General features: G+C 37.0%; 20 protein-coding genes across 38 annotated transcripts; 11 read left to right on the top strand and 9 right to left on the bottom strand.

Annotated features, from left to right (window-relative positions):
- On the bottom strand, positions 1,330-4,872 carry LOC109707534. Its single transcript, XM_020228859.1, has 7 exons — positions 4,306-4,872; positions 3,936-4,034; positions 3,320-3,686; positions 2,729-2,863; positions 2,273-2,355; positions 1,796-1,901; positions 1,330-1,710 (listed from the first exon to the last, which is right to left on the bottom strand). Exons 1-7 carry the CDS (start codon positions 4,446-4,448, stop codon positions 1,603-1,605), a joined length of 1,041 nt encoding a protein of 346 aa, XP_020084448.1. The 5' UTR covers positions 4,449-4,872; the 3' UTR covers positions 1,330-1,602.
- Positions 4,878-5,518, top strand: LOC109707536 (histone H4). The gene has a single exon (XM_020228861.1). It carries the CDS (start codon positions 5,024-5,026, stop codon positions 5,333-5,335), a length of 312 nt encoding a protein of 103 aa, XP_020084450.1. The 5' UTR covers positions 4,878-5,023; the 3' UTR covers positions 5,336-5,518.
- On the top strand, positions 5,682-7,272 carry LOC109707535. The gene has a single exon (XM_020228860.1). The coding sequence runs from the start codon at positions 5,928-5,930 to the stop codon at positions 6,933-6,935; it is 1,008 nt and encodes a 335-aa protein (XP_020084449.1). The 5' UTR covers positions 5,682-5,927; the 3' UTR covers positions 6,936-7,272.
- LOC109708297 (expansin-A10-like) lies at positions 11,163-14,337 on the bottom strand. 2 transcript variants are annotated; one of them, XM_020229979.1, is made up of 3 exons: positions 13,786-14,337; positions 13,291-13,609; positions 11,163-11,830 (listed from the first exon to the last, which is right to left on the bottom strand). In XM_020229979.1, exons 1-3 carry the CDS (start codon positions 13,919-13,921, stop codon positions 11,521-11,523), a joined length of 765 nt encoding a protein of 254 aa, XP_020085568.1. In that variant the 5' UTR covers positions 13,922-14,337; the 3' UTR covers positions 11,163-11,520. The 2 variants fall into 2 exon arrangements, with proteins under 2 accessions (XP_020085568.1, XP_020085569.1); XM_020229980.1 differs by having other exon boundaries at positions 13,291-13,606; positions 13,786-14,336.
- LOC109707026 (NAC domain-containing protein 86-like) lies at positions 21,120-26,438 on the top strand. Of its 2 annotated transcripts, XM_020228068.1 has the most exons (8): positions 21,120-21,159; positions 21,244-21,537; positions 23,553-23,830; positions 24,006-24,326; positions 24,600-25,067; positions 25,152-25,227; positions 25,488-25,913; positions 25,995-26,438. In XM_020228068.1, exons 2-8 carry the CDS (start codon positions 21,381-21,383, stop codon positions 26,213-26,215), a joined length of 1,947 nt encoding a protein of 648 aa, XP_020083657.1. In that variant the 5' UTR covers positions 21,120-21,159; positions 21,244-21,380; the 3' UTR covers positions 26,216-26,438. The 2 variants fall into 2 exon arrangements, with proteins under 2 accessions (XP_020083657.1, XP_020083656.1); XM_020228067.1 differs by having other exon boundaries at positions 25,488-26,438.
- LOC109707027 (ALA-interacting subunit 3-like) lies at positions 26,935-30,006 on the bottom strand. The gene is made up of 8 exons (XM_020228070.1): positions 29,922-30,006; positions 29,435-29,493; positions 29,260-29,334; positions 29,060-29,176; positions 28,878-28,948; positions 28,321-28,621; positions 27,865-28,154; positions 26,935-27,147 (listed from the first exon to the last, which is right to left on the bottom strand). Exons 1-8 carry the CDS (start codon positions 30,004-30,006, stop codon positions 27,087-27,089), a joined length of 1,059 nt encoding a protein of 352 aa, XP_020083659.1. The 3' UTR covers positions 26,935-27,086.
- LOC109707028 lies at positions 32,748-34,228 on the top strand. The gene is made up of 2 exons (XM_020228071.1): positions 32,748-33,305; positions 33,734-34,228. Exons 1-2 carry the CDS (start codon positions 33,052-33,054, stop codon positions 34,032-34,034), a joined length of 555 nt encoding a protein of 184 aa, XP_020083660.1. The 5' UTR covers positions 32,748-33,051; the 3' UTR covers positions 34,035-34,228.
- LOC109707843 (pentatricopeptide repeat-containing protein At5g13770, chloroplastic-like) lies at positions 36,375-38,183 on the bottom strand. Its single transcript, XM_020229370.1, has one exon. It carries the CDS (start codon positions 38,181-38,183, stop codon positions 36,375-36,377), a length of 1,809 nt encoding a protein of 602 aa, XP_020084959.1.
- Positions 38,704-42,363, bottom strand: LOC109707684. Its single transcript, XM_020229150.1, has 4 exons — positions 42,119-42,363; positions 41,178-41,402; positions 40,583-40,966; positions 38,704-39,705 (listed from the first exon to the last, which is right to left on the bottom strand). The coding sequence occupies exons 2-4, from the start codon at positions 41,376-41,378 to the stop codon at positions 39,232-39,234; spliced, it is 1,059 nt and encodes a 352-aa protein (XP_020084739.1). The 5' UTR covers positions 41,379-41,402; positions 42,119-42,363; the 3' UTR covers positions 38,704-39,231.
- Positions 47,926-52,695, top strand: LOC109707103. 2 transcript variants are annotated; one of them, XM_020228189.1, is made up of 7 exons: positions 47,926-48,215; positions 48,652-49,215; positions 49,486-50,667; positions 50,769-51,096; positions 51,552-51,807; positions 51,920-52,136; positions 52,402-52,695. In XM_020228189.1, the coding sequence occupies exons 1-7, from the start codon at positions 48,084-48,086 to the stop codon at positions 52,471-52,473; spliced, it is 2,751 nt and encodes a 916-aa protein (XP_020083778.1). In that variant the 5' UTR covers positions 47,926-48,083; the 3' UTR covers positions 52,474-52,695. The 2 variants fall into 2 exon arrangements, with proteins under 2 accessions (XP_020083778.1, XP_020083779.1); XM_020228190.1 differs by having other exon boundaries at positions 48,040-48,215; positions 48,609-49,215.
- LOC109707703 lies at positions 57,639-64,240 on the top strand. Its single transcript, XM_020229181.1, is given in 8 exon segments — positions 57,639-57,672; positions 57,738-57,933; positions 60,518-61,081; positions 61,353-62,546; positions 62,643-62,970; positions 63,417-63,672; positions 63,783-63,927; positions 63,929-64,240. Coding segments are annotated over 7 exon segments (2,799 nt in total). The 5' UTR covers positions 57,639-57,672; positions 57,738-57,789; the 3' UTR covers positions 64,097-64,240.
- LOC109707057 (nuclear cap-binding protein subunit 2) lies at positions 73,200-77,043 on the top strand. The gene is made up of 8 exons (XM_020228124.1): positions 73,200-73,361; positions 73,463-73,686; positions 74,620-74,758; positions 74,843-74,876; positions 75,196-75,306; positions 75,679-75,732; positions 75,825-75,931; positions 76,449-77,043. The coding sequence occupies exons 1-8, from the start codon at positions 73,344-73,346 to the stop codon at positions 76,521-76,523; spliced, it is 762 nt and encodes a 253-aa protein (XP_020083713.1). The 5' UTR covers positions 73,200-73,343; the 3' UTR covers positions 76,524-77,043.
- On the top strand, positions 77,694-87,853 carry LOC109707842 (TPR and ankyrin repeat-containing protein 1-like; the record flags this gene model as incomplete). Its single annotated transcript, XM_020229369.1, has 13 exons — positions 77,694-77,939; positions 78,320-78,877; positions 78,971-79,889; positions 79,995-80,116; positions 80,615-80,939; positions 81,269-81,524; positions 81,703-81,919; positions 82,011-82,357; positions 82,997-83,536; positions 83,963-85,166; positions 85,778-86,131; positions 86,259-86,496; positions 87,240-87,853. Coding segments are annotated over exons 1-13 (5,823 nt in total), but the record flags the coding sequence as incomplete, so codon positions are not given.
- On the top strand, positions 87,863-89,409 carry LOC109707056. The gene is made up of 3 exons (XM_020228123.1): positions 87,863-88,224; positions 88,375-88,511; positions 88,909-89,409. The coding sequence occupies exons 1-3, from the start codon at positions 88,048-88,050 to the stop codon at positions 89,204-89,206; spliced, it is 612 nt and encodes a 203-aa protein (XP_020083712.1). The 5' UTR covers positions 87,863-88,047; the 3' UTR covers positions 89,207-89,409.
- Positions 91,026-92,635, bottom strand: LOC109707055 (protein SLOW GREEN 1, chloroplastic-like). Its single transcript, XM_020228122.1, has one exon. It carries the CDS (start codon positions 92,551-92,553, stop codon positions 91,549-91,551), a length of 1,005 nt encoding a protein of 334 aa, XP_020083711.1. The 5' UTR covers positions 92,554-92,635; the 3' UTR covers positions 91,026-91,548.
- LOC109707472 (auxin response factor 12-like) lies at positions 94,675-104,514 on the bottom strand. 11 transcript variants are annotated; one of them, XM_020228737.1, is made up of 16 exons: positions 104,350-104,514; positions 104,134-104,235; positions 103,932-104,050; positions 103,732-103,830; positions 103,597-103,653; positions 103,097-103,252; positions 102,906-102,990; positions 101,647-101,737; positions 101,384-101,548; positions 101,180-101,302; positions 100,885-100,960; positions 100,123-100,270; positions 98,971-99,875; positions 98,709-98,899; positions 97,541-97,650; positions 94,675-95,233 (listed from the first exon to the last, which is right to left on the bottom strand). In XM_020228737.1, the coding sequence occupies exons 2-15, from the start codon at positions 104,177-104,179 to the stop codon at positions 97,581-97,583; spliced, it is 2,331 nt and encodes a 776-aa protein (XP_020084326.1). In that variant the 5' UTR covers positions 104,180-104,235; positions 104,350-104,514; the 3' UTR covers positions 94,675-95,233; positions 97,541-97,580. The 11 variants fall into 11 exon arrangements, with proteins under 11 accessions (XP_020084326.1, XP_020084330.1, XP_020084331.1 ...); XM_020228741.1 differs by having other exon boundaries at positions 103,097-103,249; XM_020228742.1 differs by having other exon boundaries at positions 103,597-103,649; positions 103,734-103,830.
- LOC109707841 (tobamovirus multiplication protein 3-like) lies at positions 106,891-113,767 on the bottom strand. The gene is made up of 12 exons (XM_020229368.1): positions 113,747-113,767; positions 113,621-113,689; positions 112,808-112,888; positions 112,475-112,567; positions 112,307-112,378; positions 111,980-112,052; positions 111,851-111,896; positions 110,977-111,040; positions 110,828-110,881; positions 110,636-110,713; positions 109,292-109,814; positions 106,891-108,253 (listed from the first exon to the last, which is right to left on the bottom strand). The coding sequence occupies exons 1-11, from the start codon at positions 113,765-113,767 to the stop codon at positions 109,722-109,724; spliced, it is 744 nt and encodes a 247-aa protein (XP_020084957.1). The 3' UTR covers positions 106,891-108,253; positions 109,292-109,721.
- LOC109708057 (heavy metal-associated isoprenylated plant protein 45-like) lies at positions 115,899-116,881 on the bottom strand. The gene is made up of 3 exons (XM_020229641.1): positions 116,676-116,881; positions 116,478-116,553; positions 115,899-116,377 (listed from the first exon to the last, which is right to left on the bottom strand). Exons 1-3 carry the CDS (start codon positions 116,724-116,726, stop codon positions 116,055-116,057), a joined length of 450 nt encoding a protein of 149 aa, XP_020085230.1. The 5' UTR covers positions 116,727-116,881; the 3' UTR covers positions 115,899-116,054.
- LOC109708170 (heavy metal-associated isoprenylated plant protein 30) lies at positions 121,445-122,189 on the top strand. Its single transcript, XM_020229795.1, has 2 exons — positions 121,445-121,598; positions 121,775-122,189. The coding sequence occupies exons 1-2, from the start codon at positions 121,472-121,474 to the stop codon at positions 122,032-122,034; spliced, it is 387 nt and encodes a 128-aa protein (XP_020085384.1). The 5' UTR covers positions 121,445-121,471; the 3' UTR covers positions 122,035-122,189.
- On the top strand, positions 125,673-131,113 carry LOC109707349. 6 transcript variants are annotated; one of them, XM_020228566.1, is made up of 7 exons: positions 125,673-126,251; positions 127,010-127,099; positions 127,181-128,244; positions 128,944-129,105; positions 129,202-129,367; positions 129,434-130,466; positions 130,950-131,113. In XM_020228566.1, the coding sequence occupies exons 1-6, from the start codon at positions 125,774-125,776 to the stop codon at positions 130,432-130,434; spliced, it is 2,961 nt and encodes a 986-aa protein (XP_020084155.1). In that variant the 5' UTR covers positions 125,673-125,773; the 3' UTR covers positions 130,435-130,466; positions 130,950-131,113. The 6 variants fall into 6 exon arrangements, with proteins under 6 accessions (XP_020084155.1, XP_020084152.1, XP_020084156.1 ...); XM_020228563.1 differs by having other exon boundaries at positions 126,698-127,099; XM_020228567.1 differs by lacking the exon at positions 127,010-127,099.

Genomic DNA, 139,382 nt, shown 5'->3' with positions numbered 1-139,382 from the left:
CGAAAAATATTTTGCCTTAGACGTAGTTTGTAGATTGTAATTAATCAAATATCTGCGAATAACATATATGGATCATATATCAATAGAAGGTGTTTGAGAAAATCTTATGATTGATATGTAGCAGCATATGCCTATGAATATAGGACGCTGATGCTATATTGCTATTGCCCTTTCGTAGTAGGTGTCGGTCGGGAGAAGAAAAGGACTGAGGCCCACCCACCCCGAGGAATTCTACACTGTCACACTTACACCATGTCATTAATAACAAGTCAATTACATTCCTTCTTTTTAAACAAAAGTACAATAAAAATACTTTTTTACAATCATAATGGGACATATATTTTTAAATTAATTAATTTGATTGGTTCGTTACGCCACGTCACTAATATACCCGTTGCATTCTAGAATTTTTCCACCCACCCCTGATGAGTGTTTCTGTCAACGCGTAGCACCAAATTCTCCTCAATGCGAGCTCTAGTACGTACTCACTCATGTCTCCATGTAGAATTTATTGCCCCTGCACCCTTACAACTATGCTCTTCTTACTAGTCTCATTGCTTTTTTGGTTGCAAAAGTCGAGACCGATCCAATCTCAGATTTGGACCAAAGTCGAGTTGGATACAGCTAGAGTTAGTAAGTTTAATGTACTTTTTTTTTTTTAATTTGTTTCTTTGGTTCTGTTACCGTTCCTTCTTTTCGATAGCGACAAACTTAATAGAGAGGTTAGCAAATGTAGAAGTTTTTTTTTTTTTTTTTGATCTTTTGCTGTAGCAGGATACCGAAAGGGCTGGTATCCATTTCAGTTCCAAAACTCGTATAATCAAACATGCCCTAAAGATAATAATAATAATGATTAAATAANGCTGTAGCAGGATACCGAAAGGGCTGGTATCCATTTCAGTTCCAAAACTCGTATAATCAAACATGCCCTAAAGATAATAATAATAATGATTAAATAATCCATATATAATCTGTGTGTTCTAATGAACATTCCAACACGCAGACTCAGAATTGAAAATAGAAAGTGCAGAAACTAATCCCTCAATTATCACATTCTGCTGATTCTAAATAGCAAATACTATGAATTTGAGAAAAAAAAAATACAAATAATATTTCCCGAGGAAAAAAGAAAACTAAATTCTAAAACTTGGGTATTTGCACAGAGGGAACAGAATGGAAACAAAGTAGAAAAGGGATTCTTTTCGCTGATTACTGTTTAAAAGTAATTAAAAGAAATAACAGTAGATTACAGCTTTCCCTCTAAAAATGTCCCAAAATAATGGAGGCTCGAAAGAAAGTTTGAATCAAAATAAAAGCTGTAAAGCGGAATAACTTAATGCTACATCCAATTCAAATGCAAGTTTGAGGGCACTAGTTGTGTTTCCAATGCACGGTAAAAGATGGGGACATTGTTTGCAACTTAGTGTTACAAATTATACATGGCGAACTTGAAATTCTCAGTAAATTACACTCTGGAACAAGCACCATTTTTGACATTTTCGACCTTTATACTTAATTAGTACAGGATTTACAATAAATTAAGATATGAGAGAGGAACAACTTTGATTTTGAGCTACAGGCCATCTTTCGGTTAATAGACACTCAATTGATTGCCTCACCTGTAGGTTTGGCCTGTACTTTCCAGCTCTCAAACTCAGATAATCTTAACATAAAAGAACTTGCATTCCGATGCCCACCACCGCCGTATTTCTGTATATGGAAAGAAGCAAAATGTGTTTCTTAATCAAGCCAAATAGGTGATGGACCTCAGAGAAAGTAAACAAAAAAATCATACCTGTGAGATGGGGGTTGTGTCTTCCAAATCCACGCTTCGAAGGCTTATTTTCCGCATCTGGTCGTTGTTAAGCTCAGGGACCTTATACACCACTGCTCCGATTCCCCTGAATATTTGTAGGGATAATGAGTAAAATGAGTCACATATAGAGTGGCGCAGAGATTAATTCAATAGTAGTTTGAATGGAAATTAAGTTTTCCTGATTGTAAAGTCGGAAGCAAAGGTTATTTTGAAGTAGAGACAAATCAATTAATATAGCGTGTCTCCAATCTCCATACAATTGTATAACATAGAGCTCAAAGATAATAAATAAGGCCGGCATTGTTGTATACGTACATATTCTGTTTGTTCAAAGATTTTCATGTAAGCAAGTCATGTATCCAAATAAAGACTTTCGAAGTTGCATACTACGCTCTTAGAGACAAATAAACAACAGAAGACAGACATGGATACGTCAGGAAATAATACAAAATCAACCTTAGATTTAGGAATCGGCTCCTTTTAGCTAGCTGGTGCCCAAGCTCGCTCCTCAGGTTTGAAATAGAATCAGCATCAACAGCCTAAACACTTGAAAGATCAGAAGGAGAAATATGATTCCGATGCTACAGCATTGAGAAATATGGCGGCCTAGTGCGTGTGGTGTATCTATGTAAACATTATACCAAACAGTTTGTGAGAACACGTAACTCCATCGAACTATTAATAATAGCAACAAATAGATCGGAAACACAAGAGCAACTTACTAAGCACTTAGAAACTAGCAAGAAAATTTCTCTCTTCTTTGAAACAGATCAAATTTCAAGAAGAGAACTAAAAAGACGGAGCCAAAAAATAAAGAGAGATGGGACTACTCTTCAGGTAGTGCAATTTCATAGGATCGTTCACAAACAATTCTTATAGCATAACAAGAAATTTAAAGCAACATAGTCGTACCAGGCAATGTCCAAATAGCCCACAACCTAGTGCGATTTCATAGGACCGAGCTAGAGCTTCATCTATCAACTTTTGCTTGTGCGAAAGTGTCTCTTGGCCATGTGAAATGACATGTTCCGGATCCAGTGCCAATAACTGTCAAAATTACATGACCTTCTCAGAGATTAAACTGTTGATAGTGAAACTTTTGGAAATGAAAGAGAGAAAAAAAAAAAGAAAAAGAAATGCAAAGGACTAAACATCACAACTTTCCGTATCTGAAAATGCAATGGTAGTCCAGAAGTTATAGCAAAATCACAACAAGACTTTTGAGTACAACAAAAATAAATACAAGAAAATCTTAACATAAACTCTTTGAACAGAGGCAGCTGAGGATGACCGACCAATTGGCTGTTGCCAAATAAAACAATTGAATAAGCCATTTGAGCAGCAATTTTACGACAAAGCTGGTGATCAAATCATTTTAATTAAAACCCAATAGTGTTAGACGGCAAACAAGTAGCAGGGCACAGAATAATTAATCCATTTTAATAATACCATGAATGATCTAGCCACGATATCTAAAAGTGAGCAAGAAGAGAACGTTCTCACCTTATGAAATAACGAAGGGTTCACATTGACATTGTATTCTATACCCAAATCTTTTAGGCCGCTGCTGAAGGCCTTGCTGCACGGAAGTGCCCATCTCCAAAGATCGCCGTCTTCGACAAACTTGAAAAGTTTATGCACCCTTTCAAAGTGGCTATCGGGTAAAAGCTTAGCCCCAGAAACGGCATTACTGCCGATTTCGTGATCTCCGGAAGCATCACCTTTTGCCGAAAGCTTCTCCCTGAAGAAATCAAACGCAATTGTGGCACCGCTTCTCTTCATATCTATGACCTTTTCCACGTTCTCCGGAATCGCAGCATTTCCACATAAAGTTTCTAATGCGGTCTTATGATGGTCTAAGACAGTCACTCTGAGAAAACGAGCAGTAAGGACAGCAAATGCTAGAAAATGTTAAATCTCGAAGATAACAACTATCAAAAGGTAAGAGTAAATTATAAATCATATATATATATATATATTTTTAACTACGCAGCTATCGAAAGCAATGAGATCGAGGAATAATGCATCTAGGATCAATCAACCACTGCTCTCCGAATTTAGTAAATGTATTTTCGATATCCATATTATGTTCGTCTCCGGGGAATGAACTGAGACAGGCCTGTCAACTTTGGAAGACAAGTCGGCGACAAAACCGGGGGGTCCCACGAAATCCAGGAGGTAAACATCACTGATTTCATCCAAAGGGAGAGAGTCGCTCCTGGAAGAGACGAAAGTGGCATGAGCAATACTACATCATGTATCAGATCAGAAAAACAATAATATATTTATTTAACACTATGATTCATCGCTCCGGCTCCGGCTCCGGCTTAGATATCAAATGCAACTACTACTAATAATAAGCTCAAACTATCGTCCCAAAATACTAAAACTCGGCGATTATTACTACGAAGTTTACGGTCGGTGTATTTTTATACTCAAATTGGGTACCGAAAACAACATCTGTTGAGCCAAATTGAATTTAAAAGTACCGGATAGGATCGTAGACGGTGTTTGGGAAGAAGAGGACCGGAAGGGAAGCGCCGGCGAAGTAGAGGTGCGCGGCGAGGGCGGCGAAAGCGCCGTCCGGGCACGGGTAGTGGTAGAGCACCGCCGATTTCTTCAGAGCTCTCATGGGAGAGGAGGAATTGGGGTTCGAAAGAGAAGAAGAGGAAGAAGACGACGATGATGACGAAGATGAAGAAAATTTCACGGCATTAAAATTTTGAACGTTTTTTTTTTGTTTTTTTTGTTTTGTTTTGGGCTAGTTGATTAGGCCCAGTCCGTGACCCGAGACTAAGGACCTGGGCACGTGATGGGCCTAATGGCACAACAGTAATAACATGGAAAACAAAAAGTTGTATACTCCTGCGCGCCCGATTTCGAGGTGATCGCGCCACGTCATCGATCCGCAGCCAACCCATCCTCCCTGCAGCAGCCGTCGATACCCAATCCAACGGCCACGGACAACTCACCTCGGATCCAATCAAAGCGCGGTCTCCTCAGATTTGCTACTTCAAATCCCGATCTTTCGCTTCCCTCTCCGAAAAAAAAAATCCCCAAATCCCGTCGCGTATATAATGCCCCCCAAATGTTCCGAGTCCCTACCCATCTCGCTCTCAATCATCTCGTCCGCTCAAAACCCTAATTCCTTAACGCCGACCTGAGGAGGAGGACGAAGAAGAAGAGGAAGCAGCAGTAGCGGCGGCAATGTCGGGGCGTGGCAAGGGAGGGAAGGGGCTGGGAAAGGGCGGGGCGAAGCGCCATCGCAAGGTGCTCCGCGACAACATCCAGGGGATCACGAAGCCGGCGATCCGGCGCCTGGCGCGGCGCGGTGGCGTGAAGCGCATCAGCGGTCTCATCTACGAGGAGACGCGCGGCGTGCTCAAGATCTTCCTCGAGAACGTCATCCGCGACGCCGTCACCTACACTGAGCACGCCCGCCGCAAGACCGTCACCGCCATGGACGTCGTCTACGCCCTCAAGCGCCAGGGCCGCACCCTCTACGGCTTCGGCGGCTGATCCTAGAAGCGCTTCTTCTTCTTCTTCTTCTTCTTCTTCTTCTTCTTCTTCATCTGGCGCTTCTGCGTAAAGTAGGGTTTTAATTGGGGGTTGTTTAGTGTATTTTCTTTCTAAGCTTCGGACTGATGAATGTAGCGAAAAATATTATTATCTATTATATTAAAGCAAAAATCATCTCGTCTCGATTTGTATTCCTTGTGATGTGATTGGCGGAACGTGGCCGCGTGTCTATAGTCGATACTTAGGCGATATAACTATGCGAATTTACGAATATATCCCAGCGAAATGAAATGTAGTCTGACTTTTATTCGGGGGTAGGACGGGAAATTCAGGTAGTGGGCGAACCTGGAAATCGATCGCCGCGGCGCACGTTAGCGTGGACTCGCGCACGGTGCTAAGCTGTTCCTCTCTCGCCGCTTCCGTTGTCCCGTTCTTTTCGCGGTGATGGTCGCTCGCTACCGAAAAGTCCAACCACCGCTTCCCTCCTATCATCACTTAACATCGTCGCCCCCCGATTTCCACGCACGTTAACGTGCGCCGATCCCCGCGTATAGAGCGATGGGCGGCGCACCGATCTGAGCCGGTGGTTGTGATGGTGGCGGCGGCGCAGCTGGGGGTGTTGGCGGCGTGCGTGGTGCTGTTCGTGCCGATGGGCATGGCGGGGTGGCACCTGAGCCGCAACAAGATGCTCTTCTTCAGCGGCGCCCTCTTTATAACCCTCGCCGTGGGCGTCCACCTGACCCCCTACTTCCCCTCCATCCCCCACCTCCTCTCCCCCTCCCCCTCCCTCCTCCTCCCCCCTCCCTCCGCGTGCCTCCCCTTCCTCCACCGCCTCTCATGGAGCCACTCCCCGCCGCCCCCTGCGTGGGCTTGGTCCCCCTCCGCGCACGCCCGATCCTGCGGGTTCCAGCGCCTCTCCCGCGCCGACGCCTCCGACCTCCTCCGCGGCTCATGGATCCTCGTCGCCGGCGACTCCCAGGCCCGACTCCTCGCCCTCGCTCTCCTCCGCCTCCTCCTCGACCCCCCCTCCATGGCCACCGTCGAATCCGACCTCTTCCGCCGCCACAGCGACTACCACCTCGCCCTCGCCGACCGCGGGATCAAGCTCGACTTCGTCTGGGCGCCCTACGAATCCAACATCACGCAACTCCTCCGCCGCGACGTCCGTCCCGCGCCGCAGCGCCCCGACGTGCTCGTTCTCGGCGCCGGTCTCTGGCACATGCTCCACCTCACCGATCCGGCGCAGTACGGGGAGTCCCTGGTCGCCCTGCGGAGGGCGGCGCGATCGTCGCTCTATCCCGTCTCCCCTCACATGTTCTGGCTCGGCTTGCCCACGCTCGTCAACTCGATGCTGAACACGGAGGAGAAGAGGGAGAGGATGAACAGGACGGTGTGGGAGGCGTACAATCGAGAGGTCGACGAGAGGATGATCGTGCGCGGATCCGGCGGGCCGTTTCTGCTGCTGGATGTCGGCATGTTGAGCCGGGGCTGCGGCCGCGGGTGCACAGCTGATGGGATGCATTACGACGGTGTGGTGTATGAGGCGGCGCTTCACGTCATGCTTAATGCTTTGCTGATCGAGTCGCAGCAAAGGATATGAAGCGGCCGTTGATCCCGGGGCCATCCACCGGCAACAATGGCCCGGTGGTGCTTGAAGGAGGTGTGTGCCCCTTCGATTCCTTAAAATGATCAGATCCTGTTGTTACATAGTGCCTATCTTTTTTTCTTTCCAAAGTGTTTTATTATTAATTTTTCCCCTCTAACAGAGCTATGGTATAATGAGTTAACCTATGTTATAGGAAATCTGAATAGGTTTTCTTTCTTCAGCACAATGAGATTTATTCTGTGACTTCTTGTGTAATCATGGATTACGGATTGCTGAAACTAAGTTTAAAGGATAGAGAATATACATTTGCAAAGTCGAGACAGTTGATATATGGGTATCTGTATCTTTCAACCTTGAACTCTGTATCTACATATCCAGAATAGATTTCAGAAAATGTAGTTTAGAGAAGTCGGTCGATTAGGTTCCAGCTTGATTGAGCTAGTTGTCATGACTGGCAACAATTTCTCTGTGCCAAGAGTTTGAGATTGATCAGATCGCCATGGAACCTTATTGATGCTTACTTAGAATGCTATCTATTGGCAGTGATCTATTAGCAGTTGATTCGTCAGACCCCTCAACATGATTTTGCATGCTTTAATCCTGCTTGTTAAATCCCTCATTGTAATCGAATCATTCTTTTCACCTTTGTATGCGACCGTACTAGACATTTCTATGCCCATTGTTAGACGACACACTTCGATCTTTCAATTTCAAGTATTGTACCATCTTGTCATTATGTATGTATTTGGCCTACTGTTGCTTATGTTGTTATTACGGGTTTTTTCTCGCCCTTAGAGGCTTCGATGCCTTTGCCATCTATTATTACACTGAAGAATCGATAATAAGAAATCTTATTACTGGATCGGAGTGCTTTTATTGGTGCACTCCTCACATCAATTGTCAATTAAGAAGCCTGTAGCACAATTGAAGACCCTGCACCCTTGTGCATAGAGTGTACTAAACAAGAAATGTATAGCGGACCTTCCCCTTTCTTCAATATGCCATAGTCGATTTAGAACCAAAAGCCAATAATATGCTATGGTTGACAAAAAAAAGCAGAAAGCCAGAAGCCAAGAAATATCCCAATTAAGATGGGGAAACCAAATATACGTAACAGCACTTTTGCATGTTTCTTTGATATTTTCCAGATGTCTCATTTCCCTACAATTGCTAGGCATGTTGCAACAGCGCTAGAGTTTAACATCTTAAGAGTTGGGCATTTTGATTATGCATTGAGGTGGAAGAAAAATGATCTTTGGCCCTGTATTTTTTGTCTTCTCATTCATTCCAGACACTTGAAGTTTGCTGCACTAAGGCAAATAAGCAATAGAAAAGGATCGTACATGAAAAATGTCCTCCTTATTTTGAACCAACGATTGATAGTTGCAATTTTATGATCATGAGACCATGCATTTGGGACCTATCAAAACTTGAACAATATTCGGGTGAAAAATTGCTAAGTAGAACTAGCATTATTTGTGTTTTGTACTGTATACAGAATTGTGCTTTACAGCAAGAATATTACTATGGAAATCGTATAAAGACTATGACTTGAATTACTGCTAAGAAATATGCAATCGTCCCATATGAATTCTAATCCATGTATTCACTATAGAAGTAAACATGTATTGAAAACATTTTTTTTGTATTTAGTGATTTTGGAGAATATTGATGTTTTTGTGGAAGACCAGATGTAAGCACTGAAAGTTTGAGTTAGGCATTACCTGCTTCAATAGGGTTGGCAACTTTCTTCACAGTAAGTTTCCTGCTCAGATTTTTTTGATAGGCCAAGAAAAAACTTTTTCCCTTTTTATTTTGTATTAAATTTTATAGAAAGATGTTGATTCTGCTCCTGATGTTGTTTGGCCATATTATTTGCCGAGTAAACTCTCAATCTCAGGTGCTAGTTTTTAAACCTTTTCTGGGATTAAAACAGTAGATTTTGGAGAACTTTAAAGGTTTTCGTTGATCCAGGTAGCTTTATCACAATCCAGTGTCAGAAGGTGTTATGGGTTATATAAGATGTATTAAACAGTTTTCTCAGGATATATCTTTTATAGTTCTATTACATTATGACACTTAGATTGAAATAGACACTATATCGTGGCCCATTTATCTTCATCTGGGGTTTTTGGTTTTTTTCTTTTTCTGTCGTGAACTTTAGCTTGCTTTTTTCTTTAATTTCAGCAGGATCAGTCCTTTATTGTGCTTTCTTCTTTATTCCCTTGTAATCTTTGCTTTATTAGGTGGTGTTTAAGGTGAAGATTTATCTGCTTCACTGCCGACTGATCCTATTTTTCCTCTTTTTTCTGCTGCTGACTCTTTTTTATGTGCTTGTCCCCAATTTCAAATTGATATCGGTGGGTTATCCACTCTGTTGCTATCTGTTTATGGCTTACAGCTGTGATTAGTGTTACTTGTTGCTTTTCGGTGTTATATTCTAGTGCTTTTTCCGGGTCGATGATTTAAGTGCTGCAGCACCGGTTGTGCTAAGCACTTACTAACATAAGACGGCTGATATATGATGGTCAGAGAAATACGTATATTTTGACGTACTTTCACATGAAATATTTATTTTCTTTGGCATCAATATATTCGAATTGTTTATTATATATTTTCATTAAATTTTTTGTACTTTATTGATGTGATTAATTAATTTTAAAGAAAAAAGAGTTTTGAGCCGTTCCATCCCGATCAGAGTCATATTATGCCGATATTTTATCAGCACGGTATTGTGCGGATGAACACTTAAATTTTTATCCCGGGGTGTTGTTTTTCTTTTTCACTTGCTGCTGCTGCTGCTTCTGTTTCTGTTTCCTTGTAGATTGCAGCCCTACTAACCAACCCTTTTTTCTCTTTCCATCTAGCACTCTACTGCTAGGGTTTTTTTCTTCCGTTTTCTCGCTCTATTCGGCCTCTCTTCGCTGTGCTTCTCTTTACTCTCTTCTTCTCTCCACCATTGGGAATTTCGACTTTGTTGTTCGTTTTTGTAGAGCTTAACGAATTCATTTTTGGCCTCTCCTGCAGGGACTGATTAATTAAATACCCCCTGTTTAACTTGGACTCTGTTAGATAAACCAATCGGACCGTAGTTTATTTATAAATGTCCCTTAATTCCATTGAATTATAGCAAAGAATCGGTTTCCAGGAAACTCTTATGTACCGCAATTTTGTTGTTGGCTTTTCAAGTGTGATGCCTTGAGGAAGCAATAGATACGAGGACAAAAGGTTGTTGCAATGACCAAACTTAGATCTTAGTTTGGTCGGAAGTGTGGGAATCGCGGGACTGTTTCATTGCATGCAGTGTTTACTCAACAAGAGTTGCAGATCTATGCTTTAATCAAACTTTTTTTTGAGAGACAAGTAGCACGCTACCTGATTCGTTTATTTCATTTAGAAATAAACTTAGCTGGAAATGTAAATCAACTAGAATTCGAACTTGGGACCTCGGGTACCAACCACCAAACACTTTGCCACTTGCTCTAAGGACAGTCAGTTGCTTTAACCAAACTTAGATCTTAGTTTGTCGACGTTGACGCTTTTGCGGCCCAACTCCCCATCCTTGCAGTATTCTGTCTGTCCAGTGCGACCCGCTGGTTCAGTTTTCTTGAATGAGCTTTGTATCGAAAAGGCCATTCGTCGTCTTTCAGCTATTTTAAACATAATGGTTGCTGCCGCGGACCTTCCCAATTTTCATTACTCCAGAAAAACAGAAAACTTTGTGCCTTGAGGAATGGAAACAAAAAAAAATCCTTTGACATCAATATATTCTAATTACTTATTGAATATCTTTATAAAATTTTTACTTTATTGATCGAACTATTTACTAATCTGGAAGAAATAAGGATTTCGAATTCTTATCAGCAATGTATGGCATAGTTGGCCTGCCCACGCCGATAAGCGCTAGTTTGGGTTCAGCTCATAGAGCACACATCCATTTCATACAACATACAACATACCTAATATTAAATATTTAAAAATTACTTTTTTAAATACAAACTTCATTTGATAAATACTATTTATAAAATCTAAAAACTCTTACCTATAAAAAAACTATTTATTTCAAAATTTTAGTTTTAAAAAATCAATTTCAGCCAAAAAGCCATTGATCAATTTGCAAAGACTCGGTGCTCAAATTTGTAAACTCTGGTATATGCAGGTCTTTTAAATATAATGGAATTTACCTACATATGTATATCTGGATTTTAGGATTCCCCAAAATGTGTTGAATGGGGTTCATGCAATAATTTCTCCAATACCATACAATTTAAGAGAGTAACAGTACAAGTCCCCAAAATACTATCCTTATGATCGTATTATCAGTACAAAGACCAAAATGAATTAGACCAAATTTACCCCAGGATATTACATAACACAGTTCTCTAAACACCGCATTCGCTGAGAGGAATGACTCGACCTGCAAAATCTAACTAGCTATACCTCCGTGTTTCCGGGGAAGGTCTATCCTGGAATAAGAACAAATATAATATAAACCTGCTTCGGGCCCTCTTTCCTTTTTCTATTTGTTTCTTTTGCTTCTGAATTCTGAATGCATATACATCACAAACTAGAACTCTCTCTAGAAAGAGAATTGCTTGCCGGCATAGGTTTGGCCGAAGGACCAGTCCTTGGGGGCGACGTTGAACGAGGTGAGCGTGACGCTGTCGCTGGTGGTGAGCTCGAAGGAGAGGGCCTGGCCCTTGAGATCGGCACTGATGTGCCAGTTTTGGCCCCAAATGCGGCCCATGGAGAGCCAGCCGATGTTCGATCCCTTTATCTTCACCGCCGTCACATCACCCGCGCCGGCCACATTGCTGATCAGCACTGTGATGAAGAACCCCCGCCCGTCGATCGTGAACCCCACCCCGCCCTCCCGGACGCACTTCACTCTGCATACATCGTAATGATAAATTCACAGTCCACAAATTTTGTTTTCATAATCATATGGTCTTCAGCTGAACCACGATATATAAGTAATTATCAGAATTGGAATAAAATAAACCTGGAGATTGGAATCAATAAAATTACCGACTCAAATGCTAGATTAGTAGCACAAACATTTAGACGGGACAAGCAAACGTACTGCATACTGTTCTCTATTATTATTATTATTGCTCGTTACTGAACACTGAGCTTTTCCGATTTCTTAGCAAGTTCACGTAAAGCAACCTCCCAGTTCAGTAAAGTTAAACTAACTTTGTCTTCTTTATATGTTGGTTAATTATTACGCCGCATTTGATCTGCCTGCATGCATCTACACTTCCAACAAGACTGCCATTCATGCTGAAACATGCTTTGCGTATGTACAAACCTATGACACCATTTAGCAGGCTCTCATAAAACTTGACTACTGTTGCATAGTCCAATTCGTGATGCCAATCCATAAAGGCTTCGTAAACAACTGGCGTATAATTCATCTGCGAGTCGGAGTGATCTACCCTGTTACTTACTGTGTCAAATAAAACTAATGCACTTTCTCAAAACACAAGTTGCTTTATAAATAGTATGCTAACAGGCAAACAGCCACAGGACACAAAATGGTTTGATCTAAATTATTAACACCGGTATATTAATCGTTAGAGACTCTCTGGTGGTACTACTGGGCTGTGGTATATCAATATAAAGATTTAAGAAAATGTCATGTCAAAATGCTATTCGGGTTGGTTTTAAACCATAATTTCTTTTCTCTAATGTTTCGTCCGGCATGCTTTGATCTTCTGCTGCTCAAATCACCGAGTTTTTTGACAAAGCACTAATCAGATTCATTGAATATAGTCAAATCTAGTTTACACCCCCGTCAACAGTAATGGTTAATAACACTTCCCCTTTCCTTTTCAATGTCACATTCAAACACCGGCCGGTGTTCTGTCCAAGGATCATCCTGATCAGGATGCATGATGGTCCAGCAGCAAAAATGGACAAAACTTCACCCTCAGAAGTAGGCCCCGCTCCTGCTGAACTTGCAGAGAGGGAGCGGGCTACGGCCAGTATACTGCTACAAACAGAGAAGAGAGAGATTGAGCAAGCAATGCTGTGGAGTGCGGACTCTCGTGCTTCCGTCAGCCTAAGATCGTCCGCCCGCGATGGTTATACGGCAATCGAATTAGGCCTACGAAATAAATTCGACTATTGACCCAGACCCTATAATCAAAAGACTTTGGATCATCCTAAAGTTTCCTTCGTTTTTGGCCGCAAATCAATAACGAGGGGTGACGACGGTCTAGAAATAGTCTCTAAAGCTCGAATGCTCCAATACCACAACACAGCAAGCGTGTACCATGATGCTATCCAACAATCAATCATTCCGGATTCGGGATTAGGGTTTAGGGATTAGGGTTGGAGGACGCACCGGCGGTACTGGACGGGCATGACGCCGGCCTTCCAGAGGGCGATCTTCTCGAAGGCCTGGATGGGGATCAAGAAGTGGTGGTTGGGGGGGTTGCAGATGCCGCCGGCGTCGGCGGGGAGGCCGTAATTGGGGGCGCAGAAGTTGGTGGCGGTGACGACGATGGAGGTCCCCGGCAGGCAGTACCTGAGCTCCTGCACGCAGCGCACCTCGTAGCAGCCCCCGCACGCCGCCCCCCTCGCGAACAGCCCCTCGCTCAGCCCCGCCGTCGCCATCCCGTACCCGCGCCTCCCCAGATCCCCGTACCCGCACGCCCCACCTGCTGCCCCCGCCCCCCTTTCATCAAACTCATCATCTATATATCTATCTTGCTAAGCTAACAATAACAATAGCAAATAATGATAACAACAACAATGATGGGATACTAGTAAAGAAGAAGAAGAAGACGAAGACGAAGACGAAGACGAAGACGAAGAGGAAGAGGAAGAGGGGACGGACCGACGGAGTCTTGGGGGTCGGCGGCGAAGTAGGAGGACGGCCGCTGGTGGGCTGCGCAGGGACCGATTATTAGGGCCGACCACATCACCACCAGCTGCAGCACATGATTGAGATCGGACCATGCTGCGCGCATCATCCTTGAGAGTTTGGGGGTGGGGGTGCGGGGAGTATGCGAGAAGAAGAGGGTGAGGAGGATCCAGTGCGATGCTCTCAGACACAGTGGAGAAAAAGAGTGAAGATAGTCTGGTGGAAGGGACGAGGATATTATTATTATTATTATTATTATTATTTTGAAAAGAAAAAAATTATACTTGGATTAAGAACCCATAATAATGTATCAAATTTGTACAAAATAATATCTAACTAGGTCCACTTGATCCGAATTCTTTTGCATATTTTGAGGTACTATACTGAAATTTCTACATGTGAACTGTAAAAATTCTACTACGTTTTTGCTTCAATGGAATAACTTGAACAAGGATGGATCCTCGGACTCGGAGGTGTCTCTCTACTTTTTTTTTCACGTGTAGGGCGTATTCTCTCTCTTCACATGTCTCTCTCGTATACTGGAATAATTTTTCTCACGGGGAGCATTTTAATTAAGCCCACCCACCACGCCTTAACGCCAAACCCAAATCTCCATTGGTCGAACATTACAACACACTTTGGTTTTAATGATATAATTAACAGCTGTTTAAAGTTTGAACTTTGGCTTTGATATATCTGTGTGCTCGTATCAGTTCCCTTTTCTTTTGTTTTTCTTTTACTGTGGAAAGAGACATGCCCATGTTAGGTGGTCCACATTATGCTCTCCACGTATTTGGTTCGGTCACACGCGATACAACTCTATCGACGTTAGAGCATGTTGCGTGAATCAAAGCTGGTTACGAGCACAAAAAACGAAAACAAGATCACAAAGCATTGCACACACCAAAGCCCACCATTATGGGCTTACAGCCCATGTTTATAAACATGGGCGGTCGCTGGGATTCAAACTTCGGACCAACTAATTACTCTAAATAGTGACGATGCTTATTTATTAATGAGACTTTGTTCTCAATGTGGGCTTGTAATGAAGCGTAGTTTGGGCCTACCTACTATCGATACCAGTAATGAAATTTCTCGTGCATTAATGACTGTTCATACCATATTTTTTGTAGAAGGCCCAATTGCCCCAAATAGACCCTGACACTTTATTCAGCTTGGAGTGTATGGTACTATGGGCCTAGTGCTTTTAAAATCCGTTTTGGTTTGGCCCAATGAAGCTCAACTTGAGCTATTTTTAATACTTTATATTCCATAAGATTATCGGTTTTTTTTTTTTTTTTTTTGAGAGAGAGAGAAGTAGCATGCTACCCACTTCGTTTTATTTCATTTAGAAATAAACTTAGCTGAAAATGTGAATCAATTAGGATTTGAACTTAAGACCTCGGATGCCAACCACCAAACATTTTACCATTTGTGCTAGGAATGGTCAGTATAAAAGCTCGGTTCTTGATGAGATCAAATTCGACTCTGCTCCTGCAGTTAAACAAACTCACCCGGCCCGATGTTAAAAGTAATAATTGTAGAAGTTTGAAGCTACTAATTAAGAATTCATTTTCATTATTATCAAACTAGCTAAATGTATGTATGAGAGATTAGCCTAAAGTTTAACAGTTTTCTTGCCGTTTTGGGGCATATAGAGATGACACACCCAAGATGCCACAACCATTTTCGGCCTGCAAAAAAGTTGATGGGAGGTTTGGGTTGGCAAAAACCTTTCGGTTCGATATTTATATTTATACCTATATGTTGATTCCCCAACTCAAATACATTTAAGCTCACACCCCCTTTTCCTGATTCAATTAATTAAATTAATTAAACTAAGGTTGCTCCACCCCTACACTAATATTTCCCAATGGCAAGTTAAAGAACTTTGTTTGCCACTTTTGGACGCCACCCATCATTGCACTGTGGGCACTCAAGGATCGATCCCAACACCACCCAAAGTTCTTACACTATTTCTTATTAGGTTAAGCTTTACTCATTATATATCTTTTTTCCTCTCCCCTTCAAATATATATATATATNTTTTCAGTAACAATAATGATATATATGATCTTTTAAAGAGAAAAAAAATTTCTTTATTTTTTTCACTTTTTATTCTTGCTTTTTTCTACCCTCTATATGTACGTGTAGCTTTTTCCACTCTTGTTCCTTAAAGCCATGTGAACAATATTGTTATATAGAAGCTTTGATGAGAAGCTCCGTGCCTCATGGACTATTGATTGCGTACTTTTATTCTAAATTTTAATCTCTTTTGGAGTACGTATACCATGCATGGGAATATCTATAATTGCGCTCACCAAGTGCATGCATGTGTCTTGCAATTAATGCATGAGTAGTTTTTCAAACTATGGTATATTACAACTTGATTCACGATTTTTCACTTAATTTTCTACAATGTTGACCCTAAATGCTTTTTTTTTTTTTTTATGGTGAGAAAGCCATTTGAATATAAATATTAAAAAAAATCAACTCTTTGAAACTATAATTAATACTCCTGAGAACATCGGTTGTTTTATATATTAACTCTACATAAGAGGCAGAAAATTTAAAAGATGAACAACCCATGGATAACATTATCGGGAAAGTAACAGTGTAGGAAATTAGCATCGTGCAAATAAAAGATCAAAAACAAATTATTATTTGCCGCTGCATATTTTTTCCTAATAAATAACAACAGTAACAAAAGCAATAACAATGGTAACCACGACCACGTCACTGTATCATATCATAATGTGTTTTATAATAATTGGTTTGTGCAACTTAGGTGAACTAGGTGCATGCATTGAGAAGTGTAAAGATTATTTTTGAAACATTTTCTATTAAATCAATTTGGTTAGAAATATACATTGTAACAAATTAAGCTGGTCCTAACCATCCTTAATATTTCAAGAAGATAGGTGCTCAATTCTCAACGTCAACTACTTAATTAACAGCTTAAACCCTTAATATTTGAGTTCTACGATGTGTTTTATTCCCAAGTCATTATCTATCAATCTGGCCTAATTAATTTGAGATTGGTGTAGTAAATTAAAGTACCCGCTTTTATATACATGGTTTTCACGGTAATTTTATTTATTTAATTTTTTAAAAAATACTTTTAAATTTTTGAACCTTTTAAAATATCAAAAAAAAGTGCATTTTACATATTATACTCCCAAATTAGAACTTCATCACTAGCGTTAACTCGAAAGTGTCAATTCACGATCAATACCGGCAAAAACATTTTAGCTCAGAACTCTTTGAAACTAAAAAAAAAATTAACCGACCATCCCTAGAGCAAGTGGCAAAGGGCTTGGTGGTTGGTATCTGAGACCCAAGTTCGAATCCTAGTTGATTCACATTTCTAGCTAAGTTTATTCCTAAACGAAATAAACGAAGCGGGTAGCATGCTNATGTAAAAAAATAATAATAATAAAAAAAATTCTCTTATTTTTTTTTTCTTTCTTCCGGGAGGGTGGAGATCTAGGAGAGACGAGGCATAAACTCGAAAAGGGGAAAGGCACCGGATCAAAGATGGATTGATAAAAAGGAAAAGCGGGGGAGGGATGGGGGGTGGTGGTGGGGCACTGCTGCAACTTGCATGGAGATGGAAAAAAGGGCTTGTGGGCCAGCGCAAGTGATTCTGTGCCGCCACGTTGATGCTTTTTTTTTCCCCCTTTTTTTTGGGTTTCCCAGCACGTGTCGCCTCCGCGGCAGCCCGGTCGCAGCCGACCGCTGCGTGTCGGCGGCGGTCTTTCCACTGGGCGCTCCCCCCAACGGCTCCGCCGGCAGTTTTGCTTTAGTTTTTGTCTGTTTAGGATTTAGGGTTAAGACTACTATACTCTTATAAGTATAGACTTCTTTATATATATTTATAAGTTTTCGGTCATTGGTTGAAAGAATGTGTAGCCAAGATGATAGTGATTTTCTAGAATTGAGTGGGTGATTGATTGAATAGTATAACGTAACGAGTGAAAATGGTAAAAAAGATAGATCAAATGGGCGAAAATTTATGAGTATAAAAGAGTTTATGCTCATAGGAGTATAGTAGCCGAACTCTAAAATTTAGTATCGATTTGTTTTATCAAAAGTGAAGAGAGGTGAAATAATTTCTGACCGTAAATATTCGTTTTTGATATTTGTTTAGCGTACTATTATTTGCTGTCAAAACTTAAACTCTTTAAAATACTATAATTCACTTCAGCATGGGATTTGAAGTCAATTAAAAAAAAAAAAAAAAAAAAAAAAAANATGAAATCACAAGACACTAAATTGATACACTTTAATCCACAGGATACTAAATTAAGAAAGTGCGAAACCACGGGGGTGGTATTTGAAATTTACCCTTATTATTAAGTTAGCTAAATTAGACAACAAAATTCGCTTGTAATAGTTCAAAATATTTGAATCTACAATAATAAAAATTTAAAATTTTAAAAAGTAAATTTACAAAACCAAAGCGGCGTATGCGAACCAAAAAGTGTACAATTTAACATTAAAAAACAAAAAAAAAAAAAAAAAAAAAAAAAAAACTAACTAATAATGAGATAAGGAACTTCGGCATTTACATCATCCATTTTCTCTTAAACAGATAGTAGAGCTGGAGAAATTCCAGCTCCATAGGCATGGAAACCAAACAATGGAAGAAAAATAATTTTCATATGAACTCGTATTCACTTGAAAATTTACTTTAATCTGAACTTTAGCTTCGATGAAATAAACAGGCCTTTGTTGTAGTTGTATTTGCATGCTAGCTATTGTCATAGCTGAAGATATATAGGGGCCTAATTATTGTGTTTCGATCTACGTCCTAATTGAATGTAGTTAATACAACAATTATAGAGAGTAATTCTACACGAAAGCCAAGTCCGAATCCTAGTTGATTTACGTTTCCAGCTAAGTTTATTTCTAAATGAAATAAACGAAGCGGTTAACATGCTACCTTTCTCTTAAAAAAAAATTCTACACAAAAACAATCTTACCTATCCACTTGCCTCTTTAATAATTTTTTCTTAAAAAAAATCTCTTATTTGGGAGTAATTAATCTCAAATGTAGTTAAGCAAACAAAATATTTATATTTGAATTACTTTCAACTACATACAGCTAAACAAGCTAGGTTTATAAAACTACCAAATTTTCAACTACATATATCTTTAATTCTCTATGAACTATATTTATACCTACATCATGCCAAACGGCCTTTAATATTAACAACTTTCGTGGTTACTGAAAATGTATGAGATTCATCTAATTCAGTCAAAAGTTAACATGCAAAATTCAATTAAATATTTAAATCTATCTATTAACGTCAAAATCAAGCGCAAAGATAACTACTCATGATTCTCAATTTTTTTCTTGTTAAAGAAAAAAAACCATTCTTAAAAAAAAAAAATATAACGTGCTATTTGCTTCATTTATCATAAAAGTCTCGTTTTTTGCTTTCAATTGCAGTGCAACTACAGAGAAGATCTCAACAACCTTTCTACCTTGTGTGAGATCACATGGTCATTGATTGTAACAAAGGGCCAAAATTTACAACTTTTTTCAGGGAAGAGTCTAAACAAGAACAAAAAATAATAATAATTTGTTAATTAAAAAAAGTTGGTTGTGTTATATATTTACTATTAAATGCACTGTTTGCATGCGGTTTAATTAATGCTTTTAGAGAGTGGTAATTATTTAACATGATTTATCATGGTACCAGATTACGAGGTTCGAAAGTTTGAATCCTACATAGTATGTAGGACTAGTTTTGTTTGATTTTTGGAATGAAACCTACCGACCAACTCAGCTCGAAGGTTTTTTTTTTTAAAAAAAAGAAGCCCAAGAGTCTTATTTCGAAATTTTTGTAGAAGGCAAATTCCCACAAACTAAATTTTACAGTAAATTTTACTATTGCCATTGAAATGAAAATAGTTATTATCAGACCATAGCCTACTTATTTAGTGAAAATAAATGGAACTAATACCGCCAAATAAATTTTATTTTTGTCATAGTAAACAATTCAAATTATGACTAGATATATTATATGCACTCTAACAATAATAAAACTTAATTTTAGAAATATTAGCTATTAAGCTTCTCCTCATGTCTCTTACAAAAATCTTTGTAATGTCATGCCCCTAAGCAAGTTGACAAAATAAAAGAAAACAAAAAAAGAGCAATGCTATATGTACAGCTATAATCTAGGCATAAATTTTACACTGTAGTCTCACAAAGATCTAATTTACTATCTTATTTTATCAATTTTTTAATTTTAGATAGTTAAATAATTAAGAGTAAGATTTATATTTTGTGGCAGAGTGTACAAATAATAATTGTTTGGTAAAAATGTATATAACATATCTAAACTATAGACCATTTCGAATTGACTATTCAATCTTTTAAAATTTTGAATTTACTATCCAATCCTTCAATTTATTTAATTTGAGTCAGTAAATGGTTAAGATAGTTACTTAATTACTTTAATAAATTTATATTGACGAGAATTATATGAAGTATACTAATTTAATCTGCAAAGAGAAATGATACATTTGAATTTTAAAATCAAATACAGATAACTATTCAAATTTAATAAATAAAAAAAAATCAGACAGCAGATAGCAAATAGAATTTTTAAAAGATTAAATAGCCCACTTAAAACACTAGAAAAGAAAAAAAAAAGAAAAAAAAAAGAAAAAAAAACCTAAGCTAAACACATTATTATGTGTAAGTAATTAATTAAGTGCAAGCGTCGTACAATTAAACATGTCGTAGGTCGCACATGGGCCCACACCACCGGTCGGATCAGCTCCTCCTGCCTTCGTCTCGCTCGCTCGCTCGGCGATCCAAAATCCACATCGGGAGTCGCGTGTGAACGTGACGTCAACCCCGTCAAAGCCGCGCGCCCCTCGGTTTGCGTGCACCAAAGGGGTTCCGAGCTGACTAGACATAGGCCCTCCGGCGGGGCCCACCGAAGAACCAATAAAAACGCGCCACGTGGATTCACATCCTTGTTCTGCAAAAAGAGACTATTGGAGACGCTCTCGGGTCGATATTTCTATCCACTCACTGGTACATTTAATTAATAAAAACAATTATTATTATTAATTAATAGCGTAATAATAATAATAATAATAATAATAATAATAATAATAAAAAGCAAAAGCCAAAAAGCCCCAAGAGCTTCTTCTGAACGGTGACAAGAATCTCCCACCCAGTAGATTTATTTATTTTTTATATTTATAGATAAAAACAAAAAAGAAACTCTTCCTGCCTCGCTATAAAGCCGTGGAGAAGGTTTGCGCACCTCCCCCTTTCCTCTCCTCCTCATTCCGCATCTCATTGTTCACACCATAGAGAAGGTCCCCTCTCTCTCTCTCTCTCTCTCTCTCTCTCTCTCTCTCTCTCTCTCCACTAAAAATTTGGTTTCAATTATTTGTTTTCAGGAACTTGTCTAGTGATCTTATACGCGCGCAGTTCTCCCCGTTTGTTCTTTATTTTCGATCAGAATAGCGAGAGGTCTGTGTTATAGCCTATAATTCGCGCGCAAGTTTTAGAGGTTTATAGAGGGTTCATAGACAAAATGGCGCCAGTGAGCCTGCCGCCCGGCTTTCGGTTCCACCCGACCGACGAAGAACTCATCATATACTATCTCAAGAGGAAGATCAATGGCCGTAAGATCGAACTGGAGATCATCCCCGAGGTCGATCTCTACAAATGCGAACCCTGGGATCTACCCGGTATCTTCTTCTCTCTTCTTTTTTTCTTTTTTTTTTTTTTTCTCTTTTTTCTTTCCCTCGGTCATCTACATTTCCATTAGTTGCACCATATGATTTTTGATTATGTAGCATAATATATTATTGTCTACGTGCATGAAAGAAGCAAACTGTGTCTAGCTAACAACATCACCATGCAATGCCACATTATAACTTGATTATTATTACTTTTTCCTTTTGTTTACAAATTAATATCAACTATAGTGCTAATTAATATGGGAGTGCCTTCATGTTCAAAAAAGATAAGATACTAATGTTTACATTACTTTTCCTCTCAGAAATTAAAAAAAAAAACAAAAAAAATATAATGGTACTGATGCATTGTTTTAGGGGAATTGGGATTGTTGTATTCATTGGTTGGTCTCTAAGCAAGGGATAACATGTGCAATACTTGGCTTGCATTTTACTATATTCTCCTCATAGAGAAAGAATATATATATTTATATTTATATATAATGTGTATACGTAGCTTCTAATTCTATTAAATTCTACGATTACGTCAAGCCCAGTGTCCACAGGCCTCTTGGAGAAAGAACTTACAAAAATTAACTTGCCTTGAATCACACTTCACCCATCCCAGTTGTTATACGTTAATTCCTTGCTACTATACCCTATTCTCTCCCCCATATCTCGCTATTGCTTGCACAAAACAATAATTAATGATAAGTTAAGCCCTCATTTGGTTTTATTTTAATTTTTTTTTTTAAAAAAAAAACTCAGATGTGATGTGTTTTAAGGTTCATATTTGGTAATTAATTTTTTCTATCCTTGTCATTGCTGGTTAGATTCCAAACTCGTCTCTTTAAGAAAACAACGAAGCAATAACAAAAAAATAGTTATTAAATTTTTGGCCTTTTGCTCCCAAACGAATTAATCTCGTAGATGTAGAGATGCAAACAATATTTCACACATTGGTGCGTTTAGTTTTTTCTCTTTTTTTTTAGACGAAAATATTGGTGCATTTAATCAAACAGAATTTCAAGCTAAACATAAAAAATGTCCCTTTGTTACTGAACATGATTAAAATGCCTTTTAAACCGACTATTGTCCAAAAAACAAAGAATCCTCTGAAATTTTTATGCGTGTGTGTGTGTGTGAGAGAGAGAGAGAGAGAGAGAAAGAGAGAGAGAGAGAGAGAGAGAGAGAGAGAGAGAGANTGAGAGAGAGAGAGAGAGAGAGAGAGAGAGAGAGAGAGAGCTTTGCATGGTAAAGAGGAACCTTAATTTTCAGAACCGAAAGAAAAAAAATTCCATTGACTGGAAAAAGCCACATTATCATGTTGGAGAAAAATATATAAGGCCCTTTGATCTCCTTGAGAAGGGAAAATTTTCTTTTATTTTATTTTTTTCAATAACTGAGCCAAAAGCTAAAGGCTATTTCAGGGACTTTCACTATGTAGATGATAGGTATAGGAGCATCCCCTCTACGGCCTCCCTTCTCCTTTAGCTTTATTTATTGCCTACCCTTGGCTTTATTTCCATCACCTTTATATATCCTGAACCTCCCTGCTGCTCTAAATTTCGTGCCCATGTATATTAGAGGCTTAAGAGTGCAACCAACATAATAAGTAGATAAAAGTTTATAGGAAAAAAAAAAAGTACAAATTGATTTTGATATCAATAAAGAAAGTAATAGAAGAAAGAAGCTGCATGGTTTCGAAGAGAAGCATATATATAGGTTGAAAAGAATGTGGTCCCACTTTAGTTTTCCTACTTGTTGTGGGGCATTTTTAGGGTTTGATGGAAAATGTGTTGGTTCTAATGATTATACCCTTATTAATTACAAGCTTCCAAGAAATATTTAACTATTCCAAAACTTGGAACTTTAGGTTTTCGCTCATCAAATTCGCTTGGCCATGTATAAAACCAGTTATACAATTAAGTTTAATCGATCTTTTAATATCTTTACACTTTCTCAATGGAGTCATCGCTGATCTGTGTCTTCTAAAAACTGAATCTTGCAAGCTAAACTTTTGCCAGAGAAATCCTTTCTACCAAGCAAGGACCTGGAGTGGTACTTCTTCAGCCCGCGGGACCGCAAGTATCCGAACGGCTCGAGGACGAACCGCGCGACGAGGGCCGGATATTGGAAGGCCACCGGGAAGGACCGGAAGGTGAACTCCCAGAAACGCGCGGTGGGCATGAAGAAGACCCTCGTTTACTACCGAGGCCGCGCACCCCATGGCTCGCGCACCGACTGGGTCATGCACGAGTATCGCCTCGACGAGAAGGAATGTGAGAGCGCCACTGGTTTACAGGTACAACCCTACATCATTCCCCACTCTTCCAGAAGAAATTTGATAGCTAATTGCATTGTGCACTACACAAAATTAATACGACCACCGCATGCATTCTGTATCAACACTTAATTTCTTCTTCATTTTATTGCTGCATGCTATTGAGAACATTCGAGTGTTGTGGTGCTTGATCTAGGATGCATATGCTCTATGTCGAGTGTTCAAGAAGAGCGCGCCGGGCCCTAAGATCATTGAGCACTATGGTGCTCCTTATGAGGAGCACTCACAATGGAGAGCTAACGATCATTCGCCAACTCTCGATGTCTCTTCCGATGGAAGAGGGGAGGACTTGGAGAGCTGCAGCTTCTCTTTCCCTGTGGAGACCGGCTCGTCGGACATGATTCAGGGTTCGAGTGTGGCAGGGAATGGCAAGTGGATGAATTTTCTCCCTGAGGAGGCCCTCAATGCTACAGGCTTATTATGTGATCCTTTTAGCTACTCTTACTTACCATCAAAGGTAAATACCTCCTTACTCTCAAAACTAGCACAAGTAAAAACTTGACGGCTTTTACTGTGGAAATAAGAAGAAACAATCTAGCTTATGAGCTCTGAAACCTCAATTTGAAACTTCTGATTTTGCTGCGGCAAAAAAGATGTTATTTTCAACCACTCTACGTAAATAACACTTTCTGTTACGTAAATAACACTTTTACAGAAGCTCCGGTCTGGGCAAACACGCTCTTACCGAGTCTATGATGCAGCGGTTGCTCATGTTCTTTGCGATGTACAGGTGGATGTGGCATTGGAATGTGCAAGGCTTCAGCACAGGCTATCTTTGCCCCCATTGGAGGTGGAGGACTTCCCCCCGGTCGATCTCATGGACTCGAAGGTCGGCCTCCACACAGCTATGCTTCGAGATCATAACCATAACGAGGTGGACATACTGCAAGAGATTTTATCCGTAGCATCCGCCTCTCAGGAGCTGATCAACAACTCCAGCTACACTGACATGTGGCACGGAAACACTTCTCACTTTGAGGATTACGCCTCTCTATTAGAACTTGATAAAAGGAACGAGGCGTTGCAGTTCCCTCAGATCGAGATTGCGGGCTCTACGAGATTAATCGGTAAACAATGTGAAGAAGATGATTCTGGGAGGTTGATAGAGATCAGCGATTTGGAAGAGGAATTCAAGGAAGAAAAGAAGAAAATAGAAAACCTAAGAGGGGTCAAGATGTTGAACAATAACTTACCTGAGGTATAAGAATACACCTAACGGAAAATTACAGATTTCGACACTATTTAACGGAAAACGAACTTACCTTTTTTGGTTTTCAAACAGATAATCCTAGAAGAAGAACAAAGCAATCCAACAGAGAGCACCACAAATTACCCATTAGATGCAAGTGGCACTGAAGGTATATATTTTGGAGTTTTATGCATATATACACTCTTGCAAAGTGACCTGTTTGCATATAAATGTACCCCTATTAAAAAATAAAGTTGGTCATGCACCATTTTATTTAATTGCACAGAAATTTAATTTTACACGAATAAATATAAATAACAAGCTAGAAGATTTGTAGGTGTAAATTGATAATTATCTCTTGGAGTCTAGTTTGTATCACTGTTAATTTGCGGTACTAGATCGTTTGGTTAACTCAGAGCTAGATTGCAGGAGAAGCCGTTCACCTGACCAATTCAACTGAGTTAGGCGACATCGACGACAAACCCATCTTCTCACAGTCTCAACCTGACGATTTCACTGTTGGTTTCATCGGCATAAATCCTCTTGGAGCGTCCCAAGAGGAACATCACTGCGAAGCCTACGCCAACGCGCCAACTTTCGACTTTTACGAGAAGGTCGATGTCAAGCATGGCTTGTTTATATCGAGAGGCGGCGTTGCTGAAACGCACTTTCATCAGATCGAGCCTTCGAAGAAGGTTAGTTTCCACATGAATCCGATGGCAAGAGATAATGTACTGGTTGAGACGATTGAGAAAGGTAGAAGCAGGGTTTCGGTCTTTAGCAAGTTCAAAGCATTCATGAGAGACAAGATCAATGGGGAAAAGATATCTATGAAGCCATGCAAAAGGTCCTTAGGTAATGAAACAATGAGTGGGATGCTACAAGTAGTTAGTACAGTTATATTGAATTCATGTGTTTATCTTGGGGATGTATCAGAACAAGCCATTTCTATGGAGCAAGCATCCTTAAAGGAAAACCAGATGAAAGAGGAAAAAGAAGGTGCATGTTCAAATGAACTGAAGCAGGTGAAGAACTGGAAGAAGAGTGATCAGGAGAACAATATCTGGTTTCCTGGAGTGAGAAAGAGGGGGTTTGTTAGCATGCTTTTGTATGGGAAGTGGGCCTTCTTCACAGCTCCTTTTGCTCTTGCCCACTAACAGTAATTCTCTTTTCCCAAATTCATCAAGTCAAATCAAACATAATATAGATCATGACATTTATCTTGGTCATTGTAGAGGTTATTGATACGGTAAAACATGATTTAACTTAAATTATAGAAGGAATATCTGTAAGTTATAGCCAATGACAGAGAGGTATCGTACTGCTACATGTGCCTAACAAATTTAATATTTATATATGTGTAATTTATCTTTTGTGAAATATGCACTTTTCTGATTCCTTTTTTTTTTTCTTTTTAACCCTTTGTCTAACTGAGTATGTATAGAGCAAAGTATAAAAGCAAAAGATCATAGTGAAGTACCAATACAACTTAAATCCCAGCGTCTCATAAAGTATCAGTATTCAGGCTAAACCAATGGTATTCTAATGATAAAGTGCCTAGATGGAGTGTGGGATTGTTGTGAGAAAACGAAATGAAAAAGAAAACATATTGTATTCTATCTCAATACCCAAGGAGTTCTAAGAAGTGGAGGGACGGGCCACAAAAAATCCTTGATCAAAACTCATAAGCCAAAGAGTCATTTCTAAGTAATAACTAAGTTGTTGAGATATAGTAATTAAAAGATTCGGCTTTTTCCGGTGCACATTTATATAGCAATCCACCAGGTCCCCTCAATGTACTTCAGAATTCTTCTGATACCAATACCATTTATAATTCTAACCAACTCTCCTATTATTGCAGTAGTCAAGAATATCGGAAATAAAAAATACTTATATATATATAGGACCAAAATATTCGGTACAAGCAGAATTAATAAATAGAATACTTCTACTTCTTGACTATCGAAAAAGAAAAGGATATAGTCTTAGCTGACAGTAAAGCACCGCGAATTGAATGGCCTGACGATTCTAATTCGAATAACCTGCGGCATTTCTGTTCCATGATAAGTATGATGGATCGCCGAGCGTCCTGCACCAGAAACCAAAGAAGATAACCGAAATAATTGTACAGAAATCCGAAAAGAGAAAGCACTAAACTGTGATTTCTTTTAATAACACACCTGTCAAATTATTGAGAAACCACTCATAAAGTTCTTTGCATACACAGTTCAATTAACCTTTTCTTAAAATACTAGGTTTACAAGTAAATCAGCATTGTCCTATGGATCACAGTAGATAGAGCGTCGAAGTTTCTCTGCTCTCGTATTTCAACAGAGGAGAAAGATACATAACCACTACTGTGAATTCAACTTCTTTCACAGTAGTGCCAATTGTTCAATGCTGCTACATCATGATACCAAGTGACATAAGTCTCTCTCATAGCTAATTGCAGTACCCAGGAATGTTTAAGTCAGGAAGGTAGATATTACACCCAAATACAGCTGGAATTTTATGTCCAATTCAATAACTAACAAGTTATTGAATCTACAAATTTGACCACCTAAATCACAGTGTTAACTTATCATCATTTTGATGTAGAACTGCGTAACATTACTCATCATTTATAGGCGTAAAGACAAGCCACAGTACAGCCACGATATCAAATTGCTGCAATAAATTACTACAGTAATTAGGACAAGGTATCATATAGTGCAATATGTGGACAACACATAGCCAAATTTATGAAATAGCAAATCTAAGCAGACAAAATTAGTTGAATCAATTAATAGGGCAATAAGAAGCTCACCTAGGCTTAAAGACATACAAAAGTATGAAGCCCATTGCAAGAAATAAGCACAGGCCACCGACTGTAAGATATGCTACGCCGAGGAAATTGTTCTTTCCGCCTATCCAAGATGTCGTGGAAAGAACAAGTTTCTTCTTTCCGCCAAAACTATACGTGTTGTAGTTGTTCTGTATAACTACAGTAATTTCCTCATTCGCTTCGAGATCCACCTCAATTCTTCCGTAGAGTTTCCTGAAAGTTGGAAGTGCAGCTGTTCGCATCCACACAATGAGATCCTCCTGCTCACTTAACTGAAACAAATTATACACGAAAATTCAGATTTTGCAGTGAAATCTATATGTAACAAATAACTTTTCTGGTAATTATTTATGTGCAAGAATCTCAAAAGTGGAAATCTAACAAAGCAACTGACATTTCAGGTTATTAAGTGAAATAGAATAAAGACAGAGAGTTTACAGGTATGCTAGCATTAAGGGTGGCACCGCCAATCAGACCCCCGCTCTGGAAATTCTTGGGATAAACATCGCTCCCGAATTTGTGCTTCTTATCGCTCTGCCAAGCTATATCCTTCTTATTAACCTGCAGAGACTTACTATTTGCCGAGAAACTGTATGTATCATTGAACAAGCTCCAAGCAATGAGACCACAGGGAACAATTGCTAACCCATCCCCGGTGGTGCCTTCTGGTTCGCAAGTTTTCGTTTCCCGTTCGCTCGATTTACTCTTCAGTTGCTTATCGCTGCGGCTTTTCACATATCTACAAGACAAAGAATCACTGTTTAGCTTCGACACACTTCAAGTTATGGTAATTTGAAGGTATAGCACAGACGGAAATTCAAAGAATTCTAAATATTCTTAATAGATGAAATAAAAACACTAGCCATTATATCTTATTCCCTTCATTTTGAGTTGAATAGTTGACAAATACAAAATCAAAACATCGTAAATAAGATGAACTATCTAGGCAGAGATTGTAAGCTCGCACGATAAATCTCTTACTACATTTCACATACCGGCGATGATTCTGGTAAAAGTTATCGAGCTGATAATAAACTTGGATGGGACTCGACATCTGCTTCGGCACCTGTATGTTACTTTTACCAGTCAATTAAGACAAAACTCTTCAGAACAACAAGCTGCATAACATCTATAGAAACCGAAAAAAGAAAAGAAAAGAAAAAAAACCAGGTCTTACAATTAATCTTCGAGTACAAGTTTTGTTAGTTTGACTGTTTTGAATGAAAGCCAGTTTATCATCACGCAAATGCTGCGGCACGCAATCCGCATCATATCGGTCTACAAGTTCCACAACCTAGATATTAAACATAGGATCAGATATGCGAATATGATGCAAAATTACGCTGAATTATGAAAAGGGATTCGATTAATTTATACATGTTCTGATGCCGACAAGGAGGCCAATCCAATAGGAATGAAGATAATACCAATTAAAGCAAAGGTAGAAATAACCTGTTCATTGAAGGACAAAAAAATTTAAAAAAGTAAAGTTCTTAAATAACATCTTAATAAGATCATATTAATCACATTGTAGAGGCAGTGTAGGACTTACAATTCCTGGAGTTAGCAATGGTTTACAAGCTGGCAACTCTTGCTGTGTGAACTTGGAATCTGAAGGTGATAATAGGAAGCAGAATTATGTGGTAATAATCGAATCAAAAATATAACAACAGAAGATCATTTTTCTTAGCCATTACGACCGTGTTCTTTATAAATGCCAGAATAAATTAAGCTCAGCTTCAAAAAATACTCCAAATATACAACATCCTACATCCTCTAATCTATCATTAATACATTTCTTTTTTCACCCCCTTTTTTATAACTTATAGAAATCAATAACAAGTTACCATATCAACCATCAAAATTATATCTATTAACATTGCCATTTCCTCTCTTTCTTTTTTTGAAATTTGAAAAAAAAAATTGCAACAAAATTCAATTCGCGAAATTAAAACCCATCACAAAACAATTTTTAAGGAATTGTAACATTAATAAATCGGATAAAAAAAATATTATATGAAATTTCGAAGGGAATATACATTTGGGTTTTTTGGAATTCCTCCTTGCGGCGGAAGAATCTGTGGCTCCATCGCTTCCGAATGTTGAACCCGCTTTGGAATTCATAACAAAAGTTCAGACAACTACATATATCTAGCTAGCTGTGGCCTTCTAGCTAGCTACTTGGACTCAACACATACATACACATGCACACAAAAAGGAAAAAAAAAATTTATAGAACGATAAATTAAAGAGGTAAAAAGTAAAAAAATAAAAATAAAAAACCCAAAAAGTAACCGTTGGGTTTTATTAATTTCAATAAATATTATTATTATAGTTATTATATTTCTCCGACAAAGAAGGGTGTTTTGCGGGAGGAAACGAACCGTTTGGAGCCGGTCAAAGCCGAACCGCGCTGTGGACCGGGTCCAAGAGTGGCCAGTCCGCCTCCAACGCCTCACGATCGGAGCTGTGAACCGGGTCCAAGAAGAGTGACCGGTCGGTGCTGTGATCCGTGTGCACTTGTTTTAAAAAATTTTCTCTTAAATAATAAATTACCCTTCATTTTAGAAGTTGATTTTTTTTTCGAATTTAATAAAAAATCAGAATCAATTGAACATCTAATCAGTTATGCAAGTTTGAAGATAAAAATTTGTGCCGTTTATAGAGAAATACTCATTTTTTGAAGCAAAAATTATAGTTTGATCGAAAAAATGTAGTAATTGATGTGACACCTAAAATATTAGGTAGAAGTCACTGTACATACTCTTTTAAGATTATCTGATAAAACTATAATATTGAAATCATTGGATTGAGCTTAGAAAACTTATCCGGAATAAATATTTGGATAACATCACTAACAGAGATGTTTTTGATACTGATAATTAAATTTGCCAAATTAGATAACTATATGATTGAGATGTAAATTATGCATTGTAACTTTTTTATGGTTGGGAACAGTGTGGTGTGTTTTTTACGAATACCCAACAGAACTCATTCGTAGCAGTTTACAGTATTAAATAATTGACGAACTTTTGGAAGTATTTTTTCTCAGCAAATCGGTACCGCTGTAATCAGTAGCGTAGTTTTTTTTTTTTTTATTTCCCGCCCACTTGGAGATCTGTGATATCTCATTTCTGTCGCTTAGTTTATCTTTTGATGAATAAAGAGAGTAACGTGCTATTCTTTTCTAAAAATTTTTTTATGGTTCAACTTAGCGCATTTATCTTATTAATTTTTTTTACTAAAATTTAAAAATTAATATTTGAAAATAAGATTGTGAAATATACACATACACATCTATAAAAAGCGTATATAAGTACTATTCTCAATTTTGATTTACTTGGATGCACATTTGTGGCATACAATTAGCCGCGTTGGCCAAGTGCATGGGAACGTCAGAAACTGTGTTTAGATTAATTTTGACCACTCATTTTGACAAAACAGTATCCAATATTTAATGATGGGGCCCATGATATTAGTCAATCGAAGTAGACCACCAAATTTTTGCAACATTATTTTATTATCTTTATTTATTTATTAATTTATTTATTTGGAGAAGGAAACTAAATTTATATAGTGAGCTGGTGGGTTCTAAGCTCGATCGTATTTAATAGGCCAAAAAAAAAAAAATCAATGGGATTGTTGTAATTCACAAGACAAGATAATGAATAAAATTTAATCACTAAATTTTGAATTAGTAGAAGTTGTTTGTAAGAATAATGTATTTAATAGTGAGTAAAGGCCAAAATTGTGGAATCCATATATACAGGGATCTTATTTGTCATAGTTTTACAAAATTTAAATTTGAATATGAATTTAGACCTAATAATATTAGTTTATGTAAATTATCAAAAAGTCAACAAATGATTTTTGTTCGAATTTGAATTCAGATAGCAGTAATATCTGATACATTATCAGATCCAATTATAATCTTGAGCATTCAATTATTAAATTTTTTTTTTTAAATGTGAAACTTGTTTTAATTATTTAACTAACTAATCGTATCATTACAATCCATTGACCTAATTTAACTATGTCATTTTTGGTAATGAAAAGTTAACAAATTCAAAGTGATCCTATCCCCTTCTATGTGTACTACTCAACAACATGGTGACATGAGACCAAAATCAGATAAGGACCACGCACTCTATAGTTTATGGAACAAATATATTTATATTGTTTTTATTTTTTAAAAAAAGAATAATGATCTTGCTTTTTCATACACCTCCGAAATTTGTGGGCCCCGAATCCATGGGATGTGGGGGACAGAGAAGATACTGGAAGATCCTGTATTATTAACAATGAACCGGCCAATACTTAAAATAGAAAAAAAAAAAAAAAAGAAAAAATTGTTGTGTGGACCCGGTGCACTAGATTAGCATCCGTCAAAAGTAAATTAGTCCAAATTTAAACTTTACACCGGATTACGTATCATCATCCGAATTATATGGCTTGTTAAGTATGATACCTATGTAATATTTTGTGATAAATCAAAGCTTAAAAAAAATTTATTTTTTTATTCTAAATAAAAAATAGACATATAGTTTTCAAAATCATATATTTGGAACTGCTTTGCACAATCACAAACAATCAATTTATGAGAATAAACTATCTTCGCACTATAAAATTCTACTAAGCGAGATTATTACAAGCAGCTCAATTTGTCACATCGAAAAATATACGGCAAAAATATTATGTGCAAAAAAAATTTCACGCACAAAACGTGCGGCATTCAGACTGACATGGTGCAGCCGTGGCAGGCCAGAATTCCTAGCATCCCATACAAAATATTAGAAAAACATTTTTATATTATAAAATAAAGTTGTAGGATTAAATTTTGGGCCAAGGTAGGAGTTACACATGTAGGATATGGAGGGGTTGAGTTATGTGGAGGCCTTATCCACTCTGTCCCCCTGCCTTAGTACCAAATAAGAAGAGAGAGAGAGAGAGCCCCGGTGGATAACTCCGAATCCCATTTATTCCCCCCCAATATATACTTATCCTCACCACCACCTCCCTCTTCTCTTCTTATACCCTCCCCTTTTCCTTAATAAGATAAGAATATATACACATAAAATAGCATTAGATCATAGAGAGCTCAAGTGCATAGTTAAAGAGGAGAGGAGAAAAGGATCGAGGGAAAGGGCAAAGAGGGAGAATAAGTAGTTAATGGAGGTGTCTCTTTTTCCGCAAAGCGAGCACGGGATGGCGAATGAAATGGTGGCTGACAGCGACGGTGATGATATTGGATCCATGTCTTCCTTTTCGGAGGACGAGGATTCGAGCCGCTCGAATTCGTCGACGGAGGAGGACGCAACTTCTTCGTTGAATTCGTCGGCGTCGCCGCCGTCGAGGAATGATGATTTCGAAGATCAGGGGCCGTTGTATGAGATGTCTTCTTTGATCACTCGACTCCCCTTCAAGTAAGTTACACCTTCAATTCATATAGTAATTTTCAAATTTTTATTTTGAATGTTAGTTAGGAAAAAAAAAAACTCTAAAATATTATAGCTGGTACGGTGTAGCATTATTTAGAAACATTTTAAACTGTTTTTAAAATAAGAATTGAAAAAAATTGTATTAAAAGTTGCTAAAAAAAATCAAACTTGGCAAAAATTAGTAGAATAAACATTATAGATATTCCATTACTTGGTTGTTTTTAGATGAAAAATTAGAGAGTAGGGTTATAAAGTACGTAATAACAAACAAACTAAACCAAGGGGGATGTGAACATAGTTTGGTGTTTTTTTTTTTCCTTTTTTTTGGTAATTTTTCCCTACTCTCTCAAGGGTTATATGCAGATCATAATATTTGGTTCAAAACTAATGAAATTGCTTCTGGGGATTTACAGGAGAGGGCTCTCAAAGCACTTCCAGGGGAAGTCCCAATCCTTCACCTCCCTATCCAATGTGAAGAGTTTGGAGGATCTTGTGAAGCTGGAGAGGCCGTGTAAGAAGAAGCTCAAATCATGCAAAAGCTACTGCAGTGTTTGGGATGGTCACCACAAGCAATTATCTCCCAAGTCCATTACAAAAAAGCACTCGAGAAGCACTTTTTCTCTACTCGGTCCAAAAAGAAACAGTTTTAATAGGCCTCCGTTGCCTCCCCACAGATCCGGAAGCATGTCTGGTCAAGCATTTTTATTTATTTAAAATAAAAAAAAAATTGATAATTAACTAATACCTCCTTGTTCTAATTTTGCTTTTGTTTGTGCACAGGATTTTTTTTTTTTTTTTTTTCCGCTAAATGTTTTGGGGGAAGTTATGTATGTGTTTGCTGATCTATTGTTTATGGATCAGTTTGCGTATTTATCAATTTAACAAGCTATTGAGGATGTGTAAGATTACTGTTATATTTGGTTTAGATTTGTAGTTATCTAAATTGGAGTTAAATCCTAATCTAATTGGGATTATATAATTTGGCATATATGGAGCTTGAAATAGATTAGAATTAAGATCCGGAATAAATAATGAGTTGGCAACCTGTCATTGGTTACGGCAATATTAATTTGAGTCAAACTCAAATTAATTTGGAATAATTCGACTCCAATTAAGGCTCTAATATATATTATATATAGAGCAGAGCATTGAGGAGCCGGGAAGTGAAGCACAGGCAATCCTCTAATTAATTAGTGTTTCGGTGCTTTTGGTGGAGGGGCTGAGGAGACTTATTGATGCTCAATTAATTAAAGTCAACGTCGGTGCCGTACCTTATATGTGGAGAGCCGAGCCGAAGGATCTCATTGTACGGACGTGCTAATTTGAAGATGCTATATGCGTATGCGCGTCAATCAAATATTTTATTTGGGATCTTAATTTGAGAGAGAGATCTTCTTTGTACTCCGCCTTTTCGACATTAATAAATTATTTGCTCCGTCTTCGCCCGTGGACGTAGGCCGTTGGTCGAACCACGTAAATATCGGTGTGTTCTTTCCTTATCTTTTCTTTTCTTGCATTAAATTATTTTCTGGATCTATTTTTCGCCGTTCCGATTTTAACAATTACATTAAGTTGTTATTTATGTTCTGAAACGAACGATCTCTTAGTTTTGATGCTAATTAATCCCTGTTGGATGTGAATGCTGGTTGTATTGGATCGGTAAATTAAACGATAAAAAATTAAATTCAAGTCGAATATTACAAACTATCTAATATTAAAAAAAAAATTAAATTGTGAAAAAATTATTAAATAACAAAAAATAACTGCTTGTTTTTAATGCATAATAAGAGAATAAGAGTATTTAGTGATTTTAAGATTTATACTTGATCAACACTTTTTTTTTTTTTATATCTGTACTTGAAATTCTTTAATAAACTTAAATTTAAATTATATAGCAGAAATTAAATGTCTTTTTTAAATATCTTTAATTTATTTGGAATTTTTGAAAAATGATGATTTAATACTTATGTATTCAACAAATAACATTCTAAAAGTTTGAAATTTAGCTGCTTTATAGTATCAACTAAATTTATTTTACTAAAATAAATAAAACAGATAGGATACCATCTTTTCTAAGGATCCAAAAAGAAAAAAGAAAAAGCGCATTCCAGCAATGAGGGATTCAAGAACAGTTAGCATCATAAAAGCGTAGACTTCTATTTTCTTTTGCATTTTGTTCTCATTTTTCATATCCCAAACAAGAGGCTCACATTTTGCCTCGTGAAAGCTACAACGAGAAGAAAAACTTGCTACGAGAAATACCACTTATTAGAAACCAAAGCAGGCCGTGGTTTTCAGAAACCAAGCTACCCCACCAATTGACCTTCTCCTGAGCTTCTGATTCTTCATTCATGCTGAAATTTTAAAATTTTGTTTCAATTTTAAAAAATTTAGACCAAATCTCAAATTTTTAGACTCTAGATTGAGGGAGAACCTGGTAAAAAAGATTTGATTTGAGGTGTTTTCTATTTTCACTTCTTTGTTTCTTTGGACACACTATTGTTTCATCCAGCAGAATCCACTCACAATTTTATATTATTATACACAAGAACTTCAAAAATAAATTTTGTGTTTTTAACCTTCTAATATAAAAAAGATAATTTCATGACTCTACCAAATAATATACATCTACATTTGAAGCGAAAAGTAACAATAAGCTGACCCAGAAACAAAACTAAAGAGTAATAATGTAAGCTTTCAATAGAGAATGGTGCAATAATATTCTCTGCTCCATAGTTCAGGTTACCATCTTACATTTTGTATTGAATCTCATCTGAAAAATTACAGGCCTATATATTGCAGAAGTTCCGTAACTCGTAATTGCAGGTATTACTTAGTTTGTCGTAAAATCAAAAATCACCACAATGCGTGTATTTGAGATTTTACTTTCCTTTGAACATTAGTACATTGTCGTGTTCTCCGCATTTTCAGATAACCATTCATGGTTTTTTTAGCTGTAATTGTTTAACCCAAAATCGCATGCTAGATCCTGTTTATGATCCGGGGCACCATACCGAGAGAAAATTTATCGAACCTTGCGTCGAAATATGCATGTCAAGTCTCATCTACCTTGAAACCGAAACTATTCTCGAGCCACCGCACATGAACTTGAAGCCCTGCATCTCGAAGGCTATTCAAGGCGGACTCATACAGCCTTCTATCGAGCCCAGTTTTCTCCGTATTCATCTCCCGCAGCAATTCGATTAACTCGTCAAACCTACTACTCTTCGAAAAGACTCCAACCATAATACCAGCCAAGGCCCTATCGACTTTTCCCCCGCCGTCCCTAAACTCATGATATAAACCGACGGAATCGTCTAACTTCTTTGCTTTGCTGTATGCGCCAATTACACTCGTGTAGCTGATCTTATCTGGAGTTATCTTCCTTCGCTTCATCTCCTTCCGCAGTTTCTCCACCTGCCTCAAGTTCGTCAGCCTACCGTGCATGTCTAAAAGAGAATTATACACCCAAACATTCGGCTCGCATCCTCTTTGTTTCATTGTAGCCAAAAGTCGCGTGGCGTCCGATACTCTTCCCATCTTCCCGTACATCGAAATCATGTTAGAGTAGGCGACTAAACATTTGTCGAAACCCTTCTCCATCATCTCTGAAAACAAAGCCTCGGCCTTCGGGGCGAGTCCGAGGCGGCAATACACATTGATTACTGAGGCATATGTAACTTGGCCCGGCTCGCATCCTAAGGAAATCAATTCCTCAAATGCTCTGAGCGAAGACCTAAGCCTTCTTTCCTTGACAAAGCCGTTAACAACAGCACACAATACGCAATCTGACACCTTTAATCCAATCTCCCTCATCTCCTTCACAATTCCTACTGTTTTCGCCGCCGACCCGACTGCCACGTACATCGTCACTAGCTTCAGAAAGACTGCTGGGTCTCTCACCATTCCCCTTTCTCGAGCTTCTCGGAAGAGATCTTCCGCTATCTCGGCTTCCTTAACACCTGCAAAAGAGCTTATTAGAGATGCGTAGATCGAAGAATTCGGAGACATTCCCTCTTCTTCCATCTCTCTAATGTATCGAAGAGCTTCGAAAGCTCTCCCCGACCTTCCTAACGAATCACACACGATCAAATAGATTATAACGGAGAGAGCCGGATCATCTGTTTTCGTGGATCTGTATTCGAGGAGAAGAGAAAGAACCATTTCGGTGTCGCCCATTTCTCGACACGCTTCCATGATCCACCGGAAAGAGAGTGCGCTGGGATGCAGATCAGCGGCCCTCATTTTATTGAACACCGAAACCGTGCTGCTGTACATGTGGAGCTTGTTGTAACCGTACATTGCGGAGCCGAAGGCGGAGATTGCAGCGGCCCCTCTCTTGGTTCGGAGAATTCCGAGCAGAGACTCGGCGAGCCTGAACTTTCGTGCTTTGATGCAGCTCCTGACCAGTCGAGCGCAAGTGCGCTGATCTGGAAACACGTCGAAAGCCTTGAAATCCTCTGCGAGACGAGAAATCGAGCTCCATTGCTTTTCCCTGAGCAGTCGATTGGTCAAAAGATTTAATGTTTTCCGATCGGGTCGGAAATTCGGGTTGTCTCTGGCCTTCTGGTAGTATTCAAACGCCGGAGATTCAGTCTGAGGGTTCTCCGATAATCGCCGTATGAATCCATTAGGCTCGTCGGTGGCGAGTGGGACGATTTGGAGATCACTGGATGGGTCTTCGAGAAGAGGCGAAGAAAGAGAATTGGAGCAATTAATGAGGAAGATTCTTTGCTTCTTGGTGAAGAAGGTGAGGGATAGGAGATGGGGGAGGGAGTTTGATGGTGGAATTTTGGTGGCAGGTTTCTTGGGTGGGAGGGGAGAGGGAGGAGTCTGAGAAAGATCTAAGCTCCGTATGGCCATTGGTTGTGATTTTAAGGGAGGGGATGTTTGAGAAGCCCCTTTTATATGCACCTTATCCTTTGCAAAGATATTTGTGAGGGAGATATCAAATGGGCCAAATGCAAGGAACAGGATTCGTGGAACGCTTGCAGCCGTTGGAATTTTTTAAAAATATGCGACCGTTGGGTCGGAGAGTGGGGCAGTGGGGAAAACATACACGTAGCTGTAACCAAAGACACAGAAAAGTTGTTAGGTGTTACCACGACAGAGATCCCAGAAAGAAGTATCTTACGAAAGTGACCTCGTTAATTTAAAATGACAAATAGAAAGTATATTTTGCGCATATAACACAAAACATGGTACAAATCATGTTTCAACTTTCAAATGTATCGAAAGTTCATGTCATTTCATAAATCCAGAGGAAAAGCACCACCCGACTAACATGAGAAAATTGAAAGAAGGTTCGAACAAGATCTTTGCAGAGCCCCCTACTGGATTTAAATCAGCAGAAAAATAAGCACTGGAAAAAAGACCCACTATCAAGCATTTGAATCACTACTATAAGTTCTCTTTGTAATAAAAGTCATATACATGTCTGTGAAAGTAAGAAGAAGAGGGGGAGAAAAAGGACTGCAATATCAAGGAAAAACACCTTGGGAACTCAAATTGCAGCAGCCCGCAAAATTCTGGGACGCTCAAAATACAATACTGCAAAGTTTTGCATCAACAGCTCACTTCAATCTGACCGCATACGACTAAGAATATTGCACATAACTGCAGCATTAAAAATTGTTTGTCCCATCACTGACTCCAAAAACTAAACATCTCAAATCATACTTTCACAGTGCAAAGACCTACCTCGTGCTCTGTTCTACTCTATAGAGTTCTAATACTCATAATCTTCTTTCTATTCTTGCTCTTCGAAGTGTATATTCAGACATCCTAGGAACCCAAAACCATGATACAACAAAGCCTTCCCCTTCGATCATTAAACACTTCCTCCAAGCCAGATTTGCTTCAAATGATCCAAAAGTCGAAAGATAATGCGTTAAAAAACCATTTAGTTAGTTCAAACTGCATTGTATTGTAGAAAAAGGCACAGCTTCTGTACAAGGACGGGACGTGTCCCAAACAAAGGTTTCCCCTCACTAATCCAATTCTTCTCCAAAACCGATGCTTTTAAATTTGCCTGCATATCAGCATGGAAAGCAGAGACTACTTGATAGATTGATGTTCTGAGGACATCGGCCATTGCATAAGCATTGCCCTGAAGAGCAAACCCTCTTGTCTTACTTGCAATAGCAGTTATACTTTCTTTTCTCCCTGTGCCAGCTGTGGCCCATCTGATGCTTGCAGGGCCTAGAAAGCCCGCAGGCTGTGGATTTGTTTTCTTACCCAAGCAAGCCTCAACAGCTAGTAGGGAAGACAATAATGTTGAAACTACATCGGCATTACTACCAGTGAGCTGAGCAACTCCATAGCAATCCTCCCAATGTGAGCGTGCTGTCAATGCTGCTAGAGTTCTAGCACACCATGTGGACAGCTGTTGGCGGAGCAGGTTAATGCATCAGAAATAGAGTTCATGTAATTTTACTGATTATAACATAAAAGAGTTTAAGGTGTAAACTAATAAACACATATGATCATCCTAGTCAAACCAAAAGGAGATGCATATATCTAAAGGAATGTTCTAGAGATGCCTCTACCTCACAAAAGGACTATCAACGAAATCATGTAACTCCATTAACTGTTTAAAAGATAGCAGGCTTTGTGGAGCGTTTCATTTCATATAAATGCCAGATTTGATAATAGAATAACTGATGCAACACAAATCCAATAGGCAACAATGCAAATAGCAATTACGATGCATTCACAAAACCAAAAATAAGTTTGAAGAACTGGGAGAAGAATATATAATACATAGAAAGCAAAGTATATCTGTGAAATGAACTTTTCAGTTTTTATGCCTACAAACTAATAAAAGCAAGTAGGGAATGATCAAATCTAAAAAATAAATAAATAAATATTTTCAATGCCCTCTTGTACTTATGACAATATTCTCAAGGTATATTTAACTTTGATTCACAAAAACAAATGCTTTTCTTAACAAAGTCCTGATAGTCAAAAAAATAGGAAAATCACATAATTCTTACTCTTGCACATCTAGATCTCATGTTATAATACATTATCTATACTGAAAGATCCATTTCAAATTCTAGATAATTTGAAAGCAACTAGCTTGCATCCTAAAAGGATGGTTCACAGCGCAATAGACTTTGTCACCAATAGACTAGTGGAATAGAGGAGGTTCCTATTTCAACTATAAAATTGCACGCAAACAAAATACAGGTTCAACCATGATGAAGACAATAATGAAAAGAAGACAGAAATCAATTGAAGAACTCCTACGAGCCTAGTACCTGGAAGTCGTTGAAAGTTTCAAAAAGCCTGGACTGCACGTGAATATCCAAAGGTGGGTTTAATTGTTGAGACAAGAAATCAGCCTTGTCAACATAAAAGCCCTCCAAACCCTCCGCAAGCTTCGAAGCAAGCTGTTCAAGAGGCCTCAAGCATGCATTTACAACTCTCCTATAGGTCTCACCAGTTTCCTCAAAAAAGGCAGCTCGGCGCCAACGTTCTAAGTTACTCTCAGATACCATACACAAATCTAGGTAAGCAAGATACTGGAGAAGAGATCTTGGACTGCTCTGTTCCAATGTTTCAAGGAGAATTTTACTAGGATTTGTTTCTGCAGCCGCTGATCCTTGCAACGGCGCAAAAATGCACCTCCTAGTGTGTACCACCTACAATATCAAAGGAGAAACTTTCCGGTGAGAAGGAAAGATCAAGTTATGGGCATTTAATACAATATACTGGCCCATATAGCAAACGGAACAGGAATACAAAGAAGATGACACCAGCATCATTAGGAATGAAGATATTTCCACAAGAACTGCCTGGTAAAGAGAAAAAAATTACAAACAGTCACAAAAAGACAGAGGATGAAACACCAACCTGAAGTAAATGATGACTAATTTCCCAACAGAGAGAAACAGTAAATGTTCCGATGAAAAATTTGATCTGCTGGATGATATGCCTTCCTATCGTTCTCTTGCCCTTGAACTCCTTCGGCAGAAACAGCATCAATATGAACGAACAAAATAAAGCCCGAATTGATAGCTTCACAGCTCTTTTGATTGACGATGGAAGACCCATTTTAAAGCTGTAAAAAAGAGGACGCTGCAGAAGCAACCAGTTAGAAGTTTAAAAGTTGTGCATACTTTTCAACCCCAACCTTACATCCAGTACAAAAATTGTGAAAGAAAAAATAAGCATCCTAAGCTGAATGAGAAATCATTAACAAATTTTTTCTTCCAAATGCTATGAGAGAAATCTGATAAGTGATTTCTTGTAGACTACTTAAATGACTTATCCTCCTTTTCTGTGGCATATGCTCACACCATAAGTAGTGCTCAGGAAACAATCAAACCGAGAAAGCTTGAAAAAAAACATATTTTCGAAACTGTTGGTTAATATTAATGATGCATACTCAAACACAATAATTACATATAATAACTTTTGGCACACTCAGTTTTCCTCTAGCATCAGCATACAAGTAGTAAAAGCCAAGTTCACCCATGCCACGATATCAGCAACATTAAAGCCCACAAAGAAGATATCAAAGGACTACTATGCAGATAAATGCATACTTCACTTAAGCAACTCACAAAATCAGTTACCCTCATCTAAACATGCTGTCTAAATTCTTCCAAATGTAAAAAATATGGTTTTTTTTCAGGAGCCAGTAATCCTCTTCTCTGCAATATGAATACTATAACATAGACTAAGATTAGAAGTTACTTCAGCGTTTAGCCCAATCTAACGCGCAACACTTCGGATGAAAATCATCTTCTAATATTCCATCTCAAGCAATAAAGATCAAGGGAAAATAATACCTGGATGATCGGGAACCTCAAGACCCATCTTTTCCTATAGAGATACTGGATCCCAAACACCAAACCGAACACCGACCCCCGCAGCCCCAACCCAAGCAGCCTCCGCGCATCCACGAGCTCGTCCGCGTCCCCGCACGCCGCCGCCGCCGCCAAAAACCCCGAGACGCAGCAGAGGGACGCGAAGAGCGCCACGTCCAGCGCCCGCCGCACGCGGCGGCGCAACTCGCCCCTTAGGGGGGCGAAGAAGGGTGNTCCAGGCTAGGCGTAGGCCGGGTTCGGTGAAAGGGCGTGCAAGTAATGACAAACTACAAAGGAGGTGAGAGGAGCTGGGAGAAAGTGCCTAGGGGATTTTTCCAGAGGGTGTTTTGGGGTTTGGGAGAAGGAGAAGAAGAAGAAGAAGAAGGAGCAGCGCGCGTTGTGGCTGGTACAGCGGTGGAGGAGAGAGGGGAGCGCTGCAGCAGTTCTCCGCCACCGATCCCAAAGACTAAACCCTTAGCTAGCGGAGGTGCCGCGAGATGGAGGAGAGGAGGGAGAAGGAGAGTGCGGCGGGGAAGGGGGAGAGTGAGGAGAGGAAGGAAAGGAAGGTGGAGAGGGAGGAGGAGGAGAGGGAGAGGAAGAAGTAGGAGTCCAAAAACGAAACGGGCCGAATCGTACCTGTGAACCAAACCGAATTGGGCCGTAACACTTCGATTTTGATTTTTAACTGTTTTATTCAAGAAGATTTTGTATGAATTAATGCTTGTTAAATAATTAAATAATCTTCAATCGTACCGTCTAAGGACCGATCTGTGTCCAGCTATTAAAAATTAAATTGGTGTAATTTTTTGATTTTTGATTTTTTTAATTTGGCAAACTCAAACTAAACTAAATTAGTAATAAACTGATCACTGAATCTCTTTTCCTTCTTTTCTTTTCGTTTTACTCTTTTTTGGGGTTAAAGGTTAAGAACCAAATTAAGAACCAGGTTTAAGGACCAACAAGGAGACGGGGATTAGTTAGTAGGGAAAAAATGTATGCAACTTACATGAATTATCGATCGAGCATTTTGATTCCACTATCCAATTTTTCAAAATTATAATTTTAGTACACGACTTTTTAATTTTTTTTAATTTACATAATTTGATGGCTCTTTAGATGCAAAATTTAAACTAATTGCTCACTTTCATAAATTTATAGTGATGTAAATTGTATAAAATATATACACTAAATTTGTAAAGATAAACAATATAGTTAAATATTAAAGTTAAAGAGTCACTATAATTGACTCAAATCAAATAAATTAAAAGGTCAAATAGTAAAATCAAATTTTTAAAGGTTAAATAGTCAAATTTAAATGGATAATAGTCGAGTTTAAGTTTTATAAGTTTTCATCAATTATTAGTTGCATAAGAACCATTCGATCACAAGAGTTTTTCTTAAAAACATAATAAAAAAAAAAAGAATATCCCCTACACGAGACATAGTCGCTTCGATAGCCGTATCACGCATGCATGCATTTACTATTACGACGAGGGTAGTGTCTCTGGCAATTAAACCAAAACTTCTTTGTTTCAAACTTTTCTTTTTTTTTTTTTTTTGGTAGCACTAGAGTGGATCATATATCATTACACTTCATGTGTTTTCCGAGGCACTTATTAACACAAACTATAGGGAAGTGGAATGGTCCTCTCACTATTTAGATCCCCCTAGTGAGTTGAAGGGATCTTCAAACACAAACTCTCTCTCTCTCTCTCTCTCTCTCTCTCTCTCCCCCTAAACTACTGAGAAAGAAGGGTGAAGGATAAGAAAGATGAGTAGTGATTCCGATTCGGACAGGGAAGGCTCACTATCAGCTGGAAAGAAGAGCAAGAGAAGGAGTTTGGTGGGCTTAGTCTTTTCCTGGTCCCTGAAAGATGTATTCAACAAGAAACTCATCAAAGATAAGGTCATTGAATAAGCTTCTCACACTGCACTCTAGCTCACTACTAAATTCCTTCTCAGAAAAGTATAAACTACTCATATACCTTACTGTTGTTATAATTGTATATGAACTTTCTTAATTATTATGGATATTTTTGCTTATGAGGGCCGAACTTTATTATCTAGCTAGCTGAATCTTGTAACCTGTAAAATCATTTTACAACTCATTTACGTTGGCACATATATGTGGCAAAAATATTTAGTGTTTAAATTTACTGCAACAAACTGTATTTTGTGGTTCTATATATGAAGTTGCATTATTGTGCATGTTTTCTGAAAACCTTCATTTTCCAATTGAGTTGCAAAAGTTTGTTGTATTGGTTTTCTTTTTCTTTTTTTTAACTGCCAATTGTTATTCTTCTAGACATTAAATACATTAATTAATGATCAAATTTAATATTTTTAATTATTTTATAGCTAATGAAATTAGATTGATTAATTAATTGTTAGCAGCTAACTGAGTTATAAAATTTCATACAATTTTTAATCTAATTACTTATAAACATTTAATTTAAACAGTTTAGAAGTTAAAAAGGTGTTAATATAAAAAGTCGAGGAGTTAATAAAATTTCATAAAATGAGGAATTTATACCCTTGTTCCTAACATGTCTCGCTTTTTGAAAGACTATTTTTATGTTCAGCTTAAATAAATGGAATAAAATTAAATGATGCGAGCAATCTAATGCGATTCGACCTTAGAACCTATTGTTGTTGTATTAAAGCTTAAGCTGTCAAAAAATAGTATTTTTATATACAACAGTAATGATATTTTTGGTTCCTTGTAAAACTAATCCGAAAAGTTTGATTCGAAAAATAAATTTTCAATTATCTGGTTCTTAAAATTGCTTCCGCGTAAAAATATTTTCAGATTTTGAAAAAAAAAAAAAGGCTTCTGTTTTTGCTGATTCTTAACAAAAAATAAAAATTCCTCGACTAAGCAACGCGTACCACTGCCTGGATTACAGACGGTCCACGAGATGAAATAGACCTCATGGACCGCGTGAGAGAGAGGTCCGCGGGTCACCACATGAGAAAGAGAGGGGTGGACCGTGGACCTCTCTCTCTCTCTCTCAATATATTTATTTGTTTATTTATTATATATAATATATTTTTATATTAGATATTATTATATAATACTTTATTTATAAAGATATAGTTATTAATTATATAATATTAAATATATTAATATATATTATATTACATACTTATTAATTATTATATATAAAATAATTTTGAATATTTTTAATTTATAACATATATTATAATAATAATAATATATATAGTATGTTAATTATTATATATAAATAATATATAATACATATAATAAAATTAAAAAATAAAATAAGATTTTATCTATGTTTTCCTTTTTCAACAAATCAAGCAAGTTTCTAGCTGAAAAAATATTTTTTTTTTTTCAAGAAACCAAACACTAANTTGTTGTATTGGTTTTCTTTTTCTTTTTTTTAACTGCCAATTGTTATTCTTCTAGACATTAAATACATTAATTAATTATCAAATTTAATATTTTTAATTATTTTATAGCTAATGAAATTAGATTGATTAATTAATTGTTAGCAACTAACTGAGTTATAAAATTTCATACAATTTTTAATCTAATTACTTATAAACATTTAATTTAAACAGATTAGAAGTTAAAAAGGTGTTAATATAAAAAGTCGAGGAGTTAATAAAATTTCATAAAATCTGAGGAATTTATACCCTTGTTCCTAACATGTCTCGCTTTTTGAAAGACTATTTTTATGTTCAACTTAAATAAAAGGGACTAAAATTAAATGATGCTAGCAATCTGATGAGATTCGACCTTAGAACCTATTGTTGTTGTATTAAAGCTTAAGCTGTCAAAAAATAATATTTTTATATACAACAATAAGGATATTTTTGGTTCCTTGTAAAACTAATCCGAAAAGTTTGATTCGAAAAATAAATTTTCAATTATCTGGTTCTTAAAATTGCTTCCGCGTAAAAATATTTTCAGATTTTGTAAAAAAATGGCTTTTGTTTTTGCTGATTTTTAACGAAAAATAAAAATTCCTCGACTAAGCAACGCGGACCACTGCCTGGATTACAGACGGTCCACGAGATGAAATAGACCTCATGGACCGCGTGAGAGAGAGGTCCGCGGGTCACCACATGAGAAAGAGAGTGGTGGACCGTGGACCTCTCTCTCTCAATATATTTATTTGTTTATTTATTATATATAATATATTTTTATATTAGATATTATTATATAATACTTTATTTATAAAGATATAGTTATTAATTATATAATATTAAATATATATTAATATATATTATATTACATACTTATTAATTATTATATATAAAATAATTTTGAATATTTTTAATTCATATATATATAATAATAATAATAATAATATATAGTATGTTAATCATTATATATAAATAATATATAATACATATAATAAAATAAAAAACATAAAATAAGTTTTTATCGATGTTTTCCTTTCTCAACAAATCAAGCAAGTCTAGCTGAAAAACTATTTTTTATTTCCAAAAAACCAAACACTAAAAAACAATTTTTTTTTCTTCAAAAAATTTTTTCATCAAAAATTAATTTTCAAAATTTTACATTGAGCCAAACAATCTCCGAGGAGAAAAAAAAAAGAAAAAAAAAAGAAAACTTTCCTTATTCTTTGGCGCGTCCTTTATAAATTATATTTGGGCATATTTTGCCTTATTAGTGTCGAAGTCTTTTTTTTTTTTTTTTCGTGATTCTTTTACCTGCTGGTCCCACTCACCGAAGGGAACTCGTACGTACAAGCTCGTCGACCTCTTTCTCTCATCAAAGTTGCAATGCACAGTACAAAAGAATCAACTTTCAAAATCACCGACTGTCCTTCGAACAAGTGGCAAAGAACTTGGTGGTTGGTATTCGAGACCCAAATTCGAATCCTAATTGATTCATAATTCCAGTTAATTTTATTTCTAAATGAAATAAACGAAGCGAGTAGCATGCTATCTATCTCTCAAAAAAAACCTTTCCAAGTCAAGTCCGAGAGCCCATGTATTTCTTTTTTCTTTTTTTTTTTTCGTTCCTTCGACTTCAAGTAAAACCTGTCTTTATTCGGAACTGGGTATTAATCAAGCATCATCAACTCTCTCTCGCGCACACTCACACGCATACTAGATCTCTCTCTCTCTCTCTCCCTAAATTAGCTACTGAGAAAAAAGGGTGAAGGATAAGAAAGATGATCACTGGCCCGGATTCGGACAGTGAATGCTCAGTATCAGTATCAGAGCAGAAGAGCAAGAGAGCGAGTTTGGTGAGCTTAATATTTTCCTGGTCTTTGAACGATGTCTTCAACAAGAACCTCTTCAAGGACAAGGTCATTAAGTTCCTCACATTGCACTCTCGCTAGCTGCTAGCTGCTAGCTTTCCTCTCACTCCATCCGTCTTACAGCTTAGACTTCGATTACTATATTTTTATGATTACGATCGACTTCGTATTCACAAGTTGTTTTCGATAATAGAACTTTTATATTTTTATAATTACGATCGTTTTCGTACTCACAAGTCATTTTCGATAATAGAACTTTTGAATCAACGATCTATATCATTAAATATAATTTAGTCGTTTTTGATAATAAAACTATTGAATCAACGGCCCATAGCGTTAAATATAATTTAGAGTACTTAAAATNTTTTTTTGTGATTCTTTTTCCTGGTCCCACTATGGTAACTCGTACGTAGAAGCTCGTCGACCTCTTTCTCTCATCAAAGTCGCAATGCACAATACAAAAGAATCAACTTTCCAAGTCAAAGTCCGCAAGCCTATGTACCTTCTTTTTTCTTTTTTTTTTTCGTTCCTTCGACTTCAAGTAAAACCTTTCTTTATTCCGAACTGGGTATTAATCAAGTATCATCAACTCTCTCGCGCGCAAACACTCACACACATACTAGATCTCTCTCTCTCTCTCTCTCCCTAAATTAGCTACTGAGAAAGAAGGGTAAAGGATAAGAAAGATGATCATCGACTCGGTTTCGGACAGCAAAGGCTCAGTATCAGAGCAGAAGAGCAAGAGAACGAGTTTGGTGGGCTTAATATTTTCCTGGTCCTTGAACGATGTCTTCAACAACAACCTCTTCAAGGACAAGGTCATTGAGTTCCTCACATTGCACTCTCGCTAGCTGCTAGCTTTCCTCTCACTCCATTCGTCTTACAGCTTAGACTTCGATTACTATATTTTTATGATTACGATCGACTTCGTACAACGATCCATACTGTTAAATATAATTTAGAGTACTTAAAACTTTTAAAAGTCAAATTTTATTATTTTTCGACATTATTTACTATACAATTAAAATATCTCAAAATTGATAATTTTTAATAGCCGGTATAAAATGCTCGCTAGTTCAATTTTTTTTACTATCGAGATAGAGATATGTAACTTTGATCTTAAATTGAAGAATCTGAATTTTTTATGTTTAGGAGGTGGGTCAATTTTGATCGTTTAACTCAACAAATTCTTATTGAGAACCCTCTTTTAGGTTCTGCTCAAGCAATGTTGAACCGGGCCTTTTCCCTTTGCAGGTTCGAAAGATCCCGAAAACTTTCACGTCGTTGGAGGACTACTTCAGTTCTTACACCTTCCCGCTGATCGAAGAAACGCGTGCCGACATGTGCTCCGCTCTCGAATCTTTCGCTCATGCACCGTTCGTCCAAGTAATATCGATGGAGGACTCTATGCCGATCAAGTTAACATACCGCGTTGTGGTCGCAGATTCAACGCAGTCGACCTCGAACCCAGGGCGAGCTGAAACTTACACTCCGAAGGATGCAGACATATTTGTGTTGTCGGAATTTAAACCGAAGCACCTATCCGAGTTAACACGGAACCAAAGTTCATATGTTATCGCCTCGGTCCTCAGCGCCGGAGAAAATGACACGCTCCCACCAAATCATATGATCATCAAAGCATCTCGAAGTGTTGTTGTTGAGAAGGACAGGGAAACAAAGAGGCTTAAAAAACCACTTTTTGCAGTGTTCCTGATGAATATGACAACCTCTACTCGAATATGGAAGTCGCTCGATCTGGAGTCGACATTAGAGAGGAATACTAGCATCATCGAAATGGTCTTCAGTTATCGTTCGGCGGTATGGTTTTCATTTTTAGATTATAGATATAATAACACCAGCAAGAACATCCAGTAGTGTAATAACAGATGCTAAGCAACTCATTTGTTTACCGCCTTTTAGTTAACTTCGAACGTCTTAAAACAGTTACGTAAGTAGTACATTTAGTAGATCAGAAATGTTTACTGTCAATTTTTCGCAGTTTTTACTCTATCAAAAAGATGGTATGAATCATACCAAAGCTTCTCCATTTTCAAGATGTCGCTTATCCGTTTCGCTTCTAAATGACAGGACGCAGAAGGTCGGAATAAGTCATCTTCATCTGTAGTACGCAGAAGTTTCGAAGACTTTGCAATAGCCGACACCGATCTTCACAATTTCGGGCTTAATGAGTCTCAACTGAATGCAGCACAGGCATGCATATCATCGAGGCAAAACCGTGATGTCTCCATAAACCTCATATGGGGGCCTCCTGGCACCGGAAAAACGAAAACAATTAGTGCTCTTCTCTGGACCATGCTGGCCAAGAAATGCAGAACACTCGCATGCGCACCGACAAATACGGCAGTGGTAGAAGTTGCATCCCGACTCTTACGGCAATTTAGGGAGTCTTCATGGGGTAGAAGCTGTCGAGTAGGCGACATGGTGTTATTTGGAAACAAGGACCGGATGAAAATCGACGATGACCTCTCTGACGTATTTTTGGAGCGCCGTGTTAAAAGGCTGTTGACGTGTTTTGTCCCAGTGACAGGGTGGAAGCATTGCCTTGATTCAATGGCCGATCTTCTCGAAAATGCGGTGTCTCAGTATCAAAGGTATCTCACAGCTAAAGAGGACAAAAAGGAGCAAACTATAAAGATGACATTTATGGAATACGTTGTAAGCATGTACAATCGGCGCGCAACGAATTTGCGTGAATGTATTAATATATTGTCTGCTCATCTTCCGACCGCCTCAACCTCACTGGAGAATTTTAAGCACATGAATCAGGTGCTCGAGTTGTTGAAAATCATCAGAAAACTGTTATACTCAGAAGATACCGACGAGGGAAAGCTCGAAGCGATTTTTGAGTCCACCACAGAAGTTGAATGTCCTAGCATCGTCTCGTTCACGGATTTGCTATGCTTCATGGAAGGAAACCAAGAATCAACTTTAAACCTGCAGGTGGCAAGATGTTTCTGCCTTCAGAAGTTAAAATTCCTGTCCAAAAATCTTAATCTTCCAAATATTTATGATCGGCGCTCGATTGAAGATTTCATACTGCAAAGAGCGAATACCGTGTTATGCACAGCTTGTAGCTCTTTTAGGCTGCAAAATGTGAAGATGGAGGGGGATCCACTTGAACTGTTGGTCGTCGATGAGGCTGGACAGTTGAAAGAGTGTGAGTCATTGATACCTCTGCAGATTAAGGGCATAAAACATGCAATCTTCATCGGCGATGAATACCAGCTTCCTGCCCTGGTCAAAAGCGAGGTTCACTTTGATCCCTTTACTTTACCAATGTGTTTATCTTCTGAATTGTCTCTAATAAAACCGCATGCTCTGCTAAGTTCATTTTATCTTCTGCTGCACAGACATCTGACAAAGCTGATTTTGGGAGAAGCCTCTTCGAAAGATTAAGTTCACTTGGGCATGAAAAGCAGCTTCTCAGTGTTCAGTACAGAATGCATCCGTCGATAAGCAAGTTCCCCAATTCTAACTTCTATAATAGCAAAATATCAGATGGTCCAAATGTTCTCTCTAAGGAATACGAGCGAAAGTATCTACCAGACCAAATGTACGGCGCATATTCATTTATAAACATTGAACATGGAAAGGAAGGAAAGGATAAGTATGGTAGGAGCCTGAAAAACATGATAGAAGTTGCTGTGGTAGTGCAGATCTTGAAGAAATTGTTCAAAGGTGCGTTCCCCGCCGTATACTGCATTTTCCACAAGCACAGGGCATTAATATACAATTCTCAGATATTTATCATGCATCTTCGAGTGATCAAGTTTCTAAATATACAGCACCATTTTGGAAAGTAAGTGAAATGGTATTAGTAGGTATTAACAACAGTGCAACTACAAAAAATATATTATGGATCTCAATAATAGCCATCTATCTTTGTTACAAAATAATTGTCGGCTCGCATACAATGCATAAGTTCTATATACCCTGCTTTCAGTGATAGGATATTTTTACACGAGTATGCCATAGAATCCATATAACTAAGATGGATTTGCGTCTTAAATGAAACTTTATAGGTAAATTTTTATATGAATCATCAAATTCCAAAATTCAGGTGAGTTTTCTACTGCTACAACTTTCGATCTTCTCCTTTATGCTTACTAGGTTCTGATATTTTACGATTGCAGCATCAGTTACTATTGGAAGGAAACTTAGTGTTGGTGTAATATCACCATACACAGCTCAAGTAAAAGCCATCCAGGAAAAACTAGGGAGAATATATGAGATGTATGATGGCTTCTCTGTGAAGGTTAAATCAGTTGACGGCTTTCAAGGTGGCGAGGAGGACGTCATAATAATTTCTACGGTTAGGTGCAATTCAAGTGGATCAGTAGGTTTCCTTTCTAACGCACAGCGCACAAACGTTGCTCTAACGAGGGCTAAGTATGTTTGTTATTTTTCGCAATGCTCAAATTCCCTTTAGTGCTTTGCTCACAATCTGTTTCAGATACTAAAATTTAGCACTACGCCATTTCGTTTGCTCTATCTGCTGCAGGCACTGTCTCTGGGTTTTAGGAAATGGGCCGACACTAACTAAGAGCGAGTCTATATGGCAGAAATTAGTTGACGATGCGAAAAATCGCGGCTGCTTTTTTAATGCTAATGAAGATAAGGATCTGGCTGATGCTGTTATCAAAGCATTTGTTGAGCTTGACGAGCTCGATAATTTGCTGAATATGGATTCACTGCATATTAGCAGGCCAAGGCAGAAGGTACGTATGTTGGTCCTGATCTCAACAACTTGCGCATTTCAGCGAATTCAGCAGTACACATAGCACAAAAGAAAGTTCCCATGATTATTGGAGTAGTTTATTAAGAGATTTAACTAACTTTTGCTGTGAAAAGATTTAACTAACTGTGACTTATAGTGGGTGAATTTTATTATGTGCTTTAGTTTCTGTACGCTTCTTAATAATTCTGTTTCAGAAACCTTAATATATAGTTCTCACTTGTTCTTATTATCTTTGTTCTCTCCAGAATTTTAACCGTGCGTCTGGCGCCGTCTCTGGTCCCAGTTCATCACGAAACAGAACCAAATTGAAGCATTGAGTGCAGCAAAGTCGAAAGACGCAGATAAAATTTAGTTTTTGGGGGATGCAACTCGTAACCAGTAGAAGCTTTTCATTATCTTACTAGCAACGTTACAATTAGTAGTTCTTATTTTGGCTATGGAATTTTTCTATTTTGTTTCCTGATGATGTTTCTTTTTATAATAGTTAGCCTTAAATATGTTAAGTCAAAAATAATGAATGCTAATAGTTTTGTCTTGCATTTGTCGATTGTTGTTTATATATATATAACGCATAAAAAGAGTTTTTTTTTTTTTGACTCTGAAACATCTATTCTGTTGAATGGCAAATCTCATTCCTAACCAAATCCACCAAAAAGTGACATTTTCTGAAAGGAAAAAAGAAAAGAAAAGAAAAGGTGGCCTAGGGATTTATCACAAGTGCTTCAGATAGAATCCATGATGCTTATCTTAATTTTGAAGCTGCTGGAGGAGTGCGATGGTGGGGGCCTCTGCGTCTGAGCCACGCAAATATATCATTGGTAAAAAGTTTGAGAACCACTAATCTTTTCTTTTTTTTCTTTTTTTTCTTTTTTGTTTTGAGATAGATAGGCAGTACGCTATCCGCTTTGTTTATTTCATTTAGAAAAAAATTTAGCTGAAAATGTAAATCAATTAGGATTTGAACTTGGGTCTCGAATACCAATCACCAAGTCCTTACCATTTGCTCTAGGGACGGTCGGTTTTGAGAACCACTCTTATTCCGTAGCGCCTCCTTTAAATGCTATTTTGGCATATTTTGCTTTGGAATAATTTCATCCGACTGTAATATCTCTCTTAAACTTGAAAATATCACCAATACCCTTCTGAAAATAAAAAAAAAAATTCACACAAATTTGAAGTTTAACATTCCTTCAGAAAGTCATCTAATAACCTATAAATATCATTTTTACCCCTAGCACTAATTTAACTAAGTGTAATAATTTAAAAATTAATTATATGATCAATTCTTAACATTTTTATCACATAATAATTTAACATTCTCTTTAAAATCTTACAATTGAAGATCTACAGTCTATTAAGTGTAGTAATCAAATCTCATTATAATTTTTCACTTTTAAATTATACATAGTTGCGATGCAATTGTCTATAGTAATATTCAACATTAATTCCAATTTTAACCTTTTCCGAGCTCTAGACCGTATCAATCTGCTGTTGGCTGATTGGAAAACGTAGTAGTAGTAATAGTAGCGGTTGCCTAGTGGTGATTGTAGTAGTTGTAGTAGTAGTGGTAACTCTCCCTTTCTCCTGTGCTTCCTTTTTTTTTTTTTTTTTCGTTTTAGTTTTTTATTCGCCTTTTGTTTTGTCTCATCCTTCTCGCTCCTCTCTTGCGGAAGCCCTGGCTGCTTCCATTATGTAAGTCTAATTCTGTTATATTTGGTTTAGATTTGTAGTTATCTAAATTGATGATAAATCCTAATCTAATTGGGTTTGGATATTATTTAAATTTAATTTGGCATATATGGATTATAATTAGGAGTGTAATTCTAATCTAATTAGAATTAGACTATAGTTAGGAAATATGTATTATAAATACATGCTACGACCAAATTAAAAAAGCGGCGACCAAATTAAGGGCCAAGCAAATTAATTAAGGGGTTGCTCTTAGTGCTCGGCTCAGGGTACTCTGTTGGTGCTTAATTAATTAAGTCAACCCAACCCATGGTGTGTCTTGCATTCTTGCGTGTCGTGACCCGAGCCGAGATGAAGCTATTGTGCACTGCGTATTAGAGAGAGCCAAGCCGCAGGCAAATTAAGGCCATTTTTGGTCCGTACGGGTTTAGAGAGAAGCCGCAATTGGAGTTGCTTGTTGCGCGTTTTCGGATCTAATTAAGTTTTGGTCTTTTGAGAGATTTTTTTGTACTCCGCCTTTTTGATATTAATAAAGTATTTGTTCCGTCTTCGCCCGTGGACGTAGGCCGTTGGCCGAACCACGTAATTATCGGTGTGTTCTTTCCGCTTATCTTTTTTTTTCTTGCATTAAGTTATTTTCTGGATCTATTTTTCGCCGTTCCGATTTTAACAAATTCATTTTCCTAAAGAATGAAGCAGGTAGCTCGCTACCTAATTCTCAAAAAAAAAAAAAATTTCAACATTAATTATTTCAAGATTTAATTTTTTTTGAATTTTATTTAAATAACTCACATATCTCAGGTTGAAAATATTTTGATATCAAACTACTTGATATTAGAGTATTTCATAGGGGCAATTTTTTATGCACCCCGAAAAGTTCTCAACTTTCTGATTTATCCATTTTAGAAGGCTAATATTAAAAATACTTCTTTAATGTTTTCAGTTATTTCAAATATTACTCCTATAGTTAAATTCTATTAGTAAGCTATTAGCAACAACTATTAACTCTGTGAAATTATTATTTTGCCATTTCAAATATATCATTCTATTATCATCAATTTTTCTTATTTGCCCTTAAGTTGGGACAAAAGATGTATTTTGATTTTTTGTCTTTTCAAATTAATTTACTCTTCTACCATCACCAACTTTTCTTATTTGTCCTTAAGTTAAGGGTAAANGTTAAACTTGATCTAGAGTATTTGAAGTACCTAAAAAATAAATTTTATAATTTTACGATATCATTTGCCTAGTGAACGAAGGGGCTCAAAATCAACGGCTAAAAATAAAAATCTTACAAAATGTAATAATATGACATTAAAATTTTAAATCAAAGATATTGATCTTGTTTTATATAGTATAAAGAATTTTCTATCAAAATTTCACGTGATTTAGATATTTCTGTACCGTTAAACTTGCAAACGGCTCACTACGGCCATTGAAATTTGTTGATTTTGAGCCCATTTGATCACTAGGCAAATGATATCGAAAAATAATAAAATTTATTTTCTAGGTACTCCAAATACTATAGATCAAATTTAACGGAGCCGATCAATGATTCGAAAGTTGCAACATCGAAAATGAGCTGGAAGCACGAAAGGCTCCGTGCTTCCGATAGCATAGTAGTCTCACTCTATATATATATATATACCCTCTGAACCTAAGGGTTTTTTTAAAAAAATTTTAGCAATTGAGTATTTTTTCCAAATAAATTAAAAATTTTATCAAATTGATGTGTTAGGGATCTTAATTGAAAAACTTTTAATTAAGTAAAGCCCAAATAAAAAAAAAACTAAAATTTCAATGGCTCTTGACTTTAAAAAATTAAAGTTTAAGGGGTCTATTTCAAAATGACCTATAGATGAGGGGTTTTCACATATTTTTACCCATGCTAGAAATTTTATTTTTAAAATTTAGAAGAATACTTATGAAATTGCCCCTTAATTATTTGCTACTAAAAATAACACCCTAACTTTTTAGGGGTAAGCTAGTCATTTTATAACTTAACTCTTATTTAACTAAATTTTAACCATAATAAAGTAACATTCCCTTGCAAGAATGAATAAACGTAATAATTTTTTGCATTCGAAGGAATGTATATAATATTTTTAATTTTGTTACCAACCGTCCCTAGAGCAAGTGGTAAAGGGCTCGGTGGTTGGTACCCGAAACTCAAGTTCGAATCCTAGTTTATTTACATTTCTAGCTAAATTTATTTCTAAATGAAATAAACAAAGCGGGTAGTGTGCTACCTATCTCTCAATATATATATATATATATATATATATATAATTTTGTTTAACTTTGTAGGGATATTCACGATATTTACAAATTTTAGAGGACTAGTGGTGAAATTGCCTTTTTTGCTTTAGGGCTGTTCGGTTCAACGTAAAAATGAAAAAAAAATATTTCACTGGAAAAAAAAATTTCGTGAAGTTTTTTTTTTGATTTTTAGTATTTAGTTTGTAGGAAAAGAAAATTAGTTTTCCGTCACACTTGTTTGGCTGAAAGAAAAAAAAAATTTATATATTCATATATTATTATTTATAATAATTATTAAGCACTATATATATATATATATTATTTTATTATTATATAAATTATATTTATGAATTAAATATATTAAAATTATATAATATGATAGAATGATAAGTATATAACCAATATATGTAATATATGCATATAATCTATATAATAAAATATATAATATTTAGGGAAAACTTCAAAACCCCCTTGTGGTTTCAATTTTTTTCACTTTAATACCCTGTGGTTTAAAATGTATCAAGTTAGTACCCCGTGGTTTCTCACTTTATCACTTAAGTACCCTGTGGTTTAAAGTGTATCAAGTTAGTACCCTGTGGTTTTGCACTTTATCACTTTAGTACCCTGTGGTTTTAATTTTGTATCAAGTTAGTACCCTATAGTTTTTTAAATCACAAGGTACTAAAGTGATAAAGTGTGAAACCACAGGGTACTAAAGTGATAAAGTGCAAAACCACAGGGTACTAGCTTGATACATTTTAAACCACAGGGTACTAAAGTGATAAAGTGAGAAACCACAGGGTACTAACTTGATACACTTCAAACCATAGGGTACTAAAATGAAAAAGTGTGAAACCACAGGGGGTTTTTGAAGTTTTCCCTAATATTTATAAGTTATTATACATACATATATATATATAATAATTTATAAATAAAAATATAAATTATGCATATATAATACTACATATATGAGAGAGGGAGTGGGTGAGTGGTCTAATGTGGACCACCCACACAGTCCATGGGCTCCCACATAAGCTCGTGGACCGCGATGCCGAGAAACTTCATGCGCCGTGTGTTTCTAACGTGCGGTTTTGTTATTCGGCTCAGCTCCACGGAAAAAAGAATTTATTCTTTTTCAAATTCATAAAATATTTTTTATAAAAAATTATTTTATATCAAATCAGAGCGCTAGAAAAATTATTTTGGAACGAAAAAAATACTTTCATCTGCTTTTACGATGAATTCTACACTGTCACACTTGCACTACGTCATCAATAACAAGCCAATCATATTCCTTCTTTTTAAATAAAAATACGATAAAAATATTTTTTTATAATCATGATAGGACATATATTTTTAAAAGAATTAATTTAATTGATTTGTTACGCCACGTCACTAATATACCCGTTGCATTCTAGAATTTTTCCTGCTTTTACGGGGAACCGAATAACGAGTCAGCTTTCCCAGTCAAGTCCAAAAGCCCTCAGCTTTCCAAGTCAAGTCCAAAAGCCCTTTTTTTTTTCTTTTTTTTCTTTTTTTTCTTTTTTTTTCAGTTCCTCCGACTTCAGGTAAAATTAATCCTTCTCTTTCTCAATCCTCTCTCTCTCTCACACACACGCACATACTAGATCTCTCTTTCTCTCCCTAAATTAGCTACTGAGAAAGAAGGGCGAAGGATAAGAAAGATGATCATCGACTCGGATTCGGAGAGCGAAGGCTCAGTATCAGTATCAGTATCAGAGCAGAAGAGCAAGAGAACGAGTTTGGTGGGCTTAATATTTTCCTGGTCCTTGAACGATATCTTCAACAAGAACCTCTTCAAGGACAAGGTCATTAAGTTTCTCACACTGCGCTCTCGCTAGCTGCTAACTTCCTTCTCACTCGATCCGTCTTACAGCTTAGACAATTTTTTTTTAGTATTAAAAGAAAACTTAGTGTTACTTGTACACTCCAAAGATCGATAAAAATACTGCATCACTTAACTAGTTTCCTTTTTTTTGTGGGGAGCATTAATTAATTCTTGGTTGAAATTAATTGTAGCTATCTTTGTTGTACGCTTTCCTTTTTAATATAGAACATATTTATATATCCATTTCTGTTTCTTCGAATATGTGTTATGCGATATAAATTTAAATTTATGAATTCTTAAATTAAAATTAAAGATTTTGAATTTAAATCATGACTTAAATTTAATTCTAAATATCAAATTTGAATTAATAATTAAAAAATTTAATTAAAGTGAATTAATTAAAATTTAAAATAGAATTATGAAATTTAGTTTTCAAATACTTTGAATAGTGTAGATCAAGTTTAATAGAACCGATCATCGATTTGGAAACCGCATTATTGCAAACAAATTGGTAGTACAGAGTTCTCCATGATGCCGATAGTATACCGGCCTCTCTCTCTCTCTCTCTCTCTCTCTCTCTCTCTCTCTATATATATATATATATATATATATAGTTGGGCTAGAATACTATTGGTAGTAAAATGTCCTTTTTGCTATCAAGTTTTTAGCCTTTGAATCAACTCCTTTCATCATTTCTAATCATTGGATTAAATATTATAACTCAGTGGGGACCACTTAACCCTAGGGATACCACTTAACCCTAATGGACTAATATCATCCTAACTCTACAATTTCTTATCTAAGGATTAAAAACTTGATAGCAAAAAGAATATTTGGCTATCAATAGTATTTCAGCCCAACTTTCTCTCTCTCTATTTATATATATAGAGAGTAGAGCTACTATACTTTTATGAGTATAGAACCCTTCGTACTCATAAGTTGTTTTCGATATTGGGGCTTTCGAATCGACGATCCACGCTGTTAAACATGATTTAGAGTATTTGAAACTTTTAAAAAATAAATTTTGTAATTTTTCGAAACCATTATAAAGTCCATTAAGTGAGTATAAAATGAACAGTCAAAATCAAACGACATCCTAAAAATGGATGATCGGATCCTTTAATTTAAGATCGGAGTTATTGATCTTTATTTACGTAGTGAATAGAATTTTTTATCGAAATTCAACCTATTCCAGTTTTTTTACACCGTTAAACTAGTAAATATCTCATACCGGTTAAAAATTGTTAATTTTATGAGCTTTTGATCGTAAGGTAAATAATATCAAAAAATTATAAAACTTGATTTTTAGAAGTTTTAAATGCTCTAAATAACGTTTAACGGTATGGATTGTCGATTCGAAAGTTCTATCATCAAAAATAACTTATGAGTACGAGAGCGTTCGGACTGATAAAAGTATAGTTGCCGGACTATATATATATATATATATATATATAGAGTCCGGCAGCTATACTATCGCACGGAGGCTTCCGTGATACCAAGTTATTTTCGATGATGCGGCTTCCAAATCGACGGTCGGCTCCGTTAGACTTGATCTACACTATTGAAAGTATTTGGAAACTAAATTTCAGAATTTTTCGACATCATTTGGCTAGTGATTAAAAGGTCTCAAAATTAACAATTTTAATGATAGATGTGATGCATTTATAAATTTAACGGTGTAAAACAATCCAAATCCGATCTTAAATTAAAGGATCCGATCATCCATTTTTAGGATGTCGTTTGATTTTGACTGTTCATTTTATACTCACTTAATGGACTTTATAATGGTTTCGAAAAATTACAAAATTTATTTTTTAAAAGTTTCAAATACTCTAAATCATGTTTAACAGCGTGGATCGTCGATTCGAAAGCCCCAATATCGAAAACAACTTATGAGTACGAAGGGTTCTATACTCATAAAAGTATAGTAGCTCTACTCTCTATATATATAAATAGAGAGAGAGAAAGTTGGGCTGAAATACTATTGATAGCCAAATATTCTTTTTGCTATCAAGTTTTTAATCCTTAGATAAGAAATTGTAGAGTTAGGATGATATTAGTCCATTAGGGTTAAGTGGTATCCCTAGGGTTAAGTGGTCCCCACTGAGTTATAATATTTAATCCAATGATTAGAAATAATGAAAAGAGTTGATCCAAAGGCTAAAAAACTGATAGCAATAATGAGATTTTGCTACTAATAGTAGCCTAGTCCAACTCATATATATATATATATAGTCTGGCTGCTATGCCATCGATAGCACCAAACACTTGGTGCTATCAAGTTTTCTGCCGTCAGATTAACCCCTTTGATTATTTTTATCAATTATACTATTCAAACAATTACCCACTCAACCCTAGGGAGCCCATATCATCCTAACCGCATATTTCTCAATCTAAGGGCTAAAAAACTAATAGCACAAATAACTTGGTGCTATTGATAGTATTACAGTCTAGTTCTATAGACTAAAACGAGTCGTAAATTGAGTTCAATTCATCGAATTCTCATTGAGAAACCTCTTTTAGGTTTTGATTAAGTAATGTTGATCTGCCATTTTCCCTTGCAGGTTAGGAAGATTCCGAAAACTTTCACGTCTTTGGAGCACTACTTGAGTTCTTATACCTTCCCGCTGATCGAAGAGACGCGGGCAGACATGTGCTCTGCTCTCGAATCTTTCGCTCATGCGCCTTTCATCGAAGTAATATCGATGGAGGACTCTATGCCGATCAAGTTAACATACCGCATTGTGGTCGCAAATTCAACGCCGTCGACCTCAAACCCAGAGGAAGCTGAAACTTACACTCCCAAGGATGCAGACATGTTTGTGTTGTCGGATGTTAAACCGAAGCACCTATCCGATTTAACGCGGAATCAAGGTGCATACGTTATCGCCTCCGTCCTCAGAGCCGGAGAAAATGAAACACTCCCACCAAACCATTTGATCATCAAAGCATCTCGAAGTGTGGGTGTTGAGAAGGACGGTGAAACAAACAGGCTTAAAAAACCACTTTTTGCAGTGTTCCTGATAAATATGACAACCTTTACTCGAATGTGGAAGTCGCTCGACCTGGAATCGGCATTACAGAGGAATACTAAAATCATCGATATGGTTTTCAGATATCGTCCAACGGTATGGTTTTCATTTTTAGATTATAGATATAATAACACCAGCAAGGACATCCAGTAGTGTAATTACAGATGCTAAAACAACTCATTTGTTTACCACCTTTTAGTTTACTTCGAACATCTTAAAACAATTATGTAAGTAGACCAGTTAGTAGATCAGAAATGTTCACTGTCAATTTTTCACAGGTTTTACTCAATCAAAAAGGTGGTATGAATTATACCAAAGCTTCTCCAATTTCAAGATGTCGCTCATCCTTTTCGCTTCTAAATGACAGGACGCAGGAGATCGTAATAAGTCATCTACATCTGTAGTACACAGAAGTTTCGAAGACTTTGCAATAGCTGAACCCGATCTTCATAATTTCGGGCTTGATGAGTCTCAACTGAATGCAGCACTAGCATGTATATCATCAAGGCAAAACCATGGCGTCTCCATAAATCTCATATGGGGGCCTCCTGGCACCGGAAAAACGAAAACAAGTAGTGCTCTTCTCTGGACCATGCTGACTATGAAATGCAGAACACTCGCATGTGCACCGACAAATACAGCAGTGGTAGAACTTGCGTCCCGACTCTTACGGCAATTTAGGGAGTCTTCAGGGCATAAAAGCTGTCGAGTTGGCGACATGGTGTTATTTGGAAACAAGGACTGGATGAAAATTGATGATGAGCTTTCTGACGTATTTTTGGAGCACCGTGTTCGAAGGCTGTTGACGTGTTTTGCCCCACTTACAGGGTGGAGGCATTGCCTTGTTTCAATGGCCGATCTTCTTGAAAATGCAGTGTCTCAGTATCAAACGTATCTTGTGGATAAAGAGGACAGAGAGGAGGAGGATGAAGAGGAGGAAACTATGACGATGACATTTAAGGAATACGTTGTACGCACGTACAATCGGCACGTAAGGAAATTGCGTGAATGTATTAATATCTTGTCTGATGATCTTCCGACTGCCTCAACCTCACTGGAGAATTTTAAGCATATGGATCAGGTGCTCAAGTTGTTGAAAATCATCAGAAATCTGTTATACTCAGGAGATACCGACGAGGGAAAACTCAGAAAGATTTTTGAGTGCACCACAGAAGTTGAATGTCCTGGCATCGTCTCATTCACGGATTTGCTATGCTTCATGGAAGGAAACCAAAAATCAACTTTAAAGCTGAAGGTGGCAAGAAGTTTCTGCCTTCGGAAGTTAAAATTACTGTCCGAATATCTTAATCTCCCAGATATTTATGATCGGCGCTCGATTGAAGATTTCGTATTGCAAAGAGCGAATACCGTGTTATGCACAGCTTGTAGCTCATTTAGGCTGCAAAATATGGAGATGGAGGATCCACTTGAACTGTTGGTTGTTGATGATGCTGGGCAGCTGAAAGAGTGCGAGTCATTGATTCCTCTGCAGATTGAGGGCATAAAACACGCAATCTTCATCGGCGATGAATACCAGCTTCCTGCCCTAGTGAAAAGCAAGGTTCACTTCGATCCCTTTACCAATGTGTTTAAATTCTGAATTGTATCTAATAAAACCGCATGCTCTGTTATGTTCATTTTATCTTCTGCCATGCAGATATCTGATGATGCCGATTTTGGGAGAAGCCTGTTCGAAAGATTAAGTTCACTCAGGCACGAAAAGCAGCTTCTCAGTGTTCAGTATAGAATGCATCCGTCAATAAGCATGTTTCCCAATTCTAACTTCTATAATAGCAAAATATTAGATGGTCCAAATGTTCTCTCCAAGGAATACGAGCGAACGTATCTACCTGACCAAATGTATGGCGCATATTCATTTATAAACATTGAACATGGAAAGGAAGGAAAGGATAAGTATGGTCGGAGCCTGAAAAACATGATAGAAGTTGCTGTGGTAGTGCAGATCTTGAAGAAATTGTTTAAAGGTGCGTTCCTCGCCTTATACTGCACTTTCCACAAGCACAGGACATTAACATACAATTCTGAGATATTTATCATGTGTCCTCAATCAAGTATTCAAATTTCTAAATATACAGAACTATTTAGAAAAATAAGTGAAAATGGTATCAGTAGGTATTAACAACAGTGCAACTACTAAAAATATATTATGAATCTCAATAATAGCCATCTATCTTTGTTACAAAATTATTGTAGGCATGCATACAATGCATAAGTTCTATATTCCCTGCTTTTAATTATAGGATATTTTTACACCAGTATATAACTAAGATGGATTGCATCTTAAATGAAACTTTATAGGTAAAGTTTTATATGAATCATCCAAATTCAAATTACAGGTGTGTTGTTCTTCTGCTACAACTTTCGATCTTCTCCTTTATGCTTAGTAGGTTCTGATACTTTATGATTGCAGCATCAGTTACTTTCGGAAGGAAACTTAGTGTTGGTGTAATATCACCATACACAGCTCAAGTAAAAGCTATCCAGGAAAAACTAGGGAGAACATACAAGATGTATGATGGCTTCTCTGTGAAGGTTAGATCAGTTGACGGCTTTCAAGGTGGTGAGGAGGACGTCATAATAATTTCTACAGTGAGGTGCAATTCAAGTGGATCAGTAGGTTTTCTTTCTAACGCACAGCGCACAAACGTGGCTCTAACAAGGGCTAAGTATGTTTGTTATTTTTCGCAATGCTCGACGTCTCTTTAGTGCTTTGCTCAATCTGTTCCAGATACTAAAAGTTAGCATTATGCCATTTCGTTTGCTCTATCTGCCGCAGGCACTGTCTCTGGATTTTAGGAAATGGGCCGACACTAACTAAGAGCGAGTCTATATGGCAGAAATTAGTTGATGATGCGAAAAATCGCGGCTGCTTTTTTAATGCTTATGAAAGTCAGGATCTGGCTGATGCCGTTATCAAAGCATTTTGCTGAGCTTGATGAGCTCGATAATTTGCTGAATATGGATTCACCGCATATTAGCAGGCCAAGGCAATTGGTATATGTTGATCCTGATCTCAGCAACTTGCGCATTTCAGCGAATTTGATAGTACACATAGCACAAAAGAATTCAAATAGAAACATATGTATGTGATTACAATAAATGATAAACATCGTCATGTATCTATGATCTCTATCTTGGCGTGTAAAATACTGTTGCTTTGACTATGTTCCCAGGATTATTAGAGTAGTTTATTAAGAGATTTAACTAAATTTTGCTATGAAAAGATTTAACGAACAGCGACTAATAGTGTGTTAAATTTACTATATGCTTTAGTTTCTGTACGCTCCTAAATAATTCTGTGTCGGAAACCTTAACATATAGTTCTTACTTGCTCTTATTATTATCTTTGTTATGAGAGAATTTTAGCCATGCGTCTCTGGCGCCATCTCCGGTTCCAGTACCATTTATATTATTTTTATATATTTAAAGGCATAATGTAAATAATATTTATATTTGTAAAATAATTTAGAATTGCTGATATTTACTAATGTTGGAATTAACAATAGAATACCAATATTTATATAATGTTGCAAATTAATTAATAATTAACTGTATTTATTAGTGTTGGAGATGATTAAAAAATATAAGAATTTAAATAATGTCGGTAATGTTGGAAAAATCTTTCTGATCTTTTATTAAAATATTTTATAAAACAATTCGAAAGTTTATTTTAAGTTTTAGAAAAGATCCGAGAAAGAAAATAAACAATAAATACTGTAAAGAAAAGGTTTAGAAAAGACATGTGGATCGAGACATGCAGAACACTGTCCGAGAAGCAAAATTGTCCTTCCACGTGCGAGACTTTCCGACATTTACTTCTAGCGATATAATGACCACAAGCTTCAGATCCAGTAACGCGTCAAGATTTCATGGACCATGCGCGCCGTCGCCGGCTTAGCCCGGCTCGTGCCGTGCGTTTAAATGAGAGCATAACTCTCATTTTGTTCTAAACAACTAGTTTGAGAATAAAGAAATATATATATACCAACAACACCTTTTTAGTTTTTAATGTAGGACTAAACCTCACACATGAAAATTTTAGTTGGGCTCCCAAGCAAAGCACATTAATAATTATTAGGCTCCCAAGAATCCTTAACAAGTTTTAAATCATAAGAATCCAATAAAATCCAATATGTAATAGCTATCTCTATTGTGGCATTTGTTTAATATTACCAATTATTTAATATTAACGACATTTTATTTAAATGACCGTAGAAGATACACCAACATAAGTATAAGTGACATTAAAATCTTAATGCCAGTAATAATTTTTGCAAAGATTTTTGAACTTTAGGCGGTAATAATTGAATGTCGTTGAATAATAATTTTTTCGCATTCACACATTTCACAATAGAGAACCAAGTTGAAGCATTGAGTGCGGAAAGTCCAAAGATATAGATAAATTTTAGTTTTCGGGATGCAATTCGAAACCACTGGAAGGCGATTTACTATCTTACTAGTAACGTTTAGTGGCTCTAATTTTGGCTATGGATTTAATCTATTTTGTTTCATGAATGATGTTATTTTTTTATAATAGGTAGCCTTGAAAATATTAAGTCAAAAACAATGAATGCTAATAGTTTTGTGGTGTATTTGTCGATTGTTATTTATATAATACCCAAAAAACTTTTTTTTTTTTTTGAGACTGTCAAACATCTATCATGTTGCATTAACGTAAATCTCACTACCCTAACCAAAATGTTACGTATCAGTCTTGACGCAACCCGTCTATATATGATGAGACCTTGTAACTCAAATACTTACGTTACTTTCTGACGTTTGGTGATGATTGGAGACCATCATTCTTAGCGCCATCCACATCTCAGTAAGGTCTCATCATAGACGGGTTGCGCCAAGTCAGGTACGTAACACAAATCCACCAAAAAGTGATATTTTTTTTAAACAAAAAAAGAAGGAAAAGAGAAGGTCGCTTATGGATTTATTACAAGTGCTTAAGATGGAGTCCATGATGCTTAGCTTAATTTTGAAGCTACTGGAGGAGTGCTGGTGGGCGACTCTGCTTCTGAGCCACATATTTATCATTGGTTTGAGTACTAAATTGCCCATTTAATAAAGAGTTTTGCGAATCAGGATACCAACTGCTTTAGACAGAGTAGTGATATTGAGTTGGAATACTATAAATAATATTTTGGCTCTTTTGCTATCAATTTTTAAACCGTTAAATTTATATTTTAATCGATTTCACCCTTTAAATCATACTATTCAATCAATCACCCATTCAGTTCTGAAGAGACCATCACTAAACTCTACAAGACCACCATCATTCTAACCTTATAATTTTTAATATAATAGTTAAAAACTCGATAGAAAAAAAAAGCCTAATATTCTATCCCAATTCTATATATATAAAAAATAAATTATTTTTCTCTATCTTCCTAATTATAATTCACTATCTAGATTTTAGCATCATCTCCATCCGATTTTGAAGTTTCTATGTTATTAGAAACATCTAAAAACTAATTTATTTTTCTCTATCACATGACAGTTAAAGGTATTTATATTACTTTTTTCTGTTGATTTTTTAATTTTCTCAACTAACTTTATTTTGCAATTTTCACTCCAAAAAATCATTTTTTCTATAAAGTTTTTTTTTTTTTTTAATCATTGTTTTCACTTTTCATCTCAGATTCATAAGGAATGCGATTTGAAAATAATTCTTTCTATGATAGTTTTTTAACTTTTTTCTAATTTACTGTTAGCTAACAAACTTGCAAACATAATAAAAATAATTTTATATATATATATATATATATATTGAGAGAGATAGATAGTATGCTATCCGCTTCGTTTATTTCATTGAGAAATAAACTTAGCTAGAAATGTGAATCTAACTATGATTCGAATTTGGGATCTCGAATACTAACTATCAAACCCTTTACCATTTGCATTAGGAACGGTTGGTAAAATAATTATATATTTTTAAGAGGCAAATAATACATTAATATTATAGAATCTTATATAAATTAATTATATTAAAAAATTTAAAAGTCGTGCATCGTGCGGATAATTTGCTAGTTGTTATGTAACGTGGAGAGAAATGATTGGATATTGTAAATTCTATATAGAATAATTGTAGCAGAGAAGATTTTCATTCTTGTTGCTAGCTTTAACATCACTGTTTCATCCCCTACACTCATGTTTACATAAATCCATCGGTAAACATGCTGTGCATGGAATTGCATGAGCCTCAACCATGCATGCAAGCCCCTTTACTTTTAGATACCTAAACTAGTCTATAAATACACCATTCATGCATTCAAGTAATTCATATATATCCTCTGTGTACAACAATTAATGGCTCTCAACAAGTCATCATCGAATGTAATCCTTTCCCATGCCACGGTGATGGCCTTGGTCAAGATCATCCTAATGTTTGCGGTTGCCGCCGAGGGCTGTGGCGCGCGCGAGCCGACGAGCTACGTACCTGACGTTGTGGGCCCGACAGGCACATCGGAGAGCGTTAACATGTGCGTGTGCAACAACATGCAGCTAAACAGAGGGTACGAGTTCAACTTCAGAGGTGAAACTGCCCGGCCGCAGCTCAGATCGGCGACTAGGCGACCGGATGCGCCGCTTTTGATCAGATGGATGAGCATCTTCCTTCGTTGCGACAACGCGAAATTGAGGGAGATTTGGGAACATGTGGTGGTCACTGTTGTTGTGATCTTTATTATTTCGAAACTTGTACTCAACTCTGTTGAGTGTTTAGACGTGTTAATTTTGTGCATTCTTTGTTGATTTGGGTATGTAGTGGTACGTTGTCAAGAATTATTACTGTTTGTTTATTTCCGTGAGCCTAAAATTTTTCTTTTGTAAGCCCGACGCAAGGAATGAGCTTCAGTTCCTGCATTTTAAATTCCACTGAAATTAAGTAAGAAGAAACAAGAAAAAGAAAAATGAAATTATTTTGTTCGATCATGTTGTGTAATTATTTATTTTTTTGAGAGATAGATAGTACGTTACCCGTTTCGTTTATTTTATTTAAAAATAAATTTAGTTGAAAATGTGAATCAACTAGAATTCGAACTTGGGTCTTGAATACCAACCATCAAGCCCTTTGCTACTTGATCTAGGGACGGTCAGTCATGTTGTGTAATTGTTAGCTTAGACTCCTGCATGAACACGTGCTCGATCTCTTCATTAAAAGAAGTCATAATTGAGGAACTCAGTTTCGTTACTGAATTTTAGTCCCTCGGTCACTGAACCGGTCACTTTGCAGTGGCAATATTCTTTTTTTTTTATTTGAAAAAAAAGATAGCATGCTACCATTTTATTTATTTAGAGGATTAATTACACTAATGGTCTCTAATCTTTACACCATTTTTTAATTTGGTTTCCAACATTTTTTTTTTGCAATCAAGTCCCTAATCTTTTGATTTCATTTTAATTAAGTCCCAGCCATTAGATAGCTGTTAAAATTGACGGAAAATGCCACGTCAGCGCCACGGAGGTGCTATAACGCCACGGTGGCGCGGTGTCAGCGGATTGCAAAAAAGAAAAAAAAGATTGAAGACCAAATTGAAAAACAGTGCAAAGGTTGAATTTAAATTTTGATTTTGGATTCAAATTTAAATTGGAGTTCAAATTCCGATTTTATATTTAATTTTAAATTTTTAATTTTAAATTCAAATTCACATTTGGAATTCTAAATTCTAATTTAATTTCAAATTTCGATTTGAAATTTCAAATTCAAAATGTGAATTTGAATTCGAAGTTTAAATTCAAATTTAGAATTGAAATCAAATCTTAAATTCAAATTTAAATTTTGAATTCAAATTTAAAATTTAAATGTCGGTTTCAAAACTTTTATTTTAAATGTAAATTGAAATATCAAAATCAAAATCAAAATTTTAAGTTTGAATTCAAAATTAGATTCAATTAAAATTTAAATTTAAAATTTGAATTTCAATTCAAAATTTTAATTCAGTTTTAAATTCAAATTCAAATTCTAATTTCCTTAGTTTAAATTTTAATTTTAATATTATTTTTGAATTAAATTTAAAATTTTGAATTTTTTAGGGACTAAAATGAAAATTGTGCAAAGTTTAGGACCTAATTGACATGCAAAAGATTGCACACTAGGCGCTGACTGGCGATTCCGTTAATTTTTAACAGTTTTTTAACGATTGAGACCTAAATTGTAATAAAATTAAGAAATTAGGGACTTAATTGCAAAAAAAAAAGATGGGAACTCAAATGAAAATTGATGGAAAGGTTGGGGACTACCGTGTAATTAACCCTTTATTTAGATGATGAACTAGACCAATCTAATACAACTGGGCTTCTGTAAAAAAAAAGAAAAAAGAAAAAAAAGAAAAAAGATTCAGGTGTCTTTTAAGCGGCGAATCCCAGTTACTAAGATACTCGCTGTGCATTTAGAGTTCTGAAAAAATCTTCTATTTCCTCCAATAAGACAATCTACCACGTATGGCAATTATTGCTAATTCCCTTCCCTCCAAGCGCTCACCTTTATGTCTGCTCTCATCCCAGACAAAATTATTATATAGAAAACCCTCTAGTAGGACCCTGATATAATCACATCCCATGAAGAGGTGGTCTAAAGTCTCACTCTCGTTAAGGCAGAAGACACAGTAATCCTCTCCACCAGCCCTATTTCCGGAGGTTTGTCCGCAGAGTGCACATTTCTTTTCAGTACTAACCAAACGAAGATCTTAACTTTCAAAAAAGATTGATCTTCCATAGTTGGACAAAGCTCTTATCTTTTACTCCTCCGTCTTGCAGGAATTTATAGTGATTTTACTGTAAACTTCTTCGACTGGGTCCATCTCCCGCTGACTTTGTCTTTTCTATTAGGGTTAATTACACTAGTGGTCCAATCTTTACACTGTTTTCTCCAATTTGGTCCTCAACCTTTTTTTTTTTTTTGCAATCAAGTCCCTAATCTTTGATTTCATTTCAATTAAGTCGCAGCCGTTAAATAAGTATTAAAATTGACGGAAAATGCCACGTCACACCAACATCAACGCCACGGAGATCCATGTCAGCGCCACGGTGCACTGTGTCAACGGATTGCAAAAAAGAAAAAAAGCTGGAGACCAAATTGAAAACAGTGCAAAGTTGAGAACCAATGGTGTAATTAACCCATTAAATTTATAAATTCAAAAAAAAATTTAATTTAATATTTAAATTTAAATTTAAATTTTGATTTTGGATTCAAATTTAAATTGGATTCAAATTCCAATTTTGTATTTAATTTAAATTTTTAATTTTAAATTCAAATTCACATTTGGAATTCTAAATTCTAATTTAATTTCAAACTTCGTTTGAAATTTCAAATTCAAATGTGAATTTGAATTCAAAGTTTAAATTCAATTAGAATTGAAATCAAATCTTAAAATTCAAAATTTAAATTTTGAATTCAAATTTAAAATTTAAAATCAAAATTTTGAATATGATTTTAAATTTAAATTCAGATTTTAAATTTAAATTTCGGTTTCAAAACTTTCATTTTAAGTGTAAATTGAAATATCAAAATCAAAATCAAAATTTTAAGTTTGAATTCAAAATGTAGATTCAATTAAAAATTTAAATTTAAAATTTGAATTTCAATTCAAAATTTTAATTAGACTTTAAATTCAAATTCAAAATTCTAATTTCTTGTTAGTTTAAAATTTTAATTTTAATATTATTTTTGAATTTAAATTTAAAATTTTGATTTTTTATTTTTAGGGACTAAAATGAAAAATGTGCAAAGATTAGAAACCTAAATTGAAATGCAAAAGATTGCGAAATAGACGCTGACGTGGCAATTTCGTTAATTTTAATAGTTTTTTTAACGGTTGGGACGTAATTGTAATAAAATCAAGAGGTTAGGGACTCAATTGAAAAAAAAAAAGTTGGGGACTCCTGTGAAAATTGGTGCGAAGGTTGGGGACTTCCGGTGTAATTAACCCTTTCTATTAAGCCAATCTATCGCGGAAATCGACTCTTTTAGTTTCGAAATCAGGTCTTGCTCGACATTGAACATATTCATGGATCGACATTGAACATATCTAACGCAATTGGCTAAAAACTTGATAATTGATGCTGAACATTTCAAATTCGAAACCTAATTGCTTCATATTTTTAGCTGGATTTATCTTGAAAAAAATGAACAAAGTACGTTGGTGTGCTATCTCTCTCAAAAGAAATTATTCACGGATCAGCCAAATTTAAGTATAATTAATAAATTTTAATCTATTTCTATTAAAATTGTTTGATTTAATACCAATATCTTTTGCTTAACCTAGACCACAATCATGTATAGTTTCTAATACTTAGTGTTAATGATGTTACACAAATTGTGTGCATCCTCCGCAGTTTTTTTAAATTAATGAATTTTTGGGTAACTGTTCCCTTACCTATACCTCTATATGATTTTCCATGACTTAATCTGACTTGGGTGCACTTCCTTAATTTATGGATAGTGAGACCCATTATTTTTATTTTTATTTTTATTTTTTTCAATATGAAATGCTTTCTCTTCCTACAGTTTTTCTTTTCATCTCTTTTATACGTTATATTTAAAAGTTATCTTAATTTGTAAGTAGTGGGGCTCATTATTTTTTAATTAATGTGAAATATTTCTTCTTCCTACGCCTTCTCTTATCATATCTCTTACTTTTATTTTTAGATATAAATGAGAACAATAGCTAATTAAACATTGCTAAAAGAGAAAAAAATATTAAGTAAGTTACACATTCATAAATCATATTGTTAATTGATAATTTAGAAGGTCACCCATTATCTAAAATTAAATTTTGAACTTTAATTGGGGTGATTAATATGGAGAATTAATAACAAATGAATAACAGAAATTGATGGGAAGAGAAATAGTTGAGAAAAAAAAAGGGAATAGTAAGATAAATCAAATGGTAAATGATCATTTAGAATGTCGCATAGGCATCTCTTTTTCTCCCTCTCACCCCACCTAAGCAGTACCTACGTCGCCCGCCTCCCCACCACCGCGGACTCCCTCGCCTTTCACTCCCCCCCACAAGAAGACCCTCTTCGATCAACATCTGAAGCCCTTCCTTCGATCTCTCCCACTCTTTCCCTGACGATCCCAATCCTAATTCCTATTTGGCCTTTATTTATTATTTTTTAAATTTTATTTTATAAGATTTTACTTTATTCTTTTTTTGTTTGCTCTGGTATTGATTTTAAGTCAATAGATGATTGCTCCAAATTCTATGTCCCATAAATAAAAACTAATTTGCGAAGGGAATAATATGTGAGTACTATGTAAATTTCAAATTTTGCATAATTTGAAGTTTTTTATGATTTTTTATTATGTGAGTTTTATATTTTTTGGTTATTCTAGACTCGATGCGTATATTTAAGATAATTTAATGAAGATGAATATATTTTATTTTTTTTACTCATAATTTATTATTTTTAAATTTTTAACTTTAATAGTATCTATCTGCTATAATGCTCGAGTCACTTTACTATTGATTTTTAAGAGAAATTTGATTTGCGTCAAAAAAAGAATCGGACGGATGAATCTATTTATTTGATTTGTTAAATGTTAATTTAAATCTTTTCAGTGTGCTCTTTAATATTTGTTATCTTTCACTTGCAAGATTTCAAACTTTTTTTTTATAATATCTATATAACAATTTTTCTTCTCATATATTTCTTACTTTCTTTTTTTTTTTCGATTTCTTTCATTATTTTTCAATGAGTTGTGATTCCATTTTAAATATTTTTTAATGTGTTTTTCATATTATTAAGTCTAATCAAATATGGTTACATATTTTTTTCTTCTTTACATTTATATTTATTTATTTTGTAAATTTTTATTAAAATATTTTTTTTCTGCTGCATCACACGGGTCACTACACTAGTAATAGTTGAAACGTAAACAAAAAAGAAGAAAAAAAGGAAAAAAAATCCAAATATCTAAATACGTGATATGATTCACTCACATCTATGGCTTGATTTTTAATTTGTTGCTAATCAACATAAGTTTAAATCATCTTGGGTCTAGTTTCACTTGGATATGCTTGGGTTCGACTTTTAGGCCCACACACACGAGTCAAATCCTTCTTGATTCGACCGTTGGAGGCGCCTCAATTATCGACCCGAGGCCCCGAACCAAACCGGGCTCGCCCAAATTATAAAAGCCTATTGGGCTCTGTTGGGCCCCCAGTTTTTCTCTCTTCGCGTTGTCACCGTCTCCTCCCCGCTTGTTTGCCCTAAATTCCCCCAAAACCCCTACCCACCAAAAATGCTCGATTTCTCCCCAAATTCGCGCATCCAATTCGATCCGATGCATCCATAGCACAAAAGAGAACAGAAAAGGCCAAGAAAAATGGCATCTTTATTTAGGGTTTGCTTCAATGCCCCGCGATTTCTCCTTGGAATCAGTGGTTTCACTCCAATTAATCTTGGTTTTTTTTTTCGGGGGGTACTTTTCTCATATTTTTGTAGGATCCGGGGAAGCTCTCGGTGTATAGGGATCGGAGGTTTTCGGGGGGCCAAGAGGAGTATGAACACGCGCTCCAAACCTCTACCACGGTCTACGTGGGTAACATGTCGTTCTACACTACGGAGGAGCAAGTCTACGAGCTCTTTTCCAGAGCCGGAGAGATCAAGAAGATCATCATGGGCTTGGATAAGAATTCTAAGACTCCCTGCGGCTTCTGCTTTGTTCTGTAAGGGTTTCCTCCTTTTTTTTTTTTAATTCATTTAGGGTTCGTGCTTTTTGTGTTTTTCTTAGTTGCTGACGTATTTTTAGATTTTATTTTTTTTAGGAATTTTATAACTTTCCTTCTTGTGGTTAGTAGTTCCAGAATAGTTTATTGCTATTTCAAGATCATTTGTCATTGTTGGAACCTGTGAGAGAGTGGTAATTATATTGGAAACATGCTTCTTGGATGCCAGGATTATTTCTTGATTGTGATCTTCTTACTGAAATGTATTAGACAAGTTCTTCCCTATTGTTAATTATTGGACAATCAACAATGAACAGCATAGTTTAGGAGCATGGAAGTGGCTGTCGAAAAACATGGGGCTTTTCTAGGTTAAACCTAATTTCCAATCAGATGCAAGTATAAACTGATCTAATATAAACTGATCTAACCCTCTCACTTAGATTTTTCTTTTTAAACTGGTAAAACAAGTTAAACACTAAAAAAAAAGAAACAAAGAAACCTCATAATTGCAAGATTAAGATGAGCTGGAAAAGGGGCTAATTTGTTCTTGCTATAATAGGTTGAAATAGTTATGATTAAGGAAGAACTTACTCATTTATTTAAAGTTTAGCACAAATATTAAATACTACATTATCAGCAGTTTTTAAATGGTGAATAAATCCATTAGCATGTAATATAACTGTTTGGTTATGTAGATTTTAGTTTTAGTGGGCTTATCCAGTAGGTTGATTATCTGAAGGTCTCTGCTTATTGTTTTCTATCTTCTGGCGCAGCATTAGAATTTTCCACATTCACACTTTTTTCTACAGTGTGGGTATGATCCCACTGCAATACAGCTTTTAGCTTTTGTCATGCCCTTACAGTTCAACACGTATTTCTCTCATTGCACTTCTTTGACCGTGCATTGATGGCTATTTGATGCTTCCCATTCAGGTACTATTCTAGGGAGGATGCTGAAGATTCGGTGAAATATATCAGTGGGACAATTCTTGATGATCGTCCAATCCGTGTAGATTTTGACTGGGGGTTTGAAGAAGGCAGGCAATGGGGCCGCGGAAGAAGTGGCGGACAGGTTATTTTCTCATCTCTGAAGCCATAATATTTCTCCCTTTCCGAAATAACTTGTGCTTATGCTTACCTACTTTCTCCTTGATAGGTGAGAGACGAATACCGGACGGATTATGATCCTGATATCCTTTGATACATATTACACTTTCAAATTTTTGTGTTTTGCTTGTAAGGAGCTACTTGCTGCATATATACTTTTGACTGGTTTTGGGTTTCGCGAAGTTCTTCTCCTCTGGAAACCTCTACAATGACTATCATATATAAGCTGATATCAGGCAATCCAATATTTGATCTTGGATGCATCTTAATTATATAAGCGATGTTTTGCTATATAATTAGAATGAGTGTGATGTTCTTTATATTTTAACCTTGGTGTTCCTTTTAAACATTTATATTATACTCTCCTACATCCTTCTCTTCTGTTTGCTTAACAAATGATACGCAGAGGTGGCTATGGGAAGCTGGTTCAGAGAGAATTAGAGGCACAGAGACAATTAGTTGATTACGGCACTGGGTCTTTGGGTGCTTTCCAGCCTCCCGCGCCATCTCGATGTATGTTTTCAAAACAATAATACTGTGGGCTTGATACTGTAGAAATGTCTCTCTTTAGTCATATCTTATATTTATCTTGTGAAGAACTTGTGATTTTATTAGTTTTACTTTTCTCTTTTTGAAGTCACTATTTGAGAAATTTCACTATGGATTATCTGTTTTCTCCCTAGCACTCTTTAACAAAGCAGTGACATGAATCACTACACAGCCCTAAACTCTCACTAGAGTTATATCTCAAGAATAAGCAACTATAAAATCTCCACAAGGTTTTCAATTGCATCTGGAGTTTGTTTATCCTGTTGTAATTGTTCGTTCCTCCATTGTTCCATGTCACCATTGTCAAATTTTGACATTTTCATATTTGAATTGCAGATGGTGGGATGGGTAGAGACCATGGGCAAGGGGGCTCGTACAGACATGACGCAGGTTTTAGTTCATAAATATCCGGCTTATTTGCTTCACCTATTTATCTGAAGATAAATAAAGCGGCCTTTATGCCCTGTTTGGTGCTGATGCAGATTTTCGTCGCAAAAGATACAGAGATGATGATCGGTATGGACCTGAAATGTCGAGGAGAAAATCCGTCTTCGAGTCAAGGAGAAACTCAGATAATGATTCCAGACAGGTATGAATTATTTGGGCGAAAAATGTTTGAAGGCCCTCTCAATTATAGGCAATTCTGAAATGGATCCTGCAACTTCTTTTTGTAATTGCGTCCTCTTGAACTCTTCCTTGGTTTGCTTTGAGTTTGTTCGTTCTGTCTGTGGAGTGAGGACTCCATGCAATTTCATGGTCCATCAGCTATTGGCCATTAACAGTTTGATGGAATTTGCAGTTTCGTCTGCTGGCAAGTGGATAGAACTGTTAACTAAAATGAAATCATTCTTAAATTTTACAGAATTCTCAATTTAATCAATCGACTTGCTCAAATCAAGACAACAAAAAGTTCATGAAGTATCATTTGATTAAAAAAAGAAAATTTGAAGTTGGGGGTCTATTTCAAAATGGCATATTGTTGGGGATGTTTCACTACATTTTTTTTTTTACCAGTTTTGTATTTTACAAAAATTTCTGGACTATTCTTCTCTTTATTCATCATTCAGTTCAGCCGATTTTAGTAGAGATAACCTTTCTTGTTCCAGGAGAAGAATCCTCGCTTCCGAGAGAGCGGTGATTCCGATGAGGATGAAGATGATGATAGGAAACGGCGTCGCTGAACTCAATCAGGAATTCGTTTATTTCCTTTTGCAAATGGAAAGGGTTCAGAGATCTTTAAGACATCAATGTTGTTTTATCATCAGCTTTTGGTTTATCCTATCCTTTGGTTCAAATCAAACACTATTAGATACTTGTTGCCTAAGAAAACCCCTCATTCTGTAACTACAGCAACTCTTAGTATATCATTATTCATTAGTAGCCTTCCCATGCATCAATTATATTACCATATAAAAGTAATTAAGTATATTTTTCATAACACTGCAATTATTTAACATCATTTGAGACATAAATGGTTGTCAACATTGAACCGATGTTGTTCGATTTGAGTTGAGCCAAGCTGAAGAATGCAGGATTCAATGGATATTTTTGCTTATGAGGGTCAAACATTATTATCTAGCTGCGTGTTGTAACTTGTAAAACCATTTTACAACTCATTTATGTTGGCGTGTAGTTATATTTTGTGGAGATGTGAAGTTGCATTTTTATGAATATTTTGTGAAAACTTGCATTTTCCAGTTAGAGTTGCGGAAAGTTTGTTTAAATGTAATATATATTGGCTTGTAGATGAGGATGATTCGGAAGATCAGAAGTAATAACTGATATTTCTGGGTAAGTCAGTGTATTTATTTACTGCTAATTGTTATTCTACCTATTAAATGCGAATTGATTACTAATATTGGCAATAACGAACGAAACTAGATTGATTAATTGTCACTGGCTAATTGAACTATAAAATTTAGTAATTCTAACAAAAGTTATACAATTTTTACTGTAATTAAATTGTAAAATTTTAATTTTTTCTAAAATTTAGAAGTTAAAAAGGGGCACATAATTTTTTTAAAAAAAAAGAAGTTGAGGAGTTTATTATGCATTGCTTATGCCGCGAACGTGGCCTCAGTCCGAGGAAGTCTCTCTTTTTGTAACTCACTCTTTTTTTTCTTTTTTTTTTCTTTTTCTTTTCTTTTTCCAATATCCTTCTCACCGAAGGGAAACTCTTCGGATTCGTCGACCTCTTTTCTCAGCAAAGTCCCAATCCACGATAAAAAGAAGCGACTTTCCGAGTCAAGTTCAAAAGCATATTTATTTACTGCTTTTTGAGTTCCTTCGACATCAAGCAAAAACCCTTCTTTATTCCAAGAACTCGGTATCAAGCATCAACTCTCTCTCTCTCTCTATCTCTCTGCTTTTTATTTTCAAATAAATACTGGTTCACACTCTCACAGTGAGCTCTCTCTCTCTCTCTCTCTCTCTCTCTCTGGGTTTCTGAGAGAAGTGAGAGGAGACAAATGGAGAGAGAGACGAAGAGGAGATGGGGACGTGGTGGTGGTGAAGAAGCTCAGAAATGGGAATTGGGGGATTTGGTGCTCTCATGGTCCGTAGGAGACATTCTCAACGAGGCCCTCTACGATAACCAGGTCCTGATGCACGCATCCCTGTACCCCATATTCACGTTCAAATGTAACAGAGGGTGCCACTGCACCTTCATCTCTGTGCTCTTCTCTGTTTTCTTGACGCTGAAACTCTTATTAGAGTGTAATCTGTCGCTTCGCATAATATCAGAAAGGTTTTGAGCTCGAATTTCTCCGAGCTCTAAGAAGTTCAGACGTAAAAAAGAGAAATGTCTGAATACGAAATATTAAAAAGATGTCGTTTGCTAACAATAGTTCAGCCCCTTTTATGTCCAGATGCGACGAAGAATTTTGGATATAATGTGCTGTAGAACTGTTGGTTGATTCACATTTAATGTTGTATATTATGCTGCTCTATTTAACATGCACTCTTTTTTATCTCCTAGGTGGAGAAGATACCGGAAGTTTTTGAGTCAATTCCAAAGTATTTTGAATCATATGCCGCTCCTTTGTTAGAAGAAACACGCGCAGAGCTATGCTCTAGCTTGGAGTCGATCTCCCAAGCTCCTCATTCACAAATCCGATGTATAGAGGCGGCGGAGCCGTCATCGTCCAAAACATCGAAGCCTTCATATTACATTGATGTCGACTTTTGGGAGAACGAATCTACTGCCGCTGCCGCTGAAAGCTATAAGGCGAGGAATGGTGACGTCTTTGTATTGTCAAGCATTAAACCTGAATTTGCTGATGAGTTTGGTAGATACGGCGTTACGTACTGTGTTGCGATGGTCACTGAGGTGGCGATGGATGAGGAGTATCAGAAGGGGTTCAAAGTGAAAGCCTCAAAGAGCATTGATGTAGAAGGCGACTTGAACAAGTACAATTTTGCTATTTTTCTCGCTAACATTATGTCGAATATTCGGATATGGAGAGCTATTCACTTTGATACAGGGATGAATTGCAACTTCAGTATTATAAACAAAGTTTTGCGCCCTCGAAATATGGTAATCTCTATTTATTTTGAAGTGCTTTGTTGCATTTTGTATAACTGTTAGATTGATTTTTTTTACATTTTCCTTTGTTTTCATGTTCTGCAGGTTAATGGCAAATGCAATATATGCATTACACGAGATGAATATTTGTTTTTGGAAAATTTAATGTCTATGAATCTCAATCAGTCGCAAATGGATGCAGTAAAAGACGCAATTTCGACTGTTCAATGTGAGCATTCAAACTTCGTGAAGCTTATTTGGGGCCCTCCTGGTACGGGAAAGACGAAGACTGTTGCGGCTATACTATGGGCTCTCTTGCATATGCAATGCCGAACGCTTATATGTGCCCCGACTAATGTTGCTGTGCTTGGAGTTTGCTCTCGCCTGCTTCAGTTGCTAAAGCATTTCAGTGCGCATGATAGAGTGAATGGTTCTCTCTGTTCTTTAGGAGATGTGCTTTTATTTGGGAATAGGGATCGTATGGAAATTGACGATGAACTTTGTGATGTATTTTTGGATTATCGCCTTGACCAACTTGTTGAATGCTTTGTGCCATCATCTGGATGGAAGCATAGCATAGCTTCAATGATTAGCTTACTTGAGGACAGCAGCTCTCAATATGATATGATTCTTGCTACCACAAAGGAAGAGAGTATAACTTTTCTAGAGTTTATTGGAAAGCAATTCGATGCTGTTGCATTACGTCTCCAAAGTTGCTTAAGGAATTTGTGGGTACATCTTCCTAGAAAGTGCTTTTCACGTGAGAATTCTATTAACATGTTTGCCCTAATGGATTTGCTCGGGACATTTTCTCAACTCTTATCTAATGAAGATTTGACTGATGATGATGCAAAAAAGGTCTTCTGGAAAGGGGAATTAGAAGCCAAGTATACCATGGATGACTCTAAATCTTCTCACATTCGATCTTCTGCAAGACAGGCATTGGATGAAGCAAGAGTTAAGTGTGTTCGCTTATTGAAAGCTCTTCAAGGCACTCTTGATTTTCCTCACACTGCTGATAAAAGTGAGATTCGTGATTATTTCCTTCGAAATGCAATACTTATATTCTGTACTGTCTCTAGTTCTTCTCGATTGCATCATGCGAATATTGAACCTCTGGATGTATTAGTGGTTGACGAGGCTGCTCAGCTTAAAGAGTGTGAGTCAGTGATACCGCTCCGGCTTCATTGGTTAAAGCATGCAATTCTGGTAGGAGATGAATGTCAGTTGCGTGCTACAGTGAAGAGCCAGGTTATGCATTTTCTTCCCTTTTTCTTTTTGTGATTGATTTTCATCTCAGATGGCATGCTTAGTAATTATTTATTTGTGGGGGTACTACATTTAGCGCTTGTTTGGATGCTAGAACAACTTACTTGGAAAATCTTCTTCTCTTTATTTGAGAATCATTTATTTGTTGGTTGTTGGGAGATATGAATAGCTATCTAACAAGTCCAACTTTCAAGTAAATGTAAAACACCTCACAGGTGGGATATTACTATCTTTAAAAATAATAATGATTACTTATGGGGATCTGGCAATGGACTAAACTCCAAATCTAATGTTATTGTCACTGAAAAAAGAACATATGAAACACATGTTACCCTACTCGGTCTGAAGTAGTTAAGAACTATATGTAAAACAAAATTTGTAAGTGGCAGATTCTTTTATTCTTATGCCATTGTTCAAAAACATTTATTGATATTCATGTGCACCACATTGACTAATTAGTTTCTAATTCTCTTCTTTTAGGTTTGTACAAAGGCTGGTTTCGGAAAGAGCCTTTTTGAAAGATTGGTCTCACTGGGTTATGATAAGAATCTTCTTAACATCCAATACCGGATGCATCCTGCAATCAGCTTCTTTCCAAACGCTAGGTTCTATGAGAAGAAGATTTTAGATGGTCCGAATGTTAAAGACGGTAACTATAACAAGAATTATCAGGATTTTGAGTTTGGTCCCTATGCTTTTATTAACATTGCTGATGGCAGAGAAGAGTTGGATGGTGTCAGAAACAGCCGGAAAAACATGGTTGAAGTTGCTGCTGCTTTGCATTTGGTCGGAGTTCTCTTCAAATGTATGTTAAATTCAAGCGCCTTATAATCTAACTTGCATGAATTTTTCCTCTCTCTCTTTTCTTTTTTGTCTTTTTTTTTATACGACTATGACATACCAAAATTTCAACACAAGCATTCAAGATTTCCTGCATCTGGTTTGACTTTCTCTTTGGGTTTTTATGCGATTTTTTATTAGGGCATCGGTGCATCGTGATTTTTCAGTTGTTTCTATTATACTCCTAAAGCAGTACCGTACTCATAATCTGATGATGCCTGTATATACATGATTGGAGAATTTTAGAAGTGACACATATGCTAATCACCATGTTACCTTCTGTTGCCTGTACAGCATGGCAGACTACACAGCAAAAGCTCAGCATTGGTGTGGTGTCTCCGTACAGTTCCCAAGTAAATGCAATTAAGGACAAGCTTGGAGACAAGTATAATTCTTACAGTGGGTTTGACGTAAGAGTGAAGTCCATTGATGGATTTCAAGGTGAAGAGGATGATGTGATTATACTTTCAACTGTGAGGTCCAACAACAAAGGAACTATTGGGTTTCTAGAAGATAATCAAAGGACAAATGTTGCTCTGACAAGAGCTAGGTATTCTTCTAATGGCAATACCGGTGTGCCATTTCGGACTCTAAATATTTTGCTTCTTTATAGATGCAATACATAAGCTACTTTGCACACGAAAAAGCCGAAAAGGCCCTTTACTGTATTTCAAAGGCCTTTACTTTATGTTACTGTTTCGTCCATAATATAATTATGTCTTATGCAGGCATTGTCTTTGGATTTTGGGAAATGCTAGTACGTTATTGAGAAGTGGAACAATATGGGCGGAACTAGTTCTTGATGCTCAAAATCGGAAATGCATATCCAATGCTAATGATGATCCCAGATTGGCTAAAGTAATTTTACATATAAAGCATGAACTCGATCAACTCGATGATTTGCTCAATTCGGATTCAGTACTTCTTAACAATGCTAGTTGGAAGGTAGTGAAAATTACTATATAGAATTGAATTTTATATTATTATTCTTTTTCAGTTTTGTGGTTGTGATCAACTGTCTACATGGCTTAAGCAGGTACTTTTCAGTGATGAGTTTAGAAAGTCTTTTGGAAAGCTGAAATCGAAAACGCTCCAAAGGGAAGTGCTTCATTTACTTTTGAGACTTGCTAGTGGTTGGCGGTCAAAAAGAGAAAATCGTCATTTGGCAGATTCTTTTCAGCTCGCTAGAATATATAAGATCAGCGATCTTTATCTTGTATGGAGTATTGACATAGAAAAGCATGAGAGATATATCCAAATTATAAGGGTGTGGGACATCCTACCTTTGGCACAAATTGAGAAACTTATTAAACGTCTCGACCATATATTTTCATTGTATACAGATATTTATATGGATCACTGCAAAGCCATACGTTTGGAACGGTAGGTTTGATGATTCTTTTGATGAACTTTTTATCTTTTGATGCTTGTACCTTATTCATCCCTGTTCCCCTCTTTTACATCAACCCTTTTTTACTTGCTCGGAATCATAAACTTTCATATTATATGAAAAATAGTTACTACAATTTGATTTTTCTTTTGAATACCTTGTTACATTCGTTTTTTTCTTTTGTATTCTTCCATTGTTTTACCTTCCAATTTGCTTACCTAAAATTGTGATTCTGCTTTACTGGCCATAAATTAGCTTTGTTTTCTAATTAGAAGCTGATAGTTTCTACAAAAATGATGAACTTCAGCTGATGTCTATTTGCAAGAAGTTACCCTGGAAATGCCTCAATTTTTGCTTTGCTTTTGTGTAATGTTGAATATCATAATTCACCCTTTTAAAGTACAAGATTTCATTGCATTGTTTCCTTTGTCGGTGTTCTATTAGCTGTCGTTTATCACTTTGCTCATAGGTCAACGGGTGAAATGTAGGCTTTAGAATTTCAGGGAGCAATGAGAAAATCACAACATTTGTAGGGCTTTTACTGTACTTTAGGTTTCCTACTTGAAATTGACAACCTTCAGTCTCAGATTAAACTATTGCCTTGACGAGAGACATATTGTTGTGTCTGACAGGACGGTTGAAGTTCCTATGAGTTGGGATGTTGGCCGTGATATTATCCGCTATAAAAGGATCAGTAAATGTGGTTCTGAACTGACAGAAGAAGACGATAGCAATATGGAAACATTAAATGTTATGGAAAATTCTAAAGTTAGTGAGAGCCTGCTACTGATGAAGTTTTACGCTTTATCGTCAGGGGTGGCAAAACACTTGCTCACAGCAAGGGATGGGTCTGAACTAAATGTACCTTTTGAGTTGACTGATCAAGAAGAGGAGATAATTCGTTTTCCCCAAAGTTCTTTCATACTGGGGAGGTCTGGGACTGGGAAAACGACTATATTAACCACGAAGTTAGTTCAAAAGGAGCAGCGGCACTTTATTGCATCAGGAGGACTCAAGTCTGGGAAAGCTGTTCTTTCTGAGGCCGCAGTTGATGATGTTGAACAAAATGAGGATGTGGGGTCTAGCGAAGGAAATTTCGTAAGGCAGATTTTTATTACTGTTAGCTCAAAACTTTGTTCAGCTATAAGGAGCCACATATGCCGACTTAGAAGGTATGCTATTTGCATTAACTTTGCTTTGAGCTTCTCATATCCATTGGATCTATGTTATCTTACACATGATTTCTTTGGCTAGATGAATTACTCTTAATTCAACATTATACATGGGCAGTAAATATATGTCGCATTGTAATTCTCATGTAGATACATGTAGGCACTTTGGTACGTGAATCTATTGAAACTAATATTTAAATGGCTATTGAGAATATCAGGTCCTCGGTTGATTCTAGAAAATCTTAAAATTCTTTAATAGCATTCTCATTTTCGAGTTTGGCTCTAGCCAGCCTGATATGAATTGGAAAAGGACTGTATGATGATGAGAATAATGGTTACGATATCTAATTTTAAGTGGGAAGTGCTTTTTCTTTAATTTGGTCTGCAAAATTATTTACATTTTCATTTTTATGTTACTGATTTCAGCTTTGCTACTGGTGGTGACACATCTAGTACTATGAATTCTCTTGGTTTGGATGATATCAGTGATAGCCTTGATGATTTTCTTGATATTCCCGACAGTTTTTCAGAACTACCACAAAAACACTATCCTCTGGTTATAACATTCCGGAAATTCTTGAAGATGCTTGATGGAACCATGAGGATTTCATTCTTTGATAAATATTGTAGTGAATGGGGAGTTTCCTCATCAGAAAGAGGAGTATCAAAGTCCCTTGCATTGCAAACTTTTATACAAAGTAAGGAAGTCGACTATGAAAAATTTGCAGGGTCCTACTGGCCCCATTTTGACGCAGATATGACTAAAAAACTCGACCCATCGACTGTTTTTACTCAGATAATTTCTCACATAAAGGGTGGCAGTGAAGCTGGCAAGTTTCAAGAAGCTAAACTTGAAAGAGAAGAGTATATCATGCTATCTAATAAACGGTTCTCAACATTGGGAAGCAAAACCAGAGAGATAATATATGACATTTTCATCGATTACGAGAACAAGAAACGAATGGCTGGAGAGTTCGATCTGTCTGATGTTGTCAATCACCTTCACAAACAACTTAGCTGTGCTGGTTTTACAGGTGATAAATTAGATTTTGTCTACATTGATGAGGTTCAGGACCTTACGATGAGACAGTTAGCCCTTCTCCGATATGTTTGCATGAATTTTGAGGAAGGGTTCACTTTTGCTGGAGACACAGCTCAAACGATTGCGAGGGGAATCGACTTCAGGTTTGAAGATATTCGCTCTCTTTTCTATACAGAATTCCTTTCGAGATCGGAAATTCTTAATCAGGACAGCAAGAAAAAGGAATTCACGATGGCTGATATGTTCCAATTAAATCAGAATTTTCGTACGCATTTTGGTGTTCTGAAACTGGCACAGAGTATCATGGACCTTCTGTACTATTTTTTCCCTGTATGTGTTGACAAACTGTCTCCAGAGACTAGCTTGATATATGGAGAAGCTCCTGTTCTGCTTGAATCGAGTAATGATGAGAATGCTATCGTAACAATCTTTGGAGAGAGCAGAAACACAACAGGTAGTTCGAGTGGATTTGGAGCTGAACAAGTCATCCTCGTGCGTGATGATTGCGCCAAAAGGCAAATTTTGGAATTTGTTGGTGAACAAGCTCTTGTTTTAACCATAGTTGAGTGCAAAGGCCTTGAATTTCAGGTAACTTCAAACATATCTCTTATATTTCTCTAATAAAATCAACTGTATACAGCCGAGGGCATAGGAAAGGACCTTGGCAGGTAAAGATCAGTATGGATAAGTTTATGCCCAAAAAAAAAAAAGTTACAGTATGGATCAGTATGGATGAGTATGGATAAGTTTATGTTATCTCTCACTCTCTTACTTTTTTTTTTTTTTTTCTCTCAACACTCTCACACTCTCTCTCTCACTCTCTTACTTTCTTTTTTTATTTATTTTTCTTAACATCTTTTCTTTTTTGTTTTTACTTATATCAAGTGTAAAATTTTATCGCATGATTTTTAATAGTCAAGATAACAAATTCGTATGATTTTTTTGCCCTTATTTTTTTTTAGTCCTTCTATAATTTATTCTTATATTTTTTTTGCAGTAATAGTTGCTTATTCTTTGGTTGCTTTTTTTTATATATAATATCTTGACTCTTTTTTTACTTTATTTGTTTATTTATACGAAATTGTCTCGCCGCAATGCGCGAGTCCTTCACTAGTATAACCCTATGTAACAGGTGGCTAGTCTTTTCACCAATCTTTAACTTTTCCTCTTTTTTTTAAAAAAAAAATTTTGTGATGCAGGATGTTCTGCTTTATAATTTTTTTGGTGCATCCCCATTGAAAAATAAGTGGAGAGTTGTATATGAGTATATGAATACCCGCAATATACTTGAACCCTGTAGGACAAGGTCATTTCCTTCATTTGATGAAGCAAAGCACAATCTTCTTTGCTCAGAGCTGAAGCAACTATATGTCGCTATTACCCGGACACGACAAAGACTTTGGATTTGTGAGAATAGTGATGAAAACTGTAAACCCATTTTTGATTACTGGAAAAAGTTATGTCTGGTCCAAGTAAGGCACTTGGATTCAGCTCTTGTTCAGGCAATGCAAACGGCAAGCAGTGCTGAGGATTGGAAGTTACGTGGTATCAAGGTCTGTATTATTGTGATTACATTTAAAGCCGCTCCATTTCTTTCCCCCACCACCCTTCTTTTTGCGTCAAGTTCCATGGTATATGGAGGAATTTGATGTTGGAATTGTGATTTTGTTTCTTCTACAGTTATTCCATGAGGGGCATTTTGAGATGGCCACTATGTGCTTTGAAAAGGCTGGTGATGAATTCAGAGAAAAGTGGGCGCGGGCGGCAGGCCTCGTACTAACGGCTGAGCAGGTTATTTCTACGAATCAAGAAATGGGTGAGGCTGCACTACTTAAAGCTGCTGAACTCTATGAAATCATCGGCAAACCGGAGAAAGCTGCTACATGTTATATCAAATTGAAGGATTACATGAAAGCAGGTAATACATTGCCTCATTATTTTTTGGTAAAAATGTTTGGAACTTATCATTTGGAGTTAGCTATCCAATCTTTCAAAATTTTAATTTTACCATCCTTTCAATTTGTTTGATTTGAGTAAGTCAACGGCACTTTGACTCAAAAATTTAAATTAATTAATTACTTTAATAAACTTATATTTGTGAGAATTGTATGATTATACTAGCTAAACATGTAAAGATAAACAATGCATTTAAATTTTGAAGTTAAAGTGTCGTTGATTAACTTAAATCAAATAAATTGAAAGGTTGGATAGTAAAATCAAATTTTTGACAGGTTGGGTAGCTAGATCCAAATGATCTATAGTTTAAGTTTCATACAGTTTTACCTTATTTTTTAACATATGTACTATGTAAGCTTTTCAGGGCATTAATATTCAATAGGTAGTTGGTCTCCATATCTTGGAATGAACAAATTCACTACCCTCTATACTACACTGTTTCTGCTTTTTGAGAAATTGTATTATACACAGACAATAGTTAAAAGCTTGTGGAGGCAATCCTCTACCGTGGAAGCTATGTAGTTCATGCACCCAATAGGAAACATACAGACCTGCACTATGTAGTTCATGCACCCAATAGGAAATGTGCCATAATGGACTACTGAAATGATCTATTTTTGACATTTTTGTTAACTCAAATAAATGGTCGAAAATACTACTTGTTACTTAACACGTCTAATATCCATACTCTTCACTTCAACTCAGGTACCATTTATATGGAGAAGTGTGGCAAATCTAGGCTTGAAGATGCTGGGGATTGCTTTGCTAAAGCAGAATGCTGGTCCCTTGCCGCTGATCTGTACTCTCAAGCAAAGTGCTTCTTGAAGTGTATCTCGATTTGCTCCAAAGGACAACTATTTGACTCTGGATTACAGTATTTAGAAAGATGGAAGGAGGAATCATTTGTCGATAAACAGAATTACAAAGACTTCGATGAAGTTCGATTCACGTATTTGGAGAACTGTGCTATCCACTACTACGAGCGTGGAGAAAAAGAACGTATGATGGTTTCCGTTAAGGCTTTCCAATCTATGGATCGAATTCGGTCTTTTTTGACTTCTAAAAATCTTCTTGAAGAGTTGCTTAAAGTGGAGATTGAAATGGGGAACTTCTTAGAAGCTGCAAAGATTTGCAGAAGGAAAGGAGATATCCTACAAGAGGCAGAGATGCTCGAGAAAGCTGGTCTTTTTGAGAAGGCTGTACGACTAATTCTTTTTCACGTCGTTATAAACTCACTATGGATTTCTGGAAGTGATGGGTGGCCTCTAAAAAAGTTCACTGGAAAGGAGGAACTACTTAACAGAGCCAAAACTTTTGCACNAAGCTTCGGCATGTTATATATTCCAGGACGCAAAATTATTCTCGGTTTTTAAGTGCATTTGCTGATGCACTTGAAACAATTGGAAATCCTTTAGTGGTAATAAGTTCTACTGGAAGGAGTTCAACACTGTCAAAGTTGAATGCTGTTTTCATCAGCCCTGAGCAAATCAGGGATCCCGACCGTGTTTGTGCAATGCTATTCCTGAAGATTTTGGGAAATGTTAAGGATAAAGAGTCTTCACAAGATTCATCAAACATGAGCTCCAGCTCCAGCTGTTCGCCAAGTACTGGGATTGAGAGAAATAAATCTGGAAATCAACAAACTAGTCTAGAGAAGTCTGAAGGACATCAACGTGGAAATGTTGAGGAGGTAAATAGTTCAAAAGTTTTCCGAGTTTATACCTGCTGCATCAGGTTTTGATTAGCTTGTTGTCTTATGTTTGTTAGATGTTATAATCATTGGACAAAAATTCTTCAGTTTTACATGTTTTCTGATGTTATTAAGCTTTGGTTCAAGCAGAGTGCAGTGGATACTGTCAAATTTCTAGAGACTGTAATATCCCAGTTAAAGGAAGAAAGAACTCAAGAAGACTTTGGCGAGCACTTGGTTCAGGAAATGATGAGTGTCTGTGATGAATTCAGACAGCTCACTGGGAGGTAATTGCTTCCACCACGTTCATTTTTCCAGTAACATAAGCAACAGAAGTAGAAAATATCCTTTACCAATTTGTTAATGTAGTATGCAGGGCTATTTTGAGCGTGCACCCCCTTTTTTTTTCTGCAGTATCCAGTTAGTTATCCTGCTGCTCTGATCCTCTCACTCTATTCCCTGGTTCGTTTGTGAGTCAGATGGCTTGTTTATGAATCAGACAAATATTTTATCTGTTTCTTTTGTGTGCATTTGGGTTCACAACCATGGGAGCGAATTTGTGGTGGTGCCTGATAGTAGAATTCTAATTCACCTAAGAGAATTCAAACGCTGTAGATTACATACAAAATAATACTTGAATAAACTTCCGACTAAACACATCTATTATAATTTTATCTTTACTAGAAATGAAGGTGAAGACTTGAATGCGAGGTGGCAGGATTGGCGATGCAAATTGCAGCAGGTAATGAATTCCCTGTCCGCGAAAAAAGGCATCAGCAAGGAGGCTTTCGAGAGCAGTGTACACAGCCGTGATAATACCCCGGAAGGCGAGTCAGCTCCAGATGACAAGGAAGCTGAAGTTGAGGCGGTTACTGTTTGTTCTACTACTGAACAAAGAAAAGAGCAGCACACTGAAAGGGAGAGCAAAAAAGGGAGGAAGAAGGCCAAAGGGAAGGGAAAGAACAAAGGGAAGAAACATTAGTCGTCTTTTGCGACTAGAGAACAAAAAGAATTGCTGGTTCTTGGTTTGAATATTGCTCCATAACAAGTTTTCTGTAATTATAGTTTCTTATACTGCTGTATGCTTCTTTTTTTTTTGGCTTGAAATGTAAATATATAGCTGCTTTTGTGGTAACCAGAAAAGAAAAAAACATTGCAAATATATAGCTGCTTTAACTGTTTCAATCATCAATTCGAAATTCTTTTTGTCTAAAAGGACTTGGGAGAATGAAGGCCTTTGTCCTTCTAAAAGGACAATGGCTAGATTATATATATATATATATATATATATATATATATATATATATATATATATATATATATAGAGGCTAGGGCTATTATATTTTTATGAGTATAGAGCACTTTGTTTTCAATGATTGAGATTTCGAATCGACGATCCACTCCATTAAATATAATTTAGAGTATCTAAAATTTTTTAAAAATTTTGTAATTTTTCGAAATCATAATAAAGTTCATCAAGCAGATATAAAATGAACGGTGAAAATCGAACGATGTCCTAAAAATAGATGATCGAATCCTTCAATTTAAGATCGGAGTTATTGATCTTTATCTATGTAGTAAATGAAATTTTTATCAAAAATTCAATCAATTTCGATTCTTTTACACCATTAAACTAGCAAGTATCTCATACCGGCCGTTAAAAATTGTCAATTTTGTGACCTTTTGATCGTATGGTAAATGATGTTGAAAAATCATAAAATTTGATTTCTAGACATTTTGAATGCTCTAGATAACGTTTAACAGTGTGTATCGTCGATTCGGAAGCTCTATCATCAAAAATAACTTATGAGTATGATCGCCCTTGTACTTATAAGTTATTTTCGATAATAGAACTTCCGAATCGACGATATATACCGTTAAACGTTATCTAGAGCATTTAAAACTTCTAGAAATCAAATTTTAGAATTTTTCGATATCATTTACTTTACAATAAAAAACTCACAAAATTGACAATTTTTAACGGTCGGTGTGGAATACTTGCTAGTTTAACGGTGTAAAAGAATTGGAATAGATTGAATTTTTGATAGAAAATTCTATTCACTACCTAGAAAAATATCAATAACTCCGATCTTAAATTGAAGGATCCGATCATCTATTTTTAGGATGTCGTTCGATTTTGACCGTTCATTTTATGCCCGTTTGATGGACTTTATTATGATTTTCAAGAATTACAAAATTTATTTTTTAGAAGTTTCAAATACTTTAGATCATATTTAACGGAGTGGATCGTCGATTCGGAAACCCTATCATCGAAAATAACTTATGCGTACGAAGGGCCCAATACTCATAAGAATATAGTAGCCCTACTCTCTCTCTCTCTCTCTCTCTCTCTCTCTCTCTCTCTCTCTCTCTCTCTATATATATATATATATATATATATATATATATATATAATTGAGCTCCTATGCTTTTAGAAGTACCAGGTTATTGGTGCTTGTAGATATTTAGCCATTGGATTAAGAAATATGCGATTAGAATGATGTGGGTCCCCTAGGATTGAGCGAGTGGTTGGTTGAATAGTATAATCTAATAGTTGAAAATGATCCGAGGAGTAGATCTAACGGTAAAAAACTTACAAGCACCAAGTGCTTGGTGCAAGCACCATAGCTGGACCCATATATCTTTTGCTAACTTGAGATGCAGGGGGATTAGCAAGGTAAATTTTATTATCTTATTCTTAAAATGGTAAACAGCTGGTATTCCTTTGTTTCTGAAAGTATGAGTCAATCTCCGGGACGGCATCGAACCCCACAAAGTTTAGACAATGAAAACACACTCTCTAATTCAATGATCAGGACATTATTATAAAACTTTCCGGATATTAATATTTGTCTGTGATATTGTAGTTATGTCAAACATATTGTGTTAAAAAAAAAGAGAGAATTTCTTAAACAACGTGACCTGTCGTTATGCTTTCGAATCGAGCGAGCAATGTCTGGGAGGCGGGCGACAGCTCTTGTGGTATCAAAAGCCGCTTCAAACTTCTTGATCACCCGAAGAGGATAAATGCATGGAAAACACCTATCACTACAGCTAGCTCTTGTGAAATGCAAGAGAAGTTAGCGTCAAAAGTTGAATTCGACGCAATGGAAGAAACTTCCTTCTCAGTGCAAGAACCAAGAAACGATACTGATACTAGAAAACTTGCTGTTTAGGCCTTTCCAGAGTATTATCCACTGGAGTATACTCACACTACCAAAATTTCGCCGGAGAAAAAACAGAAAAAAAGGCATCAGTTTGAGAGGCAAACCAACCTCTCGCCGTTTATTCCATTCCGCCGCCGCCGCCGCCGCCGCCGCGAGATTATGCGTTTGAATCGTCGGTCCCGAAGAGCTTGATCCTGGAGAGCGGCGTTTGTAATTGTAGGTAGGCATCGACGTCCAAGTTCCTGGGGGAGAGCTCGTGGTACTTGGAGAACTTGTCTCTCGCCTCCGTGTTCCGATCCAACAAGCTGTATATGACCCCCTGGCAGAAGTAGGGCCGGTAGTCCTTGGGGTCCTCTCGCGCGAGCTCCTCGTAGCTCGTCAGGGCCTCGTCCACCTTCTTCTGCAGGAACTGCATCTGCGCGATGATCAGCCGCACGTCGCGCGCGGCCCTCTCCTTGTGCTCGGCGCGCGCGAGATCGAGCGCGCGCTCCAGGCGCTCGAGCGCCGCGACGCCCTCGCCGCACCGGTCCATGAGGACGGCGTTCTCGAAGAGGGCCTCGAAGGAGAGGGGGTCGGCGGCGAGGACCTCCTCCAGGAGGCGGCGGGCCTCGGCGGCGTCCCCCACCTCGCAGAGGAGCCGCGCCGCCAGGAGCTTCCACTCGGGCTCCGAGGGCCGGGCGCCGATCAGGCGGCGGAGGAGGGAGAGGGCCTCGGCGTCGTCGCCGTCCTCGAGCGTCTTGTAGAGGACGGAGCGGACGGCGTCGGGGTTGGAGTCGAGAAGCTGGGAGAGAGGGGACGGCTCGGAATCCGTCTTCGGGGCTTCGACCTCGCCGGAGGCTTCTAACCTCTCCTCCGTCGCCGGCGGCGGCGCGGAGGGCTCGGCCCTCGCCGGCGACGGGGAGAGCTTGGCGGAGAGAAGGGCGGCGAGGACGACGGCGCCGGAGGCGGCGGAGCGGAGGGTGCGGAGGAGGGGGCTCGGGGCGTCGGAAATGGAGGAAGCCCTAACCCTAGAAACCCTGTGGAGCCTCATTTTGCGGGGAGGGGCGGCGGCGATGCGAAGGGCCGGGGGAGGATGAGACGGGGCTTTGAGGGCGGCGGAGCGGAAGGGAGAGAGGAGACGACGCTCGCCGTTAATGGGAGCGGCTGCGGTGAGGGACGCCATGGCTAGGGTTTCGAGGAGAGAGAGAGAGAGAGAGAGAGAGAGAAGAACAAGGGGGTGGTTGGGGTTTTTGGAGGAGCCTAGAGTTTTGAAGGAGAGAGGGGGAAGGAGAGCGGCGTTAGGACTTTTTTATAAAACAACCCTCTAAAATTTTAAAATTTGCGAAATAACCCACTCAAAATTTTATTTGTAAAACTAATCCTCTTTTCGCCACGTCGGCGCCACATCAGAATTTCTTTTAAAGACGGTGAACGAAGCGGTAAATCATTCACCGCTTTCTCCCATAACTTATTACTGTTATTTTCTATATTCCATATATAATCCTAACAACCACATAAAAATTCTAACAAATTACATATAATCTTAACAACCTTTAAATCCTAATAATTTATCTATATAATTTCATATAATCTTAACTGCCTTTATATGAAATTATATGGATAAATTATTAGGATTTAAAAGTTGTTAAGATTATATGGGATATAGAAAGAAACAGTAACCTAACAACCACATAAAAATTCTAACAAATTACATATAATCTTAACAACCTTTAAATCCTAATAATTTATCTATATAATTTCATATAATCTTAACTGCCTTTATATGAAATTATATGGATAAATTATTAGAATTTAAAAGTTGTTAAGATTGTATGAGATATAGAAAGAAACAGTAAATAAGTGAAAAACGGTGAATGATTTACCGTTTTTAAAAGAAATGGGAGAAAGCGGTGAACGATTTACCGCCTTTAAAATAAAAGAAAAAAGAGAAAACGATTCACCGTCTTTATAAGAAAATCCTGACGTGGCGCCTACGTGGCAAAAGAAGAGTTAGTTTTACAAATAAAATTTTTACATAGTTATTTTGCCAATTATAATTTTTTAGAGGGTCATTTTCTAAAACAGCCCCGGCGTTACGCGAATGGACGAGAATAGTGGGGAGAGTACGGAGGTTGACTGAGCAAGCTTCTATAGAAACGGCAGAGGTAGAGGGATAAATCGGTAATTCAATAAAACAAAATTTGGATGTAAAATCATTTTATAGTTTCGGGAGGAAACGAAATGTGTACGACAGCTGTGTCGACCTCTCATTGATCGCCGGCGTATCTGATTCGGATCTTTTCCTCGGGATGTCCGAAAAGCGTCATATATATCTAATTAAAAGTTTTGCTTAAATTACAAAATCAGCAATTCCTTTTTTCTCATTAAATTTTTTAATTTTCCCGAGTAACTTTTATTTTTCTTTTTTTTTTTTTGAGAAAAATGAAGTATATTATTCACTTTATTTATTTTTAAAAAATATATTAAAAAATAAAATAATCAAATTTTTAACTTAAAATTGAAAAACTTGGTACCAATTACCAAACCCTCTAATACTTAACATTAGGAGCAGCTGGTAACTTTTACATTATAATGTTGAATGGAGAGAGAGTAACACACCAAGTAAACATGGAAAGAGTTATACAAACTAAAATTTTGATTTTTTTTTTTTGGATATAAATAGTATGTTACATGTTTTGTTTATTTCATTTAAAAATAAACTGAACTAAAAATATAAATCAATTAAAATTCGAACTTAAAATCTCGAATACCAACTATTAAATCCTTTGCTACTTGCACTTGGAATGGTTGGTTAAAATTTTGAAGGTTCCATAAAGAATCATAATCACGACAACACAAAAAATTGTATGTAATTTGGCATATCAAGTTTGCCCTGTTTTCACAACTAAAAGCAGGTATATACTGCAACACTACTTCAAGGGAAACGTACCATTCAAAACTGGAATCCGTTTAAAAAACATAGAATTTCCTCTTAAAACTTAAATCTTATTGTGTTAATACTTTCCTGTTTAAATTCAATTTATTAGAGAAGAGTCGGACGTGACGAAAGCCTTCATTTTTTATAAATTATTTTAATAAATAGAATAATTCCAATTGACCATATTGTATTAAAAACATCTGACTAGTAAATTCCATAAATTTAATACCATCTACCAAATGAATGAAGAGTCTTACGTTCAACAACTCTTGAGAAGGCACATGTTCGTTCAATTATGCACAAGTATCGATATAGATTAAATTTTTGCTAAAACATTTTATTTGCTATTTGAATCAAGATAAGCTATTCCAGTTTTTAACATACGAAGTTTGACTTTTAAATAGTTGAAGCACATGTTCGACAATATTGATCACCAATTCAGACAACCAAAAAAACATGATTGCTCTTCATCCTCTTAAAACCATGATAGCTCTACTCAAATAAAGTGACAACATCAACTAAGCAACAAAGTGGCTGTTATCAGGACCCAGTCCTCACCATCACAACTAAAATCAACTGAATGCATGATGACAGCTCAAAAGGGTCTGAAGAAACCCACGGCAGAAAAGAGTACGAACTAAAATACTACACAAACAGAGTTAGTAACAGGTGCTCGGGGATCAGCACCGGGAGATGAACAAACATACATATATGCTTGCTACCACAGGAAATAGAAATAAACAGAGTTCACTTAACCTTAGGTAATATAAGAAGCTGATGCTACACGATACCGAAACATACCAAAACGTCCCAAAATGTGCCATACGAATACTCAACAGTTGAGCTTATATCTGGTTGCATTGCCTTGAGAAGTAGAGAGTGAAAGTTTTAACTGCCTGGTCTTATGGACCAGAGAGTATAGGACCTGCAAAAGCGGGGAAAGAGAAAAGGCAATATTCATAATTCATAATTGCATTGCATTTGTTCAAAGTGGTAAACTGGGGTCTTTGGAAACTTGAAATAGTATCCTCGCGGGAAGATTTGAGGCCCCAGTCAACGAAAGAAAGACCAAAATTAGCAATTTAACATACTGGATTCCAAGCCCACTCCATTATAATAAACACTAAATCTACCCTGTTGGTGTAAACTACAACATTCACGTCGCTAAAGGGGATAAGCACGTAAACAAGACTGCTGCAACAATAAAAGTAATACAATTACAATTTATGTCGGTTAAATTTTGCTGCATGCCCTGAGGATCTTCAAGTTCTTATACTGCAAAGTTATGTAATAAGATTTTTAAAAAGTTTATTCAAGAAGTATTTGCCAGTTAATGTGCGAGCACCACATAAGAGCGCTACATCATTCAATGACAAGAAAAGCTACTATAACATGCTATCAACTATTTACGAAGGAAATGAACGATACAATTTATTAGCTTCAGATTAAAATTGTTCCAAGATGCACCACACAAATGTGGCATAGCACAATCATAGGACCAGAGGCAGGGTATCACCCAAAGTCCTATCAAGACATTGCCAAGACAACTCTAATTAGATACTGAGGATGTGTATCTGCAGAACTGCTGTGGAATAGTTGTTCTACATTCCCTCAAATCACTTGTCTACCTACAATATGATTCACATGCATATAAACTTCATTTTCTGTAAGAGCTGTTAATCATTGTTTTATTTTCTGTCAGAGGTGTTAATCATTGTCTCCGGGGTAGCTCCCCACACATATTACCAGTTAATGGACAAAGCTCTAGTTTGGGATTGCATTACCAAAAGCACCGACTTTCATACTTTATAAGACCAAAAATTTGAAAGCACTATGAAATTTTTCTTAAATTAAGGATTTTAAGTGTTGTCGTACAGGATTATGCTGAAAACTTGCTGGCATGATACGATATAGTTCGTACTGTGTTGTAATGATGTGTCGATCACAAAAATACTTATGTGCCGACACACCTATGATATAAAATAATTTTTTTATTAGTACCAATATATTTTAATTGCTTATTATATATCTTTATCAAATTTTTTTATTTTATTGAAATAACTACTTGCTAATTTAAAAAAAAAAGAGAACGTTGAATCGTGATTTCAAAGAAAAGAGGATGTTGAGCCGTGCAATCGGCATGTCACATCATGTTGATATCCTGCCGGCATAGGAGAACATGGTGGGCACAGTCCGTGTCAACGAGCACATAAAACCTTGCCTTAAATGCTATAAAACAATGGTCGCCACCGGAGAAGCTAGTGGTGTTTGCTTCTCTGCTGGCGGTTTCCGCCATTATTTTATACCATTGAAGAAGAAAAATTCTGAAGTTCTTATGGATTTTTGAGCCTTCCAAATTGTAAAAGCGGTTGCGTTTGGACACCTCAAACCCAAACTAGGCCTAAATATATCTAGTATTGACGGCTACATAAATTACAAATATATATATATATATATATATATATATATATATAGGGTCCGGCTACTATCCTATTAATAGGATTGGAACTCTTGTCCTATCAAGTCGATTTGAATGATCAAAACTTCAAATTGATAATCGGCACCGTTGAAGTTGATCTACACAATTAGAAATATTTAGAAACCAAATTTTGTAATATTTAAAAATCATTATCAAGTTCATCTTAAGAGTTGAAAAATGAACGGTCATAAATGAATAACCTTCTTAAAATAGAGGTTAGACTTTTTCAGTTCGTAATCAGAGTTATCAAACATTATCTAAATAGTATAAAGAATTTTCTATCAAAAATTCAAGCAATTTGGATTGCTCTACACCGTTAAACAAGCAAACGGCTCATATAGGCCGTCAAAAATTGTCGATTTTACGACACTTTGATCACCATATAAACCATTATCAAAATTTATAAAATTTAGTTTCTAGATATTTCAAATACTCTAGATCAACTTCAACGGCTCCGATCATCGATTCGGAATCTCGATCATCAAAAATAACTTGATAGGACAAGTGCTCCTATCCTATTAATAGGATAGTAGCATTAGCCTATATATATATATATATATATATATAGAGTCAGGCTACTATACTTTTATGAGTATTGGCTCCCTTATACTCATAAGAGTATAGTAGCCCCAGCCATATATATATATATATATATATATATATATATATATATATTACTCAGGAATAATAGTTTTAATGATATCACATAGAAGCTACCAGGAAGATCATTAATTCTGTGATCGAGGCACGTACCATCGGGGCTCACAGTTCCAGTCGAAGAAGATTACAGGATTCAAACTCCTGCTTTCTCCGCATCCTCAGGTGAGAGTATCTTTATGTACCACACATTATTCACAAATGACCTACAATAAGAGCCAAAAACAATAAAAAAAAGAGCATATCTCACATATGAAATTCCTCTATGTTCAAAACAAAATTAAACCAATGCTTCACTACACAAGATTTGTGCAAAACCACTAATGACAGCGGAAAGAAGAAAAGTCAAAGCAATTAAATGCTATTTTCTAACAAAAAGTAATTCAAAAAGAAGCTGGACTATCAGAGTTGCTTGAGTAATTTTCACAATCCAATAGTCCCATATAGCAAGAAAATTGAAAGACTCTTGGATGTACAAACACTACAACAAGTATTGGTAAATTAGGCCTGAGCATTTTGCATGGTAAACGGCATGTTTCATGAAGTCGCTAGATTAGTGGACTCCTGGGATCTCACATATGGTGACAAAGTTGGTAACAAAGTCACCTATAGAAGACGTATTGTTATCACATAAGGCCAACTGATTCTACGTCTTGGGTTTTACCCTCAATCTATCAAGGAGTACGAACAGACAGGAGGATAGTAACTGTTTGGATTATTGTCATGCCTTTGGAAGTTGACCTAAATGTTTACCCTAAAGAGACTAGGACACATGAATGCATATGACGGCAACATCAGGGACTGACCAAGAGGGTTTGTTGCACCCCGATAATCACACATGAGAAGATGGTGAGAAAGTACTTTAGGACAAGAAAGTTAGTATCAACAAATAACTTGACTCGATGTTGTAGATCATATCCCATGGTTGAAAACTGATATAAAGACCTCCATGATTCAATTTCATACTTCTATACAAAGTGTTTAGCTTAGTGTCAACAGACAAATAAGTCATCATCATTATTTCTATAAATTCCAGACTACGAGTTAACATGCAAGAAATCTTTCATGAAGGCAGCAAATGGCATGTGTCTTAACATTGATACCTAATCAGAGCAAGAGATAGCAGTCAATAGAATGAGAGCAGAAGCAAAAAACAGCAAACACTACATAAAGGATAATATAACAACAAGCTTATTCTGCTAAAATATGCAAACAATAATCCATTTATCTCTGCATCTAGTTCTGCTTCAAAAGAGTTTCTTACTCCCAAGGGTCGTCTCCAAGGAGAAGCACATCATTCTCCCTGTCGACAAATACAAGCTGCCAGCCTGATCTAAGAGGATCGTCCAAAAGACCCTCAATACCGAACATCCGACCCAGCTCCTCACGTAGCTCCATGCAGTTGCTGAATCGAGCGATGTCCAAAGACCTCCCAACTGATCCTGATTTATAAACCTGAACAAGCCAACACATATCACTTACTAACCTAGGCATCATGAAGTAACTATTTTGATTCGCTGTTGTACCTTAACAAATGTTCCAGTTTGTGGATCAGTCTCTCCTCCATTTTGCAGGAGTCCAGATGCTTCCTCCATGTAGCCATATAAAGAATTTTGAAAAGAAGTTACAGCATATGGCACTGCAGATGCATCATTTCCAATAACATTGCTTGTTATCTGACAAGGTAGTGGATATGGAAGAACAGTGGGTGAACATTGGCTAACACCAAAGAGATCCTGATTATGTTGATCTTGATGATTCTCAGTTTCCAACGAGCTGCCAAAAGAAGCGACATGTGACACCTTAGATTTTGGCTCCCATTGTTGCTGATCCTGGTGCTTATTCTGTGGGCTTATCATGGAAAGACCAAGTCTAGAAAGGTTCAACATATTGCCATTTCCTTCAGCTCCTAAAATACCCTGGACACTACTTGGTGCAGAAGCTAATGAGAAGTTCACGATTGGGTCAGCAAGGATTGTTTTCTCATACAGCTGAGAAGGAAAACATGATTGCTGCTGCTTCATTCTGTTGTTGGGTATCTGAGACATCTCTGCAATTTCAGTATGTGTCTGTTGCAGTTGAGGAGAGTGAAAATTGCACTCTGATGCACAGTGCGACTGATCACAAATGACTGGCTGTTGAAGAGCCTGGTGAACAATTTGTTGCTGTATAAGTGGGCTAATTCTGCACGGTTCTTGTGGAAGATATTGCAGCAATTGCTGCTTCAGATGGTTCCGACCCCCCACGTCCTGAAATGCTAAACTAGACATTGCTTGGTACTGATTAAGCTCATTCTCCAGCAGTGATGGTTCTGACCTCTGTTGAACCCAGGGGTTCACACCAAAAGGCAGAAAATTAAAAGGCTGAATGCCCCGTTCTCCACTACCCCCTCTTAGAAACATCGGGGAATTGCTCTCGAGTTCTTTATTCTCTAAAAGAAAAAGACATGAAAGGATGAAATATAGTTAAAAAAAATATGAGAATAAATAATACCCGAAAATTATGCCTGATTTTCTGTTGGTAAAGAACTTCACATTGATAAAATTGCAGGTTTCGATAAAGTACTTTCACATAGCATCTATAGTGTAGCTCACTAAGAGACAAACTGTACATTAACCTGGAAAAATTAAGAAAGACGGTGGAATCGATAATTATAGGCCAATAGGCAATAAACAAACCTTGAGAATATGGTGCTCCAGGCTGCCAAGGACGCTTGAGCCTCAGAGGGAACAATGATGGATACATGGGGTATGTTGTTAATGGCTCAATTTCCCATAATGAAACTCTAGGCTGCCTCTCACCTGCCATGGATTCATCCCAACCTACCTACATTGCTACATCTGATATATTAGTTCAAGTTTACGTATATAATGAGAATTTGCAGTAAGTAATCGCAATCCATCTTGAATTAGAAGATTGGGAAATTCTAGGGATTGACGATACTTGTAAAGAAACAATCAATATAGGGATTATAATATTTCAGCTAGCAATGAGAAAAAATAGAAGGCTGGAAATTAGGAATACTTGTAAACAAATCAACAATCAAATTGGTCAATATGGTTGGGTATGACACTAAGGTTCATACAAGCCCCACTTTGTATGCTAAGGGGCTATATATTTCACTTGTAAGATGCACAGAAAAAAAAAAAAATCAGAAGTTATCATAGGTGTTACTTATGCTTTCCCACCAAACATGACTAAAAAAGTGAGTGAGTCTATTTCAAGCAGAAAAAGTGAAATATACAAAAGGCTATTAAAACTTATTAAATTGCAATGAAAGATGCGTAAATTTGAGCAGACCTTAACAATTTATTGCTGGGTTATGTTTACCCAGAAACTTCATTGAGCAAACAATCTTTTCCAAGAAAACTTGCAATATAAACCAAACTATTGATGGGTTCTGTTCCAGTTTAATGCTGTAGACATAATAAGATGCGCACCTTGACTGACCTCCAGTGAGATTTTGGCCAATGCAAAGGATCCAAGTCACTAATACCTGTTATTGTGCCCATGTACCTTGCAAACATATGACATTCAGGTTACAGTATGTTTTTTGAAATGTTATATCATAAATTGGAAGAATGCACCATAAGATAACATTATCCTCCAAATAGGAACACCACTCTAGTCAATAAATTGATCATTATATTTAGATCTGTGACTAAATTGATACTTAAATATGGAATAAAGTCATGAGCAAATTAAAATGTTCTTAGCAAGATACCATTACCTTACCTACGAACACTGGACTCCTCGGTCTCAAAGAGCATGCGAAATCGCATACCGATAGATACACGAGTATGAAATACGGCTTTGACATATTTTGAAAGTGGTATAACAAACTCCGATGGACTTGCCCTGGACAATAAATGGTATTAGAAAATCTGTGCTAAAAATGAAAACTATTGGCCACGTAAGGGGCAACAGTATCGCTATTACCTTGGGTTGTAAAATATGGTGAATCGACTATTAGTTGCAGCAGCATGAGCCGCAGCTGCAAGGAGTCCAATATGCATGCTATCACTTGATAAAACAGATGATGGCAGTACAGTCTGTGGACGATTAGCCCGTCGAATTCCCAACAGAAGTTGGTTTTTTTCATTCCTAAATAGAGAAAACACAGATAATAAATGTCCCAGCCTAATTAGAAGACATTACTTATCGGCCAAGCAATTTAAATAAAAGGTTATAAAAATCTCAACCATATAAAGAGAACAGAATCCCCAGCAACAAGTCTCTTGGCACTGACAAACACACTCCAGCCAGTCGTGAGAAGATGCCTTTTAGGTTGGCCTACAACCAGAAAGATGAAATACAATTTTTTCAAAAACTGATGTAATCTCAGTTCTCTTATGAAGAATCATATAACACTGAAGAACTGAATGCAACAGTTTACTCCAATTACCCAACTTTACCACTGCTAGAAGTTTGACTATTTTGAAAAGAAAAAGGGATGTTGGAACGCCAAACAACAATTTACATGTGTGCATGCACACGTTCATATGTACATGTAAAAATACATTTGAATGCATTCAGTCCCAGGATTCACATTAAGGTCGGTGGGTTGCTCAAATTGATGATCCAAATTACTCATTCTATGGTTCAAAGAAGAAAATAGTTTTGGCAGTTAATCCCGATCAAAGGTGAGAAACAGCATCTCTCTTATAACTGTTCATGCCACAGAATATATTCAGTTATACCATTCAAGAAGAGTCCTTATTCAACAAAATTTCTTTAATAGATAATCNGAAAAGGGATGTTGGAACGCCAAACAACAATTTACATGTGTGCATGCACACGTTCATATGTACATGTAAAAATACATTTGATAAGGGCATAAACAATGCATTCTGTCCCAGGATTCACATTAAGGTCGGTGGGTTGCTCAAATTGATGATCCAAATTACTCATTCTATAGTTCAAAGAAGAAGATAGTTTTGGCAGTTAATCTCGATCAAAGGTGAGAAACAGCATCTCTTTTATAACTGTTCATGCCACAGAATACATTCTGTTATACCATTCAAAAGAGTCCTTATTCAACAAAATTTCTTTAATAGATAATCTTGCTTATTTACAACTCTACTGTTATATTATTGTCAATTCCTCGGGCCCCTCTTATATTCAAGAACATCAACTTTTTTCACTGTATTGAATCAAAGAAATGCCTTATCTAACTACCTTCAAACCCAACCTATATCATGAGATATGCAATCAATTTTTTCCAGCCATAAAAATGCTACATGCCTGAATACATAATTTGGCGTTCTTATCCATCTTATCTAACATCTATGGGCATCAAACTAAGTATAAGCACTACTCTTAACATGTATAACCAATTTATCTATATGTTATACAAGCACCGACTCCCGAAGATGTTACACTAATCCCTCATGTGCATCAGCATTCATTCTTGCCAATACCTCAACCACGGCACAGATCTATTTCCCTACCTTCTCCTTACCTCGAAAGATGTGCCTGAACTTCCATTCAACATCATGAAGATCACGCGCAATGAGCTCCTGCGCTGGTGGCTGCTGAGTGAAATCCTACAACCAACACCAGGGTCAATTTCTTCATAAGCTTATAATAAATACTCCACAGCCAATAAATCTTGACAAGAAAATTCATGTAATTTGCTGAATCCTAACATACCAGGGGAGGAAACACCTTCTCAGCAGCACGGCGGGGAACAGAGAATCCCCCGTGAGTACTCGTATCGCTTGCCGTCAGAGTCTTGCAGAAGTAATTTGTTGGCTGCTTGCTCACTATACCCATCTCAATTGAAAGGAAGCTATCTATCTGCTCCTGCTGCATAAAAAAATCAATCACTTAAGAGTCTGATTAGCCTAGCTTATCACCGCAGTTAGGTCCGCAACAGCAGAAGCGAGCCGTTTGCTGCCGCCTTTAATGCTCCAGAGTGGCCCGCAACCGCAAATTTGTGCTATCCACAGTAGCTCCGTAATAATCAAAGCTTTTTACCACCACAGCACTATGCCAAAATGCAAAGCTAGAAACGCTTAAATTGAGTTTAGGAGAATCAATAGTCAGTATTTAATTAAAAACAACAGTTTGTTTTTTCATTATAAAAGGGCCAGGATTCCAAGAGAGGAAACATAGGTACAAAAAGAACAAGAATTAGATAACAGATTTACCGGGCCTAGAGGTTGCAACGTCATCTGCGCATAGACTTCGTCAGTTTCCACATCTGCCTGCAACATCAAAGCTCCTAAGAACCATCAAACCCACGTTACATGAATCACATTAAGAGAAAGAATGCTAAAACTCACACGCATTGTAACATTATGGAGCTGGCAAATCAACTGCGGTGGCAAATTCGGGTAATTCGGGATGTGCCCTTCCACTTCCTTGTTCGTCGATGCAACAACCTGAATCAAAGTAAAGGATATGTAGCTGAATTGCTATAAAATGCTTTGATTAATGGGGGGGAGGGGAAATGTGAAATGAAAATGAGAGATGGATCTTTCACCTGCTCGCTGTGGCCCTGAGGGAAGTAGACGACGCGCGTTCCCACCGTGGGCAAGCACACAAGAGGCCCCGCGCACGCGTGCCACAGCTCCGAGTTCAAGCATCGCTTCTCCTCCTCCCCTGTTGCGTGTTTCCATAGTAATCGTGATCAACAAGTGAACAAGATCAATTACTACTCGATCAAAGAATCGTCAGGTACTCACCTCCTTCTTCCTCCTGTTGGCCGAAACCGATCGTCGAAAGCTTCATCTTCTACCCCGAAATCTTGTTCAATTTTACTACGACAAATCCATTTAGTCCCCAAACTGTTCGAATCAAAAAGTACGAGCGCTCAGATCCAAGAGCACCGCAAGAACTCAAAGAATTGGAACCCTAACGGAGAAAAAAACCGCTAACATTCCATGAAGAAAGGAGAAAACCTTGACGAACCACGCATTCTTGGGCGGAAAAAGTAGAAGAAGGCCTCATCCGAGCTCGGAGAAGGTCTCGTTCCTCGAGATCGCCATGAGAGGTCGCTCCCGAGCTCCGAGAACTTGTGAACCAGGAAAAGCAACGAAGAGAGATAAAGAGGGAGAGACTACGACTATATTTTTGAAATAATGAAATAATAATAATAATAATAATAATAACTACGAGAGTACGAGGGGATTTTTTTTTTCATCATCATTTTAATTTAATATTAAAGAAAGAAAAAAGAACGAAGCCACGTCGGTGTAATGGGTGAGGAGAGAGAAAAGAGTGAGATTGCGGATTTTGGTGAGACACGATGTGGACCGTCCGAGCGACAACCGGATCAATCCTAGCCGTTGTTAATAATAAATAGTAGGTTGATGTGACACGAAGCATGTGCGCCCCTCTGCGAACTTTTTAAATGGTCGCTGTCACGTCCCATTGACCCCGTACGGACATCGATTCCGAGAAGACCCCGCCACTTGTCCTTTCTTTTCCTTTTTTATTATTATTATTATCATTTTCCCTCATATTTTAATTTTTTTTCCTTATTATTATTATTATTTTCACTCATATTTTAATTTTTTTTCTCAATTAATTGTGTTAAAACAATTGTAGTTTTTTAAATTGTAGTGGTTAGGCAAGGAATTGGAGGCAGATCCCGAACTACATAATTTTTTTTAAAAAAAAAAGAAATAGATTATAAAGTACCATTTTATAGTATTATATTAATGTATGGAATATTATATGGAATGTAATGAAAGCTCAAGTATTGAAATTAAAGTAATATGTTTGCCCATTATGCTTTCAAGTAAGCTGCGTTTGATTTAAAAAAAAAAAAATTTTTTTTTGAGAAATCAAACATCCTCACTTATATTGGAAAGCATCAAATTATTTTTATGAGATTTTATTATATAATAATTTTAGCAAGTCGATATTTTTGTATGAAAATACAATGGTACTCCAAAGTTCACATAATATATACTCTATAAATAACCTTCAAATATAATACATATACAGATGTGTGTATGTATAATACAAATATGTATACACACACACACGTGTTAGAACACATGCCATAGCTTCTATATTTTAAATTTTATTTTATTTTAACGGTTATACTATATAGATTATAGAACAGAGAACATATCTAAATTATTTTTTATTGTGCAAGGAAAAAAATTTTATTTTATTGTGCTCATATTAGATCTATTGATTCTGATGAAACGTACTGTCCCGAAATTACTTTTCTGTAATAATAATAAATATTAACACAACCCAAGTTTATTTAAAAAAAAAAAAAAAATAGCAGCTGGTCCCGACGTATAAGGAGATGAATTTACCATAATACCCCCGAACACATCCCCGTACGAGGTGAGTGAGACTAGAGGGGGCGGTGGCGGTGGCGCGTAGCTCTCACGAATTATTGAGCTCCAGCCTCGTGGGACCCGCAACTCAAAGCAGGGAGCGGTGAGCTCACCGGGTTGTGGGGGTTGGGGCGGCTCCTCAGGTGTCCTCGCCCGCGTCGGCGTTGGGTTGGAGCGGCCCGGAGTGTGGGGGCGCGGGGGGTGTACGGATGGGCCCCCAACTTTGAACCGGGTTCACGTGCGTGCTGGGTCCCGGCCCGGCCCGGTCCGGTCCCGTAGTTGCGAACACACGGCACGAGTCAGAATCACAGGAGCTATACTACACGTAGGGTGTTTACCAATCACCTTGGGACCTCGTTTACATGTCCCGTAAAATTTTTTTTTTTAAAGGTAGGTAACATGCTGCCCGTTTCGTTTATTTCATTTAGAAATAAACTTAGCTGGAAATGTGAATCAATTAAGATTCGAACTTGAGTCTCGAGTACCAACCACCAAGCCCTTTGCCACTTGCTATAGGGACGGTTGGTACGAGTCCCGTAAAATTAAGGGTTGAAAATGTAGGTTTGTATAAAGAATCTGATTAGATTTCTCGGACTGGGAGTCTAATGGCGGTGTGTAATCATCATCCTTTACGTTCGGAATATCCTCCCAAGTCCCAACCATCGTGTGTTTATGCATCTAGTTTGCCCTGCAGCGCAGGTGCTTCAAATACGGAGCACTGCGCGTATGCTTCGAATTCGAAGCGGCTGCGTTTGGGGAAAGCATTTCTCTAATTTGAGGTACTTGTAACAAGTTTCAATTTGATTCTAAAGTTTAGATTCCAAAAAGAAAACCGTGAGTAAAAGATCAAAAATAGTTGACAATAAAGTGCGGCTGCAGGACGCTTTTCGTTTGTTTCTCAAATTACTCGCACGGTCTAAAATTTTGAATGATCTACATGTCCTGCATAGTTCCTGTGTTTTTTGGCCTGTTCGATTCATTGACATATACTCTGCTTAAAGAACCAAATTAAATTAAGCAACCAACGACGCATGGCACAGAGCAATTATTAGATAAAAATAGATCATTTATCCATACTAATCATTAATTATGCAGTTTAAGAAAATAAAGATTTTCAAAATAGAAAAGCATAAAAAAGGACAATATAGATTTACTTTCTTAACACTCTAAACAGTATGGAGTTTAACACTGTAACTAGAATACTATGTCGGACATTTGCTTACTATTTAAGCACTTGCATCGACAAAGAATTACATTTCAATATTTTAGAATAGCATTGTTAAGCATGAGGATCATCAGGTGCTTGTTAAAACCAAGCCAAATTTGTGGCGAAGCATTGAGATATATCCTGGAGTACCATCGGCTGATCAACCAGACAGAGGGAAGAGAGAGAGAGGGATTATTTAAGCTTAAAGTTCACAAAAGAAATAGCAATAGTGGGTTAATCATTAGTTCTCAAAGAGAGAGAGAGAGATAGAGAGAGAGAGTAACAAAGAGTCGAGAAAAGAAACCTTGTTTAATCATTAGATGCCAATGACAATGTAAGCCCCACAAGAGATGCACCAAATCTTTGTGTGGTACAAACTCTTATACACCATTATCCTCGTCGGAGCACCCATATAATTCCCCCATGATTCCCACCTAGACTAAAGCTGTAATGCATACAGTGCCCCATTGCAAAAGCGGAACAGGGGATGTGAATGTGACCCCACGCAAGAAGAGGAGGTACAAGGACGACATGGATGAGAGGTGCCAAGGTTGTGCAGGACAAGCGTGAAACAACGAGAAAAGGAGCACTAGCTTGACCCTAGATTGGTGGGTCATTAAGATCGTACTGCTGTAAAAAGTTTCCTCGGTCGCCTGTAGAAACAGCTGGAGCGCCAAAAAGCACTCATAGAGAAAGCACCCAATATAATTGTAATTATAAACACTACTCAATAATATGGATTCTAATTCTAATAAGATATTCCACTTTGGAAATAATGTGAAATAGAGCCAATTCTAATGAAGAGAAGGCCTAAGTGGGCATAATAATTGTTCTCGAAAGTTTGTAGGTTTTCTTCGATTTACTTTTTAAGTTTCAGCTGGTAAACTGACATATTTTTACCTGTTCATGTAATGATGTAAACCCTATGAACAGTATTTTTGGGACCAAAATGTGGCAACCAAATGAGGTTGAGCCCATCGAGTATTAAGGCTTAAAGAAGTTTGAACCAAAGAAGGTCCTAAAGGCCATAAACAAACAGTACAGTCTCGGCCAACTATAGATAAGGAAACCTAACATTAAAGTCACAGCCTTTAAAAAGAATTGATACCACTAGTTTTATTAAAAAAAAAAATGTTACTAATATAATCCATACCTCAGTGCATAGTCTCCAAGGCCCCACCCCCTTTCTTGAGTTTTCGGCTTCCGCTGTTTCTGGATCCTCGCCTTTCCTGCCGACTGAAAGCTCATTTGTTAGTTCAAATGTATTGTTTGTATGGTAATCTATCTACAATCTTTCACCTACATGACTCTTTTNAACAAAGAGTCGAGAAAAGAAACCTTGGTTTAATCATTAGATGCCAATGACAATGTAAGCCCCACAAGAGATGCACCAAATCTTTGTGTGGTACAAACTCTTATACACCATTATCCTCGTCGGAGCACCCATATAATTCCCCCATGATTCCCACCTAGACTAAAGCTGTAATGCATACAGTGCCCCATTGCAAAAGCGGAACAGGGGATGTGAATGTGACCCCACGCAAGAAGAGGAGGTACAAGGACGACATGGATGAGAGGTGCCAAGGTTGTGCAGGACAAGCGTGAAACAACGAGAAAAGGAGCACTAGCTTGACCTTAGATTGGTGGGTCATTAAGATCGTACTGCTGTAAAAAGTTTCCTTGGTCGCCTGTAGAAACAGCTGGAGCGCCAAAAAGCACTCATAGAGAAAGCACCCAATATAATTGTAATTGTAAACACTACTCCTCAATAATATGGATTCTAATTCTAATAAGATATTCGACTTTGGAAATAATGTGATATAGAGCCAATTCTAATGACGAGAAGGCCTAAGTGGGCATAATAATTGTTCTCGAAAGTTTGAAGGTTTTCTTCGATTTACTTTTTAAGTTTCAGCTGGTAAACTGACATATTTTTACCTGTTCATGTAATGATGTAAACCCTATGAACAGTATTTTAGGGACCAAAATGTGGCAACCAAATGAGGTTGAGCCCATCGAGTATTAAGGCTTAAAGAAGTTTGAACCAAAGAAGGTCATAAAGGCCATAAACAAACAGTACAGTCTCGGCCAACTAAAGATAAGGAAACCTAACATTAAAGTTACAGCCTTTAAAAAGAATTGATACCACTAGTTTTATTAAAAAAAAAAATGTTACTAATATAATCCATACCTCAGTGCATAGTCTCCAAGGCCCCACCCCCTTTCTTGAGTTTTCGGCTTCCGCTGTTTCTGGATCCTCGCCTTTCCTGCCGACTGAAAGCTCATTTGTTAGTTCAAATGTATTGTTTGTATGGTAATCTATCTACAATCTTTCACCTACATGACTCTTTTTGGTACTTGCATTGGATAATTCATACAGCAACTAGAATTTTAGAAGGAAAAACAACAACATGAATTGAGCAAACGGAAGATGAACAACAGCATAGTACATGCAGAAATTCCAGCATATAAACACAGAAAGTACAAACAGAACTATTCCTAGTTCTACCAACTAGACATCTTTCTAAATCTATAATTCAACCAAGGAATGAGTTATGTACAGATTCAATTTATAAGGGCCAACCAGGACAAAAGTAACCCTCTGATCCACCTTATAACCTTCATCAGGAAACACTTTGCAGATCCACCTTGTAACCTTTATCAGGATCCACCTTATGACCTTCATCAGGAAACACTTTGCTTTTGCATTTACTTTGTGGATGTCTTGTACGACGAGGGCACCGGCCGAGTTCCTATAAGTCGCTCGTCAATGGATTGGGTGATATTGCGTGATTCCGCTCTTGGGAGGTAGCTTCCTTAAGATGAAAAGGACTAGAGCTGAAGGCAGAATCTCAACCAGCTGCAGGAAAAGAGCAAACCATGTCGATAGAGAGAAAAGTCAACATTATAAGCAGTATGCATGCATATATGGACGGAAAGGTTCTACTTTTACTTAAATGATATTGAAGAATTTTGCAATAGTGTAAAGGCCTTATAGTTGAGATCAATTGGTTTGATGTCATCGACAACATCTAAAAGCTTATTTTGCTCGAAATAAAAAAAACATCTAAAAGCATATATATATATTATATGTCTTGAAAATTTTCCTTATTTTATTGGTGTCGAAGAAATTACCTAAGAAGGTGGCAGATCAGTAATTAGCATAGCATCATATTCGACATGTGCAAAGAGGTCATTACTTTCATAAATGGGAGAAACTAGGCAAATCAGAGTAATAAGAACCTTAATTAATGAAGACATCCATTAACATTGGAGTTAGCAACCGACCGTCCTTAGAGAAAGTGGCAAAGGGCTTGGTGGTTGATACCCTAGGTCCCTAGTTCGAATCCTAGTTAATTCACATTTCCAGCTAAGTTTATTTCTAAATGAAATAAATGATGCGGGTAGCGTGCTACCTCTCTCTCTCTCTCAAAAAAAAAAAAAAAAAAAAAAAAACATTGGAGTTAGCATTATCCACAAATAGCCCTACAAATCACTGGATGAACTTTCATTAGACAAAAATTTACAATGATGTTTCAAGTTAAATGAGAAATTTCTAGTTAGAAATATTACAGCATCTTCAAATTTAAGGCCTAATGTCTTTCAAATTTACGTAACGATGATCAATTCAATAAAGTAAGATGTATTCATATGACTATGAAATAAAGATCAAACACATACCAAGTAGTAGAAAAAGTTTAGAATCGGATGGTTCAAAACAGCAAGATTTGCCACTTTATCAAATGCATTAAAGCACATCTGTAAAACATACATGAATTTGTTAGACGTCAAACTTTAAACTGAGCAATATATAATCAGATGGGACTTTGTTGAATAAGTTTCAGCAGACAATGAAACAAGTGTCACCCTCACCATAATGCATCTCACCAAGAAACAGGAGAAACATATTCCTGTAACATAACCGACCTACACACAGTTTAAAACATAAAAGAGCTTGAAAAAAAGATGCTCCTAATAAAGGATGTTATCCAAAATAAATTACAATGTAAGGTGGCAAGTACCTCTAGCAACTTTTTGCGCCTCCCTTTAGATTCCACAGGAAAACGTTGCAACATGATGAAAAGCCTGGCAGTGACAATGAAAGTAAAGATCAGAACATTATGAGGCACAAATATACTATAACATCACAATTCTGGAATGAACTTTCAATCACTATAATACTGTATATCCTCTCAAATATTAGATTTGATAAAAAAAATTTTGAGGGATTAGGTAGTTTCATGATACTTATAAAATTCAAAATTCTAGAAAATGAATACACTTCACAAGACTACAGCGGCAATGTAGTGGTTACCATGAGTCAAAGCATCTAGTTAGTTACGTTCAACTATGAGCAATATAACCAAAAATATCCTCTTGGATGGACCTAACATATGACAAACACAATGACATTGGGGAATAGGAGAGCAGAGCAGTATTCTATAGAAAACTTAGGCTTACTTTGGTATTGAGGTCTATCTAACGCTATTAGATAAAATGGAGTTGAGGAAAAAGCATATAGGGATACGCTTCTGTGTTCTCCGGTGGGACCGCAAAAAATATATCGTAACCGACTCATCGCGATATGCGGAATACAATATTACGTACGGAAAGAAATAGGGTATTTTTCCATCGTCGTTTCTCACCACACGTAACGCAATCTCCCCGCAATTCCAAACGAAGCCTTAGTAGTTTCTCAGTTGATATTCCAAACAAACTGCGAGGAGGCAATAGACAAAATTGACGTATGCTATATTGCAACATTTAACACATAAGTGCTAAGTCAACCTACATTAGGAAGTACATTTTACATTTGATTTGAGAACTAGTTATTAAAAAGAGAAAAGACAGAAACATACATGTTAAGTTCAATGACGTAGCTTGAATTTTGCTCACCTCCCTCCATGAAAAAGAAATCCAAGGGCCGCAAACAATGAGACCCCTGCCAAAATAGCCAGGGTATTAATGGCTAAAACATATCATAACAAATAGAAGGATAAATGTAGTTAGTGACTAACACTTCACCTGCAAAGAATATCTTCGACAATATTACCACAGCTCGAATGGGCTTCCACCATAGAAGCAACCATATAACCACCTGAAACAAGTATTAAAACAGTAATTGCAGTAGAATAAACCACTATTGTCTTGATCACATATGTTATCAAAATATTCACACTCAGTGAAACAATGGGCTACACCAACAACAAGTCTTAGATGGATTCATGCTATATCTTAATTTTGAGCAAATTGAGTGCATCTTAAGTATTGATTTAACAATATGATTCCTAAATTCAATATGTAGTACATGATAATTGCACCAAACAATAAACATTCTAGACAATAGCTTACCTGTATGGCATAAACCACTCCATTAATAGCATAGCAACATGGCCTAAGCCCATCAGTGGATATCGCGCGTGCCTGCCAAATTTCACTTGAAAGAACTAACATTACACGAAATCCAAAGAATTAGAAGTCAAAAGAAACTGAGCATCGATCAAACCAAGTGAAGCGAACCTGATAATATGTTTCAGCCCAGAAGAGCACCAAAAGAGCGTAGGTCGTGAAGAACGCAAGACCAGGCAAATCAAGAAGAACATGTTGAAGAATCTGCAATGCAACTACATTATAGATCTTCAACCGTTTTCACTAAATGCCGCATGACAACATGCAGCCAAACCAAAAAAACCTCGGGCCTTATTTGTTGCACATTTTGACGAAATGCAAAGACAACTGAACGAACTGTAAATAGACAACAAAACATCAAATCTTTTGTAAGCAACATATCGAAGAACACTAACAGCAGCAGATGATTAATGAACAAGAAAAAGGACACATACCGCCATTTACCAAGAAATTCAATAAGTGGAAGACCTTTTGCGTCGTCCACTCATATTCGGGAACTCTGCGTTCGATCCTGACTAGTTGGATCTGCAGTGAAAACGGAATTAAATGCTCGTCCATTAAAGGAATAATTCCTTCACAATGACTATGAATGTATTATCACTTCGAATTCAAAACACAAAGAAAATTCCTATTTTCTTGGTCGCACTACAATTTCTTAAAGCAAACCCTAAAGTTCTGTAACAACCTGGGAAAATAATAGTAGTAGTTAGTAGAAACACAAAGAAAAATCCTATTTTCTTGGTCGCACTACAATTTCTTAAAGCAAACCCTAAAGTTCTGTAACAACCTGGGAAAATAATAGTAGTAGTTAGTAGAAACACAAAGAAAAATCCTATTTTCTCCCCCAAAAGTTCTTCTCCAAACCCTTCTTCTTCTCTACTAATTCTCTTCCCAATTCTCCTCTATCTCTATCTCTATCTCTACCTCTACACCTCTATCTCTCTCTTATTTCCCTCAATTCTCTCCTCTAAACCCCTCTTCTCCCCAATCCCTTTCCCCCTTATCTCAATTCCCCTCTTGACCTGCTGGTGAAGGACCATCATCCCCGTTGCCATCCTGACCTCAGCGAATACTCATCATTGGCGGTTGCAACGAGTCCGGATTAACCACTGGGATATTACAAGTTCACAAGATTAAACCCTAAGAAAAGACGGTCTAATCGGAGAAGCCATATTGGTTGGAACACAAAAGAAATCAAAACATCTAAGACCAAATTATAACCTAAAGTAAAAGATTAGAAATGAGGAGGGGTTTTACGAGAGCGACGTCCCCGATGAAGCCGTAGAACCCCGCGAGGACGTGAAAGATGCGATCTTGCCACACGGCCTAGTTGTTCACGTCGTCCCACCACGCAAAAGCGCTTCCGAGCGCGGTCGCCGCCACATGCGGCACCGACGATGCCATGAATCGCTTTTGGGAGAATCAGGAGACCCATATAGGGAGGGGGAGAGAGAGAGAGAGAGAGAGAGAGAGAGAGAGAGAGAGAGGAAACGAAGAGAAATGGGCGAGGAGCGGGGATGGAGATTTTGTTATAAAAACGGTCGAGGCTCGAGCGAAAACGGAGCCCAGGGTAATAAAATATTGGCGTGGCCTCGGTGTATAGACCGAGCCAACACGAACAGGTTCCTATAATCGTATTACACTACATCGGTTTCGGTCTACGAATGACGTGGTAGACATTGTATACTAGTTTTTATTCCAATGGGTTCCCCTCGCACGTGTGAGATCGGGAAGGCACAGCTCGCAACTGGGGGTGTCCGTCCAAGTTGGCGGGATCGGCGCCGAGTGGAGTCACGTGCGTGAGAAGTGGCTCCGCTTCGCATGGGCCGTTGAAGATGAACCCGGACCGAGCCAAACCCGCCTAATGGGCTAGGTGGTTTGGTTGGATTAGACCGGCTTAACACATCGAGTTGGATCGAGACAGAGCGCAGAGCCTTGTTTGAGCTGAATCCAGTGGACTGTGGAAACGGCCTATTTATATCTGGACCACCCAATAGGCCAATAACATCCACCACATAATTTTATAGAGTGAAAAAAAAAAATTGTGACAAAAACATGCCGAGATATTATACTTTTTAATTTTCTATTTAGACAACAAAAATTATATCTTAATGGAATTAGTAAGATTTACAAAATATAACATTTTTTATACAAACAAATAGAATATTTTTTATCGTACTTTTTCACTGAGCATCCACGAAGATGATCAAAATCAGTATTCAAATTCCGCCAGCGAGCAATGAGCATGTTTACAGCATTCTTATGTCATTTGTTAATATTTTCGCATATTCGCAATTTCAAATAAAAAAGCATAATTTTTACAGTCATTTTTCTGCGTTCTTGCTTTCTTCACACAACAGAATTTTAAGATCTCTCAGGACCACTTTGGTGGACCATGCTATTATGTGCTCATTCTTTATGTATCCTTTCATGGGCTCTTTTTTTCTTCATCCCTTGGATTCTCTTCTTCTTTTTGATGGAGCATCGCGTAAATATCAGTGAGAAAAATCAACCTCCCAAATGATCAGAGAATAATCTCTCTAATTTATCTTCTATTTTAATAGTTTTATTCGATATGTTTCTACTTTTCCAATCCGTCATCTCAAGTAGCCATATCATTTCCACTCCGTCATCTCAAGTAGATATATCATCAGAGAAATTGGCATAAAGAATCACAGAGATTCTTCGCTGCAGGGACTATTTGAGAGAATATTCGCTCGCGCATGTGATATGATCAGAGAAATATCAGCAACTTGGTCATTTATTTTCCCCCTCAACAATTCAATGAATAAAGCATCTTTAGCTCTACTCTGAAATTTGTGTCTACTGGTTTTAAGTAGATAGTAATTGTTAGTACTATTTCTCGATCATTTTCTACCATATTGAGTAACATGGTATCAGATTCATACTCTAGTAAACCTAAGTTTTAAGAGGTCTCGGCTTTAGTTGCATTATCAGGCATTTATGCATAAATTCATCTCTATTTTTTCTTTTATGTTATCTCTTCTATCAGTATGCATGGCATAGTTTATGTGGTTAGCACTAAGATTATTTTTGTATTATTAGAATGATTATTTAGGTAACAATTATAACAATGAATAATGCACATAATTAATGACAGGGAGCTCAATTCGTACTCTCGAAAAGTCTAAATGAAGCTGCAGCAGGATATGCCCTCAAGTTGATCAAAGGAAGAGGTTTAAAATGACATCGTACCAATATGCTCTTATCTTCAACTTGGCTTATCGTTGCACCACTTAATTGCGTATAAAGGCGAACCAAAGAGATAATTTTTCCATTTATTGATGCATTAGTAGATGTTCTTCTTTCAAGTTGATAGATTCCCCTTATTTTTGGTTTATATGCCGCAGAATATGTCACTAGCTCGAGACAAACAATGTTTTAGGATTCTAGGATCATTCTGCATGCACTTGGATTCTGCATGCACTTGGCGACGCAGATGAGGCCAATAACATTAATTTAACATCGAGATTAATCACAGATTCAAATTGCATGTGTATTGGGCACGAACTCATCATCAAATTATATAAGATTTCATATTAACTTAATGATTCTTATAGCTCTGCAGCTCTAGACATTCTCATACCTCAATGTTCTTCGGAACTATTTGTCATAAACCTTATATATTGTGAATCCTTTTATTTCAAGTCACAATCCGCTCAACTTTTAATTACATGATCATACACGAATGAACGTTCTCGTCGTTAAATAGCGCAGCGGTTTGATCATCGACTATCATGGTGTACGCCGGATCGGGGAAATATCCATGTACCATGTTATTATAGCCGTGCTGGTAATAGTTGTGTGTCGACGAGTACGTCGAGTCCTCTAGATATTGCAGTGCAAATGGGTAGTATTCTGCGTCATAAGGGCATGGCCAGAACTCTGCTTTCCTCCCGGTGCGTCTCACCGCCTTTAGGACCTCGCGTTGATCGACGTAACCTGTGACCGTCACCTTTTGCTTATCCATGTCGATGTCCACGGTAGCAACACCTGCACTTATTAGAATTTTAGTAGTGATCATTATAAATAAGGACTCAATATAAGTTTTGTTTTTTCTTTTTTTTTGAAATTGAGATATTGGAATGAACACCATCTAGTTTCGCGATCGCCTTTCGTATTCTCTTCTGGCACCCATCGCAGTCCATGTGAACATTAAGCTCGACGATCTTAACGTAGAGGATAAAAGAAAATGAGACAAAATTGAATGAAAAAAGTACTTTTCAAAATTGAAAAAATGAAAAAGATGATCTAAAAGGTTCGAGTTAGATACTATATTATTTATACTTACGGAGATTGCATCGGATAGGGAACTAGGCCTCTGCCCCAAGAAGCGAAACATGGCTTCTCACCTCAAGCTGTTTTCGTGAATGGATGGAGTAGAGTTTATATAAAGAGTAAGTGGAGAATATGATCGAAATGGATCACAATGAAAACAAAAAGATGTGATTGCTGAGGAGTAGCTTTTTGTCGCATCAGTTGGAAATATCCGCAACATGCTTAATATTCCTATAAGAATTCCCTTACTTCATTTTGTGGAACTTTTTTTACGTAAGAAACCCAAACATAAAATAGCTTAGCTTAATTATGTTGGTTTAAGGAATATTCATACGTACGTAGGCGAGAGGCTTAGAACAGAATTTTTGAGCCAATAAGGGTAGAGGATGGAGCAAAATTAAGCAGCGTTAATTATACGCTACGTTTGTAATTCATAAACAAATTAAGCTCGCTTCGTCTGATTTCTCGAAAAATTAAATGACAAAGACAAAGATTAGGAAGCGCTTTAAAGTTTACGTTCTTAGTTTCTGAAAAGAGAAAAATTTGCTCGTTTTTATATTCTTTGAATCGGTCATGTAAGTGGTTTTCTCTCTTGCGCCACTATGATGATGATATAAGGCGGACTTGGATAATACATTCAAATTATCACCCAATTAAAGTTTAAAAATACAAAAATAGGCCAATTAGATTATGAAACTTGAGAATTGTTATTCAAACAATCAATCTTGCATATAAAAAATTAGCTTAAAAGTATATTTAACACCGACAAGCCACGTAAGAAATTGACATATGAGGTAAGAGATGGAGAGATGGAGAGATGGAAATGACTAGTCATATATCTAACAATGACTAGTTATACATCTATACCTATAAATTATTTCTCATGGAATTTGCAATGTAGCAGTTCTTCCTTCACCCCCTCTCCACACTCTTTGATGCTTCGCCTTCCCACCTCATCTCTACCCAATGCTTCATCTTCCCACCCGCCCACTTTCTAAATAATATATTCATATGATCTTTTTTTTTTTAAACAAATCGTTTAAAAAAAAGAATATCTATTTGCTGTTGTAACTTTCACTATTGTTATGTATAATTTATTTCACTATTGTTATGTATAATTTATTTGCTGTTGTAACTTTTGCCACATTTGTATATATCTGTTTTATATTTTTTATTTATATTTATTAATGTCTCATTACAAATTAAAAAATTTTAAAATTTTAATTTTGTCAATCTTTTATCTTCTATAATATTAACTCATCGCAATGCACAGATAACTTCACTAGCATATATATACAACAGTGTGTCACAAGTTTTGGGCCATTTTTTTTACTTCATTTATGCACCAAAACCAACAACAACGAGCATTTAAACTATCGCATAAGGTTAACCTACACATCAATCCATCTTAGTATAACGGATCATAAAATACCTAATTTCAAAAAAAAAAATTATTAGCCATCCCAACCAGTCCATCAATTGACAATCATCATTGCTATACATATTTTATAATATATATTATTTTTATGTATTATTAATTTGTTGACAAATTTATATAGTATCTCAAAATACATATATATATTTCAATCGCAACCTCTTGCCTAATAGGTGCAAACACATCAACAAAGAAATTAAACCCACAGTGGGATGACACAGCATTTCCCATTGATAGTTAATAAATAAAATTTTATTAGAGCATTTATATATTCTGAAAACAAGATAAGTATTAATAAATGAATCTGGCCGAATTCTTGTCGGGCTTGGGTCGATTCCTCCCACGTGCCTTCACTTTGAAGCAGTTAATAGCCACATAAATAAAAAAAAAAGGAAAAAACAAATATACTACACTATAGAAACGTAAATTTCACATCTACATACCCGCTTTATTTAGTTTTTTTAGAAAATTATGAATCAGTTAGGATTCAAGAAATTAGGATTCGAATTTAAAATTTTGAATATCTATCATCAGGTCTTTTGCTACTCGCGTCAGAAACGCTCGGTTCCTCGTTTACAATGTTAATTAGGGTATGCTTACCCTACACTCGAAGCAAAGAAGCGCTTTACACAACAGCTCACATGGGAGCCAAGTGCTTCTGCCATCAGCAAAAGCCAATAGAAAATCTTAAAACTGTAAGGATGACACAAACTCTCTCCACTAAAAAAAGCCCTTTCCCCCAGCGCTAGCCAATGAGAAGATTCCACGTAACCCCCTAATCCAAACTATCATTGCGCAACTTATTGACTACACCTGGTGCACCCCAAATATTACTCAAGAATCCTCAAATCAATAATTTGACATGACATTATATATATATATATATATACTACAACATTCAACGAGCCTTAAAAAATCATTAGCATTATTATATTTTTATATTTTTTGAGAAAAGGGTAGCCCACTGCGTGCTTCATTCGGTGATTTTTTTCTCTCTATCGTTGAATTTTAAGACCACTTGATATTTTTTTTCGAGAGATAGATAGCATGCTATCCGTTTTGTTTATTTCATTTAGAAATAAACTTAACTAGAAATGTGAATCAATTAGGATTCGAACTTGAGATCTCGGATATCAACCACCAAGTGTTTTGCCATTTGCGTTAGGGATTGTCGGTATGTAATGTTTTATTTATAAAATGTATTTTTAGTCATTAATAATATACACAATGTTGAGAGCTTCCTGTTATTGATGCACCAGGCGCATGTAATAATCTCTCTAACAAATAAAAATAAAAAAGAATAAAGGAAAAAAGTGAACGGAGCCACGGGAGAGCCACGCAAGCCTATAGAATTCGGCGTNTTATCATGGAATTTGCAATGTAGCAGTTCTTCCTTCACCCCCTCTCCACACTCTTTGATGCTTCGCCTTCCCATCTCATCTCTACCCAATGCTTCATCTTCCCACCCGCCCACTTTCTAAATAATATATTCATATGATCTATTTTTATTTAAACAAATCGTTTAAAAAAAAGAATATCTATTTGCTATTGTAACTTTCACTATTGTTATGTATAATTTATTTGCTGTTATAACTTTTGCCATATTTGTATATATCTGTTTTATATTTTTTATTTATATTTATTGGTGTCTCATTACAAATTAAAAAATTTTAAAATTTTAATTTTATCAATCTTTTATCTTCTATAGCATTAACCCGTCGCAATACACGGGTAACTTCACTAGCATATATACAATAGTGTGTCACAAGTTTTGGGCCATTTTTTTTACTTCATTTATGCACCAAAACCAACAACAACGAGCATTTAAACTATCGCATAAGGTTAACCATACACATCAATCCATCTTAGTACAACGGATCATAAAATACCTAATTTCAAAAAAAAAATTATTAGCCATCCCAACCAGTCCATCAATTGATAATCATCATTGCTATACATATTTTATAATATATATTATTTTTATATATTATTAATTTGTTGATAAATTTATATAGTGTCTCAAAATACATATATATTTCAATCGCAACCTCTTACATAATAGGTGCAAACACATCAACAAAGAAATTAAACCCACAGTGGGATGACACAGCATTTCTCATTGATAGTTAATAAATAAAATTTTATTAGAGCATTTATATATTTTGAAAACGAGATAAGTATTAATAAATGAATCTGGCCGAATTCTTGTCGGGCTTGGGTCGATTCCTCCCACGTGCCTTCAATTTGAAGCAGTTAATAGCCACAGAAATAAAAAAAGGAAAAAAAAAATATACTACACTATAGAAACGTAAATTTCACATCTACATACCCGCTTTATTTAGTTTTTTTAGAAAATTATGAATCAGTTAGGATTCAAGTAATTAGAATTCAAATTTAAAATTTTGAATATCAATTATCAGGTCTTTTGCCACTCGCGCCAGAAACGCTCAATTCCTCGTCTACAATGTTAATTAGGGTATGCTTACCCTACAGTCGAAGCAAAGAAGCGCTTTACACAACAGCTCACATGGGAGCCAAGTGCTTCTGCCATCAGCAAAAGTCAATAGAAAATCTTAAAACTGTAAGGATGGCACAAACTCTCTCCACTGAAAAAAGCCCTTTCCCCCAACGCTAGCCAATGAGAAGATTCCACGTAACCCCCTAATCCAAACTATCATTGCCCGACTTATTGACTACACCTGGTGCACCCCAAATATTACTCAAGAGGCCTCAAATCAATAATTTGACATGACATTATATACATATATACATACTACAACATTCAACGAGTCTTAAAAAATCATTAGCATTATTATATTTTTATATTTTTTGAGAAAAGGGTAGCCCACTACATGCTTCATTCGGTGATTTTTTTCTCTCTATCGTTGAATTTTAAGACCACTTGATATTTTTTTTTAAGAGATAGATAGTATGCTATCCGTCTTGTTTATTTCATTTAGAAATAAACTTAACTAGAAATATGAATTAATTAGGATTCGAACTTGAGACCTCGGATACCAACCACCAAGTGCTTTGCCATTTGCGCTAGGGATTGTCGGTCTGTAATGTTTTATTCATAAAATGTATTTTTAGTCATTAATAATATATACAATGTTGAGAGCTTCCTGTTATTGATGCACCAGGCGCACGTAATAATCTCTCTAACAAATAAAAATAAAAAAGAATAAAGGAAAAAAGTGAACGGAGCCACGGGAGAGCCACGCAAGCCTATAGAATTCGGCGTTTTGTTTGTGGGCCACGAAATCCACTCACATTCCACTTTTAGGGCCGAACTTAAAGATTATAAATGAGCCCAAAAATGTGGATATATGGAACTACGGGTTTCATTTCTTGGAGAGGTTCGTTCAATAATAATGGCTAATAAGCTACAAATAGTTCCTGCCATTAAGAATGTGGAACCTCAATATGTGGAGATGAAGGTGCCTCTATATTCATATGGCTGTGAGAAGAAAATTAAGAAGGCATTGTCACATTTAAGAGGTAACAGTAACACTACATTTCTTTTTTTAACCCTTTTATTGCGGCGTAGTATAGTTCGCATTTTAACATTATATGATTCGAATTTGAGCACTTTACTATCATTTTGAACGATATTTTAACGTAGAGGGAATCAATTTGGGCGATCATGATGAGTGTTGTGATATATAATCGTGCAGGGATACATTCCGTGGATGTCGATTACCGCCTTGAGAAGGTCACGGTGTGGGGAATTTGCAACAGAGATGATGTGCTTGCCACCATCAGGAAGAAGCGAAGGGGAGCTCACTTTTGGGACGAATCGACGCCGGAAATCCACAAGGAGGGGGACCCAGCTGAAGAGAGAGCTGAGATCAAAAAGATTTCGCGATTGGCGAGTTTTAACAGCAACAAATTTAGAAAGTCCTGGAAGAAATTGTTCCCTATTGTCCTGTACTAGAGAGAGAGCAAGTTCTATAACAGTACACTACTGTATATACAAATATCATATTTGATCAGACTCATTTTGCATATATATATATATAGTTGAGCTGGAATACTTTCAAAAGCACAAAGGGGGTGGTGTTTTTGAATTTATCGCCATTAGATGGAGAGATGTAGGGTTGAGATGATAGTAGTAGGTGGTGGTAGGTGGAATAGTGTTTGATCCAATAGGTATTAGTAATCAAGGAGTAGATCCAATGACTAAAAACTTAGAAGCACTCGTGCTTTTAAAAGTATTTTAACTCAAATAAATAAATAAATAAATAAATATATATATATATATATATAGAGTTCGGCTACTATGCTATTGATAGTAACAAACACTTAGTACTATCGAATTTTTCGTTGTTAGAGCTATCTATTTAACTAATTTCATCCGTTAGATCATACTATTTAACTAACCACCTATTTAACCCTAGAGGACAAGTATTATCCTAACTGTCATCTAAGGGTCGAAAACCTAATAGTTGAAGCGCTTGGTACTATTAATAGTATAGTAACCTAATTTTCTTTCTCTCTCTATATATCTCTAAAATTACTGAGAACCCAAAGAAAAAGATCCAAACTAACAGGATCCAAAATGCGACACAATTGGAACACGAAATGCTGTAAACAATACAACAAAGAACGATCCAAAACATAAACAATCCAAATCTTGTTTCTGTTTTGTTTTGTTTTTTAACACACAAGTGCGGATTAAATCACTGACCTCAAAGACAACAATTTGGGTAACCACTGCTGGACAAGCCAGCAGTTGTTCCTCCGCATTAATTAGGATCTCATAATCCATAATAGAATCAAAAATATGGAAGTGCCTAAATTGCTTGGTTGAACATGAAGCCAAAAATTGATTCTTCACCTTTCACTCTTTAAATTTGATTTAATGTTGATGTTTCACTATAGGATGAAACAAAAAAATTTTCAGGGTATTAAGGTTGTTGTTAATATTCTCAGGACAGAGCAGTTTAAAGTCATCTAATCTTAGGTTAGAAATCTTTGTCACATTATGGGTTGTCTTTGCCAAATAGATGATGTACAGGGAACACCCTCAGCTATAAACTATTTTGAGATTGACATCTCAATTATTCCTCTCAATTATTTTCTTGTGATTGGCACACCTTAACCGCTCATCATTATTATATGAGCATTAATCTAATTTATATTTTTTGACAGCAGTTGAAAAGATTACTAACTGATGAAAATTTTCGTAAAGCATCGATTAAGTAATCAAGTTACAAATTTTACACACTGATCCGGCGTGATTCTTTACCTATAGAAAGGAAATGTTTGGCCTCCCGAAAAATAACTTATTTCCAGAATAAATAATTTTTCCATTCTTTCAAATTTTATAAAAAAATAATATTTTTATTCAAAAAATAAAAATTTACGAAAATATTTTTTTTCATGAAAAAATTGTTTTACCCGCAAATAAATTTACAGGTCTTTTTGAGGAATAAAAAATTCCCTGATACGCAGCACAAACTAGAGTCTCTTTCTATTAAAATTTTGTTTCTTGTTTTTAAAGATCACCTGATCGAACGTAAGAGCCGTACACTTCCCGAAGCGAATAAAACACGAAACAAGATCGCGTACATACACTGAACACAACTCCATCCATCCAACTATCGATGATCTTAAACACTAACCGCTCAACAATTTACTTCAAAACAATAATAAAACTCATCTAAAAGAGGCAAGATATGTACACAAACTCACAGAAGAAAACAAAACGGAAATAGCAAAATCGCCTAACAAAAATTTCCACAAAAAAAAAAGAAGCAAAAACAAAACTGGAAAGAGCGATCGAAGGGGGGGATCTGCTATTCAGCGGGTTTCCGACGCTGCCGCGGCGATCTCAGCGGGTGGCGACGCGGATCGCGTAGGGCGGCGGCGGGAGCGGCGTCGGCGTCGGCGCCGGCGCGAAGGGGATGCTCCGCAGGATGAGGAAGCGCATCCGCCTCGGGAACGGCGCTTCGCTGAGCAGCTGCTGCAGCACGCGCGCCACCACCGCGGTGTACTCCTGCAGCAGCTCCGCCACGATCGCCACCTGTATCATCTTCTCCGCCTCTCCTTCGAGGCCTAGGGTTAGGGTTTGCAAACACGAAGAGGTTGCCGGGGTGAGATTGGGGCGGTCGTTTTTTAGGTTTTTGCGGTGTGCAGCAGCATCGCTGGGATTGGGATCGGGGGTGTGATTTGTGGGGGATTCTGATCTCTAAAATTGAAACTTCTAGAAGCGGTGAGGCGGGTGCAGGATATGCGGACGTGGCCGACGCGTGACGTTATCTGCTGTATACGTGTGGGTCCCATCAATAATCACCGCGACTTGGCTCCGTACCCGGATTTGCGAACCCGCTAGTGTCGTCGGTGAGAAGAGTAGTATGATACGGGGCGAAGAGTTCCCTACCACTTTGGTCGCATAGAAATCGCTACACAACCTAGACACGTGGCTCTATGTTATTGGAAAGAATAAGATTGAAATGGAAAGGAAAATAGAAGGATAATGTAGTTTGATATGATATTTACTGGTGCATATTTAATGTCATCTCGTTTAGTTGGGCAGCTGCTCAGAGGGTTCGCTTGATTCTTCACTTTTTTTATTTTGAAATTAAAATTGAAATGAAGGAAACTGTTTTTTCCTATTTGATACGCGAGATTTTTATTTCGTATTTGATAAATAAAATTTTTTTAATTATTTTTTTTTCCAATCCGGCTTAGAATCTAGGCCGGATTGAAAAATGAATCCGGGCGGATTGAATTTGTTGGGGTTAAATTTATTTTTTTAAGCTTATTTTTAAATTAAAATATAACTTTAAGCTTAAAAATTATATTTATAAATTTTAATTTTAATTTAAATTTAAATTAAAAATAAAAATTCAATCGAGCATTTCAAATCTAATTTATAAATTTGAATTTAATTTAAAATCTAAAGTTTTATTCAAATTTTATTTAAAATTTGAATTAAATTTATGGAGTCAATTTGAAATTTAAATTATTATTTTAAATTTAAATTTGAATAAATCAAATTTTAGTTTTATATTTTGAATTATTCGTTCAATTTCAAATTTTAATTTTTTTTCTAAAAATTATATTTAAAATTTTGGCATAAATTTTTAGTATTTAATTTTTAGTTTGAATTTAAACTGGTATATCATAAAGATAACATTGACATATTAATTTAATTTTGTTTCTTATATCTATTTGAATCAAATATTGACAATAAGAATGGTTCATTTAGATTTCGATTCAGGTGGCGAATCAAACATAATGAGATAATGAATCATTCTGATTCTGTTTTCAGCGTATTTTTATTTTGATACTGATTCTGATTTCGAGCCAAGATAGTAAGAAATAAAGATACATTTAAAATAAAATTTTTGGAGATATTACCATATTTACCAGTCGAGTGGGCCGACAAGCTCGTTTCGGCCCGCTTGAAGCAAAAGCACATCCCGACATCCCGGGAGCCCAACAGGCCTATAATTATCAGTCCGGGTCTGACCCGGAAAATTGCCTTTATCGGAATCCGATGCTGGTTTGACCAGGGCACGTAATAATATATTTGTTTGTATAAGCTTTCCCTCGGAGTTAGTCAGTTAGAAAAAGGCCCTGGCCCCGATCTTTCGCGTCACTCCTCCGACGACGATCTCTACGACGCCCACCTCCGACCCCTCTCCACGTTACCCTAACCCTAGGTGATGATCCCCTTCTCCGGCGGCGGCGGCGGAGCTGCCTCCTCTGGCGGCCGACGCCGTCCTTTGCCGCCGCTTCCGCCGCTTGCCTCCTCCCTCTCCCCACTGGCCCCTCCCTTCACCGTCGATCGCCCCCTCCCCTTCGATCCCAACCCCCACGCCCCCACCGCCCCCACCGCCCCCGGACTCTACTCGCTCCCTCCACTCTCCGCCGCCGCGGCGCCCTCGCCCCAGTTGGCTCCTCCGAGCGCCGGATATCGCTTTAGCGCGGGCGCCGGCGTCGTCGAAGCAGATCCCTATTACCCTTCTTATTCTCCCTCGTCGAATTGCTCCTCGGAGCCCTTACCGGGTTTCGAAGGGTTTTGGCGAGTGGGTTCGAGTCCCTGGGATAGGCCTTTGGAAGGGGAGCGTGCGAGGGGCGGTGACGAGAGCTCTTCTTGGATCGATCCCTCGCCGAACTTCCAATTCTCTCCTTTTCATGGAGGTATTTTCCTCAACGATTCCTGTTACTCTTCATCCTCGAATGAAATTTGTGGAATTTGCAGTGTCTAGGGTTTTAGATTCACTTGTATTCAAGGCTTGATTTGTGTTATTCACTACTCAGCGTCGCAAGTCATCTTACTAGGTTGTCTCCTCCACTGTAGTGTCATCTGTGATCTCTTTGTTGTACTACTAAATTTTACTACTAAATTTTACTACGTGGATAGCTATTTTAGTATACGAGCTATTCGTGGTATATAGGATACCATTCTGCACTTACGAGGTGATTTATCATATTCCAAGAGAAATATTTTGGAGGCTAATATTCAGTTTGTGATTGTAGACAAGATAGCCTTGTATAACCAATACATACTGTGCTGTAGTTCTTTTAGTTGATATGTCATGCTAGCATTTGGCATCATGTTATCATCTAATATTTGATGATTCCAGTTGCTGCTGCTGCGGCTGCTGTAGTTTCTGAGGGATCTAGAGCAAGTGAAGATCCACTTGTACAATCTGGAAAATATGTTAGTTCCTTTGCAAGAGAAAATCACTTCCAACCAGAAAGCTTACAATGGCTAGATGAGAAGTATCTGCCAACTTATGGGTTTGGATCGTCATTCCTGGATTCTAGTTCATTGTTAAATAGAATACCTAGTTCTTCATCACTAGACCCACCTCGAGCAGCAGAAGCTTGCAAGAAGTTCAATTCAAATTCCACTTATGACTACTACGTCTCTCAACTTGCTTCCTCTTCAACAGATCAAATGTCTTATAAACTGCCTGCAGCATCTATTACCTTAACTCCACTGTATGATCAAGCAGGGGAAACTGTTTCATCGACAGATTGCGGTATCTCAGAAGCTGCATTTTCCACCATTCAACATGCAAATCCGTGTAGAATCAATTTGGATTACTTTGATTGTGTCTCAGGTGAGCAGAAGGAATCAAGAACTCATGAAAACATGGAAGGCAATTATTCTTATTGGAGCATAGGTGCTAACAATATGAAGCGAGACAATAGTGCTACTATCAGTAGTCCGCCTATAAAAGGGTGTTATACTGTAAGCAATGATTCAGTTCATGGGATTAAGGTGAGTAGTATACAGCTGAAACATAGCTTTGCCAGCGGCGAATATGATACAGCTGAACCTCATATTTCAGAGCAAATTTCATCGGACTCACTTGATCAACAGAACCTTTCTGTGGACTCACCATGTTGGAAGGGAGCTCCATCTTCACATCATTATCCATTGGATATTGGGGTAGAGGAACATTCAGATAAATTTGCAAAGGGTCAATCTAGCTTCAGTGATTTGCAGCAAGGTCAAAAGAATCTTCAAGCTACTATCAACTTTTTACAGACTCCATCTACTCCACACGTTGGAAGTTCAACTTGCAAGGATAAACAGAATGATCTTTTCCCAGTTGAGTACTCTTCAGGTGTTAACTTGCATGGTAAATGTCAACAATCTGTGGATGGAAAAGATGTTAACTCGAGATGTGCTGAGGCTGGGATTAAGAAGGCTGATCACATTACAGGCATTCCTGAAAATCCACCTAATGGAGCAATGAAATATGTAACTACTGATTCCGAGCCAGAGGGTTGTGTGATACAACCAAACGAAGATGAGAAAGTTTCGTCAGCAAATAACAAAGTAATGGCTGATGGTCTAATTTGCTCAGAGAGAACTCAACAAGAAGCAGCGATGGATAGTTTATCTGATCCTAGTGCTGATAGAGATAAAACCATGAAAATTTCTCCTTCTGAAGTTGCAATTCCCCGCAGAAAGCCTGAAGCTGTAGACTCTTCTGACGTTGCTGGCAACTGTACAGATTCTGGGGAAGATATTCCACTTCTTCTTACCTCACTGCATAATTTGTCACGAATGCTTTTGTCCACGTCAAGAAATGGGTATAAACTGAGGGGATCTGATCATGAGCTTCTGCAATCAGTAATAGAAAATCTTAAATCTTATATTGCCAAAGTAAAAAATGTAAGAAATTCTTATACTCTTACATTTACTACTCGATTGATCTTTTACATTGTTCCACATGACTAAAAGTTTCAATTTGTGTCAATTATACTCCTAACTTTCAGAACCGAAAATTAAGTAACTGCAATGATTGTAAGCATAGGCAAGACTATTTTAGGCAAGGCAAAATACATTCTCCCATTACTGAGGGCTTTCTTTATTATGATGTCCCCACAAAGCTATGATTTTGGTACTTATATGTGGTACGGAATTATTAGAAATAGATGCAAAATTTTCCAGTCTATACTACCTCCCAGCTTGCTATTCTTTCTTTTTGTATGTTTGTTTGCAGCACTTGACAGAAAATCTCGTTCTGAAAATGCATTGAATATGATTTGTGATTGCAAATTGCCACTCCATGATTACCTACGGAATTTTTTTTTTGTGTCACTACAGTTCCATCTTTTAATGTTATTATCTTGATGATTTTTTTCACTGTAGTTTCTTGATACATTCGTTTGATCTGTGTAAATAAATTGGTTTCCTATTCGATCATATTACTTTCTTCCTTCACTATGTGCATGTGGTGAGGGTAAACTCAAGTGCTGGGAATAGCGGTAATCGTGTCTTATTTTTCTCGGAAAAAGAAAACTATATTGTCTCTGATGTTGGCTGTTAACTTGTTATACTCTTATGATGTTTCCTTCTGTCCAACATCAGGTTGAACTGAAGGCAGAAGATGGTGCTAAAGTGAGCGACAATAGAAGCTCCCCTGAAATGAAAGCAAAGATAGATCCTATTGTGTGCGCTGAAAATGATGATAAGTCTCTTCACTCTATTCCTGGAATTGTTGATACAAATCTTAGGAAAAGCATTTTACAGGTGAGTCTCGGACTCTTGACATAATTCTATTTTATCTAAACTATGGAAGATTTTCTATAGTTTAACAAGCATGTTGTGTGTTTTACTCGTTGGCAGGCCCTTGATAAGCTTCCAGAGGAAAGTCCTTTTGAGCAGGAGGGAGATGCTTGTACACTTTTGTATAAGAATCTATGGATTGAGGCAGAGGTTGCATTATGTTCCATGAAATATGAACTTGCTCGCATGAAGCTTAAGACGGGAAGTGCCAAGCTCCAACAAAAAGGTCCGTATTTTGGTTCATTGCCTTCTGACTTTCATGGCTGCTAACCTTGATAAATTTGCGTTGCAGTGAATTCTAGTGACCCCTCAGATGATGTTAAGCCTTCAGATGAAGTGACCAGATTAATAAGCCTAAATTCTATGAATACACCAGATGGTAACTTCGAATACTCAACCTTGAAGACTGATGGAGGTGGAAGCAGCAAGAGGCGACCTCAAGATGAGATAGATGTTTCGGTCATGGCTAGATACAGAGTACTAAACGGACGGGTTGATAATATAAATTCTTGTGGTGAGTGTAGCTATGAGTTACCTCAGAAGGTATATGAAGACAGGTTAGATGAGGCTGATGCTGCTGTTATGGCCAGACTAAAAGTCCTTAAAGCACGAATTGATTATTCAAATCCTGATTGCGAGGAGGAGCACCCATCGGAAACAAAAGAAACTGTACACAGCTTACTTTCGGACAATGGAAATGCTACTAAACCAAAATATCACGTGAAAGAGTTCGATGAATGGAACATTAAGAACGCTGATGAGGTAGAAGCTTCTATAACGGGTAGCTTGGACATTCTTAAAGGACGGCCTGAAGCTGTAAATTCTTTGGGGGCAAGCAACTACAACCAAAATTCTGAATTAACTGTAAAGAGGGAAGATGAGGTTGATGCTTCTGTTATGGCCAGATTAAGAATTTTAAGAGGACGAATTGATAACCCGAATCCCAACTGTGGAGATGAGAATCAAAAGCTTTGCCAATTTTTCAATTTGGATAGTGTGCGGCAGAACCAGCAGGCACATGGTGATGCTGAACAGCAAAACATTAGTTCACTAGTGGATGATAATATCAACCACCTAAATACAACTTACTCTGAGGAAAGAGGAATTTGGCCAAACTATACATGGCTTGCATCTACAAGTGGAACTCCTGCAACAGAGGCCTGCCCACTTTTTGGGTCCTACTTTTCTGATAGGCACCAGGGAAGACAAGCTTTTGCAGGTGATTCTAGCAACCCATCGTTGGAGTGGGAGCATGTGAGTAAGGAGGAGCTTTCATCACTGAACAGCTCTTAAACTGGGAATGATCTTTCCCACTTGTGTTGCAGGTACCTTAATAAAGACGTTTACCTCTTTGGGTTGTGACATGCATTTGGGCAAAATGTATAGACACTCCTGTGATATCCTGATACTGTGATTTAGTCTGTCTTTTTAACTCAAAACACTCAAGTCCTTGGACTTTCACATACATTACAATTTAGTTCCTAACCAGCAAAAAAAAAAAAAAAAATCTGATTTGTCTTATGAGATAACTATTTTGCTGCTTTAAATGACTACTCATTTCAATTTACTTCAGATAGTCGTTTTACAACAAAAGGTTTAGATTTTCCCCCCCTTTTTTTTTGTTGTTAGGGACTAAAGTACATTAGATGTGAAAGTTCATCAAAGTACAAAGGACAAGTTGCATTAGCAGGATGGCAGAGAGATTATTTATACATTTAACCCTATGCATTTTTATGCTTCCATGTGGTCTTTTGTCATAATTTGCAGTACTATTACGCTGTTAATATGAATGCTTATATTCTGTGTAGGATGCTTGCATGCACGAAGGGAAATAGAACCCTCTATATGCCACATAAATAAGAGATTAATCTCTGTATATTTTTCAGATTATTTACAACCCTTCTTGTCCTACTATTCTGGATATTGTATTGACTGTCTTGACTCATTCACTGCCTTTCTTGTTCAACTATTCTGGATATTGTGTTGATCGTCTTGAGGTCGCCCTAGGTATTCACAAACATACGGTTCCACACAATGCACGGCAAACAGAACAATGGTTTTCTTTATTCAAATGTATAGGAAGGGTTAGCTACATCTAATTAATAAAGATTCATGTTGTCAAGAGGCGATTAAAAATTTTTATGTGATAAGCAAAACTGTGTGAAAGTATTTCCCAATCGGTAAATGTGTATGGACTGATGGATAGATTGCAAGTGCTACCTTTGCATAACCCTGTAGGATAATCTCTTTATATTGTGCTTCCTCGAACTGTAAGCAGTTAAATTGAAGATCACAGTGAAATTCTAATCTAAATTGTGTTGTGTTGGAAGATTAAGATAGGAAGTAGCTTCATTGGAAATGTCCTAACTGTAGTATGGAAGAGAAGGTAGAGGTATCGCACGAGCTATAGTGAAGTGATCAAAGAAGAGAACTCTGAAATTTCGCTTGTTTGGTGATGCTTTTGGTGTGACACCCATAGAATTGGGGGTATAGAATTTGGGGTAATTTTTATATATGAAATATAATAGGGCTAAATTTCTTAACTTTGCTAAGCATTTTGGGTGGTAGTTAGGTCAAAGAAGTTAAAGGGCATTAAGCATATTAGGGTTAGAATAGTGGAAAGTGGGAGGACACATCTGGTATAGCTTCTCCATCATGTAGATAGGCAATAGCCATTAGGCAACAACAAGTATGAAGCTCTTGTTGGGGCGGGAAGATGAAATAGGCAATTCAGCAAGTAACTGGGGGAGACTTTTTCACTCGAAAGCTGTTACTGCTACTTTGAATAGCAGCTCTGCTAAAGTATCACTTCTTTAGAAGCTTCAGTTAGGCAAAACCCGTCCATACTTATTTCTGCAGTGTAACTTTATGTGGGCCCTTCTCATGGGCCTAGAATTGGATTCGTGCTTCCCCTTTCTCACTTGGGTCATTATTGTTATTACCGTGTTTATAACTTTATATTGAAGCTTTCCCCAGTACTCGTCTGGTATCTTGGACTTTGAAGCCTTTTTCTTCCTTGTAATGCAAAATGCTCTTCATGTGAACAAACAAATCACTTCTCCAATGATCAACAAAAGAGGATTGATCTAGTTTGCTTTGACAATGAGTTGTGTATTCTTCTGGAATTATTATCCAATCCTGATAAATGATTGATCCTATTATCCCCACAAAGTACAAAGTTTAACTTAGGTCGAATCCTTTAGTGGTGCTCTTTAGTGGGCTCTAATCTACAGCTAGGCCCACACAGGGACAAAACCCCGTAGCATGCGCTAATGGTCTGGCTTAGCCCAACAGAAAGGGAAATCATCAGGTACAGTGCACTCCCCCTGCCCCCATCTCATTATTACTGTCTCTCGTTATTAGACAACAAATTAATCCTACCTTGTGTCTATTTTAATATTATGGTCCAATTTACACGGCCTATTTTACTAAATCTTCAATGTGGAAATTAGGATTTTTTATTAGGTCTTTTTTTGCCATGGCAACTTGGTTTTCTCTGTTGAAAAGGTATATATTGTTACAAAGACCAAATGCTCAAGACTTAAAAAAGTAACATATCCATACGTATTGAAATTAGCAGCACTGACTCTTTTCTTCTTTACTGTTATTATTGCATCGGTCCGTACATGAACAGATCAGAGCCCCGTTTATTTAACATCCCACTTGTCTCGCTAACAACGCAGTAGACGACACCAGCAACGACCCGTTCTCTCGACACGTGCCACCATACAAACGCTTTTTTTTTTTTTTTTTTTCGGTTGAATAATTAATTAATTAATTAATTTATTCTCACAAAGCATACAATTCTCCACACATCGATCTCTTCTTACCAGCAATGTTGTTGTTATTATTATTATTATTATTATTAAGCGGGTGAAAAGGGGATGGATCGACGGGGAAAGATGAAGCATCGATCTAAAACAGTGGCGCTGCAGCTATTATTAATAAATGAAGCACGTTGGGAGCGGCATGGAGACAGCTGGTGATCTCAGTACTTTTCTAGCGCATGATAGCAGCGCCTGCTACTGCTGCCGCAGCAAGCAGCAAACAGCAGCAGCTGCAGCCGCCTCAGCAGTTTTGTGCTCCGCTTCCAAAAACTCTAAACAGCACCCATTGGAGAGGGCATAGTAAATTACTGTGCCACTTCGTACGACAAGTCGTTGCTTGAACCGGGTTCACCGGTGTTCTGTTTAGCTCTATTCTTGGGCCTTTTCCTCTCACCAAAAGTTAATTATTAAGCTCGCGTACAAATAGACTTTCAAATTAATGAACTAGAGTTCATACAAGAATTATTTCTCGTTTGTTGTTTGATTGGATAGCAGAGGAGTTGAAGTTTGTTTTTTCAATTTTGCTGTTTGTTTATAAGAAGTAAGTGGCGTAAAAGCTAAAAGAATAAGAGGTTTTTTTTTTTTTTTTTTTTCTTTTTTTTTTTTTTTTTTTTGGTCGTAATTGACTTCGATCTATAATGGGCCCAAGTCAATTATGTTATTTTGGACAACAAAAGTAAACATTTTTCGTCAAAAATTACTTTACTCATCTCCACCTTGTTTATGCAACAAACATATCTAGAGCATAATGCTGACGTTGTTTCATAAAATATTACCTTATTTATGCTTCTAATTGTATCAAATCCTTTAGGTTTTTTTTTTTAAAAAAATTTCAGCTTATGAAATACTCTGCTAAGATTAAAGATTATTCGTGCCCAATGCTTAATACCCTAATAAGGGAGAACATGCCAAATAGGTCTTAAGTCAACCAATGACCTTAAAATTTAGACTACTAGCTATAATTATGTGATTATAATGATTAAACGATCTATCTACGAAAAAATGGATTGAAACCTAAGTAACACCTAGACATAATATTTTCTATATACACGAAAAATTATGTAATAATTTTTTTTTTCTAAAATATTGTAGACTATATATAACGAATATTTAAAGTTAATAAAATACTATTTGTATATGTATATCGATGTATACATCTCACTCCTCACCTATTTTAAAATTCATATATTTTTTAAATTTTTAGTATTAAAAATAAATGATAAGATTACTCGAATATGCGGATAAGTAGAATGTAAAACGTTACACGCGAGCGTAACAGGTAGCATTACTTTATAATTTTACACTTAAATATCTCTAATAAATAAATAAAGAGATTGCATTTTTCGAGAATGATTTATGGTGGACCAGGTCCATCCAACGGTGCTATCCTTTCCAGTAAAGTAAAACTTTTCTTTTTTTTGTGTCCCCACATCTCTCTAGAGAGAGAGAGAGAGAGAGAGAGAAGGAGAGAGAGAGAGAGAGAGGGGGATCTAGAGAGAGATCTAGAGAGAGAGAGAGAGAGAGAGAGAGAGAGTATGTGTCTTACTCTGGGGCATGCATGAGAAGAGAAAGCGACCGAACAGCGAAGGCTCAACGGTTTTCCCAGGGGGGCAGGGGCAGGGGCAGGGTGGGGGGCCCGCCCCCCCTGCCCGGATTTACAAAACGGGCAGGGCGGGGCAGGAATTATTGGGGTTTCCCGCCACTCCCCCACCCCTCCCCACACCCGCACCACACCATGCACCAATACATACACCGCAACAACAATACCACACCATAGTACCATCCCATATCCCCTCCCCTCTCTCTCTCTCTCTCTCTCTTTCTCTTAAGTCCCCCCCTTCCCCTTTGGCCTTGTTTGTATTTGTAGGTGTTTATTAAAACTGGTTTTTGTCTCGGCCACATGCTATGTATCAATCATAGGCATACGGGCACAAGTAATTACTTTGCTGTAATGGTAACTGCGGTAGCACAGGCATTTGGCTTTAGTAGGCGCCTAGCTAGCTAGCTAGCTAGCTACTTGGTTTTTCCTCTCAACCATGTTCAGTAAAAGCGAATGATTCATAGTTTAATAATAAATGGGAGAGATCGGAGAGGGGGTGGGGACAAAAGGAGTTGACAAGTGGGTAAGGGGCTTTTTTTGAGTAATTGGTGCCAACCCTTTTGGGATTGCCATCACCTAAATGAGGAAGTGCCTAGTGAAGCCTAAGAATCCTTGAGGGATGGGAATTTTGGGGCCTTTTGTCAGTAAGGAGGAGCATAAAGAATGTGGGGAAGAGNATAAATGATAAGATTACTCGAATATGTCCGATAAGTAGAATGTAAAACGTTACACGCGAGCGTAACAGGTAGCATTACTTTATAATTTTACACTTAAGTATCTCTAATAAATAAATAAAGAGATTGCATTTTTCGAGAATGATTTATGGTGGACCAGGTCCATCCAACGGTGCTATCCTTTCCAGTAAAGTAAAACTTTTTCTTTTTTTTTGTGTCCCCACATCTCTCTAGAGAGAGAGAGAGAGAGAGAGAGAGAGAGAGAGGGGGAGAGAAGGAGAGAGAGAGAGAGAGAGAGAGAGAGGGGGATCTAGAGAGAGATCTAGAGAGAGAGAGAGAGAGAGAGAGAGAGTATGTGTCTTACTCTGGGGCATGCATGAGAAGAGAAAGCGACCGAACAGCGAAGGCTCAACGGTTTTCCCAGGGGGGCAGGGGCAGGGGCAGGGTGGGGGGCCCGCCCCCCCTGCCCGGATTTACAAAACGGGCAGGGCGGGGCAGGAATTATTGGGGTTTCCCGCCACTCCCCCACCCCTCCCCACACCCGCACCACACCACCAATACATACACCGCAACAACAATACCACACCATAGTACCATCCCATATCCCCTCCCCTCTCTCTCTCTCTCTCTCTCTCTCTCTCTCTCTCTCTCTCTCTCTTTCTCTTAAGTCCCCTTCCCCTTTGGCCTTGTTTGTATTTGTAGGTGTTTATTAAAACTGGTTTTTGTCTCGGCCACATGCTATGTATCAATCATAGGCATACGGGCACAAGTAATTACTTTGCTGTAATAGTAACTGCGGTAGCACAGGCATTTGGCTTTAGTAGGCGCCTAGCTAGCTAGCTAGCTAGCTACTTGGTTTTTCCTCTCAACCATGTTCAGTAAAAGCGAATGATTCACAGTTAATAATAAATGGGAGAGATCGGAGAGGGGGTGGGGACAAAAGGAGTTGACAAGTGGGTAAGGGGCTTTTTTTGAGTAATTGGTGCCAACCCTTTTGGGATTGCCATCACCTAAATGAGGAAGTGCCTAGTGAAGCCTAAGAATCCTTGAGGGATGGGAATTTTGGGGCCTTTTGTCAGTAAGGAGGAGCATAAAGAATGTGGGGAAGAGGTAGAGAGAGAGAGAGACAGAGAGAGAGAGAGAGAGAGAGAGAGAGAGGATGGAGGCCTGAGGGGTGTGGGATTCTTTTTTCTTTTTTTTTTTTCTTTTTTTTCTTTTTGGTTTTGTTCTTTTCATTTATTTATTTTGTTTTTGTTTTTGTTTTTGTTTTTGTTTTGGATCTATCAGTGTGGTGGTCCTTAGGCTTTTAACTTGTAGTTAATGGGCATAATTGCTGATCACTGTAAATGCTCACACACTAAGCATTAATACACAAGACAATGCCCTCTCATCTGAATAAATGATGACAGGGAGAGAAGAGAGATGTAGAGAAAAAAAATGAGAGAGGGAGGAGGGTTGGAGAGGTCCCCCAATTAGCCAGCTTTTTTCTTTAAGAGCCTTCACCCCCACCTGGTTTTCATAGGTCCACTTTAGTACAACAACCCCATCCATCATCCTCTCCCCCCCCCCCCCCCCCCCCCCCCCCTCTCTCTCTCTCTACTCTCTACTCTCTCTCTCTCTCTCTCTCTCTCTCTCTCTCTCTCTCTCGCTCTCTCACACACACACACACACACACACAATACACACACATACACATCATTGGTTTGGTATAACATTCAACATGATAACAAATATTGTAGGAATCTAAGAAGGGAGATCGAGATGGGTTGGGTGGTGGCCTCCACTCAATTCCATATGAAGGAAGAGGCTGGGGTCATTCCAAGTGGCACCACCCACATGGTGCACCCAGTTGATGATTGATGATATGGGGATGCCTCATCCATCCAATGGCACATACATAATTAACCTGCCCCAATACCATGATATACATATGTACATCACCATTTAGTTTGCAAGTCACCATCAACAAGTAAAGACACCCCACATGACAACCTTCTAATTAACAGTAACACACCACTCCCCATCTACTAAATATCACCCCACACCCCCAGAGGCCTTGGTAGGTACACACACACACACACACACACACACACACACACACACACACACACACACACCTTATGCTAAGCTACTATTTCATGCGGAGGGCTCAGTACTCCTATATGTATATCTCCCCATAATTGGTGGTCCTTCCTCTCTAGAATCCTTTATCTCTCTGTCTCTACTCTACACAAGTGACTAATGTATAGGGCATTAAGCACTGACGCGGCAGCACTAATCAATGGTTGTCTTTGATAACATGTGAACTGTACTACCAACACGCCATCACCCTTGTCACCTTTTGGGAGGAGGGCCCCTTCAATTACTAAGGGGGACTATATATATATATATATCTCTCTTCTCAAACGAAAAAGGCACACATCTCGGGGTGTCATAATAATACATCTAAGGGAGATGAATCATATTCCGATTGCGACCCCTCTGCAAGCACTATACATACATACATGCTTCAGTATATAACATAGGAATTAACTAGCACATTATAAGATACCCAAGTTTAATAAGAACTTTGGACCACTAGTAATTTTAGCTTTTATAAGTTACTGAAATTAATTAGTAGCCAAAATATTATTTATGTGCTAGCTAGTCGGGTTGTTACTACGCATACACGCGGTTCCATCAGACGGCTCAGATTGGTGCAGTATGTTGTCAAGAAAGCTATATAGCTAGTGGGAGATATATATATATATATATATATATATATATATATATATATATACACATGTACATATGTATGTGTGACATGGGTTATTGATGCATGTATGAGTGTGGAGGGAATAGGGGAGGGCTTGTGACTTGTGAGGAGCAGCAGAGGGGACTATTGAAGGGAGCAAAGAGACAACCCACACAGTAAGTAAAGGTCCCCTTTAGCCTACATAGAATTAGTATAAATATAATGCTCTTATACTATTCCACTAGTGGGAATAGGGGCCCTCTTTGGTTGCAGTTACTATGATAAAGAAAGCCTGCTCTTGCTCCCTCTCAAATTAAATTCACCTCCTCTTTTACTGGTTGCAGCATATGTTCAACCCCCATCTTTAGTAATCCATCCAACTATATGCACAAATTTGCTTAAGCATCATGATGGCATGTGTCAGATATAGAAATGCTTTGTGCCCCAATAACTAGATATAGCATCCCATCATCATTGATGAAGGATTTTAAGAGCCACAGAAACTAGCACCTATATGTGCATAAGGTGCTAAAATGACATTAATTATTGCAGCACAATAAATCTATTTGGTGTTTTCTTAAACAGCAATATGGCTTAAGTAAATTAAAGCTGGTCTGTTAAGCATATCAGGACTTACTGAGCAACCTAAAGAACAGCACAGAGGCTCAAATTAACACACCGGTCTCTCTCTCGATTAAGTAGTAACAAATCCTAATTATCCACACTACCAAATCAATTTGGGTATTCAACACTCGAACATTATCCTTTTTTTTCCCTTGGGGTAGGGTAGGGTAGGGTGGGGGTGTGTTATAGGGTGGGAGGGGAAGGGGTATCCTATCATATTAATTAAATTAAATAACAGTGTGCTTTTTTCTCTTAATTCTCTTAATTGCTGACTCATAACACTTTCTGAATCACTGAAAATGTCCTGTAGTTTTTCATAGTACTTCTGAACATTTATACTTAGTATAAAAACAGTTCATGTGCATTGCAAAGGCATGCCATTACTTTGTCACATATATGTGACAGTTAAATCAAGGGAAAAGTCAACCATATTCTTCAAATGTGGTAATAGAAATACTGTGATGATCGGACGACTAGGATTTAATTCTCAATGAACCCTGGGTACTTTTTTTTTTTTTTGTTTTTTTGAGAGATAGGTAGGATGCTATTCACTTCGTTTATTTCATTTAGAAATAAATTTGGCTGGAAATGTGAATCAACTAGGATTCAAACTTAGGACGAACCTCATCAGGTATCAACCTCCAAGCCCTTTGTCACTCGCGCAAGAGAAGGTTGGTAACCCTGTGTACTTTTACTTTTCCTTTTTTTTTTTTTGTGTGGAATTAATGGTTTCTGAATTGAATCAAAACGAGCAAAGCAGTGACAGTAGTTGAATTGGAAGA

The sequence above is a fragment of the Ananas comosus genome, linkage group 3 (assembly GCF_001540865.1).
Source record: "Ananas comosus cultivar F153 linkage group 3, ASM154086v1, whole genome shotgun sequence".
Lineage (NCBI taxonomy): Eukaryota > Viridiplantae > Streptophyta > Magnoliopsida > Poales > Bromeliaceae > Ananas > Ananas comosus.
Note: the sequence above shows the minus strand (reverse complement) of the source record. Positions and strands in the feature narration are given on the sequence as shown.

Excerpts from the sequence above, each read along its gene's own strand:
- LOC109707028 (XM_020228071.1), top strand. The coding sequence starts at position 33,052 with ATGGAGGTGTCTCTTTTTCCGCAAAGCGAGCACGGGATGGCGAATGAA. Across the intron at positions 33,306-33,733 it reads ATCACTCGACTCCCCTTCAA|GAGAGGGCTCTCAAAGCACT; the intron begins GTAAGTTACACC and ends GGGGATTTACAG.
- LOC109707534 (XM_020228859.1), bottom strand. The coding sequence starts at position 4,448 with ATGAGAGCTCTGAAGAAATCGGCGGTGCTCTACCACTACCCGTGCCCG. Across the intron at positions 2,356-2,728 it reads GGCTATTTGGACATTGCCTG|GCTGTTGATGCTGATTCTAT; the intron begins GTACGACTATGT and ends TCAAGTGTTTAG. Across the intron at positions 1,902-2,272 it reads AGCCGATTCCTAAATCTAAG|GGGAATCGGAGCAGTGGTGT; the intron begins GTTGATTTTGTA and ends ACAAATATTCAG.
- LOC109707841 (XM_020229368.1), bottom strand. The coding sequence starts at position 113,767 with ATGGCATCGTCGGTGCCGCAT. Across the intron at positions 112,053-112,306 it reads GAGTGGTTTATGCCATACAG|GTGGTTATATGGTTGCTTCT; the intron begins GTAAGCTATTGT and ends TACTTGTTTCAG. Across the intron at positions 110,714-110,827 it reads TCTTGGTGAGATGCATTATG|ATGTGCTTTAATGCATTTGA; the intron begins GTGAGGGTGACA and ends TATGTTTTACAG.
- LOC109707026 (XM_020228067.1), top strand. The coding sequence starts at position 21,381 with ATGGCGCCAGTGAGCCTGCCGCCCGGCTTTCGGTTCCACCCGACCGAC. Across the intron at positions 23,831-24,005 it reads AGAGCGCCACTGGTTTACAG|GATGCATATGCTCTATGTCG; the intron begins GTACAACCCTAC and ends TGCTTGATCTAG. Across the intron at positions 24,327-24,599 it reads ACTCTTACTTACCATCAAAG|GTGGATGTGGCATTGGAATG; the intron begins GTAAATACCTCC and ends TGCGATGTACAG.
- LOC109707055 (XM_020228122.1), bottom strand. The coding sequence starts at position 92,553 with ATGGCGTCCCTCACCGCAGCCGCTCCCATTAACGGCGAGCGTCGTCTC.
- LOC109707027 (XM_020228070.1), bottom strand. The coding sequence starts at position 30,006 with ATGAATTCCAAAGCGGGTTCAACATTCGGAAGCGATGGAGCCACAGAT. Across the intron at positions 29,177-29,259 it reads CCTTGTCGGCATCAGAACAT|GTTGTGGAACTTGTAGACCG; the intron begins GTATAAATTAAT and ends TTTAATATCTAG. Across the intron at positions 28,622-28,877 it reads TTTTACCAGAATCATCGCCG|ATATGTGAAAAGCCGCAGCG; the intron begins GTATGTGAAATG and ends TTTGTCTTGTAG.
- LOC109707349 (XM_020228562.1), top strand. The coding sequence starts at position 125,774 with ATGATCCCCTTCTCCGGCGGCGGCGGCGGAGCTGCCTCCTCTGGCGGC. Across the intron at positions 126,252-126,697 it reads ATTCTCTCCTTTTCATGGAG|TTGCTGCTGCTGCGGCTGCT; the intron begins GTATTTTCCTCA and ends TGATGATTCCAG. Across the intron at positions 129,106-129,201 it reads TTAGGAAAAGCATTTTACAG|GCCCTTGATAAGCTTCCAGA; the intron begins GTGAGTCTCGGA and ends ACTCGTTGGCAG.
- LOC109707472 (XM_020228737.1), bottom strand. The coding sequence starts at position 104,179 with ATGAAGCTTTCGACGATCGGTTTCGGCCAACAGGAGGAAGAAGGAG. Across the intron at positions 103,253-103,596 it reads CGTTGCAACCTCTAGGCCCG|CAGGAGCAGATAGATAGCTT; the intron begins GTAAATCTGTTA and ends TTTTTTATGCAG. Across the intron at positions 99,876-100,122 it reads TGGAGCACCATATTCTCAAG|AGAATAAAGAACTCGAGAGC; the intron begins GTTTGTTTATTG and ends TTTTTCTTTTAG.
- LOC109707057 (XM_020228124.1), top strand. Across the intron at positions 74,877-75,195 it reads CCGGACGGATTATGATCCTG|GCAGAGGTGGCTATGGGAAG; the intron begins ATATCCTTTGAT and ends AACAAATGATAC. Across the intron at positions 75,733-75,824 it reads CTCGTACAGACATGACGCAG|ATTTTCGTCGCAAAAGATAC; the intron begins GTTTTAGTTCAT and ends GTGCTGATGCAG.
- LOC109707535 (XM_020228860.1), top strand. The coding sequence starts at position 5,928 with ATGGTGGCGGCGGCGCAGCTGGGGGTGTTGGCGGCGTGCGTGGTGCTG.
- LOC109708170 (XM_020229795.1), top strand. The coding sequence starts at position 121,472 with ATGGCTAATAAGCTACAAATAGTTCCTGCCATTAAGAATGTGGAACCT. Across the intron at positions 121,599-121,774 it reads GGCATTGTCACATTTAAGAG|GGATACATTCCGTGGATGTC; the intron begins GTAACAGTAACA and ends ATAATCGTGCAG.
- LOC109707843 (XM_020229370.1), bottom strand. The coding sequence starts at position 38,183 with ATGGCCATACGGAGCTTAGATCTTTCTCAGACTCCTCCCTCTCCCCTC.
- LOC109707684 (XM_020229150.1), bottom strand. The coding sequence starts at position 41,378 with ATGGGTCTTCCATCGTCAATCAAAAGAGCTGTGAAGCTATCAATTCGG. Across the intron at positions 40,967-41,177 it reads TTAGTCATCATTTACTTCAG|GTGGTACACACTAGGAGGTG; the intron begins GTTGGTGTTTCA and ends TTGATATTGTAG. Across the intron at positions 39,706-40,582 it reads AAACTTTCAACGACTTCCAG|CTGTCCACATGGTGTGCTAG; the intron begins GTACTAGGCTCG and ends CTCCGCCAACAG.
- LOC109708057 (XM_020229641.1), bottom strand. The coding sequence starts at position 116,726 with ATGTTTCGCTTCTTGGGGCAGAGGCCTAGTTCCCTATCCGATGCAATC. Across the intron at positions 116,554-116,675 it reads CCCTATCCGATGCAATCTCC|ATCGTCGAGCTTAATGTTCA; the intron begins GTAAGTATAAAT and ends CTCTACGTTAAG. Across the intron at positions 116,378-116,477 it reads GGCGATCGCGAAACTAGATG|GTGTTGCTACCGTGGACATC; the intron begins GTGTTCATTCCA and ends TAATAAGTGCAG.
- LOC109707536 (XM_020228861.1), top strand. The coding sequence starts at position 5,024 with ATGTCGGGGCGTGGCAAGGGAGGGAAGGGGCTGGGAAAGGGCGGGGCG.
- LOC109708297 (XM_020229979.1), bottom strand. The coding sequence starts at position 13,921 with ATGATGCGCGCAGCATGGTCCGATCTCAATCATGTGCTGCAGCTGGTG. Across the intron at positions 13,610-13,785 it reads CGACCCCCAAGACTCCGTCG|CAGGTGGGGCGTGCGGGTAC; the intron begins GTCCGTCCCCTC and ends GGGCGGGGGCAG. Across the intron at positions 11,831-13,290 it reads ATGCCCGTCCAGTACCGCCG|AGTGAAGTGCGTCCGGGAGG; the intron begins GTGCGTCCTCCA and ends CGATGTATGCAG.
- LOC109707103 (XM_020228189.1), top strand. The coding sequence starts at position 48,084 with ATGATCATCGACTCGGTTTCGGACAGCAAAGGCTCAGTATCAGAGCAG. Across the intron at positions 48,216-48,651 it reads ACAACCTCTTCAAGGACAAG|GTTCGAAAGATCCCGAAAAC; the intron begins GTCATTGAGTTC and ends TTCCCTTTGCAG. Across the intron at positions 52,137-52,401 it reads TTAGCAGGCCAAGGCAGAAG|AATTTTAACCGTGCGTCTGG; the intron begins GTACGTATGTTG and ends TGTTCTCTCCAG.
- LOC109707056 (XM_020228123.1), top strand. The coding sequence starts at position 88,048 with ATGCTATTCCTGAAGATTTTGGGAAATGTTAAGGATAAAGAGTCTTCA. Across the intron at positions 88,225-88,374 it reads AACGTGGAAATGTTGAGGAG|AGTGCAGTGGATACTGTCAA; the intron begins GTAAATAGTTCA and ends TGGTTCAAGCAG. Across the intron at positions 88,512-88,908 it reads TTCAGACAGCTCACTGGGAG|AAATGAAGGTGAAGACTTGA; the intron begins GTAATTGCTTCC and ends TATCTTTACTAG.